Source organism: Argentina silus (genome assembly GCF_951799395.1).
Source record: "Argentina silus genome assembly, chromosome: 13".
Taxonomy (NCBI): Eukaryota; Metazoa; Chordata; class Actinopteri; order Argentiniformes; family Argentinidae; genus Argentina; species Argentina silus.
The window spans coordinates 3,525,149-3,642,648 of record NC_139667.1 but is presented as its reverse complement, the minus strand read 5'-3'; the positions used below and the strand labels follow the sequence as shown (position 1 = coordinate 3,642,648).

Sequence of the window (117,500 nt, the reverse complement as noted above, 5' to 3'; positions counted from 1 at the left end):
TAACAGATAATGCCTGTTGTTTTTAGCTGTCAATACTCGGGCCGGGATGGGATAAAGGATTGGAGCTCGCAAAGTCACATTCAGATATCTGCCAGCCATTGTAGAATTCAATTATTTCGGCAACACTACCCCCCCCCCCCACCTGTCTCCATGCAGGCCGCCCCCACCTCCCTTCCGCCACCTGTCTTTCTCACCTCAAACATGTGATATTGACAGCATCTGCTCCACGGTCCTACAGGGCTGCAGCAGTGGACGTCTGTGGGGCTGGAGGACAGGCCCGCTCTGCTCTGTTCCTACAGGGCTGCAGCAGTGGACGTCTGTGGGCCTGGAGGACAGGCCCGCTCTGCTCTGTTCCTACAGGGCTGCAGCAGTGGACGTCTGTGGGGCTGGAGGACAGGCCCGCTCTGTTCTGTTCCCTTGCCCATCCCTCTTTAACTCTTTCACGTTCAGCCACGTCTCCTCAGCTACGCGGCTCTCTGACCATAAATCATGTGACTGAGGCAGACAGCAGCCAGTGAGACCCTCTCACCTCGGACACAAGCGGCGGACGCAGCCCGGCCCAGCCCAGCCTAGCCCAGCCCAGCCCAGCCCAGCCCCAGCCCAGCCCAGCCCAGCCAAGCCCAGCTCGGCCCGGCCCAGCCCAGCCCAGCCCAGCCCAGCCCAGCCCAGCCCAGCCCAGCCCAGCCCAGCCCAGCCCGAGCCCGAGCCCGAGCCCGAGCCCGAGCCTGAACCTGAGCCTGAGCCACAAGACAAATGTATTTATTTGAAACCAAAAACAGGACGACGCCTATCAGGACGCGGGCAGCAGCACTAGCCCCGGCCGTCTGCCTCCTCCCTGACTATTCTGGTATTTTAATAAGTATCAAGCCCGAAACAAGATTAGGCGCTTCCAGTTTACGAAATGTCAGTGAAGGCAGCACTATCACTCATAATAAATGGGCTTATGCAAACAGTGGGGTTTTTGCCATGCATAAGAGCTTGTTTGGTGCGCGCCGCGGTGATGCCGTGTGCTGATATGCAATTATTCTAAAGAGTATCAAAGTTCAGGTGTGAGCCTGCCGTCTTGCCGTAGCGGCGAGGGATGCTCCGAGCAGCTACAGATTACCTCAGGAATATTCTATGAATAAAGAGAGAGAGAGAAAAAACCCCTCCGAGATGATAAGGGGAAATCTGAAAGTATGATAAAAATACATTCCATAATGGATGGTTCTCTGTATTCATAATAGTAAATAGATGTTGTTTTTTGTTTTTTGTTTTTTGTTTCATCTCCCTAGCTGATATAAGTGATTCCAGCCATGTACGTGTTCGTTTAAGCTCGGATTGCTCCTAATGACGGCAGGCCTGAACTTTGATCAGTCCATCTAAAGTGTTTGTGTGTCTGCTCTCTAATTAACCCAGGTTGTGTGTGTGCTAATGATGCCTAATTATCATTTGTGTAACAAGATTGCTCTCATTGCCATAATGAGAAAAACTCCTTCAAATGTTTGGCTGCTTACAACTGGGTTTCTCCAGTTATTAGCAGAGTGTTTATGCAATTACGGCTAATTGAAGTGTTAATTAAATCAGGAATACCATTTTACTAAACAAAGATGCTAACAACACAAGAACCGGGAGTTCTGTTAAACAACCATGCAAACCCCTCCCCCCACCCCCCCCTCCCCTACAACCCCGCCACAGTGTACACACACAGCAGATACCCTTCACCTCCCCGCCCCCCCCCCCCCCTAGCATCCACACCGGGGGGACTCAGACCAATCAGAGCTGATTGGCACTTTGACTGGCTACTGAAATCAGCTCTCTCCCACCCACTGCTTCAGTGTTAATTGCCATGCAGGAGAGGCGAGAGGGAGGGGACGGAGGGAGGGAGGGAGGGAGGGAGGGGGGGAGAAGGGAGAGGAGGGAGGGAGGGGGGGAGAAGGGAGAGGAGGGAGGGAGGGAGGGAGGGAGGGAGAGGAGGAGAGGGGGGGAGAGGAGGGAGAGGATGGAGGGAGGGATAAAGGGAGGGGGGGGAGAGAGGGAGAGGAGGGAGGGAGAGAGGGAGGGGGGGGAGAGAGGGATGGAGGGAGAGAGGGATGGAGGGAGAGGATGGAGGGAGGGAGGGATGGAGGGAGGGATAAAGGGAGGGAGGGAGGGAGGGCCGCTGGCTCTTGACCTTGTCTCCCTCATCAATAGCCGTGCTAGGCTGGAGGTGACCAGCTACACACACACGGCCGGGATCCAGGCGAGAGAACAACATCAACCAGATAGAGCAGCTCGAGACAGGAAACAGAATACAGGGGACGGGAAAAGGAAACAGATGACTGGATGGGCCAGTGTTTAGAGAGGTTTTGTACTACAGTTGTTAACCCAACCAACTGAGCAACATCGGTTGGAATTTCCTTTCGTTTTTTTCCCAACACCGATCTGTTCGTGTCCTCACCTGACGTGAATGTTGACATCATAGCCTGACTGCTGTATTTCTCCACTGCAATAGGAAGAGAATAGAACCAATCCATCCATCCCTCCCCTCCTCATCTCATGTCATCCTACAGTCATTATGCCCCTGCCTCTCTCCCTCTCTGCTCCTGAAGAGGACCTCCTGGCCTTGATTAATCTGCTGCATTTGAGTTAATGGGAGGTCATTCACATATCTGGTCGCAGTGGTTACAGGAATCAATGATAGATGGCCACTTGACAGAAGTACAGTGGTGGCGCCAAAAAATCTAAGGTCTGTTAAGGCTTTATTGGATCCTGCTCTTACACTCTGTTACACACCTGCCTGGTGTGTAACACTGTACAACACACTCTGAGCTCGGCCATTTTGTATGAAGTTTAAGCCTTTTTTATTTTAGTATATGACCATTGATGCAAATCAGAGAGCCTATGAAAACAAAGATATTAATTCCAAAATTACATGGATAACAGTTTCCTTGCATTAAGATGGACTCAATTCAAGTTATTGAGTGATTTGTTGATGACATTTTGGCTAATTTTAAGAGTGTCGTAGCAAAGGGTCTGAATACTTATGTACATGAGGTATTTCTGTATTTCAATTTTAATAAATTTACTGAAATTTCTAAAAACCTGTTTTCGCTTTGTCATTCTGGGGTATTGGGTGCGGATTGATGGCAAATTCCCTTAATTTAATCCATTTTAAATTGAGTCTATAACACGTCAAAATGTGGAAAAGGTGAAGGGATCTGAATACTTTCCGAAGGCACTGTGTATGCAGGTCTATGCCATGTTGGTTCTACCATCAGAAGCCTTTTCAGCAGTCAGAGTGGATTGAGTTAGAGAGGTAAGGTGAACCCCACGATTGGGGTAGTGTGTTGGTGTGTGTAAAGTAGATTCCATAGACGCGTGATAGGTCATTCAATCATCATACAGTACACGCAAACACACACGCCTTGATAGAGAAACACACAGACCGACAGACACCATACTCACACACACACACACGCGCACACACACAGACACACAGACACACACACACAGACACACACACACACACACACACACACACACACACACAAACACACTCACACCCACACAGAAAAACCTTCAGTTAGGAGTTTATGAATTGATTTCTTCCGCCCTATAAAGCCCATGTCTTCCTCTCTGAATGCAGTAATGTGTCCACTTGACCTTTCTTGGCGGGCTTCTTTCTGGTGCATTGACTCCTAAGTGTTTGGCCCTGGCCTTTTCAGAACCATGGGTGTCCTCCTCCATCTGCAGTGTGGCCTGCCTGCCTGCCTGCCTGCCTGCCTGCCTGCCTGCCTGCCTGCCTGCCTGTCTGCCTGCCTGCCTGCCTGCCTGCCTGCCTGCCTGCCTGCCTGCCTGCCTGCCTGCCTGTCTGCCTGCCTGCCTGCCTGCCTGACTGCCTGACTGCCTGACTGCCTGGTAGATAGATAGATAGATAGATAGAAACTTTATTTATCCCTAGGGGAAATTCAGGTTCCAAGTAGCTTACAGACATAGAGACATCACACATAACATACACGTCTGTAAGCTACTTGGTAGACATCAGCAGCCTGCCAGCACTTCTCTTACACCACACTGCTGAGCCAGATAGATACACTACAGTAACATTACAGCTCCGTCCTAACAGAGAGGCTCGTTACAGCAGCGTCCTAACAGAGAGGCTCGTTACAGTCCTAACAGAGAGGCTCGTTACAGCGCCGTCCTAACAGAGAGGCTCCTTACAGTCCTAACAGAGAGGCTCCTTACAGTCCTAACAGAGAGGCTCGTTACAGTCCTAACAGAGAGGCTCGTTACAGCGCCGTCCTAACAGAGGCTCGTTACAGTCCTAACAGAGAGGCTCGTTACAGCTCCGTCCCAACAGAGAGGCTCGTTACAGTCCTAACAGAGAGGCTCGTTACAGCACCGTCCTATCAGAGAGGCTCGTTACAGCGCCGTCCCAACAGAGAGGCTCGTTACAGCTCCGTCCTAACAGAGAGGCTCCTTACAGTCCTAACAGAGAGGCTCGTTACAGCTCCGTCCTAACAGAGAGGCTCGTTACAGCCCCGTCCTAACAGAGAGGCTCGTTACAGCTCCGTCCTATCAGAGAGGCTCGTTACAGCTCCGTCCTAACAGAGAGGCTCGTTACAGCTCCGTCCTAACAGAGAGGCTCGTTACAGTGTGCAGTGGAGATACAACCACTCAGTCATCTGCAGAGGTCATTACAGACAGGGAAAACTAGTCGCTGCGTGAAAATCATTTTTGACCTTTGAGCGTTGTTGTACACTCACCGAGCACTTTATTAACACACCTGTACCGAATAATACCTTCTCATGGTGGAGGTGGTGTGATGGTGTGGGGAATGTTTTTTCTTGGCACCCTTTGGGCCCGTTAATACCAATCAATCATCGCTTGAATGCCACAGCCTGTTTGAGTATTGTTGCTGACCATGTGCATCCCTTCATGGCCACAATTTACCCATCTTCTAATGGCTACTTCCAGCATGATAATGCACCATAACACAAAGCAGAAGTCGTCTCAAACTGGTTTCATTAACGACAATGAGTTCAGTGTTCTTCAGTGGCCTTCCCAGTCACCGGATCTGAATCCAATAGAACACCTTTGGGATGTGGTAGAACAGTAGATTCACAGCTTGAAAGTGCACCTGCAATCTGCGTGATGCAATCATGTCATCAGAATCTCAAAGGAATGTTTCCAACACCTTGTGGAATCAATGCCACAGAGAAGTGAGGCTGTTTTGAGAGCAAAGGGAGGCCCGACCCAGTATTATTACAGTGTTCCTAATAAAGAGCAAAGGGAGGCCCTACCCAGTATTATTACAGTGTTCCTAATAAAGAGCAAAGGGAGGCCCTACCCAGTATTATTACAGTGTTCCTAATAAAGAGCAAAGGGAGGCCCTACCCAGTATTATTACAGTGTTCCTAATAAAGAGCAAAGGGAGGCCCTACCCAGTATTAGTACAGTGTTCCTAATAAAGACAAAGGGAGGCCCTACCCAGTATTAGTACAGTGTTCCTAATAAAGAGCAAAGGGAGGCCCTACCCAGTATTAGTACAGTGTTCCTAATAAAGAGCAAAGGGAGGCCCTACCCAGTATTAGTACAGTGTTCCTAATAAAGTGTTTGGTGAGTGTCTACTGACGTAGTGTACCTGTCATGTTCTGCTATCACTACACAATTGAGACTCTGCAGACTCGAAGACGTACTGTAGGAAGGTTGATTAAATGGCTGTTTTTCTTTTTTTTTTCCTTTTTTTTTCTTTTTTTTTAACCAACTGCCCATCTCTCATTTTGCGGCGCGCGGTGGGAGTAAGGCTGGTCAGTGACACCGGGGTCCCGGGCATCTGAACTGGCATCTGCTGCAGTCGGGAGCAGCACAGCGGCCGCCCTGTCCTCGCCGTCGGTCCGACACCACCCTGCACACCCTGCCTGTCTGTCACACCCAGCGCCCTGCTAAGTTAATTGTGAAACGGAGCGGTTTGCGCGGCGCGCGCCCGCCCGCCCCGTCTTCGGTAAGCAGCTCCTAATGACAGGCAGAGAGACAGCTACACATGTTCTCTCTCTCTCCCTCTGGAGGAGGCTACAGATAGCGGGCGGCACGGACACTGCCCTGTCACAAACCTGTCAGCAGACAGCCTGTCAGCCGCATACGCAGCCCAGCACGTGGGCCTCGTAGCCCAGGTGCGCCAGTGACAATCCCTCCACTCTGTCTGCTACTCTGCCAACCAACCCTGCCCTGTCTGCCTCTCTGCCTGCCTGCCTGCCTGCCTCTCTGCCTGCCTGCCTGCCCGCCTGCCTGCCTGCCTGCCTGCCTGCCTGCCTGCCTGCCACCAAGATTCATTAACACTTTATTCTAATGCCGCGCCCTGGCCAGTTCATTATCAACGAACCCAAGAGACGTGTGACACTGATAAACAACATACATACTTCATGTTTCGACTTGTTGTGATGAAGTGGAGTAACATCGGCCTGAGAGCACAAGGGCTTCATCATGTGAAGGGTAGATGTTGTAGTCGGGGATGTACAGGTGTATCTAAACACTCGTCTTGTACCTCAGTGTAAATTCTGGAACAATCTCCCGTTGTTCCGTTGACTTCCTCCCTCCTTGTTAAGAAGACTTGTGAGGTGTGCTTGGCTGTATATGAAGGATTCTCCCGGTGGCGGTAATAGACCCAGGCACAGACGTATGGAACACATGTGCTAATATCTCCTCATAGGAGCCCAAATGAGCCATTACAGCAGCTAATCTGAGAGGCAATACTCCATTCAGCTCCCCATCTGCCAGACTCAGTCTCTGGGAGCCACTGCGCTACGCTGTGTTGTGTTCCTCCCGAGCAGAGCTCCTGCATGGGGCCAGATGGAAGTTAGCCGTTAGCACTGAGCCACTGACCACAGCTCGAGGAACATGGAGGGAGGGGGTGACGCGACGCGTCTCTGTGGCCCCTGCCAGAGACGAAGCAGAGAAAAGCCAGCCAGCCAACTCAACCTGAGGAAAGGCCACTGCCAAAGCTTTGAGAAGATTCACTCCAACACCAACTCCAACATACTGTGCTGGACTCTCTCCTTCGGTGTTTGTTTTGCTCGGGACGTGTTCTACCTCCATGCTTGTTAATGTAAGCATGCGCTGCTAACACATCCAACGTAGAGATATACCAGCAAACCCCCCTGGCCCCTCTCACACTCTCCTCTCATCTGTATCCACAGCTATATCGCTACATCCACACCCTCTCCTGCCAGTACGGGAAAAAAGAGGAGGAAAAAAAAAAGAAAAAAAAGCGAGGGAACAAAGGGGTGGTAGAGAGAGAACCCTGGCTCTGCTGTCGTCTACCTCTGGGGGAAGAAGACATATAACATTAATAGTATCCCTTAACATCTCCTTAACCCCAATCCCCCTGCCCCGGGGAGCACCTCCTCCCTCCCCTCCCTCCCCCCCTCCTCTCCTCTCCGCCCCGCTCCGCTCCCCTGCACTCCCACCCCCCCCCCCCCCCCAACTCCAACCCCCAACCCCTACCTCTACCCCCCCCCTCCTCCTCTCCGCCCCGCTCCCCTGCACTCCCACACCCCCCCCCCAACCCCCAACCCCTACCCCTACCCCCACCCCTCCTCTTCACCCCACTCCCCTGCACTCCCACCCCCCCCCCCCACTCCTCTCCCACCAACCCCCAACCCCTACCCCTACCCCTACCCTCACCCCCCCCCCCCCAGGCACAGATCCCCGGGGGCCTGTTTGTTTCCCTGCCAGGGGCCACAGGCGGCGGAACACTGATGAGGTGCTCAGGCCACCGTGAAATGCGCCATAACCTGCCAGCGCGGGGGCCTGGCGAGATTGCCGTATTTACTTTTTAATCTGGCCGCCTTAATACATGCGATAAAAACTTTGTCACATTAGATGGTGACAGATGGGCCTGGAGATGTTATTACTGGTCGGGGGGTTGGGAGGAGTGCTGGTGGGAGTGGGGGTGGGGGGTGGGGGTGGGGGTGGGGAGGGGGGTTGGAGGAGGATGGGGGGGAGGGGGGGGGTGAGGGTGGGGTGAGGCAATGCCCACAATCACGATAATTTTTCATCACCCCAATTACATTGTTGAGTGCGTCTCGGCGACGGTAGCACGTGCACACCCCCGGTCCTGCTGCTGCTGGGAAGAGAGAGGGAGAGGGAGACATAAATAAAGATAAAATGAGGTGCCCTAGGTCCCCCATCCCGCTGACTATTCCTCTGCCATCTCTCCAAACTGATGGAGGCCGGTTTAAATGAAGGCTAAATCTTATTTAGATAAGAGAACTAAACTGCTGCCCGGGCACTAAAGCATCATTGTTTGTTACAGACGGGAGGGGGAGGGGGAGGGAGGGAGGAGGGAGGGGGGAGGGAGGGAGGAGGGAGGGGGGGAGGGAGGGAGGAGGGGAGGAGGGAGGGGGAGGGAGGAGGGGGAGGGGGGGAGGAGGAGGGGAGGGAGGGGGAGGGGGTGAGAGGGAGGGGAGGAGGAGGGGGGGAGGGTAGTGGCTAGTGTTTGTATGTTTTTATACTGTATGAGTGATTGAATAACATGTAATTGTGTGGGGGGTGGTGTTGAGACCACATGCAAAACATATCGATCATTGTTTTCATACAGTAAATTCACTTCGTCACTTAGTAATGTCATTTCATTCTGCATTTCCATCCCATGTTGATTACCTGGAAGATATTCAGTTGTCTATTGCACAGTAAAACCACACCATCAGAATGTCATATATTTGATAGCCTCTTCACTATCTAGCGTTTATTACTGAGATACTGTGTGTGTGTGTGTGTGTGTGTGTGTGTGTGTGTGTGTGTGCGCCTGTAAATGTGTGCATGTCTGTGTGTGTGTGCGTGCATGTGCGTGCATGTGTGTGTGTGTGTGTGTGTGTGTGTGTGTGTGTGTGTGTGTATGTGTGTGTGTGTGTGTGTGTATGTATGTGTGTAAATTTGTGCATGTCTGTGTGTGTGTGTGTGTGTGTGTGTGTGCGCGTGTGTGTATAAATTGTGTGTATGTCTGTGCGTGTGTGTGTGCATGTCTGTGTGTGTGTGTGTGTGTGTTTACATACTGTACCCAGTGTTTGTGTTGTTGTGTACACACACCGATCCGCCTGCCTCAAGCAGCACAAGTTTACCAACTTTGTTTTCTCCCTTTAATTGTTGTCGAAAATTAAATAAGAGTGTTTGTGACATGAATATTGGGTGTAATGAGTGAGGCTGTGAGCAGCTGCTGGGGCTGTGGGCCCTGTGCGCCGCGCCGCGCGCGTCATTAGGAGCACACAGGCTCCCAGGCTCCACGCTAGCGTAAGCCGCTAATGAAAAGAATGTAGTCGCAGATCTCATTTTTCAGGCAATTCTTGTGTAAACTGGAGATTTTCCAGTGTATGCACTGTGGAACAGGGGGCCTCCCATAAATCACGCACAGCCCCGCTGCCTCCACTGAGAGGGGGTTCTGAGCACATGCTAACCACACAGACATATGCTGCAGGAAGGCAGGGATCTGCACCGGCACAAAGAGAGAGAGAGAGAGAGAGAGGGCCACTCACAGCACCTACCTGTCTCCCTGCCCCCCCACCCGTCTCCATGTCCTCTCCCTCTATCCATCTCCACCATGTTGTCCAACGGCCCAACCCCCCATCCTCCCCCATCCTCCCCCATCCTCCCCTCCAACCATACCCCCCTCTCAAACATCTCCTCCTTCCCCCAGGCAAACCAGCCAGCCACGCCTGCGTGCAAGGCACTGAAATGGGCCATTTTTTAATTAAATACAATATTAATTACTGCGAGCATCATTAACGATATGTGAGATTTGACTAATTAGTGTAATAGTTTTGGAGTCACGCTCATTAAATATGAAAATTACAGCAGTAGAAGGGATTGGTTCCGTGATCAATCTTGTATGGACAGAGAGGAAATGATTTAGAGAATAGCTTTTATTGTACAATTAATTCCATTACAACCTGCCAGACAAGAATGAAGAGAGCAGGGAATTTGGTCTGCGTGAAGACTTTCAGTAGAAGTGCTGCCTGTGGCGGGCGGCTTTGCCTCCCTTTCAAATGCAATCTTCTCCTTTTTAACTAGACGAGACACTTGCCAAAGCACACAATGTCCTCCAGAGGAGTACCGGCCTATCAGCCAGTCAATTAGGACAGCTGCTAAATGGAAGACTTGTTGACTGTTTCAAATGACAGCTTTAGAGTTCATTGTACTTCAGTTGCTTCAGCTTTGGGGCTAATTTCAAGAGATATTGACAGCTGTTCTTGCGATGACCTCCACTCCCAAACACAGAGAAGAAAAGTGGAACAAAATCAAACATGAAATGGTAACTTCAATTATTCTGATCCGATAGTGAGCAGTCACTACATTAGTGTGGATATGTGTCCTGATCTCTCTCACCAGCCTCTGTTTCTCATAGGTGGAGCTGGAGGAAGGGAACTGTCCAATCAGCACCACCACTCTTTAACCAACATACTCCCTACATCTGGAAAGCTAGAGTTTTCAGCTAGATATGCCCTCAATGATGTCATCCCTCCACAGAATGTAGGGACAAAACCCTCACATAAAGACGTTTGCGTACAGTTAGGAGCGGTTGAAGAACAGAACACGGGAAACAACAAAGTCGTTGGATCGTAGTTGGGATCGAAATAAGATTGTGAGACGTTACTGGACAATGGACGGCCTCCAAGGTGTGTCACCGGGCGTTAAGCTCATGTGTTGTTTGTCCCCAATCGCGTTGTCTGTCCTCGTCCGTGCTCTGGTAAACACACCAGCTACAGGACCATGGCCAGGACATGGGAGCCTGGCCGTAGACCGGGCCTGCGGTGGAAATTGGCCCCGTTATTAGAGTCTGTTGGTTTAGCATTTCAAAGCTGTGAAAATAGAGGTGTTTGCTCTGTGTCTCCTCTGTCCAGGTGCTGTATCATATTTGGACCCCCACACTGGAGGGCATACACTCTGTTTGTGTTGATCGCCGTGGCATCTGAGAGCAGCGCAATAACCTGGCAAAGCAAGTGTGTGGACCGCTGATACAAATGACGACAGCTTAGGCAGAATAAACAATTAAGACGTAATCCCTGTTCAAATCGTAGTTGTTTTTTTTCTTATACAAACTTTCAAATGGAGTGTTTACCGGTGCTGTAGCGGAGCCGCTGGGAATGTATCTGTGCTTTGAGGAGTGTTGTTTCATACAAGGCCCGTTGGTAATGATTTATACTGTATATGATTACAGGCCCTTGTGATAAATGGTTTACATGGTTTATGACATATAAATGGTTTATGTATCTACTAATGTAATGAATGTATGAACAAATGACATATGGATAATGGAGAACTATTTACTAATGGTTAATTACATAATCCATGGTGATTTCCTAAGCAGACCAAAATGAAGTTTTGCCAAAGTATTGTTCTAAAGTTAGAATGCAATGTGTTGAATCCTTAATGATATTCCACTCTCCATAAAGTGAGATGTTACATTCTTCATGACCTTGTAGCTCTGAGCTGTCTTTGTGGGTCGCCTCTTGTATATGTACCATAAACATTTCCTCCTCTTTGAATATATGCAATAATCCTATCTCTCCCCTCTTGAATACCAGCCTTCTATATTATTGTAATGCTAACCTCCAGACTTCACGCCTGATACCCAATACTTTATCACGTTTCTCTTCTGTTTTGTTTTTTTATGGGTCTGATGTCTCTTTAAAATGATTGCCCCTGTTTTGATCTGATTAATTTTGTGTGAGCACAAACAATTACTTTTCATCTTTATCAGTTCAAGGAATCACCCCTTTTTATGGGTATCATTTATTACGAGTGGACAGCCACTTGTTTATTAGAATTTCAAGCAGGATATCACGCCGGAGATCTCCCGTGGTCTATATTTACATTTCAACTTCAGTTAAACAGGCATGACAAACACACACACACACACACACACACACACACACACACACACACACACACACAGCAAAGAGCCGGTCTGGGCAAAGAGCTTCATTTTCATACCGCCTCCGCGGGGCCAGACGGACTGGACTTTATGCAAAAGTTGGGGAGGTAGTGGCAGAAGGAGCTGTGCGGGGTGAGGGGAGGGAGGGAGGGAGGGATGGAGGGATGGGGGTGTGTGGGGGGGGGGGGGATTGAACTGGGCTGACTGTGTCTGTGTTGGAGCTTTCAGGTGAGTGTCCATCATTCAGGGGGAGAGGATGGGTTCATGGCCCCTGAAATCCGTCCATGGCGCAGGGGTCTTCTCAGTGAATATAAATGTATGTGCATGTGCCACAGCCAGGGCCGCTCTTGACAAGCCAACAGCTGTTAATTATGAATTGGCCTGTGGAGAGGGAGACAGCCTGGTGAATATGCAGAGCTGAAGGAGCGGGCAGTGCCCATGGAACACAAGTGTCAGACCCCCACTGCACACAGAGTGGCAGGGGCTGCCCTGTGTGTCAATCACCAGCCCTGCCAGGGCACCTGGGACAGGTTGGAATGGCTCCAAAACACTACACTTTGGCTAACGTTTAAAATGATGTTTTTTAAATTTTCCCATTGCTACATTTTTTCAAAACATGTTGTACAATGGTATTTGTATCTCACAGCCATGGAACAGGGCAGTGTGGTTTCAGGACAGGTGAAGCTGGGGGCCGTAGCTCAGCTGATACAAAAGCAAGTGTCTGGGAAAGCTGTTGGCATGGGATGAGTTCAGAGAATGGATATCATTTACTCATTGCTGATTGGTGTAGTGGTCAGCCAATCACCGTTCTACATGCCTTTAAGATAACACCATTAATCTAGGGATCCTCAAAACCTCTTATTTGTCACCACTTAAAATCCCATATTTCTCCTCACAGCTCATGTGTACAGTAGAACCATCCACAGGCTCAGGGTTAACGGGGGACTGTGCCTTTAATGTGAGGAATCTCTCCAGGAATTTTAATTAATTTTCCACTCTTAGCAGCTGAATCTGCGTTAATTTCCCCCCCAAGGACTTTTATAAATTTCATCATTAATAAAATCAGACATTCAATTAGTCCCAAAATCCAGATTGCCAACTGTTTCATAACAGTCCTGGTCTGATTCCTTTTTTTTTTTTTTTTTTTTCTCGATATAAGGTATGGGGGGGGGGGGGGGGATCAAAGCTAATTTCATTAATCTAATTGTCATCACTTCAAACCATCTCTTAATTAGTACAAATTAATATGATTAATCAAAATAATGACAATAACTCATTCAATTGCAGGTTTTCAATGGCAAGTGGATGTGTTGGGGGTGATAGGGGGGTATGACGAAAGATGGTGGGAGGCAGATCCGGCTGGGAGCGACAGGATTGGTCCTGATTATTCCAATGACTGACAGGTTATCAATCACGCCACACTGTTAATAAAGGCTGCTGGAACTTCAAGGGACGGCTTGGCTTTGTTACCGCCTTTCTTGTGTTTTCTTTTTTTTCAGAGTCCTTAGAATCTCGGCCTACTCCAATGAAATATGATCTCCCTTTGAGTAGAAAGGATTTTTTTCCCGATAAAAAGACAGTGGTGTGCATAAAGAAAAATAAAACATGTAAATGATATATGCTTTATGCAAAAAGAAAGCACTGTTCATGGACATCTTCCCCCTATTTAGGAAATTCTCAGGAATGCATTTGTTTAAACTGGTGATATATTCAAATTTTTACAAATGTTACCATCCACACCACAGCACAACGAGGCGGCCCTGTTCCCTCTTCCCCTGACTGCCTCTGTCTCTCTATCTCCCACAGACACCAGGATCTGGGAGTCACCTGCTGTTACCATATCCATCAGGACCTGAGATCTAACCAAGCAGGAGAGCAGAAGCATGTCATCGTTTGTCACATGCCACTGGGGTACAAGCCGAGCAGCAGGTAACACCCTGGGGTGGTACGGGGCCCGGGTTAGGGATGCAGCTGCCGGTCCCGGGCGTGTCCCCCCTCTCCCCTGGGACCGGCGACCAGGACGTCCCCTGTGATCTGACCTGTGTCCTCCCATCTGGATGAGGGGATGGGGAGAGGGGCCAATATGGTGTCCCACACCCCGGGGAAGGGGGCTGATCAGCAAGCCCATCTGGGGATGGTCCCCCCCCCCCCCCCCCCCCCGGAGAGTCCCAGCCCAGGAGTCCCCAGACTGGGTTCCCCTGGAAGCCACGATGTCCCACTGTGCTCCCAAAATCTCAGACCCCCCCCCCCCTACCATGTCCACAAACAGAGGCGCGAGTCCCATGGTAGCTGAGCCTCTATGGGATACAATGCCACCCCTTGATCCTAAGGTGAGGGGCATGTTTTCATGAGCACATTGCAGGGACGACACCTCCCACCCCCTGTAGAATCACCACAGGTATGTAGCACAGACCTATCATAGATACATGTATCATATCTCTCTGTCTCTGGCTTATCATCCAGCTTGCGTGTTCTCCTACTTTTCCCGATGGATACATCTCACGCAGTGGTGGACTTGTGTCTGATACGTATCTCGCTTGACAGGCCCCAGTTTAAAGTCTGAGGCAGGCATGGCTGACATCCAGATATACAAGTGTACGTTACAGGCCCACGTGTGATCATGTACTGTCAGCTTCACGGTTCTCCTTCCTTTTAGCCTTCACATCCATGTTTCTTCATTAGTGACATTGTTCTCAGACCCTTGTGTTTGGGGTCCACTGTAAGTGATGCATAACCAGTCAACACCGCCGTACCTCTGGGACCCTGTGACCACATGGGGAGGCATATGGAGCTATTTCCTCCACTCTCCCCAGTGGTGTTCAGACATGTCAGTTGGGTCCTAATCATGCATTTTTCTGCATGAGGGGAGAGCTGGAGTGTCTGTACCGGGCTAGCTGTTGTGCCCCGGGGTTCTCGCCACAACACACACGATCAATACTGCCCAGCACACACACAAAGGCCGGTACACACACATACGCATGAACGCACGCACGCACGCACGCACAAACAAGCACACACACACACACACACACACACACACACACAGAGACACAAACACAAACACATACACATACACATACATGAAAACACACACACACACACACACACACACACACACACACACACACACACACACACACACACACACAGGCTGGGTCTTGTCATAATGCCATACAATAGCTTTAAACGCCAACATTATTGCTGCCATACCTTTTAATTAGAGGAGAGTGGGTACCAGTAGAACCATACCTCTCTAGCCCAGTCCTCCCAGAGACACCCGGGGACGAAAGGGGCATTTTTCAAGGACTAAACTCACCCTCCTGACACACACACACACACACACACACACACACACACACACACACACACACACACACACACACACACACACAAACAGCCAGCCAGCTCTCTCTGTCCTCACCCACCCTTGAGAGGGTAGCACAGGCTTCCATGTGCATAAAGTGGAAATAAACAGCAGTCCATATTTTCATTGGGGGAAAGTGAACCCAATTTACATGCTTGCTCCATTGGAGATGAGCACTCCACTATACCCCCGCCGGTAATCTTGCCCAGATTCCCCTTCTGTGTCCTGCATTACTGTTGAAATAAATAACCTTTCACTACAATCAATGTGGGGATCTTCACTTAAATTATCGCCTCGCAGATAGCTCACTCATGATCTGCTTCTATATCCATTAACTATCCTGGAAAGTGATTTATTGGTGAAGGGTAAGAAGAAAAAAAAAGCGAGGAAAACTGTATTCAGTAAGACAATAGTGCCCTCTACTGGCCACTAGTGTCAGCGTCGCTTCTAAGATGGAGATACGCCAGCAGATGGAATTGATAGGATCTCTGTTTGTTATTCTGACAGTTCACTCCTTCCTTCATGTTCTGTATGAGTATACGTTCAAATAGATGTATAAAATCAATCGTTCTTTTAATTCTTTAATAATTATTACAATTCTGTAACAGAGAGAGCGTCTGTTCTCTCTCACCAAAGCCATCCTCTGGTACAGACAGATCTGTGAAAGAGACTTGAGGGGTCATATTGAATCAAACACTGTTTCTCTCAACAGCATATAGCTCCTGAAACCAGGGTTTGACTTCAGAACCCATTATTGTCACACTGATGTGCTACATCAATACAGCCTGATGGCCACACCAACCCAAGCGCCCGGATGCTGTTGAGTATGGACCTCAAACACAGACAGGGGCAAGGGTAGGGGCATATGCCCTGTCTCTCACCAAAGCCAGCCCATGCTCCAGTATCTAACCCCCCCACCCCCACCCCCTCCCTCCCTTCCTCTCTCCCTCTCTCTCTCCCTCCCTCCCTCCCTACCTCCTCCCCCGGTCCCTCCTTCCCCACACTCCTGTGATGTGTCGTTACACGCTCGGCTGGCTCCTCTTCCATGACAGACTGTTACTTCCTGGAGCGGAAACACATTTGATTGTTAACATCTGGGCCATTACAATTGCAAACTAGGGCTCTGTACATCAATCAGGAAGTGATTTCAAAACAAAGAGACCGTCCTCCAATCAATCTATTGGGAAGCGGGGGCATTACATGCTCCTGTAATCCCGGCTAATTAGCGGGATAATGGGAATGAGATTTATGAATCTGCTGAGGAGGGTGGAGGTGCACACTCAAATTAGCAGGGATGCACACCAGAGCCGCAATAATAAGCTGGATGAGCTTCTCTCTGCTTGTCCATCTCTCTTTCTGGGTCTCCATAATGTAAAGAAGCCCCCGGCTGGCGGAGCTTTGCTAACACTACGCTAACATCAAATTGCTGTAAAAGGATGGAGAAGCGTGAAAAGGCTGCCTGAGAGCCTTTCTTGCGGAGGTGGATCGTCTGAGACATCTGTCATTATAGCCTAATGCCCCGTCGTGAGATATTACTCTCCTTTTCTGAGTCCTGTTCATTGTTCTGGCCATAGCTCCAAGCAGAGGACAAGCATATATAACACCTATTCTTGAACACAGTCCATTGAAATGGCCGTGGAGGCAGAGGGCGGCTGTGGGCTGTGGTGGTGGTGAGCTGGGGGTGAGGACCAGTGCCATATGGGGCTTTTTCAGATGGATAAACAGATGAAGGGAGGCGCAGTCACAACCTCCCTGATCACAGCCTTTGTTTTATTCTTCCCTGTAACCAGGTGGGACAGAGGCCGTTACACTTCCCTCCAGCCCCGATCATCTGCTTTAGCTTTATCGTGGAGAGAAGAGAGAGAGAGAGAGAGAGAGAGAGAGAGAGAGAGAGAGAGAGAGAGAGAGAGAGAGAGAGAGAGAGAGAGAGAGAGAGAGCTCCAATTGGACCTCGCCATCCTCCATCACCATGCAGGGAGGAGTTGTAATTTACAGTATCAACAGCTAGTAATACTAGTAATCTCTCTCAACCTTTCGAATAGGTTGTTATTTTTGTCCCCTCAGAACGGTATACGACTGATCGATCCAGCCGAACTGACACAAATTGACAGCGGTGCTGAGATGAAAGTGGTGGCTTGCCTCAGTAAGCTCGCCCCTCTCGCAGTGTGAGTGTACAGAATGTGAGAGAGTGTATGAGTGTGTGAGTGAGGGAGTGTGTGTGTGAGTGAGTGTGTGTGTGTGTGTGTGTGCGGGAGTGTGTGTGTGAGGGAGTGTGTGAGTGAGTGTGTGTGTGTGTGAGGGAGTGTGTGAGTGAGGTAGTGTGTGTGTGTGTGTGTGTGTGTGTGTGATGTGTGAGTGAGGGAGTGTGTGTGTGAGGGAGTGTGTGTGTGAGGGAGTGTGTGTGTGAGTGAGGGAGTGTGTGTGTGAGGGAGTGTGTGTGTGAGTGAGGGAGTGTGTGAGTGTGTGTGATGTGTGAGTGAGAGAGCCGCGCCCCGGTGCCACCCTGCAGGCTGGCCTCCCTCCCCTGCGGCCACAGAGCCCTGACCTTGCCTTGTGGCGGGGGACATCTCCTATTAAAGAAGAGCATTCTGATAAGGCCATTCCTTTTCCTTCAGCATCTCTTTAATGTCATCCCTGAAATATGAAGTCATTAGGCGATATTAAAACAGTGCTGACAAACTAATTAACAGAAGACATTATACGGGATGGGCTCGATTAATCCCCTTTAATTGCTCTTTTTAAATGGGGGCTCCAATTAAAATTAATAAAGATTTACCGGTGATCACACAAAACTACGGCAAGGAGTGGCTGTCTGAAGGGCAGCCTAAAGTCAGCCTCCTCTGTTCTCAAGTTCCACTCCCCGTGCTCCCCGTGCCCTCCTGGCATGAAGCTGCCAAAAGAGCCCGTATCTTAGAGGCAGAAATGGAAGATTAAACATAAGAACTGTCCCAGTGCCACCGCTTGGCTCCTATTGTCTCCAGCTCTTTTGTGTTTGCTCCAGGCTTTGTCTCCCACACCCAGCCGGGGCGAGATATGCTTAAAGTGTTTCACTGATATCAAAGCAATGTTATACAGGGACAGACTTATCCAAAGCGTTATTGGGCGAAGCGTTGCTAATACACCATGAAATCAGGGATATGAGGGGGATATAGCTGCGGACATTGTTAAGGGGATGAAGATGTCGAAAGAAACACATGAAACACGTTTACATCAACACTGCTTATTGATTAAGGCACAGATCAAAACATTTAGAAAGAATCCTCTTAAATTACACAAAAATCAAGACATTTTCAATATTTTCAATATATAAAAATAGTAAATATAGTATTGAAACAGCAACAAGGGCACCCCTGTGTGGAGACGTTGATCAACTACACAAATGTGGGAATCAGAATGTTTGGTCCATGAGATATGTAGATATCATATTGGATATTTTGTACTGTATGCACAATTGCACATAAAAATGACTAAATATGAAAGGTCATTCCTTTCTAATATTATTGAGAAGGATCTGTCTCCCAGCTGCAGTAAACGTACACCCTCTGTATCTTACCTCAGTAATCCACTAGATGTCACTGTTTCTCTACTGAATGATCCATTTCCAAATGTCCCTACAGTACATGCATCTGTAGGGCTATATGGGAATGAACTAGGCTTTTCTCAACATTGTCAAACATGTTGAGAAATTCCTACTTTATTCCCATTAGTTGATTTTGGTAAATCCCCGCTACATACAAGTGTCCATGAACATGGGTTGAGTAATCTCAATCGGATAAGCCTACACATATCCTATATATTAAAGGTGATGTTGTCTCTGATAATTGCCACTTTGGAAAAATTCTTCATTCAAGTGTGTATGTTATTTGACAGATTCTCTTTCAAAATTGTCTTAACAATGTAGTCAGACTTGTTCCCCAAACTGCGCTGTGTGGCATTGTGGGAGCTGTGGCATTGTAGCCCACGCCCTGAGGCTGTTGAACGTTTGAGACAGTTGTCTTTGTTTTCCTTCATCACATCAGACATTACCATGTCTTGTATTGGAAATGTCACAACAAATTAATTTGAACGAAGCACTTAGGTGGCGTTTTAATTGAATTGAAATTTTAAATCAATTTACGGAAGAAGATTGATCTAATTGAAAAGAAATGTCTATTAAATGATTACCAAGGTTCGTGTTCTCCAGTCCTCCTCCTGACGCTAGCCAAACTAATGTTTTAATTTCTTTAATGTTATCATTTTAGATGTAATTGGTGCTTGGGTACCTCATAGGCTTTTCAATTAAATGTTTGTTTTGTGCAGTGCCATAATGATTTAACACATTAACATGAAACGTTCTACTTTGATGAAGTCCTTCTACTCTCATCCTCCGTGCCCGACACCTTTTGGAGTGTGTTTTTCTTTCCATTCGTTGATGTTTATAAGAAGTTATACTGCATTGACTGAGGCTGAGGCCCTCAGGCACTGTAAGACTACTATGCGATGTTTATCCAAGCGGTGACAAATACTTGTGCAAATTTTACAAAAGTGCCTTGTTTATAATCCAAACAACATGGATTTTCGGGTGCCTCTGCTTTTGCTTTCACTACATGCTTATTTATATTCAAAAATACACTGGGAATCAAATGTGCTTGCAATGTCTGAAATTGGTCTGAAATTGTCAGGTTTGCATTGAGCCAGCTGCACTCCCCTGTGCCAGAGAGCAGGGAGAGGAGCCGGGCCAGTGTGATAGTTGGGATGTCACAAAGTGTGTGTGCGTGCGTGCGTGTGTTTGTGCGAGTGTGTGTTGTGTGAAGTGATTAACACGCTTTCAGCGGGTGCCTGGAAGAAAAAGTCAACGGGTTTGTGGAATTTTGCTTTGGTGGCACATCTCTGATATGAGGTCACATTGGGCATTAGTCATTAGGAGGGAATGCATTGTGTCTGTTTTTAAGACATGGCAGTTGTTCGCATCCGCGCTGGTCACACAATGAATGCAGGCCTTAGAAAGTCGACTTGAATTGGCTTCAGTGAACAATGTGAGCAGCATAGTTTGTAGGACTTTTAACAGCTGGCTGTATGGCACGGATTAGAGGTACCTTAGTGGCTCAGAATTGGGCAAAACTGTTATCAATGGGGTGTCACAAGCGTTTGTGGTGAGTCTAAAAAAAGAAACACTACCGAAATGTTTGTTGATGCAAATGAATCGTGAAATAATATGAGCTGCTATAAAACAAATGATTATTGCCGCAGTAAAAACAACACACTCACAGTCTGATATAGTTAAGTGCAGCTTTATTATATCAATTAACCACTCAAAATATGGTGTCTATGGAAATTCCGTGACATGTTGACAACAGGCACAAAACTAATATCTAAAAGTAAAATAATACTGATCACAATGGGTTCTTCAGTTGCAATGTTTTCACATGTTAACATGCTGTCAGGTAAAATATTTGAGCTGTCGTATAATCTGAAACAGTGTATAGAGTATCTACAGTAAATGTAATTGTAGTATATTTACATTTCCACAAAACACTTTCTGGAAGAAAAAAAAAATCACTTTGGGAATTAGCACAGTGTAGTACACAATAAATCTTTCACCCACTTAGAAAAACAATACAATCATCCAAAAATGGAAATTCAAATATATATAAAACGAACAAATCTTTTCAACATCTGAAGCTGTTCACCATACCTACTGTAGCAAATGCCCATCTATTCAAAGAAATATCAGCAATATTCTTACCTTTTCTACTGTACAAACATGCAAATATTGTATTTTCATAATAAAAAAACCCTCTCTAATGTGCAGTGGAAACTCAATGTAAATACTGAGATACAACAAAGAAAACCTGAAATAAAAATAAAAGTCCCCTGTTATAAAAAGGAAAGGATGATTGTACCTTTAGCTCAAATGAGAGAGCTTAAACAATGCCAAGAGATGTTGGCTGACACATTTATCTATTTATAATACTGACGTGGGTAATGTTTTATTTACAACATAATGGATTTGTCCAGGATTATCTTAAAATCTCCTCTCACTTACATGAAATGCAATTAATTGGCAACGTGTTAAAATAAACACTTATTGTCATCGTGTGACAGTGAGATGTCCTTCCTCCCTTGACCGTGGCTGCTTGCTCTGCCTATAAGCAGGTGGATGACTTGAACTCGTCAGGGACATCACTGTCCAGTTTACAGATGACCTTGTATATGGCCTTTTTCCACGAGGGGTCAGAATCTTTGGCTGTTGAGATTGCGTTGAAAAACTCCTGTAGGGTGATTTCGGCAACCTCAAGGAATCTGTCTGGAACCTGTTAGTAGGAGAGGCAAGAACAATACAAATTTAAGGATAAACTGCCCAAGGACTTTAAAGCTGTTACACATCACCACAGCGGATGGCAAACCGCTTTAGATTCCTCTCTCATACAAGTTCTCTAAACCAACACTCAACCCACAACCCAGACCCAGAGAACGACTCTAAACACTCTCACTTCAAAGCAGTGTTTCTCCTTCCCACTTTGTTCTCAGAACACAGAAAGCAAATATAATGTCAGAGTCATTAGCTGTCAGTGATGGAAGCCTGCTTTGATTCGCAAGGTTTGTTGCCTTGTAGCCTAACTGTTGGGAGGCGAGCACTATGCCCTCCCAGGAATTCCACCCTGTGCTCCCAACACTGGCCATCAGATGGAGGCGGGACGCGCGGGGTGGATGCTGAGAGGAGGATCTATCCGGTGCCATTATTTCCCATAGACCAGTTAACAGAACAGTTGTTGGCATAACTTATTTTTCTTTCCCCTCATCTCCCGACACAAAGCATCCCTGGGAAAGGAATGTCTTGGTCCTAAGGTAAAGAAAACGGTCTCGGCCCATTCCCACCGAACAGCCTTCTCCCTCGGAATTCACAGCGTCTTTCTCAGCATTCCGCATCAGTAGCAATCTGAGCCTCACTCAGGCGTACTGGTGCTCTAATCCCCAGTTGTTTTAGTGGGATTCTGCGGCTTCCTCTTCCCACAGTTTGATAAAGCATCGCTCTGGAGTTTAGATAATGGCTCGAAAGGCTGGTGCAGCCACAGGTGCAGAGTGACACATGGGTCAGGGCAAGGACACAGTCATACGTGACCACAGCCAGTGAGGTGTGAGGGAGCTGAGTGAGCATGTCAGGGACAACTCACCTAGGATAAGAGTACTCTAGACCAGCACTACTAGAGAGTTCCCCACGTTGACCTATGCACATTCTGTCACATCACTCTAAAATGACTCGCATTAGAGGAAGATACGATCCCATTGAGTCTGTACAATTAAGTACATTATTAGCTGGATCTGCTTTACTACTAGTAAATCCACTGAGGAGCCTTAAAGTGCTTTACCTGGAAGTCGTTGGCTTTGTTGTAGTGCATGTTCAGGGCTCGGAACAGCTCTGAGTCTCTGCTGACGGACATGTCTTTCACATCGTTGACCCCGTCCACGATGGCCTGGCGGGCGAACTTCTCCATCTGGATGTAGTAGAACTCACGGAAGTTGCTGAACCACTTGATGAGCTGGGAGGTTATGCAGCGATTGAACTGGAGATTAAAGGGACGTGTACTGTATGAATGGCCTGATACTGTATTCAAACTGCCTTTACCGTCCAAACAATTAGGGTTCAACTTAATGTCCCAATGAAAAGCACAATCAAACTGTGTTAAATAGATGTTTTTCAGCTTCGATTTTCTAATTCAATCTAGAATACATTTTACATTTTTTTAGTATCACCTTCCACAAGTGATTAAAAAAACATACATTGAGTATGTATGCAGCGCGGGCTCGTAATGGTCTGTCATCTCATTCAACGTTAATTGCTCTGATCTTTTCCCACCAACTTACTGAATAAAAAAACATCTGTCAAAGCCTTGTGTTTCTAAACTCAGTCTTGACATTAGCCTTGTTATTCTATCTCTTCATCCAGAAGGACAGAAAAAAACGCCCAAGGGCTGGGCAGGCATCAAAGACGCTTCTTTTCTCTGGTGTTATCGGTGAGAAAGCGGCAGTGTAAGGACAGAAGGAAGCTTCCCTCTCAGTGACTCGGGATGATAGGATGGAATCAGACACCGGGATTAGAACCCCCTTTTGTTCATTGCCACTTCCCACCAGAGGGTCGTGGGCAAGGAGGAGACCCAGGCAGGCTGTAGGGCTGTGGGGCTGCAGGGGCTGCAGCCTCCCCCCTGACCCCAGAGGTCAGACCAGTGTGGAGGCTGGGGCCCCTGACAAAGGCCGGCTCCAACAGGACAGGGCCAGGCCTGGGTGGTAAGAGAGAACACCAGGGCACGGATAGTAGGCAGGATGCTGTGGTTACTGGTTAGGCCCGGCGCTCAAAGCTCATAGCACTGCTGCTGCCTGCAGCACTTCGACATGTCTAAAATCTACTGGGTGTTGACACCCAATAGCCGTGCCTTTACCGCAGAGTCTTTTGTCACTCCATTTGCTGACTGGAGTGGCTTTTTAAAGAAAGAATGCCCCTCTATCTCCCTATGCCCCAGGACATGCTACTGGCTTAGCAGCTTTGTTTTCATAAACCCTGTGTTCCTTTGTTTCCCTCCTCCGACTCACTGTTGATTCTGTCCTAATAACACACCGACAAGTTGAGGTAAATACCGTGCGCTGAATATACGATATAATACAATCATTACATTGACGGTACACGCCTCTGTGTTGTATGTTATAGTGGGTGTTGTGATAGCTTACCTTGACATCGGGGAAGAAGGTTTTCAGCACATTCGAGCTGGGGTAGCGGGTGTAGAAGAACATCAGCTTTGCCTTCTTCAGATGGTTGGGGGTTAGACCCTCCTGGATGTGTGAATGTTAAGGCCGCAAAAACACAAGTCAATCACAGTATAATTCACATAGGCTTTTACTGAGAGCGCTAACGCAAAGCGCTAATAGACTGGAATATTGTGTCGCTGCAATCTCTAGTTCAACTGAATTACATTAAAGAAAGGCAATAAAAAAGGCAATAATGACCCTAACATGTGCTTATTGACAAAACAGCTTTCTGAATTAGATTAGGCATCCTAATTAAGACTGCAGCTTTTGGCAGTGGAGATGGATTTGTTTTGAAAGTGCTTTTTCCTATGTATTAGACAGTGTCGATTTCTTTTATAATTACAAGAAAATTACCAGATTGAGAGGAATTATTAAATCAGTATTGTTTTTAGTTTTTTTTATATAAACATATCCCAATTCGCTCAAGTTTTTTTTTTTGTTTGTTCTGTGCAATTGTAGATATTTTCTCTGTAGTCCACAACCACGCCTTAGGTAATATTTCCTTATCAGGTCAGAGCACACCATACATTTATTAGGGAATCATACCTTTGAAATAAGGAAGCTGGAATGAAAGATTGATGAGGAATTGTTCAAAGAGAAGCACAGCTCTTTGCACAGTAAAGATAAAGCGCATCCTGAGACGGTGCTGAAAATATTCTACTCCAGATCCTTACAGTGAATAACCAACAACAGTGACCACTTCTGACTATTTCTAAGATCTAAGATCTCTAAGATCGCTTTGAGTACATGTAGCTATGAATACGGAAATATGACATACAATGCCAATGTACCAGTAATGTATCTAAATCAACAACTTGCTATTTGATTATTTAAAACAAATCGTTTTTGTCTGTATGTTGTGATTATTTTAAATTTCTTTCTTGAAATTATTATTTCTTCATGTATAAAAAATTTATTTTGATAGATGTATCCACTCAGTTCAAGTGTTGTAGTTGGTTTCCACTTCTGGGTTTCAGAGGCACTCTGCTGTGACCTTTCAGATGCACCCCATCACACTGATGATAGAGAAATATATTCTGCACCTTTTCAAGTCTGAAAAAACACTGTTTCCTGGAGAGAAACTGATGCTTTCTCTTCCTTTGAAAAATTGGCTTTTGTTCCTGACATTTCTTATCAAAGCCTTGTATTCCTTTTTATTTGTCTTTTTCTGGACTTAAAGTCATTACTCTGCTCAGATTAAAGAAGATGCTATAATTTTCTTTGGGGTTAGCAAGATCAAAGAAAAAATTCTCCTTGAAGTCTGTTTTACTGGATCTACTCATGCTGCAATGAACCATCTACGAGCCATTGTTCAACTGGGGAAGGCAGAAACACGGAGTTTGTATAGGCTACTGGCTTTATATAAAGCTATGGTAAATATCATAACTAAATCTTAGTGTAAAGGAATAGATGTACAGTTAACTATTTCATTAATTCATCACTAGAAGGAAATTCTACATTACTCTGCATAACTCTATAATAACATAGTATAATATGGGATACTTTACAACTACAACTCAACCACATAAATAGATTTATCACCATCGTAAAAGGATATATTGAGAGACATGTAGGAGTTCCTCTCTGCCATGCTCTGCAGGTCACCACACTCCATCTTGACGTGGGGGAGACACAGGCTGTCCACCGTCACTGGCCCCAGGGATGTAGCGCGAGGGTGGTGGCCCAGGTGGCTGGACGTCACCTTGGACCTCATGGCGATGGCATCCCAGGGCAGGTCCACCGAGTCTGGGGAGGTCCTATCCATGGAGGGGGGCATGCAGGGGAGACCACCAAAGTTAGTATGGGGCCCGTACTTGAGGAGGTGCTCCAGGATCTGGCTGTCGTGCAGAGGCGTGCTGTAGTTGAACTGGAATGGAGACTGGTGTAAGGGGTAGGGCCTCTTCACCGTCGGGGTAACTGAGCTCAGCTGGCTCAAGGGGGGCTTGCGGACCACCAGTGAGAGAGCCTCGGTCTGGTCCTCTGGGCTTCGGGCCTCAGAGCTCTCGTAGTACTCTAGGGACCTGGGTTTAATGGCCTCTTCAGTGTGCGACTGCTCCTGGGGACAGGCTACCTGGTTCTTCCTCTCAGAGCCGACAGTGACGTGCTCTGGGGTTTGACACATGCGCTGCTGAGGGGCCTGGCTGAGCCCTGTGGATGAGAGTTTCTTAAACACCATATCCACACTCTCGCTCACAGCTTTGGAGAGCTCGTGCTTCAAAGTCTCCTGGAGGTTCTTGCCTTCCTTTTGGTGCGCCAGATAACTGCCATCTGCCTTCACTCTGTCGTGACAGCCCCCTTTGACCTTCCTTTCAAACTCATCCTCGTTGTTCATACGGAGCGTGTAGCTGGACTCTGTGTTTTGAGTCATGTCGTCGTGTTCCACGGCGCCGGCTGCGCCTGCCTCATCTCTGTCCTCCTGCTCGGCGTCGTCCTGATTGTAAACCTGCAGGAACTTCTCCTGGAGCTGCCGTAGCAGCCTCTGCATGCTCTGGAGCTGCTCCTTCAGCTTGTGGCACTCTTCATCCTTACTGCCGCTGCTGCTGCTGCCACCGCCGCCGCCACCGCCTCTGCTAGCTGTGTTAGCGCTAAGGCTGTGCTCCTGATGCTGGGGGAGCCTCTGTTTGCGTTTGTTCTCCCTGTAGGCCTCTCTGGCCTCCCTGGTGTCTGACTCTGCCTTCTCAGTGTCCCCATGGAGCCTGCTGTTGGGAGACCCCGCCATGCCTCTGATTATATTCTCCACACGGGCACGCTTAGCCTGGAGGTGGTCACTCAGGGGGCCCCTGTCCCCCTCTGGGCTTGCCCCGGTCGAGAGGTGGCTGCCTGGGGACACTGACTCGGCCGTGCTGTCCTTAGAGGACACACTGCTCTGGTCCTCCTGACTGGAATCAGCCATAGTGGAGCTGGACACAGCCGACGCTGGCAGGTAGAAGTGGCTTTCGTCCAGCGCCCTCTTGTTGTGGATAGTTTTTCGCAGGAGGTGAGAGATGATGGATCCGTTGGAGTATGACGTTAGGGGCTCATCGTACATGTTCCTGCGGAAGCAGGGGATCATGAGCTCAGCTTTGTCATCCTCCAGACAGCCCTCACTGGGGTTGTGCATGTTTTGGTCAGGGAGGCTGAGGTTCATATTCGCTAGGCAACCTATTTATTGCTGTTGTTGTAGTGAGTCAGAGAGAGGGTTGGACCACAGAGTACTCTTGAGATTTACGTATCTGAAAAAGAAATGTCATATTCTGTAAATTTCGTATTCAGTGTGGTACAGTAGACCTTTAGACTAGATCTGAGTAGTGTGGAATATGGGATATGGTTAAGTGCAAATTAAACAAATAAAATAACAACTACCAATGGCTCTCCCTCTCTATTTTGGATACAGATTCTGTGTTGAAATTTTCATCTGCCGTTTAAATGATACCCAACCTATAGAATAAATCTATAACGCCAAAGTTGGAAACAACATTTAAACCTTCTTTTTTTGTTAACATTTTTACATTTTAGCAATTTAGCAGACACTTTTATCCAGAGCAACTTAAAATAAGTACATTTGTCTAAATTAAGTGAATCAACTGCGTGCACATCACAGTCATCGCAGGTCATCTTTTCTGACTATTTACACATACAGTACACTTGGAATGGGAGCTGATAGCAATGATGATGTCCATAAAGTACAAGATTATATTTTCTAATAATACAGTTAAGACCAGCCCCACGGGTAATGCTGTCCTGTCAACGATAGAACGTGACATTTTCCTCTGTGATTTGATAATGACCTCTTCAGTTAACACAATTGTTATACATATTCATAGTATGAAATGTCAAAGGAGCAGTTGCTCATTGTATGAAGACCTGTGGATTTATGAGAGATATTCACAAGATATTAGAGACACCAGAGTGAACTCCTACGTCTCCTTTCATCTTGCATTTGAAATGATCGTCAATATGAATAATAAAAAGAATAACAGTTCTATACTCATGAAAGGCATTTTTTAATCAGTATATGAAAGGTAAGAGAAAGATTCTGAAAAATACACAGTTGATCAATGTGTGTTATCAAGAGGGAAATACATGAATTCATCTTTTCATCTTTCAATTGCTTTGCATTTCTGAATCAGTTGGGAAGTATTCTCTTTTAATGTTTGGACCATGCTCATATAAAATACATATCTAAATTGACTCTGGGTGAAACCTTACTTCTAATTTACCACATAAAATGTATTCACCATTAATAATGCATTTACAAATGGCAGACCTTACATTGTATACATTTTTCTTTTTTAAAGTATGTCCTCACATATGTCCACACAAAAAACTGACAAAGCAACAATTTAAAGTCCAACATAAGTGCATGTATTTACCTATGGCCAATAACATGTACTCTATTGTTATTTTGTACCTTTGAGAAAATAAACATAAAACCATGCAGAAGAATATACTGACGAAAATATGGGCTCAGAGAAAACAATACAAAGGTGGGAATCTATACACTGTATCCAGAGAAGTCATTCATAAGCTTATTCCATGTTCTACACTCACATCCCACCTGCTACAGCACGTCTTTAATATATAAGGTACATCTCAAGGTGCTGTATGACAATGACTTAACTGAGTCTACCGTTCATTGAAAGTTTGAAGATGGTATTAACATTTGTTTATTTGACTGAAATTACCACTGATATTTGAGGCAAAGCAAGAAAGTCAAAGACCAAGCCTATCCTATCCTAAACCAAAAGCCTATCCAAGTCCGACGCACAGCAAACCGTTGATCAATCATCTTTAGCCAAATTATGATGAAATTACCCTCATGATCACCAAATATAGACTGACCAGAGAATCAACATCCAAAGTATGCTGGTAAATGTTTGAAATGAAATGATAACAAAACTAGCCGTTGAAAAACGTTGATTGAATGTTGATTGATAACAAACAAGCAAAACGAGCCAAATGGTTTGATAACAAGTTGTGAAAAAGAAAGATCTATTACTGATTAAATATTTCAATTTGCGTAGAACATTTTTTACATATAAAAGCAACTTGCAAACAAACTTTAGCATGACAACCCGTTATTACACAGATTTAGTTCTATTCAAAGTACAAATCTAAAGTGAACACGTGCTAAATCATGATTACACCTAATTGAGACTAGAGATTCACATCGTTCTGTATGTTTATCAATCATCATAAAAACGTACCAATGAAACAATGGTTTATAGAAATAAAACCCGATAGGCCTACCGAAATCAGCCGTTTGCATTTATGAATTCTATATCATTAGGCTTATAGCCTATAATAAGTGGCCTATTAGTTTTTAAATTCATAACTTATAGGCTATTTAGTATCGTTAAGATCGACAAGAACATGTCCCAAAGTAACAAAACACACTGCATGCAGACCTTACCTGTTGCGTTGAGATGAGGATGAGTTCACACACCGAGAGTGAATGAGTTGAGGAGTGCGGACACGACTGTCAATGCATCAGATAGAAGAGGCGTGGCTCAAAGCTAACCGGAGTTGTTGACTCAAAGTGAAAGTCAAAGTCAACTAGACTAAAGCATGAAGGTTGTTTATGACTCATGGCTTACATTTTGGATAGAATTCTGTATTTGTTAGTATGTTTTAAAATGCCTCTGCTAATCCATTTTATTGTAAAATTTAGTGTGGAGGCCAGCTTATTATTTCCACAGAGGTTTAATTTCATCTTTTCAATATTTTCCACATTGAAATGAAGCAAGAACATCAGTTATACAAAATGAATAAGTAAACTACAAGCTGTAGTAACATCATTACTTCGCATATCTCTCTCTGCTTCCATCACTTCATGAATAATTGATGCTCACACTGATTGTGCCTCTGGTCGGATAAAGTGAATCTTCTTTGGGATAGCCTAAGTGCGTTTGTTTTAACTCGCCTAGGTGCGTTTGTTTTAACTCATCAGGCGCACTTGCTAGGCGGGGTTCTCGCTTGTTAATAAGTTAAAAGATGCCAATCCCGCCCAACCAGTGCACCAGGCGCCCTGAAACGAGCGCTCCTCCCGACTCCCCTCTGAGCTGGCTCTGTTGGTTCAGCCCTCTCCACTTCCGCCGTCGCTTCTCCAGCGACTTCATCCGACGGGGTTTGACAGGAGCTTCCCTCCCGCGGACAGGTCGCTGTCACTGCAGCCGCACCATGTTATCCCACACCCGGTGTCTCACCCGGAATTTCGGCCGTTCTCTCTCTGCCATCCGTCAGGTAGGCACACACACTGACGACGTGATTGTTCTCTGAGCGACAGGAGCCCCCGGCTGCTGCTGTCAGCGTCGCGCCGTCGGCGGGGCCGGTCGGGAGGCAGCCGGTGTGCTGTAGGCCACGGTTAGGCCTCGCTAACATTGCGAGCCGAGCCAAGGACAGAATGACACCTGGTTGCCCTGCAAGTCGCTCGGTGCACACTGACTTGAAGTTTGTGGTAGCTAATGCTTCCCATGCAATGCGGTCACAGCTTTATATGGTTAAATGTGAATAGAACAAGTGTTAAATAGCTATCTACCTAGCTTGCCTTTTGGAAACAAATGGCATGTTAGCTAGCTAGCTTTAGCTACTTGCTGAGGTCATCTGTCTTTGCCTATGTAAGCTTATCTTGGTCTATACGAATAACACGAATACTGTGGTCTTCTGTCTGCAGTTATGACCAGACAACGTTTCATATTCCTTGTATCTTCTTGTGTCATAAATTAGCTGTACACTACACACACTGTTCACATTCTACGAGGCTGAATATCCAGTAGCTCCCACTACTAACGTTAACCGTAGTCTGTCCTAAAACGTTTTTAAATAAACATACGGATGAACTCTCACACACTGATAAGAGAGCCCTCTACCAGGTATTTCCACAGCGTCATATGTTTTTAGAGTACACTTGCAGTGTGTTTGAATACATTCTGGCCATGTGACAACCACACTGATTGGTCCAAAACACAGTGTATAGCCCCCCCCCCCCCCCCCACACACACACACACACACACACACACACACACACACACACACACACACACACACACACACACACCACCCTATGACTTCTGACCTAGACCTTTGACATGTCTCAGCTGTCAGATGATCCTGTGGATCCATCTTTGCAAGACTATGTATTTTATATAACAGTGTTATGACTGTAACTATTGTATCTGTGCCCTCCGAAGTTTGTTTTGTTTGCAGCCTATATTGTGGTTGCAATGTGTGTACATTCCCAGGATTTATCATTTGCAGGTGTTCAGTAATGTCTGTCCTGATAACAGGTTCTCTCTTGACAGGGAAACAGTGTGTTAGCGAGAAGGGCTACGTCAGGTGAGTGTGTTTTGGAATTGCATGCACCTGATTAAGGGTCGGATTAAATGCCTCATCTTTTTTCATTTGCTGAGTGTTTTTAGGATTCTGCATTAGCAAGTGATTTACTCTTGTCATCTCTGCTGCAGCACTCTCAGCCAGCCACACGGTCACTCTCAACAACCACGTGTAAGTATCAGGCTAAATGACATCCCTACGGGAATGTGATTTAATAAAAAAAAAATATATCTCCTTTACATTCACTAAGCTCTGTGTAGTTGGTCTTTCTGGTTACAATCAGTCATTAGATGCAACATGTTTGAAGTCGTAGATGCCATTTGTGTTGGTACCGATGTATAGTATTAGGTGTATTAAAAAAATCTGTTTTTGTCTTTAGGAAATGTGATGCCAGGTCCAGCGTCTTCCAAATCCAATACTTCAGGACATCTGTAGCCTGCAGTATGTATCAGCCTGGACTCCTCTCCCTTCATTTGACAACTTCCATGAAGTCAATCACTTTTATATGAAGTCAACATTGTTTGTGTTGTCTCTGCGTTCTAGGAAATGAAGTTCTTACAGTCAAGACGCCTGCTTTTGCTGAGTCTGTCACAGAAGGGGATGTGAGGTGGGAGAAAGGTAGGCGTCTTCTTCTGCTTGTCCGTGTTCGTTTACCTTGTGTTCCTTCAGGTGTTGGTTGCTGTTTTAAATATTTCTCAAAATTAGTGCTCTCTAAATGCAGCTCTTTCCTTCCAGCGGTCGGGGATACTGTCGCTGAGGATGAGGTGGTGTGTGAAATTGAGACTGACAAGGTATGCACACTCCGAACATCTGTTTTTAAAAACACGCAATTATGGACAACTCATCTGAACCGCTGTGTTTTGTGGCACAGTGTAACACTGACGCTGACTGTAGGCTGCTCTAATGGAAGATCAATGGATGTGTCTTGCAATGCATGTTTTGTCTTGTCAATCAGACGTCAGTGCAGGTGCCCTCTCCTGCTGCTGGCGTCATTGAGGAGCTGCTGGTCCCAGACGGGGGGAAGGTCGAGGGAGGAACTCCTCTCTTCAAACTCAAGACAGGAGGTCAGTACATCCTCCACTAGTCTGAGCTGAGGATGGTATGCTGGTAATGTCATGTTAGCAGACCTAAGTCAGTAAAACAAATATACCTACTTTTCTCTTCTTCTTTTTTTATGCAAATGAGCAATACAAGGCACACAAGTCGTTGCTATATTTGGCTGCGTATTGATGTTTCCCAGTCCTTTCTCAAGCTGCGTACGCACATCTGCCGAGGTTGTCATGAGTAGGTCGCTTGTGGGTGTTTTTACTCCACTGCTCGTAGTCTGCAGAAGATTTGGTGGTGCACACGACCCGCATTGGCGTTCAAAAAGGCCGTCAGACGAGATGTGTTTGGTCCCAATCACGGGACGCATCTTTCTCCACCCTCTGGTTGGTTAACGCCTATCCCCATTGCCGGCGATTTCTGAAAAATAGAGCTCTATCCTATTCTGTCTAATAATGCCACCAGCCAGAACGCCGTCACAGAGGATCATTTACATTTACTTTTATGCCATTTAGCAGATGCCTTTATCCAAAGCGACTTACAACAAATACATTTGACTAAGTAAGCGAATCATCTATCCATCAGTCATCATAAGAAAAAGTAATTTATGCCAGGACCAGGGGCTATTGGCAGTCACAATGCTAAAAGAAAGGAAGCTTTTTTATTTATTTATTTACAGGAGAGAAACTTGCACAGGGGGGTAGTGGGGATGAAGAGGTCTTTAGGAGGGACAGTTAAGATGTAGCCTGAAGAGATGGGTCTTCAATCTACGGCGGAAAATAGGTAGTGAAGGATCCGTACCGCCTGAAGTCTCGCCATGTCGCCATCTTCCATTGACAATGAATGCCCACTAGTCGTTTTGTAGCTTCGCCCCATGTGTACACGACTTCCCACCTTTGTCTCCTCAGCTGGTGCCCCCAAAGCTGCAGAGGCGCCCAAAGCAGAGGCCCCAGCCGCAGCAGCAGCAGCCCCTCCACCCCCAGCCGCTGCTGCCCCTCCACCCCCCCCTCCCTCTGGAGCGGGCCCCATCCCCACCACCATGCCCCCCGTGCCACCTGTGCCAGGACAAGCAATCCTCTCCAAACCAGGTTAGCTGACAGCAGTCAGACATCAATGGACCGCCACTGTCATGTGAGAAGTGTTTAGCCTGACCTGGATGCACTCTTGATTACTGAAATAGAATAAATCACTTAACCCTTGACCTGTTGACACCGACCGTGGCTAATGTGACTAAACTGATACGCAGACGGAGACACTAACAGCTCCTTTGTTCCTCTCTTCTGCAGTTTCAGCCATCAAACCCACTCCTGCCACCGCCCCTGCCACCCATACAGATGGAGGGGCCAGAGCAGCCAGGACGGAACACAGGGTAAGGCAGGCTAACGCAGAATGTAATGTAGTTATTATAATAAAGCGTCAGCCAAGTATTTATTTAAAGAGTCGCTGCCCGTAGACACAGTTGCTCTTGTGGCAGTTGTTCTATTGAACATGATTGTGGGATTTAAAGTCCTGTTTTTGTTTTTGTTTTACCTTTTTTAATATCTTAGGTGAAGATGAACCGTATGAGGCTGAGAATTGCTCAGAGACTGAAGGAAGCGCAGAACACCTGCGCCATGTTGACTACTTTTAATGAGGTCGACATGAGGTAGGATATTTAAGAGTGGTTGGCCTACATTATCAAGCCCTCAACCCTCTCTACTATGAGAATTATTTGATGTGTTGAAGCCAAGAGATGATTTGCGAACCCACCACACGTTAAACCACATTTTAGGTTAATAGATTCACTGAAAGAAATACATGTTTCTACATTTAGTGTGTGATGGAAAATCTTGAAATGTAAATCCTCTATAACCGAATGAAAGGTGTACCGATAATGTGAACTCAAGTCAAAAGTAAGGAAATGTTACACATTTTTGTTTAGGTGTTATTGGAGCTGAGGCAGTACACACACAAATGGTTATAGATTGGAATCTGCTCAATAGAAAAGCTTTTTGAAACCTGATCCCCTCTTAAGCGGTCAAATGTAAATATTTGGTCCTAATGTTGGTGAAAACAAAGATAAGATTTGTTAAAACAGGCTTTATTAATTTACAAGGAAATGTTAATGCCCGTGTTTGCCCCCTGTGCTGAAGATGACACTTTGAGGATTTATTTTCCGTGCAAATGCGTGGTGTCGGCTTTCAGCTATTCAGGGTTTTCTATGTGTCCTAATTGAATTGGCATTGACGGTTTGGAGGAAGACTTCCCAGGCCTGGGCTCATCTGGAGCCGAAGGAGCGGGGCCAGACCAGGAGGCCGGAGCATCTGCAGGGGCCCACAGAGACCAGTGCTTTGAGTGGAAGGGCTGCCTCAACCGATATGGGCTTTTATGACCAGCCAATAAGATTTACAGGCTGTGGAAAGTGAAGATTTTTATCGCTTCTTCTCTCCTTTCTCGGAGAGTGTGTGTCTTGGGAGGGGCTAATACCGTTAGCGTAGAAACCCTAGAGTTTAAACAGGGTTAGAGACAGGAAAACAAACCATTAAAAAAGAGAGATACAAGGGCCCTTTTTCATCATACAGGGGGAGAATGAGTGATGGTGAAACATTAGCAGTCTGGTGTCAGTGCCTCTCAATCACTATGAGGCGACCCACAGGATCGGAAACTGTCCAGAAAAATGTACTTTTTTAGGTTTCCGGGTGAAAGGATGCATTCAGTGTAATTAAGTGTTGCGTGGGATTACTGTACGTCTGTAAATAGACACGGTGAAGGACACCTTTCTGACTCAGACTTTTCCCTCCACAGCAACATCAGTGAGATGCGGAAAGTGTACAAAGACGCCTACCTGAAAAAACACGGCATCAAGTTGGGATTCATGTCTGCTTTTGTCAAGGCTGCGGCCTACGCCCTGACTGAGCAGCCTGCTGTCAACGCTGGTACGGCCTTTACCTGGAGCACTTTCCCTGAGTGGAGCTCTGTGTTTATTCTCACGTATCGGTACATTTGTCAAAACGTGTGTCTGTGGTTAAGAACAAGATTCAAGGTTGTGCCTCTTCCATAGAAAACCCTCAAAACCACACCCTTATGTACTCCCCCAAATGCCACTGTGGCCTATTTAGACAAACCACACTGAAGTAGGTTTGATCTTCATGCCGAGCTTATGAGTGTCTAAAATTGTCGGTGGTTTTCTCCCTCCATGACAGCTTTGTACGTATATATGTGTTGATTGACACACAAAACGCGTGCTTTAAGGAAATGAGTCGTTGGTGCCGTTACAGTGGTGGCTTATTGACGTATATACAGTACCAGTCAAACGTTTGGACACACCTTCTCATTCAGTGTTTTTTCTTTCTTTTTTTAAATTATTTTCTACATTGTAGATTAATATTGAAGACATCAAAGCTATGAAGGAACACATATGGAATTATGTAGTAAACAAAAAAGCGTTAAACAAACCAGAATATGTTTTATATTTTAGATTCTTTAAAGTAGAACCACCTTTTGCTTTGATGACAGCTTTGCACACTCTTGGCAAGGTGTGTCCAAACTTTTGACTGGTACTGTGTGTGTGTGTGTATGTATATATGTATATATATATATATATATATATATATATATATATAATAACTGATTGCTTGCTCAGTTATCCTTTTTATTGAATGTCCTGTTGCACCTAACTCATTCAGTTTTTTCTTTTCAGTCATTGATGACTCAACCAAAGAGATTGTGTACAGGGACTATGTGGATATAAGTGTTGCCGTAGCAACGCCAAAGGTAATGTTAGCGGTTGATGTGTCACTATTTTCACATTTACAAACGGGGCTGAATAATCCCCCACCCACCCACCCACCCCACCCCACCCCCTCTCTCTTACTGGACATGTCTCAGTGGACGCAACTAGCCAGGGCTTCCCGTCACATGATCTCTCCTCTGTCTCCTAGGGACTGGTGGTGCCCGTCATTCGTGGAGTGGAGGGAATGAACTTCACTGACATTGAGAAAACCATCAATGAGTTGGGAGAAAAGGTAAGAAAAAAAAGATAAGTTGGTGTTTAAGTCAAATAGGTGTTCCTCGTTACTGTACAATATGTACAGTACATACTATCTACCTATCTTCTGCTGTAGATTGAAGACCCATCTCTTCAGGCTACATCTTAACTGTCCCTCCTAAAGACCTCTTCACCCCCCACTACCCCCCTGTAAAAAAAAAAAAAAATTGTGACTGCCAATAGCCCCTGTTCCTACCATGGACTACTTTTTCTTACAATGACTGATGGATAGATGATTCACTTACTTAGACAAATGTATTTGCTGTAAGTCGCTTTGGATAAAGGCGTCTGCTAAATGCCATAAATGTAAACGTAACGTAAGTATGTAAGGACCTGGCGGTGCGTCGTGTGAAGGTGTTTCTGTGGATTGCAGGCCCGTAAGAATGAGCTGGCCGTGGAGGACATGGATGGAGGGACCTTCACCATCAGCAACGGTGGCGTGTTTGGATCCATGTTTGGTACCCCCATCATCAACCCTCCCCAGTCCGCCATCCTGGGCATGCATGGCATCTTTGACAGGCCCGTGGCCATCGGGGGCAAGGTGCGTGTCTGTTCAGTTTGATGGTTAATGCTGTTGCTCAGTTTGATGTTTTGATATTTTTTATTTTTTTTATTTAGGATTTGCACACACAATAACAAAAGAAAGACTAAATGAAAAGAAAAGGTCAGAGTGCAGAGGTTAAGAGGGGAGGTTAAGAGGCCCAGTCGGGCCTGCCTTTAAGCATTAACCATGAAGGTTAATGTTGTTGGGACAGTTCACATGTGCTGCTCCTGTTCTTACCATTTCTCTCTTTTTTCACTTTTATATGAGATTCATATCTCAATGCTTTCATAAAATAAGTGTTAGAGACTTCATTATTAAGTAGATAGAGAATGTACATTCTAGAATCTATACTGTACATTCTCTATCTAATTAATAATGAAGTGTCTTTACTGGTCTATACTGTAGATGCAGTTGTGTTAGGGTACGTCTCGGAAACGCCTCCCCCTGAGCCACCTCCTCCCCCCTTTTTAATTTGTCCTGCAGGTGGAGATCCGGCCCATGATGTATGTGGCTCTGACGTACGACCACCGCCTCATCGACGGGAGAGAGGCGGTGACCTTCCTGCGCAAGGTCAAGACGGTGGTGGAGGACCCCAGGGTGCTGCTCCTGGACATGTGATCCTCTCCTCGGTCCCAACAGACAAACCGCCCATCGCACACTGGCTATACCCTCCTGATGATCCTAAACTACAAATGATTTATTGTGCTGGTTAACTAGAAAAGGGATACTTGAAGAGAGGGTTGCATTGGACTTTTGCATGGACAAAAATGGTGAAAGACTTTATGCTTAATGTTCAGTATGTCTGGGCCTGGGGATTCAGGGAAACTGGTCTGTACTTGGAAAGGATAATCTACAACTCATGAATGCCATTTGCCATCTCTTACCTACAATTTAATATGTCATAAGTAATTGTAATATGAATGGCACAATTAGCTGAACTACATATGTTTTGTTTCATTATTTTGGGTGAGGAAAAGAACAATTTGAAACCTTTAAAAGACGCAAACCAGAAACACTACGTTCTATCTAAGATGTCTGAGGTACAGGTTTTTTTATGCTTTGATACATTGACGCAAGTGCATTTAAAGCATTTTAAAGCATTTTTTCGACATCTAATTCCCAAATACCCAGAGAAATGAAATCTCTCTATGCTGTGTAATAAAATATATTTAAGAAAAAAACTTTCCTCTTTGTTGTCTTTGTAGGAAAGCCTGATCTCAACCAGGCTGGGGAGTATCTAATCAGATATCTCCAGCTAAGCCTGGAGGATGTGGTCCTCTGTGGCTCAGTTGGTAGAGCATGGTGCTAACAACGCTCAGGTTGTGGGTTTGATTCCTGCTGGGACCATATATACTGAAATGTATGCACTCACTGCAATGTAAGTCGCTTTGGATAAAAGTGTCAGCTAAATGGCATGTATTATATTATAGGATGTAATAAAGAGAAACAGCAGGAAAGGTTGATCCAGGCCATAACAGTGATTGTAGGTTGAACTGTGCTGGTAGCTGATTGGAGGAATGTGCGTTCAGGTGTTGATGAGAAGGTAATACGAAACAACGTAGAAGGACAACCTGCTGTAAAGAACAAACACCTGGAACATTCATCTAAGGAAAACAGGAAGGAGGCATTGCTTCTTTTTATTAACTTTCTCATTAAAGCCATCAAATATAGCCAATGGCTGACAGTCTGAAAAGTCTCTGTAGTCAGTGTTTGAAAATGAGAGGCATGCTTGGTGATGATGACAAATGTGATTTGCATGGATAAACAAGAGTATTGCATGTCACTTGTACAACATAGGTACTGTACCCCGCCCCCCACCCCCCAAAAAGTCCCTGAAAGTCAGCCCAGGAATACACCTTCTAACATCTTGTCTTATGTCAAGAGGCCAGTTTAAACACTAGCCTCTATCATTCAAACATGGAAGTCACAAATGTAGAGAACATTTCAGGGGTTGTGGTGGCTGAGATGACATGTTGGTTAGGTCATGTTCTGAACGAGATCCATCATTCTGCTTTGGGAAGTCCAGTACAAAGTGCTCAGGAAGCAGCTCCACGGATGGGGGCTTCAACTGTTTCAGCCACAAGGGGGCAGTGGTTGTCCAAGTTCTCATGGAGCAGTCAGGAACTGTTCAGCTTGTATCAGCAGTAGTGCAATCTTTAGTGTAGCCTGCTAACAGCTCAGTGCCTGCCAGGAGACTCCATTGAAGAAGGGGTGACACTTGATGTCACTCACACCACCACCTCCAGAGCCCAACCGATACCCAGCATCAAACTGGAGCAGCTGTGATGGATAGATGATTCACTTACTTAATAAATTAGTATTTGTTGTAAGTCGCTTTGGATAAAGGCGTCTGCTAAATGCCATAAATGTAAATGTAAAATGTAAGCTGTGGAACACACAATAGTCAAGGTTATGTCATTTACAAAGTCAGTTTAGGTGTGTGTGTGTGTGTGTGTGTGTGTGTGTGTGTGCCTGTATGTTTGTGTATGCATGTGTGCCTGTATATGTGTGTGTGTGTGTGTGTGTGTGTGTGTGTGTGTGTGTGTACATAAGTGTTATGTGCAGGGCTTTGGAGTGTAGTTAGGGGACAGGCCTTACCTCAGTGAGCAGGGAGGCGGATGCAGTGCTCAGGTGGTCTGGGATCAACAGCTGGGTGTGAGAATGTACCCCTGCTGGGTGGAACTGCCACAGGGGCTGAAGAGAGGGAGCAGAGGAACTGTTTCATTCAGCCTTAAACCATTAAACCATAATAATGACAAACACACAGGCATGCAGACAGGGCATCAGAAATCCATACACACATTTTGCTAACCCACACAGGGTTCAAATGAACACATTCGACTCAGACACAGGGAAAGATTCAGCCATTCCGTTCGGAATCTTTCTTTAGAATGTTATTTACCGTTCCAGTTAGAAGTTCAAACAACAATGCCCCCAGACTCCACCAATCACAAGCCTCTGTGATTTTGGACACACCTCCAATCTCTGTGGGCCAACAACAAAAAGGGTTCATTATTTCTAGATGTATTTTACAGAAAGGGAGATGAATATGAAACTAGATGGAGCAAACATAGTCATTGTCATCATCAGTATTAGCTTTCATTATGATATTGCCATATACGGTAAGTTTCAAGTTATTTAAGATATTTTAAATGGTTCTGGCAAATCCACATATAGTACTGTAGGTGTCAGAACAGTATCGAAGAAGGAAACATGGAATGGACTCTCCCCACTAGATGCCATGTTATGCTGTATCTAAGAACACATGACTAAAATGGGAGAACGGTATTTTTTACCTGGGGCACAGTACATCTGCTCCATTGCTTTGGAGTTGATTTCAGACTGAACTTCACTCCACTGGCCAAAGAATGTCAGACAGATCTTTCCTGGTGAGAAACATTACATCGCATCACTGTTAAGAGTACGATCGTTTTCAACACTAAACTGAAGCCGACAACAACAACAACAACAACAACAACAACAACAACAACAACACTTCTTACAGTTTTACAGTGACTTAGGTGACCTACCATTGCTGGTAAGTAGGACGTTCTTTGGGTTGAGGTCCCGGCACAGGACTCCCTGCTGGTGCAGACTCTCTATGGCCAGTAGGATTTGAGCCCCCCACAAACGCACCTCTGACTCAGGCAGCCCCCAGCAGCCCTGCCTGGACCTTTCTCTCCCCCTGGAGGTCTTGGCCGGGAACTGTGGCAGGTGACACCATCCCTCCACCTCAATGATCTGGTCCTCCACTTGTCCATCTGACCCCTCAGACTTGAGGAACGCGTCCATGTCCCCCTTCCGACACTGCGGAGAGGCCCCTGTAGAGGCCGGGGGGTTCGAGTCACATAGCAATGATCCTTCTCTCTGGGGGGCATCCTTACCCCCAGGACTGAGGAGCTCCCAGGCCTCCTCCACCTCCTCCCCCAACTCTCTGAGAATAGGTCCCACGTGATACTCCACCCCAGAGAGGGCCAGAGAGATGCCTGGACGTGTCCCCTGCTGTCCCCCAGTGCTGTGACAGGGAAGGACAGAGGGGGATGGAGAGCTGCCTGAGGATGTCCTTTTGAGCCGGTCTCCTGTCGAGGGACAGACAGCAGCTCTCCCTGACTGGGAACTGTCTGTGTTCCTGGTTGCTGTCACCATCCTCTCCTCAGTAATGTGATGATTAACCTGCTCCTTCTGGAATATTCCGTGGTGTGTGTCTCCACCGGAACCACAGCCTTGGTGAGAGCCATTGGTGGTCAGTGTTGTTCCCACATTAACCTGGCTTTGGCTATGGAGGGGCAGGTGCAATGTAGCAGGAGATGAACAACGTTCTTGTGATTCTAAGCTGATGCAATGATTCTCACTGTTCGCCGTTGACCCTGTCTCACCAGAAGAGGTGTGAGTTGTATGAGGTACAGATTTGGCTGGAGGTGTATCGGAGTCGTTGCCTGTCACTGCATAGAGGGCTTGACTCTCACAGTTTTGTGTCCTATCAGCAGCACTCCATGCCACATGAAAGTCAGAGCTGGATTCTATCTTTCCCACGCCCGTGTTCTTCCCACAGAGTTCTGAGGTGACATCGAGAGCCGGATCAGTACAAGGATAAGGGGGAAGAGCTGGCTTTTCCTGAGTTTCAGAGTTCAGCAAACGCTGACTGTTGGCTGGAGGGATATGGGAACTGACGTCTGACCTCATTGGCTGAGCGTGTGGTGCTGAAGACCGAGGGTTCTGCAGGCAGCCTGTCTCCTCGCAGTAGGAGTGGGTCCCACAGCTCTCCAGCCGGTGCTGGGCCTCGTCCCAGGATGTAGGGGAGTCCGTGTCCGGACTCTGCTCCAGGAGAGGGGTCGTTGATCCTAGGCATCCTCTGTCGTTGCGCTGGTAGTCAGAGCTGATGGTGGGGGAGGTGTAGCTGTTCTTCAGTTTGATCCTGTTCTGGCTGGGACTGGAGCATTCTGGGTGTTCCTTGGCTCTGTCACTCCTGACCTTGTGTAGCTTGGAGAAAAGCCTCCCACCTACAGTGCACAGAAAAATCTATTTATCAATCAATCAATTAATCAATCAATCAATCAATATGGCAATACTGTATATAAATTGTCTACTTTACTTCTGGATGGAATGCTATCCTAAAAATGCCTGCATAGCAGAGCATCCTTCTTTCATCAATCAAAGTGATTGAGGAGAGGTGTAGTGAGACCCAAGACATGCAAATTGTTAGCTCAGGGCTGAACCATGGGCTAGGTCAGCGCCCCTGCTAAATCACCACCCACTGAACCGCTGCAGCTTGTGCTCTCAGGTGCAGGCACAGTGCGAACAGCTCTCGCTCCCGCTGCAGAGGGACAGTGCCGCGTTGAGCTCACCTTGAACGTGTTCCAGATGCAGGTACACAGCGTCCTCACTGACGTAGTACCTCAGCAGCTTCACCATGTACGGCACCCCCTGGGGGATGATGGTGGGCTGGTCCCGGCTCTCCCAGCTCGACTTGGGCAGACTCTGAGAGGAAAATGTACAACAACACCCCAATGATTCATCTGTCAGTGTTCCTTTATGGTCTTCTTCCACTATTTTGGTGGAAGGCTCAGTAGTCATCTGTCATTGCCTTGGTCCGCATTCATTCTATCCTACGACAATACTAATAATTTCCTATCTGGCATGTAAGTTGATGAAGAAAAAAGCAACATTTGTTGGATAAAAAAAAATCGAGCTCTAAAATGCTTAGATCCAACAATGCATCTTCAATCAAACTTCTGTTAGACCCCCATGGGCCTTGGCTGCCCCAGCAGTTTTCCAATACCGTGGTTTCTCTGGTTACTGAAATGGGAGGTGCAGTTGCACTAAGGGGGTCAGAGCAGAGGGCTTTTAGTCAGATCAATGGTGAAGGATACGCGGGGAGACAAGGCTGAGAGTATTCCCATCGACTGAGCTGCCACAGATTGGTTGGCAGGGCTCCAGACAGCTCAAAACCCATCGGGGCAGTGGATATACATACATCTACATATATATATAGATAGATAGATAGACAGATTTACTTATTTACTACATGTCTACTCTGTCACTGTAGATAATGTGGTAGTAGTAATAGTAGTAGTAGTAGGGTTGAGCTTGCCGGTAAATACTTACTTTAACAACAAATGTCTCCTTGGTGATCAGGCTTTGGACTATCAGGACCTTGAAGGAAAGACAAACAATTGTAAAGCTTAACTCAGTGATGTGTTGTATACCAGGTCACAAAGCTGACAGTGCCTTTAATCTACACAAAACCCATACAAGAAAATACACATAAGACAGCTGTCAAATACGGTCGAAATTATTGTGTGATTAGAATATTGTTCTGACAGTTTGAAGAAATAATATCGTTCTTTGAAGCAGTTCGCAAAACAGTTGTTAGCAGCCCTATGAATCGTGGCTAATTAGGGGTCACTATTGCCATGACGCCCTAGCCATTAATGTTCAAGAGAAATGAGTCATACAGAGAACACTGACTGTGGTAGTCTCCTCACCTTATCAATGATGCCCACAACTTTACACATCTCCAGATCCTCTACTGGGGAGCTCAGGTGTCTGATTGGTCGGAATCTCAGGCTACTGTAACCCTGGTGATGAAGCCATAGACGAGATTACAGTTCAGTAACAGTGCAGTAATGCTCCCCTGCTGGTGTGTTGTTTTTTTAAATTGCATTTGAAAGAGCATTTCTCTGGGGATTAGTTACAAACTTGGTGACATATATTAGCATGTTATGTAACAGAATGCGAGAGAGAGAGAGAGAGAGAGAGAGAGAGAGAGAGAGAGAGAGAGAGAGAGACAGAGACAGAGACAGAGAGACAGAGTGACAGCGAGATAGAGAGAGAGGGCCCAGAGCGAGCTACTCTGGCAGATATAATGTGATGTTTTCTCCCTTGTGTAACTGCGGGAGGAACGGTTGTTGTGCTGCTCTGTATTCTGTCTCTCCCCAGAGAGAAGTAAGAGGACAGGACAGACTGGGTGGTTACTGTGTAGGTATGACTCAGGAGGAAATGATGCAGGGAGCCAACACAGAAATAGCCTCAACCCTCCTAATACACAGGCATACTTTAATTAATCTATTAATTAATCCAACAAGGAAACATTGAGAATCAAATTAGTAACCTTATCCGCAATCAAAGACTAACATGGGTGAAAAGAGCTGGTCCGTTTCCCTCTCTGTTCGTAGTATATTGTATTTGTGCTCCGAATTAGAATGTTAATCAAGAGCAGAGTAATGCCCTCTTCTTACCCCTAAATGAGAGTTGCCCTTTCCCAGGTTGTCCTGCAGGTGGGAGATGAAGATTTCCTCTGCTCTCTTCAGATACTGGGTGGTCTTCCTCTTCACAGCCTCCCGGCGCTCTTTGTTAGGGTCAACTGTAACACAGGACCACTTCGTTAGACCCCAGCTCTCTCCTCTCTCTCTCTCTCTCTCTCTCTCTCTCTCTCTCTCTCTGTCTCTCTCTCTCTCTCTCTCTCTCTCTCACTCTCTCTCTCTCACTCTCTCTCTCTCTCTCTCTCTCTGTCTCTCTCTCTCTCTCTCTCTCTCTGTCTCTCTCTCTCTCTCTCTCTCTCTCTGTCTCTCTCTCTCTCTCTCTCTCTCTGTCTCTCTCTCTCTCTCTCTCTCTCTGTTAGTAGTGGAAACATCCCATCAGAGCCCTACAAATAGCTGAGACTGACATAGTATTGCTATACAATCCACACGCTCCTGTCTGACTTACAGCACACGAACAGCCTGAAGAATGATTGATAGTAAACAGCTGATCCACTTCATTAACACAAGCGACAGAGAACAGAATAATGTGCCACGTCTGAACGGGAACCTCTCGTCATCCAACTGTGTGACATCCTGTTTTTGTGTCATTGTGTGCTGTGTCACTCTGCTTTTAAAAGGATGAATCCACATGTTCCTCATTCATGTCATGTGACCTTCGCAAAATGTGTGCAGAGAGTGACTGTGTGTGTCTCGTCAGCTGCTCCTGTTTGAGTGTCACCGATCAGAACCAGTTGAATTAACCAATAGGTCAGATAGTGTACCTTGTACTCCATTCAGCAGCAGATCAACCCCGTTCTTGTAGTAGCTGAAGGCAGCCTCGTAGTCCTCATTGACCTCTCTGTCCAGCGCCATGCGGATCTGCTTGGCTGCCTCCACCAGGTAGTCTCTCTTGGCCATGGCTGTCCTGGCTCAGCCCTGTGAAGGTCCAGACGGGCCTGGCCACAGTGAACAGAACCAGGTTAAAGGTCTGTGTCTGTCAGACTATTCGTACCTGCCCTGAGAAGGAACACCAAGTGAAGCCTCTTGAAAGTAAAAGTAAAGAGCTAGCTAACCCAAGATAATTACAGGGTATTACCCCTGCAGCTGGTCTAGCACAATAACAAGTATAATACAGGCAGTAAACTGAAAGTCTTGTGAGCAGTAAAAGGTGCTGTTTTGGTTCCTCTCCCCTTCTCCACACTATTCTCAGATCATAAATGTTTAGAGTTGGCAAGTGAGCGCTCACCTTTGCTCCCTGGTTCTATGAGCAGCAGGATTCATCTCTGGCAGCAGTCAGGTGGCTCAGGGTGGGCTTATCCTCTTTGACTCGAGGGTTAAAGTCTTTGTTGCAAAGCATGACGATACGAGCCTGGGCCAACGAAAGAGTTAAACTTCAGTGGAGCACGGGAGGAGGTGAGTGTGAGTGTGTGTCCTCCTGTGCTGTTGCCGGTGAATGAACAGAAAGAGCACTGCAGTGGTCCACTGGGGAAGAGGATGACTCAGAGCACGAAACAGCATCACGACCACTCACACGCACACACACACGTCAATTAAGACAGACAGGAGGAAAGCTGAGGGGAGTTCTTCAAAGATGGGGGGAGATCCCCGTTGTCAGGCTTCACTATGTGAGGGTATCACATGCCCTCCATAGCTGTAAGTAGCTCGTAGCATAGCAACACCACAACCTGCGCTGATGAATGTGGTGATGCTTCACTACACTTTCATCACAACCTACGGTCAGTTCTGTATTATCATGCAAACACGCTATCATTAGCATCCGCCATACAATGGTGGCAGGTCAACCCAAGGAGCACTAGAACATACTGTCCTATTTACATTCATGGTATTTAGCAGACGCCTTTATCCAAAGCGACTTACAACAAATACATTTGTGTAAGTAAGTGAATCGTCTATCCGTCAGTTGGTCCCTGCTGTTGTGACTCTTTTATACCCCTAACATGCAGCCTCTTACAGTGCTACCATAACACGAGCATCACAGTCTATATGACAATGAGAGGAAAAGCCCAGATCACATAGATACAGTGATGCACTTGAATTAATCCCATTTGTTTCTGGCATCAATGGAGGATTTAAATCCTTGCATCAGTCACATCACACATCACGTCCTCTTCAGCATGCACACATGGAGGCAGGAGCGTCTGAGGAGCCAGTGTTATGAAACACAGCCATCTGCATTGTGTTTGATCCTCCATCACACTGCTTTTTAGTCATCCCTAATCTGCCCTTCCATAGGAGGGGGAGGCGGCTGTAAAATACATTAAACCATTGCAGCAAACACACACACACACACGCACACGCACACACACACACACACACACACACACACACACACACACACACACACACACACACACACACACACACACCCTACCTGATTTGAGCAGAGCTTGCCCTGGACCCAGCGCCCCCAGCAGCAGCCTGTGCTTTCAACAGCCTCCCTCCACACACAGATCTCAGGAATAGGAGAGAGCTCACCCAGGCTCATCTATTCGCTGGCAATGATGTCACTAAGGGTACCAAGCCTCTTCACTTCCCCCCTCTCATCCTGACAGATGCGAGATTTAAAGAGACAGTGCTGTTTTTGTCCCGGCGTATCTGCTGCAGGCGGTTTCTATTTCAGATTCACGGTTTGCAGTATATTGTTATTGCACACTATTGCCTAAAAATGTAACGACAGGATAGATTTATATCAAAAGGACCACATGTAATACATACAATACGGTGCCCATGGCAATGGTTGATTATTGTGTGCATTGGATGTTAGCTTGTCTATGTAAGTGGGATCAGCCCCGCCTGGTGTGTGTAATCTGCTGTGACTTGGTCCACAGTACCAGATGGAGCCAGCCTCTCCTCGGAGCACAAAGAACATTCCCAGGGGAGGGCTTGCTTTCAGAGAGGGGAGGCAGCCCCAGCCAGAGTCCACGGAGGGGAGGGGGGAGGGGGGAGAGGGGAGGGAAGGGGGGAGGGGGAGGAGGATGGAGACCCACACAGGAGGGTGAGTCATTGGAGAGGTACTACTAGGATAAAGTGACAGTTTTAATTTAAATTATTCTGAAACATGGAGTGGGTTTACTGCTGCCTGTCACTTTTCTCATACATTCCTACTGTATCTGGAATCTGACACTGCGGTGGGGTCGTTTTTGGTGATATTGTTTCTCTTCAAATAAACTAAAAAGATCAAACAACCCACATTTATTTTAATGCTTCAGTTAGATTTTATTTCAGAATTTCAAGGGATACACTTTGGCAGCAAAAAGTCAATACACCACACATCTTTTCAGTGAGACAGACAGGGTAAAAAATAGATTGCATCAATCACGATACAAAGATCCCAGACAGGGGATATCTATTAACTATTAAACTTTACGCTATAGGACACATAGTAGCCATTGTTGTACATGTAGAGTTTCTGATCAGTGGGGTTGTAGTCCAGGTTCATGTAGCTCACCTGAAACTTCTCAAAGGGGATGCTAAAGTAGCTCTCTTGCTCTGTTTTGGTGTCGTACGAGTAGAAAATCTCCTCTGTGTCCAGATCTATGGGCCTAGTAGCATAGAGAACTCCACACACCATAAAGGCATTGCCTACAAGCTGTTTGTACACAGTGGTGCTCCATTCATCCTCAACACCAAATGATGCCTCATTTATTTTAGCAATGACCATTTTACCCTTGGATTCCTCTGAGGCGTAGGTCACCCACAGCCCATTCTCATCAGCTGAGAAGTCCATGTTCTGGTTGGGTGAGTAACTGTACGTGAATCTGGTGCTCGCCTTTGCAATCACTCTGTAGTCGTATTTTGAGTCGGTCAAATTGAGCTTGGCCATGCTAAAAGGAGTGTTATGCTGGTAATACAGGGTGTTACCGTGAACAATGTAATTGTTACCAGTACCACCCCATCCATTTGGTAGGTTGTGGCGTTTAAATGCATTCCTCAAAACCAAATTTTGATAGTTAGAGTACAGATAGAATTCAGTCAGCGCTGCACTGCTATATCCACCATACCAATACATTGATTCAAAGCCGTGGTTGGGTTTTGAGTCTTTCCCCCACCCTCCAAATCCGAAGGCTGAATTCAGATGTGCATTCAGCTGTTGGACCACCGGTTTGCCAATTTTGGAGATGCCTTTGTGTTTGCAGTTGCCTGTAGGAGAATATGAAAATGAGAGTATCATTAACTATCTATCTCTGACATACAAATAAACCCATTACCCACCGATCTAATAAACTACTCCGCCTCTGTCTTGTTACGTTCCTCTTACCGATATCTGGGATGAGGCCGTCCTCTTGATCCTTCTGACACTCCTCTAGCTTCTTCTGTAGTTTACCAAACTCAATGCGGATCACGTCCAGATTGCTCTTGTCATAGCTCTCCAGCTGGTCCACGATGAGGCTCATGTTGCGGATCTATGGAAGGATATTAATTTACGAAGGGACAAGTTAGATATGGCTTATTAATGAACGCATGTGTTTCTGTCTACTTGTTTTCCGTTATCCCTCTTACCTCGGTGTACAGGCTGTCGAAAATCGGTGAGGAGGAGTTGAGTGATTGTTTCAGCTGCGACACCAGCGCTTCAAACGCTCTCAGCTCAATCCTGAGGAGCTCAAAGTCCAGTTTGATGTACCTATCAGGCCCACTCTCCAGAACCTCCACTCGTACAGTCAGGTTCTTCAACTCCCCCAAAAAGATCACAAGCTTGCCCTTGTAACTGGTCAGCTGCAAGAGAGACACGGGTTAGTAGTTCAGGTGTAAGACATGTAGTGTGTCCTTTGAATGATCTCTCGGATTGCCACAGCATTTTCAGTTTTTACCTCTCATCCAGTGTTTATAAGACAAGCTCAATATCGTAATAATCGTGGGTACAACCCTCTCCTGGGTCCTCTCACCCCTTGATGCTTCACACAGTACCTTCTTTATCTGGATCTCCACCTCTAGGACCAGGTCATTGGAGACTTGCTGCATGTGTTCCACTCGGTCGGCAGGGAAGGTGGTGTCAGGCAGATACACATGGCAAAGACAGTGACCCGACTCACCCACAGACGCAGTCACATTGCCAGAGTCCCAGTCCTCCATGGGCTGAGAGAAAATACAGTACATGATAACGCTGAAAATGGTTGTATCCCACAAACACAGTAGTGATAATAATACAATACATACAAGCGCAAATCACACATGCACTGTAATTAGAAGCATCTCAAGCTGCAGGTTGTAGTAAGGATGTCTTACCAGCCAGGCCATAGCATGGCTCAGCAGTGATAGGAGCAGTAGAATTGGAACCATCGCGTCTCAATCTGTCCCTCGTGTGTGTTGTTGCCTGTCTGGTCTGTGGGTTTTTAAAGAGACGCTTATCCACTCATCTGAAACATCTTGACTCTTCCCATAGTTATTATACTGCTGTGTAAGAGGCCACCTGTATCCTTGAGACATCATAACTGTGGATCCTTGTTTAATTGTGAGAAAATAAGCATATGTAGGATGTGTGTATCCTATCAGTTTATTGATGGTGGTAATGATGTGGACACAAGGAGTGCATGAGAGAGGTGTCTCCTGGGAGCCCTCAGTGAGAGCGTGAAGGTCTCAAGGACAGACATAGACTGGATGCATATTGACTGGATATACATATATTGCACATAACGGAAAATGTATTGCACTTGAACATTGCTTGTTTGCACATCTGTATGCAGGTTGTACAAGGGCCCCCTGAACTACTACAATTTTATGAATTGTTATTATTATTAATATTATGAGTATTATTATGATTATGATTATGATTATGATGATTATGATTATTATTTTATTTAGGGGGGGGGGCCCTATGGGCCGGGCCGGCCCTGCGAATATCTGTAATCTAGTTCACTGATTTAATTCATAAGATTATATCATGTCGTACTGCAGATTGGTCACAAATAACTGAGCATAGAAAATGCAAAAATGGTTGGGGCCATGTTCAGTATACAGTATACCTACTGTAAGTTCAGCTAGATAGGACAAGGAACACAGTGGATAAACAGTACATGGCATAATGGTCTGTTATTTCAAGGCTTATTCACATATTAGGAAAATCTGCTTTTAGCTACTGTGCTCCTTAGACTAGGAATGTTCTCCAGGGTAGACTGAGGTTGGAGCACTTGAACCCACAATGTCATTTTAAGTCCTTGGTTAGGGACCAGCTCACAAAGGCGTGCTCTTTTTTTTTTTTGGATTAATTATTGTGTGTATTTAGTGTTGCACTGTGTTGTATAGTCAATGTGTTGTTTTGGAATTGTATTTATATGTAGACAGGGCTCACCCGCAAAAGAGACCTTGTCTTTTCCCTGGATAAATAAAATATACTTTCACCTAATAGTATTTTCGGTTAAGCTATGAATAATGGTCTGACGAAAGTATACTCAGGTATTGAGAGCTGTTATGATTTATGTATCCTTCCATTAATAGTGTGTGGATTTTAAGAGAGACAATAGCAAAGTATTGCAGTCCCTCTGTGATAGCGTGGAATGGCAGTAATACTCACATTAAGTTAATCAAAGCAATCTTATCTACAGCAAGCAACTCTAGATATGGAAAATCGCTAATTAGTTTATGTGACACCGTTTATTTTCATCCAGTTATCATTGGATCATAAGGATAAACATTGAAAGTGTCTAATTGTATTCGCCAGAGCCTACCATGACTGTATACAGGTATTGATTCAAAAACAGATAACTGGATAACTCATAGGGCAGAATATACAAAGAATCTCGGTTTTATTAGGATTCAAAAAAGGAAACACTTGTACAACAACAGTTATTGCTGAATCAAGACTTTATTTGGAATCAACAGGGTGAGAAACATAAGATGCACTATTCAAAGTAGTCAGAGTAACTACGAAAGTAAAGAAATACAATTGGTGTTCGTTCATTCATAGTGTCCTATTCTATGTCATAAACCGAGTCAGCGAACCAAAGGCCTTTATCAGACCAGGAGCTGTGGTGTGCTTTTGCTTGTCTGGTTGAACCAGAGATGGTAGTTTACATAGTAGCCGTCATTCAGCATGTAGAGCTTCTGGTCGGTGGGGTTGTAGTCCAGGTTGAAGTAGCTCTCCTGGAACCTCTCAAATGGAACGCTGACATAGCTCTCTTGTTTGGTTTTGGTGTCATACGTGTAAAAGATCTCCTCTGTGTGAATGTCGACGGTTCGGACCGCATAGAGAAGCCCGCACACCATGAAGGCATTGCTAACAGCCGGCTTATAGACACTGGTCTCCCACACTTCCTCTATCCCAAATGACGGCTCGTTGATTCTCGCGATGATCATTCTACCTTTGGATTCCTCCGAGGCGTAGGTCACCCACAGCCCAGTCTCATCAGCGGCGAAGTCTAGGTTCTGATTGGGTGAGTGACTGTACGTGAATCTGGTGCTAGCCTTAGCAATAACCCTATACTCAGATTTCTTGGTAGTGAAATTCATTTTAGCCATGCTAAATGGGTTGTTCAATTGATAATACAGGGTGTTATCACGGACAATGAAATTGTTCCCGGTACCTTGCCAGCCATTGGGTAAGTAATGATGCTGAAATGGGGCTCTCAAGATGAGATTTTTGTAGTTGGAGTAAAATCTTATGTCAACAACTGAGGTACTACTATACCCAGAGTACCAGTACATAGATTCAGAACCGCGTGCAGGCTTTGAATCTTTCCCCCACCCTCCCCATCTATAGCCAGCGTTCAGGTGGGCATTGATTTGACTGACGATCGGCTTGCTGATTCTGGTTATTCCGCCATGCTCACAGGACCCTGAGGAAAGAGGAGAGTCAGTGACATAAAAGGAGAGACAAGAGACTACAAAGAGCAAAAGACTACAAACATGGTGGTTCAAGAGAGTGCGCATCACTATGTGGATCGTCTTACCGATGTTGGGGTTAAAGAGCTCGTCGTGGCGAACCTCACACTCCTCCAGTTTGAGCTGGATCTTGATGTACTCCCGACGGGTCACCAGAACCAGGTTCTTGTCGTAGCTCTCCAGTCTGATAAGCACCACTATCATGGAGGAGATCTGAGAGAGAACACACATGAGCAACCATGAGGAAATGGGACTGATATAGGAACCACCTCATAGACAAGAACCACACAAACACAGAGACTATTGTTATTGCCCTTGAGAGAAAATGTCCAAATGTAGCATGTAGGTAATTGTTTGTTAGCTGTATCACGGTATCATGGAGTCACTTGAGTCATTTACCTGTTGGTGCAGAGACTCAAAGACAGTGGTGGAGGTCTGCACAGACCCCTGGATCTCTAACACCAGAGCCTCCACCTGTCTGATCTCCACCTTCACCTCTATCATGAAGGCCTCGCTGTAGGAGTCTGGGCTCTTCTCCATCAGCTCCACCAGCACCGTCAGGTTCACAATCCTCTCTGTGTACACCGTCAGCTTGCTCTCATACGACTCCAGCTGCAGGTGGGACATATTTTATCTCATATCATATTATATTACAGTGATGTGACTCGATCCTTGTGTACGGTACACTACCTTGCTCAACTCCATCTCCAGCTGGTGGTTGATCTGCACAGCCGTCTCCTCCAGCAGGACCAGGTCCCCCGTGGGGAAGGTAGAGCCAGGCAGGAAGGCCTCACAGGAACACTTTCCCCCTCCATCCGTCCCGTTCTTTTCATTCCACACGTTTATACCCTGAAGTCAAGGAAGATAAGCAAGAGTCAGCTCTCCTCTAGGAGATCAGTTAGTATGCTGGAGTGAGAGAAATGCAACACGTATAACACACATACCCCCCATGCTGAGGTTGAACTCAGGAGAGCTAGGAAATACAGAGCAGCAATCATTCTGGCTCAGTCAGGATGGTTATGATTCAGACTGTGGATCCGCAGGCTTATAAAGGCTGTCATATCTACAAGTAAATCAGCATCTGTTTCCTTCACACTGACATCATCAAAGGCAAATGTCAGGCAGCCTACTGAACTGCAAGATGTCAGTTATCTTCAACAAACAGACTTTGTCTGCCAGTATGGGGTTTTAGTGAATTTTAGGGCATATTTTTAGGGGTGTCATAATGTTTGGGTGGACGCCAGAGTGTGTACCTAACTAATGGGTGGGCCTACACCTGGGAAGGTTCCCAGATATGATCAATATGCTAAGCTCTGCACAGGAGCATACAGTTGTAAATCTTGACACTAAAACAGCGTACCTGGAATACAAAAGTCATAAGCATAGGATAAGGTTAAGGACATGCCAGTCAACAGGGTCAGGGTTAGGTCAAGACACATTAAGTTAAGTTAAAGACACATGAATCAAACAGAATATACTGTAAATATAGATATTAGCTCACTTGGCATAAGAGATAATACATTGAAATTCTATTTATTTATAGTGATTTCACAGTATATAAGTGCAATACAAATACAGTAATCAGTGATTTCACTGTAAAAAAAATACAACACATGATGAGTAAGTTGAGCTGCAGGGTCCTGTGACCAGAACAATCAAGCCGATCATCAAGACCTCTGCCTTGTGTCCACTCATCATAAGACTCAGTCACTCTGATCAGGATGTTTGATTCTGTTCACGAGAAGTTTTATCCTCGCGTTTCTTGTTCTTTTTCTTCTTTACTTTCGTGGTTTTGATTTTAGCCGCCGGCTGCTTGGCGTTCAGCGCAGGCCTGGATCTGGTCAGGTGATTAGCAGTGGGAGTCAGTTTGGCGAGGTCCACAGCAGGGTTGGAGTCAGAGTGCATCCCCTGGGCAGAGGTGGGCTTGGTCGGGGGGCAGCGGGGGGAGTCGTCCAGCAGGTTGGGCTGGGAATAGGAGCGCATGGCTTGGGAGCTGAAGGACCGGTGCTGGGAGGTGGCGCCCCCTAGCATCGGCAGGTGGACGTGCTCACTGCTCAGGTTGGTTACGGAGTAGCGGCTGCTGTTGGACATGACTATGTGGTGCCAGGAGCTGAGCGGGGTGGCGGAGAAATGCCGGGGGCCGTTGGAGTCCTCCTTGGCGCCCCCCGGGGATATGACCATGGAGCTGCGGGGGGTGACCGCCTCCACGGCGCTCTGGAAGGTCTTCAGGATACGGTCGCTCTTCTGCTTCTCCTTCTTCTGACGCAACTCCACCTTACGCAGCTGACGCCGGTGGTCCCTCATCATCTGCTTCCTGGTGTCGGCCAGACCCCTGCAGAAAGACCCCAGACACCATATTTATGTTATACTAAACCCTATAAGATCCTCCACTCTAAAAACAAATACATTTCTAATAGTTCATGGCATTGTTTGATGGTATTGGTCAATTATTATTGGTATTGGTACTGCAGCCTTTCCAGCCTCAACACAACCTTTACATTGACATTTACATTTATGGCGTTTAGCAGACGCCTTTATCCAAAGAGACTTACAGCAAATACATTTGTTTAAGTAAGTGAATCATCTATCCAACAGTCATCATAAGATAAAGTAATCAATGCTCACACGAGGGGCCATAGGCAGTCGTAATGCCAGTAGGCAAACAACACATTTCTAATAGTTCATGGCATTGTTTGATGGTATTGGTCAAGCCCTGAATGTGGATAGATTCCAAGAATAAAAATGAAAAACTGTTGCCTTAAAACAGTTTACGATTTAACACAAATAAGATAAAATGGTTTCCTTATATGCCCATGGAGATAAGCATGATTTGTTTGTAGAGCAAATAGTTGTGTGGAAAGAATATGACAGTTTGCTGCTCAGTTCTCAGGTTATTGCTGATGAACTGTGTTTACACAGTCACATTGATTGTCATATAATATAGCTGGTAGGTCTCCATTCCCGTACAGTACAGTATTTATTATTGAGAATAACTTTGGAGGTACACAGAGAGAGCCCACCTGTAGTCCACCATCCCTGACCTCTCACGATCCAGCCTCTGGATCAACTCCTCAATTTGGAAGCGATTCAGGGGAATGCTGGATTGCTACAGTGGTTACATAAGACATACGAGTAAACAGATGAGCACAGTGAGGTGATAACTGAATTCTACCTTTAGCCCATCAGACTTCCAAACCAAACTTTCTTCACAATTAATCAGTAAGCTTGAGTAATTCAGTTTATGTTTGGGCCTTGTCATTGTATATTGTAATGCCTTTACTCAGACCATACTACGTGTTCATGTACAGTATGATCAAAAAGGTTAGTCAATGTGACCGGGCACAATCTACTCATCGTGGGCAGACTAAAGTGAGCATTTCAGTGTGGAAGTTCAGTTCCTGGCGTATTGGAAATGCATTAGCTCAACAGCCCCTGCAAATGTCAGTGACCGTGGCTGGGGGACGGATGTCCGATGAACATTGGTTTGAGACCTGCACGGCTTTCCTGAAGTCAGCCACGGGCACTCGCATTGTTCCATCTTTATCAATGTTCCGAAAGAAGTCCCAAAGGCGCAGCTTGCGTTGATCCAGATAATCCTTGGGAGAAAAAAAAAGTTGAGAATTTGGGTCACTTTCTTTTTTCTTTTTTTTTCTTTTTCACTTTGGAAAAGTACGCGCTGTCCTGAAAACATGGAGTTAGCTGTGTCTGCAAGCATACTGTACCTGAATGACTTTCATTGGGTCGAGGCGCTTGGGTGGTTTCTTAGCCATGAAACCTCCAACCCCTCCATACTGCACCTCCAGACTGGGATGCTCCTGGCACGTCAGCTCCAACAGCTGCACAAAGTTCTCATTCACCAGCACGTTCTACAGAGGAACACCGAGGACAGTAAGGACGCACACCTGAGTTACCAGGTGACCAAAACAGAGTGACGACAACCCTAATGTTACTGTAACACATATACTGCAGTACAGTAGGTAAGTGGTTGGAGGAGGTTGGATGGAAGGTCCATGTGAAAAGGCCCATGTTTAAAGTAAGTTAGATTTCAACATAACTTGATTTGGTTGGTTTGTGTAAACACTCGTGCGTGATCCCTCCAGAACATGTCAGGGAGGGAACGACAAGACTCACAGATATGTTGATCTCCTCCAAGGCAGATTTGGGTGTGGTCTTGACCACAGTGACAAGAGCCAGAGCGCCCTCCACTGTCAGAGAGTTATAAGCCAGCTGCAGGGACACAAGACATATGAGGTGTCATACCACACAATTCCCTCCCGCTATTCAACACAATGATACTGGTCAGTGGTCAGATGGGGATATTTTCCGAATGTTATGTAGACATATTTTGGGGAACAAAAAGTACTGAAAACTACCAGCTGTCATTGTATTGATTGATTTATATAGATTTAGTTCTGTAATTCAACTGGGCTATGGCAGCTATCCTGGACACTGTACTGGTTCTCCAGTGCCTCACCAGGGCTCTGAAAGGTACTGTAAATCATTACTCACTAGCCAACGACCTACCAGGAGGACTCTGAGCGTGTCATTGGCTTCCAGCCCCTTACACAGCATACCCACTCCCTCGTTGGTGATGCGGTTGTTATTGAGGTCAAGGTGCACCAGAGTGTTGTTAAATTTGAGGGCCTCGCCTAGAGCCAGCGCCCCCTCATTCCCAAAGCCATTCCATGAGAGGTCCAGGTGTTTCAGGGTCACATTGACCTATGGGAAGAATACATATCTTGCACAGGAATCATGTATCACTTCACCATTCTCGTTTATGGACTTCATAGTGAAACTTTGAAGTTTGGGGCTGAGTTGTGTAACGTACGTGTCCATACCTTGAGACCAGCACAGAAGGCCACGCCCCCTTTCATTCTCAGATGATTCCAGCTCAAGTCCAGCACCTCCAGACCTTCATTGTTTGCTGTGGGAGAACAACGCCAGTGGCCAGCAGGGGACAGCAGGTGAAAGACACTACACACTAAACACTCACATTTTTGCATGATTGTAACCCTAAACACTCAGTATATGACATCAGACGGCTCAACCATAAAGATGTAAGATATGCGGATAAAGCTCTGTATGATTGTGATTATGATTGTTCCTACCTAACATCTGCCCCAAATGCTCCCCGCCTCTCCCACAGAACCCGTTGTGGCTCAAGTCCATCTCCTTTACTCTGTAATTGTTCTAAAGGGAAATACAGTTGAAGTTGAAATACAGTTGAAGTTGCTAGATCTAAATGCCAGTCATATAGTTACGCAAATATGTTTGAATGTTGCTGTTCACTTACTGCAAGAGCATCTGCAAAATATTTTGCATCATCCTCTATGAATCCATTTCCTGTCAAAATATTATAAATAATCAATGGCAAAATGCAGTATTTTCAAATAACTGTTGATCGTCTCCGTTTTGAGTCTATATGTATTTGGTCTACCTGACAGTTTGATGGATTTGATGGAAATGTTGTCCAGCAACATCTTTGCAATGCATTCAGCACCTGCAGTCTGTAGGTGATTGTTGGACAAATCCTATGTGCAAGACAGAACATTTCATTTTAATAGAGCTTTATAGCTTTACTATGAAGTGACCTGCAAGTCACTTATGCCCTCTTGTGGCAGACTGTGGACTACTATTGACTGTAGCATGTTTAGTAATCTACTGCTGCAATGTGGATACTAGATCACCACATTGATTGTAACAATGCAATTCTACCAATGCAACAGGGGAGGCTGGTGGAGGTAGAAATCCGATTTCCACCTCCAGCAGCCTCCACTGCAATGCAATTACTTCCTTATTGAAATCGGACTGATTATCTTATTATTATAACATCATCTAATACAAACTCACCAGATTCTGAATGGTGAAATTTGCCTTCAACATCTCCATAAGGTACCTGGCTCCCTCAGCCAACAGATGGTTGTCTGCCAACTCCAGGTTGGCAATGTGCATATCCGTCTGAGAGAAAACACTGGAACCTATAAGCATTTCTGGTCTATACATAACCTATGTATAGAAAAAGTAAATAATGTGTACCTAAGTATATAATATGTCTCTAAACAGACATTCTCCTCCAGACGTACCACTAGGGCAATGGCCAGCGCCTTACCCCCCAGGGGACCCAGGCCATGATGGTTGATGTTCATGGTAATTGTGCCCAGGTTCCTTATGAAGTAGGAGACAGGGACGACCCCGACCAGCTTGCAAGCCTGGAGGTATATTTCAGCAGTGGAGGATGTGTCCTTACTGCTCTTCTTCACCTCTAACAGTGGAAACAGGTGGTGTCACCATCGATCAGGGAAATACCGCGCACCAAACAAGTGAACTATAACAATGCATTGTGCATTTGTTGCCAAATTGATAAGAAAATAACTTTATAAACTGTCCATATTCTATTGGATTAATACACACATTTCTGAGGATACCCTCTTCACATTGGAGGCTATACAGTACTTCTGTATATGAAGTATTCCTTTACTTAAATTTCAATGAAAATATTTACCATCAACCTCCAGGTCTGTATCCCATTCATCCTCCAACTCTGGGCCCTCCGCAGGAGATAGGCTCTCACCATCTTCTAGGCAGAGGGACTCAACAGATAGGGTAGACATAGGTCCTCTCCTCTGTAGTAGACTCACAAGATCCAGTCCCAAAACATCGATTCTTTCAGATCATTTGCTGACATTCTTTAATATTATATGTCTTTAAACACTTCCCATCTAACCTTATGTCTTGGTGTCTGTGAGGGCTGAGACTGGGCAGAACAGTGTAATAGAATACCTACCTGTGTTGTCCAAAACCGTAATTTGACCTTAGAGATAGCATGTGTCATGAATAGTGACATGAAAAATTCACCACTCACCCAGGGTGAAGAAAAGATGGTGCAGGTGCATTATTTTATTGGTACATTCGTTTTGGGGAAAACAATTCGGACATACCAGCTGCATCTACAATTATAGGTAGACACTTATATGAATACAATGCAATTATTCAAAAGGTGAATAAAGTCAGTCACTCGGGTTGGTTGAATTGCTGGCTATGAATAAAGTTTTTTAAGACACGCCCACGTCACTGACAGCAGAAAAAGATGATAGGGAGCCTGATATTTTACGGGCTGTACCCTTTAACACGGCTTTTAAACCGCGTCTCAGGTAAATCTCCAACGAACACCACAGAGGTAGAAATATGTAGAGAGCAACTTGGAAGTTTAAACTTTGCTTGTTGTCGTTGCTCTGCATGACCATTCATTTGCACAGCGAACAGCTTACGCTTGCTATCAAGCTATATCAGCGATGATTGGCAAAATGTTGCACATGTCTTGCTTTAGCAGAGATTTTGTTTTAATCGTTCGTCTTTTAAGTCAAGCGTCAATAATTATATTTTTCCGCAGTTGCATGTCCCACATGTCAGGCCCATTTCAGCCTGATCGCACACTGCCAACGCCTGGCTTTGACATTTAGGCTGGCTAGCTAACTTTAGCAATGACGTCATGCAATGACCACGTGCTGATGTTTTGATGCAGGTCAAGTAATTGTTGGTGCCCTTCGGCCCTGAATGACTTTAAACCATTGTTGCATATCAAGCTGACAGATGTTGGAATCAAGCATAAAACTACTTATTAGATGTGATTAATGAAATCATGATCTCGTGATTTGAATGAATGCAGACAAATATATCCATAAGCCACCAACCACTTCTCTTACACAGAACCCCTGAGAAAGCTGCCCTCTGCGTGCATTAATGGAAAGGAAGTTTGGGATGGTGGAGGTGTACCATCCAGGAGGTTTACCAAAGCACAGACAGCCCAGCTGGACCAGTGGCTCAGCAAAGACAGTGGGCCCCCAGAGGCCAAGGAAGAGCCCAGGAGAGAGACAGGGGAAGGGCTGAAAGAGGAAGCACCGGGAGAGGAGAACAGTACAGAGGCAGAGGAGGTGAAGGCTGTTGTGCCAGAGGAACCCAGGGAAGAGGTTGGACCTGAGAAGGGTGACGTGTATAAGGTAGTGAAGGAAGAGCAGGGAGAGGAGGCAGCGGGGAGTAAAGGAGGGCTGGACGACAGGGCCAGGGAGGACGTTCCCCGAGAGGAGGCCCAGGAAACGACCATCCGACCAGAAGAGTTACAGAGGGAAGAGGTGGTGGAACAGTTAACCCTTGTCGTCCCTGTCGTGGAGTCTAAAAACAGTAGCCCAGCACGGGTGCTGTTGACAGAGACACCAGAACTACAAGATCCATCAGGCAGCAGGATAGAGGAGAGCGCCTCAGAGGACACGGGGATCATCAGCCCTCTGGAGGAACAGACAAAGACATTGATCATGGGAGAGTCAGTGGCCCAGGCCCTAGCGCAAGTACTGGCGGATGCCACCCAGGCCGAAGGGGCGGTTGCAGCAGGAGACCACTGGGTTGAACCCTATGCTGATCCAGGTGAACTGCATGCTGGGATTTGTGGTCCTCTTCCGCTGGACCTGGTCACCCTTCTCGCCGAGGCAGAGGCACACAGTCATCCCGTGGAGAGCCATGCTCAGCTCTCTCAGACTGGATGGCACTTCCCCGTCGGCCCTGGCCTGGGGGATGTAGTCCACTGCCCATTATGGCAGTTCCCTGGTATGAGCTACTACCCAGCACTGCAAGAGAATGTACCCTTTGAAGGTGAGATGTTTACATGATATTTGTAACATTTGTTAGTTTTGTGGTACTGTTATTCTCACCAAATTGACTGTAATTGAGTGTAGACCTATGTCACGTTGCACTCACATCAGTTGCACAGTGTTCGGGTTACCATGTGCACAGACATGCCTCTCTCTCCTCTCTAGTGGTGTGGAGAGTGTGGGAGGACGTGAGTGAGACCCAAACTGCAGCAGAGCCTCTCCAGGGAGCCTGCAAAGACCCCCAGGCCCTCTTTGACTTCACTGTGATGTCCTACAACATACTGGCCCAGGACCTGCTGGAGGCTAACGAGGAGCTGTACGAACACTGCCCTCTAGAGGTGCTGGGGTGGAACTACCGCCTCCATGTCCTGCTGGAGGAGCTCCATAGATGGGAGCCAGATGTGAGTGGGAATAACTAGTGGAACTACTGTAACATGCACACATTGTTTAACTTATTTTTTTTTAAATATGTTTTTAGGGCATTTCTGCTTTATTGAGACGGTAGAGATTGACAGGAAGGATGGGAGAGAGAGGAGGGATGACATGCAAGACGTGTCGAGGGTCGGAGTCGAATCAGGAACCTTGCGATTATGTGGTATACGCATTAGTGTGCTACGCCACTAAGCGCCCCACATTGTTTAACTTTCACTGTCCGAGTGTCTTTCTGTGAGTGTCAGGTGACCAGTGTTGAGCTCTATGCTTCTTCTCCCGTGTGTAGATCCTGTGTCTGCAGGAGGTCCAGGAGAACCACTACAATGAGGAACTCCACCCTGCTCTCCATGACATGGGTCGGTCCAAAGTCTCAGCATCTGTGTGTGTGTGTGTGTGTGTGTGTGTGAATGTCATCTCAAAACAGTCGTAAAAATGATACAAAATCAAATATGTATTTCATCTTAGCACTAAAGGAGTTCAGTTGGACTAGGGAGAAGATAGCTGCGCTTGTATATCAATATCTATATGTTTTTTTGTTTTTTTTTACTGCTGAAGGCTACACCTGTGTGTACAAGCGGCGTACCGGCGTCAAAACGGACGGTTGTGCGGTGTGTTACCGTGGCAACCGCTTCTCTAAATTGTCGGTGAGCCTGGTGGAGTTCTTCAGGCCGGAGTCGGAGCTGCTGGACCGGGACAACGTGGGCGTCGTCCTGCTGCTGCAGCCCCTCGTCACCCAGGGGTCAGAGGTCACCGCCAAGGGCCCGCCCCTCTGCGTGGCCAACACCCACCTGCTGTTCAACCCAAGGAGGGGCGACGTGAAGCTGACCCAGCTGGGCATACTGCTGGCAGAGATCGACCGTGTGGTCGAGTTCTGCAGGGTGAAAGGGGACCACTGCAATGTTGTTCTGTGTGGGGACTTCAATTCTGTCCCCAACATGCCACTGTACCAGCTGATCACCACGGGGCTGCTCCACTACCACGGTCTGCCAGCATGGATGGTGAGCACCCTGTCTCGGGTTCAACGCCGGGTTACAGTGGAAATGCCTGGTAGCTGGCGATGTGATCAATTTCAATTAGTGACTTTGTTTATATAGAAAAGGTTACCGTAAGCGTATACACATACACATGAGTGGAGGCTGGTGGATGAAGAAATGGGGACGATGGGCTCATTGTACTGATAGAATGGATTGAGCAACGGTATCAAACACGTGTTAGAGGCGTTTGATAAAATTCCTGATTCCCTTCCGTCCATTTCGATGAGCCCATCCTATCCATTTCTCCATCCACCATCGACTGTTATCCAGGTCATTCGTGTTTAGGTTTTCACCTGCGCCACGGTGTGTTTGTACCCTCTCTGTCTGGTAGGTGTCTGGTCAGGAGGATCTGTCCTATAAAACCCACCATCGGAGGTTGTTCTCACCCCTCTGGCCAAGCTCCCTGGGCATCTCTGACAGCTGCCAGTACACCGCTGGCACTGGGAAACAGAGTCAGGAACCAGCTGGCAATGGCAAGCAGAGTCAGGAATCAGGTCAGCATCCGAAGAAGTCAGAGTGTGTGTGTGTGTGTGTGTGTGTGTGTGTGTGTGTGTGTGTGTGTGTGTGTGTGTGTGTGCGCGCGCACCTGTGTGCACCTGTGCGCGAGTGCATGTTAGCGCTTATGTGTCTTGACTGTATATGACATGTGTTATGCTACAGATGGAGTCACGATTCTGTTACAAAAAGGTTGATTTCCCCCTGTAACAGCATTGTTGTTTTCAATTTAATGTTGTCTTGACGATCTGACACTGCATCTAAATGTGTCCTTCCTGTGTAGGAAAACTCCAGTACAAGCGTGACTTCCTCCTGCAGCTGCGCTTCTGTGAGGCTGCCTGCGTCCGGCCCCAGGATCTGGAGTTGATCCCAGGGGTAACGGACAACGCAGCGGGTAACACAACACTAAAACACAGATCTGACTAGATCTCTTCACACTAAAATCCCAGATTTTGTGATTTTGTGTAAGCATCGTGTATAAGATTGACTAAGTGATTACATAATGACCTCTGGATTTCACACACCTCTATTTCCTATAGATCCCAAAGAAAAGCATCCTTGTTCTCCAAGGTCAGTTTTGTGTTGCTTTTTTTTTTTTTCAATGAGTCAATCATTGATGCTCATCGCTTTGCCTGTGTCTCACATTTCTGCACACACGCTGCATTTAAAAACAGAGCCGTGTCTGTCCTCAGGTTCAAACCCCCTATCTGCCACGGCCTGAACTTGCAGTCAACCTACAGCCACTTCATCCCTGGTACTGGCCGCGATGAGGTCACCACCCTGCACGCGGAGGGTGGAGCTACAGTCGACTACATATTCTACTCTGGAGGGCGGGGCAGCTCCAGTGATCACAAAGGTACTATGGCACATGTATCCAAATGAGGATAGTCATTGAGTACCACGAGGACCTTATATTCAGAGTAAACTAAGTTGATTGATAACCCACCTGAATAATGATTAGCTGTACAGAATTTGACACTTGCTCCATGATTTAGGTGGAGCCCACCTGCAGAGCGGAGGTCTGAAGCTGCTGGGACGTCTCTCCCTTCTGTCAGAGGAGGACCTCTGGTCATTGAGGGGTCTACCCAATGAAATATTCCCCTCTGACCACCTCAGCCTCCTGGCCAAGTTCCAGCTGGACATGAGGTCCGTGTGACGGGGAGCTTGCTTTGTGCTGGGTGGGCAGTGATTTGCCCTAGGCACGATTCAATGTTTAAAAGTGAATCATTGTACTTGGTTCCTGGGACTTACAGGAGCAGTGTTACTGTATGAGTCCCACCTTCTAACCCAGTTGTTTGCCTACCTGAAAAGAAGAACTGATCAGCCCAATGTCCAGAGGGGGTGGGATGTCTGCTCAATGACTTATTGTTATTTTTTTGTTTTTGTTTTACTTTTTTACTTTTGTTTTCTTTTTTTAAATGCATTAAAAAAAAAAAAAAAAGCAAGCCAAACATCTTAAATCCAGCTAGTTGGATTGTATTAGAAAAACCATTGAGATTTAAATGCACTTAAAAGTTTTAACTTGTAGATGATAATAAATGCTGACACCCATATTTTAGTTTTTTACTGATGGGGCGAGAGGGGGATTATGTTTACTTTTAAGAGGGAAAAAAACTAAAATCAACAAACTGTGAAATTAGTTTACTGAGTTTAACTCATGTTGTTTTTTTGATTTATTTGTTGTTTGGAATTATTTGTGGTGTAATTTTGCTTTGTCCTCTGGTTTTGAGCCAGTCATAGTATTATTTTTCGAGTGGTAGAAATATTGAATAAATATTTTCCACATAATGTGAGTGTCACAGTGTTATTGCTAAGCTCCATGATAACAGACACAGCAACAGGAAACCCCCACACCCCACAGACACTGACACATCAATGACGTTTAGAATAGCTATTTCCTAGATCCCATGATATACAGTACACAGACAAAGGGATACAGATGCTCCACCAGTCACATGAGTCCCAGCTCCTTATCCTCTCCCCCTACGGTTCCACAGTCTGCTTCGCCTGGCTTGGAGTGCGATGGTGTTGAGATTGTGACTGAACGTTGGCAATGCATGTGCCCCTCCCATGTTCACTCCACTGGGGCACTCAATCTGTTAGGGAGAAGATGTGTGTGTGGCTGAGGCATGAATGAATTATTCATCCAGATAGCAGGGAGCGTTCATGCATGATGGGGCTCAGTCTGGGCCCTCTGTGTGTGTGTGTGTGTGTCTGTGTGTCTGTGCGTGTGTGTGTGTGTGTGTCTCTGTGTGTGTCTGTGTCTGTGTGTGTGTGTGTGTGTGTGTGTGTGTGTGTGTGTGTGTGTGTGTGTGTGTGTGTACCAGCTAACAGACTGCTGTCACCAGTAAGACCTCCAGTTAGATTTCAACATGTCAGGAGGATCTGTGTTTGATATTTCCTTTAGCCGACTCACAATAGATCAATTGATTTTTGTTCACCATCTGGACGACATCCAAGAAAGCAATGTACTGTATCTCATTAAAATCAATCACAGAAAGAGTTTCAAACATGAGATGATATGATTACCATACATATATCTCAGTCAGGGGCTTCCAAGTGTAGTACTGTAATCCCCAGACCTGCTGTCAACGCTTTACAGGAGGTTGACTGCGCTTCACGTACAGAGCTATTCCCCTGTGGCACCAGACACTCGAGGAGGAGAAATGGGTCAGGAGGTTTTCAAAGTAAGGCACTGTTCCTTCAGTCCTCAGATCTCAGAGACAGAGCTGGGTAGGTAGAGTGGATATTACCTCTGGGATCCGTTTCAAGATAAAGGGAATTCAGTTGGTCTCCCCCAGAGCCTCCATGCCTCTGATATCCTGCCATGTCCTCCATCCGTGTACGGCTTTACCTGGATATTGTCAGCCCTACGCCCACCATACTGCACACCAACTGGTAAATTCAACCCTCGAAACATACTCCCTGAAATACACACATTTTCATATAAATAAATGCCACTTAGCTGACGCTTTTATCCAAAGCAACTTACATTGCAGTGAGTGTTTACATTTTTCAGTATATATGGTTCCAGCGCGAATTGAACCCACAACCTAAGCAACCGATGCTCTACCAACTGAGCCGCAAAGGATATTTTCATATACCATATGTGCATATTCATCAGCTATTTAGCAGCTATCACTTTCCTGACCAGCCTCTGGTGTGGGGTACTTCATGTCCAGGCTGGCTTTCCTTCCAGGAGAGCCTCTGGTGTGGGGTACTTCATGTCCAGGCTGGCTTTCCTTCCAGGAGAGCAGCAGCCTTGCCTGTCCTCCTGTGTTCTTATGATGAAGTATGTCAGGTTGACAGGGACTCATTAGTGAAACCTCGTTAGCAGATTGCAGCGCTGTCAGCTGGACTATCCATCCAGGGAGGGTTCCATTAGAAGTAATTGATTGTGCAGGATCTCTGGGCGTTGGTGCAGTACAGTGCAGACACAGCCAGCAGAGTACAATTGACTGGTACAATCTGTACTGCTGGCTTGTGCTGGCGACTCCCCCAAAATACTACGTGATGTCTGAGAAGTAAAAGCACACAATATTGCACCCTTTATTTTCAAATCTGGTCAAATACCAGTTCCTTGTTTATTTCAGTTTCAAGTGTCACAAAGCTGTACAGGTGATTTCTTGTTACATCTCTTGTTATTTCTCCTCAAAGGAAATCAATCACTACTGTATCATCACATCGCATGTTTGCGTTAAGAAAGAAACAAAGACAGACTATATCGCAGTGAAAAATAAGAAATATCAAAACCTTACAATGTCTCACAGTGTACCAGCAGGCAACAGAGCAGTTGGAGAAAATGTTATTCAAATTGTGAGTGAACAGAGTGTTGCTGCAACTCGACATCCTTGTCCATTGTCTTCCTGTAAGGTCCACCAGTGCACAGATCCTGACGATGTCTGTTTGCAGGATTGTTGTTGAGGTTTCTTTGTACACACTCTAAAAAAGAGACAATGTGGCCTGTGGCTCTCCCATGTCTCTCCCAAGTCTCTCCCGAGTCTCCTTTCTGTGCTCTGTTGTGTGGTCTGCTTCTGTCTGGTGGAGGCATAGCTGAGACTCAGCTGACTGCACATTGTGCCTGACTTGAACTCCTGGTTGGCATGTGCTGTAGACTGGGGTTGTTAATTATACAATATTCATTGATTTTAGCTCTACATGTTGTCCATCAGATCTCTCGATTTAGCTGAAGCATTGAATTTGACTCACAGCGATCACACTCATACCCGAGTCAGCTACAGCATCCCAATAACAGATCGCTATCCAGGGAGGAAGGTGAGGAAATGTTTTATTTCAAAATCAATAGAAAGTGTTTTAATGTGATACTAAGTCATTAACGATATTTTGGTACAAGACAACAAGTTGCCACTGTGTTTATGGTGCTTAAAGGCCAAGTGAACGAAATGCAACTCACAAGCAAACTACTGGAAATGTGCTCTATGGCAATATTTTCAAAACAGTGCTCAATAACTTGTGGACTTCAATTTCTCAAAGTACTCTACTGGTGATGATCAACACTGAGACGGGTATAAAATGACAGAAACTCCAGTCTAAACATCATACAAAAATGCAGACAAAAATGTTGTAAACAAATGTCTTTGCACCTTGACTAAAAAATGGCAAACATTTTAAGTCCTCAGACAACCACTTAAGGCTAAATTTTAAGGTAATAAGAATATGTTATTTCTACAAACGCAAAAATATATAAAATCATGTCGCTGTAAAAAAGAAACTGAATGTTGCCTTCAGTACATCCCTACAAATCAGCTGCAAAGTCATCATTCCCATTGACAGTTGTCCATAGTCATTTAATGATAGAGTGTCTGAGTGACCACGTTACTTCTAAACTAAAACACTCTTGAAGAGTGACCACATTTTCTTCGCTTTTAATCTTAAAATTATTCACACTTCTCATGCTATGGAAGTTTTACATACAATTACTAATCTACAGTGGATTCCCCCTATATTCAATCATCATCTAAACAGCTGAATAAACTAATATGGGGTAACAATATGGGGTATATAGCTTGTTTTGGCTATTTGGGAGAATCAAGGGATTGCACTGTGTGTTTTATAAGTCAAATAGTAATAAGGAATTGAAAAACTCTATCCACCCAGTATTCTTTCCTTCATTGTCCATTAAAATGTTCATTAAAGGCACAAGGTCTGTGGTTTGCAAACTATTCACTACAAAAGCAGTTACTGTCCAGCAGAGCTAAAGGTTAAAGGTTACATGTATTTACACACTTACAGTACAACAGGGATACAGATTGCAGACAGTCCATACAACAACTGTTATTCTAAATAATTGATTGACATGAAAATCTATGATATGTCCAATTGCACATTTAGGCTGTGGTGGTCTTACCCAGCTTTAGAGATGAGCCAAATTTCTCATTGCATATTCACAAAACCCTGCATAATTATTTAAAAACATGTTTATGTATACACCTACTAAATTCTTAAAAATCTGTTTGACCCCTCAGAATTCATAAATGCTGCCCGCACCACTCCAACAGCGGAACGGCCAATAAAAGCAATGATCTCACTAGCAAGGTTGTGGCTTTACAAACCCTGGCAGCTATCGAGGTTCACAGGGAACCTAAATGGCCCATATTTTTTGGAAAAACATTACTGGTGACCTACTCAACAGCTATTTTGCAAACAAACCTTATGATTAGGTCAACCAAATCAGGCTGTGAGCTTAAATTAATTTGGTTGTATGTTTTCTAGACTCAATGCTGAAAATTGCAAGACCTTAGACTAATAGAGTTCTAACTGACATTCTGTCAAAAAACATACTCTGTACAGGAATACCTTATACTGAATGCAAAAGCATTTCAAAAAGCTCACAAATACCCATTCTCCAGAACTATCTTTTTGTTAGAGAACCCTATAATTCTAAAGTCTCATAATTTGTTGGATGATCTTGTGAACTCAAATCTTCCTCACACTCGAATCTGATATCCATTCATGTCTGCAGGGGGCTTCGGATCCAGGACCTTCTTGTCTCCAGATGGACTGTAAACAAATAAACAAACGAAAAGGAGAGTTATAACTTCTCATTTGACACAGATAAACCTGTTAGAGATTAATCTTGGCCTACATCACAGAACATCTGGAATTCCTCCATCTTTCACCAATGCAGTGCCTTCATGGCTACAACCACTACCTTGTTTATTGGCTTTATTGACCCACAGTAAGAGTATCTCTTGTCTTGTCAGAGAGACTACAGTGAGGTTAAGTAACTCCTACTGTTTGACTATAGTGCACGGTCAGCATTACCGTCTCTCGACGCGACTGTTCCTGCGCATGGGGCTGCCTGGGCCACGTAGGGGCGAGCCCATGTTGTTTCTCCTGTCTTTGGTGGGCGAAGGGGGTGCGGCCTTCCCGATCTGCAACACAAATCACACAGTTCAGTTTACCTCACAGTGAAAAGCTATTTTAGTAAACAGCCACAGTGTATTATTTCAGTGTTTGTTGACCTCTGCCTGACATGTGTTCCTGGAAACACAAACAAAGGGTAACGTGTGGTGAATGGAATGCATCCAGCCTGTACTCTGACCATACCAGCTGTACAGCTGTCCCTGAGGTGAGCGCAGGGTAATATTAATGTAATAGCTTCATTTGTTTTTGAAGGGCTTTCCTCAGAGGCTACTATTTGAGGTTCCGATTACCATTTGAGGTTCAGATTACCATCAACTGTGATCTCCTAAATTTAGCATATCAGTAGAGAGGGGGACCCTCTATCTATCCTTCTCTCTCTCTCTCTCTCTCTCTCTCTCACACACACACACACACACACACACACACACACACACACACACACACAGATGATCAGCTTTCAATTACTTAGAGTACCATTAAGGTGAGTTCCACTAACAGAGGCTCCAATGTGCTGAAGGAGGCACGGTGTTGAGCTGACGGTGAAACGCACCCCAACTTTAATGTGATTGTGTGTCCGGTCAGCGGCGGAGAACCCTCCCTATAAAACACCAGCTATTGATTGAGAGAGAGCCCAGCCATGTGTGACGCATAGCAGAGCAGAACAAAGCCATCACATTAGTTTTATTATACACGGGGCTCGGCATCAAGGCTCATCCCATTACGTCTGGGTATGATAGTCGGTGGGAGATCATCATTTCAGAATGATAGCTCCTCAGATGGCAGGTCAACTCCATGTCATCGTGCATGACGGGACAGCGGGCGAACAGAGTCCGGATCTAAGTGATTAAGATGGCGGTTCCATATGCTCGGGAGAAATGCATGAGAAATGTATCCTGGCGATTCCCCCTCCTCCCATGATCTGAAGCGTAGTGTAATGGGAGCCGAGATGCAGCCCGATTCAATTTTCCACTAATAAAAATATGTGAGACCGGTACTCTGGTTAGCAGCTGCAAGAGAGAGAGGGGAAGTTCTGTGCCTGGTGGAAATGGCTAACGCAATCACTGGAAACCTTTGCTTTGAGGAAGCAGGCAGATGTGGTTTGATGGTTCATAAACATTTCCCAATCTAGCTCCCACCTTCTATATTTTTCTATTTCTAAATACCCAATCACCATACCCTATCACCATACCCTATCACCATACCCTATCACCATACCCTATCACCATACTGAACTCAGTGTGTGTCTATCTGGCCTCTCCTGGTACCTTCAGCCTCATGTCTCGGGCATGTCTCTCCAGCTCTCTCCTTAGCTCCTCCTTGGACAGCTTGTCCACGTCCAGGATGGAGTGTTTCCAGTCGATCTGCTCCACGCTGTGGGGGTCATGGGACACGTACTGGCCGATCTTCACCTTGCGCAGGGTGTGCCAGTAGCCCCGGTAAGCCCCCTCAAACTCCTGCACCAGCTCCGCCAGCGTGCGGAACTCCAGGGGCTTGAACATGAGGTCCTCCCGCCTGCTGATGCCCAGCGCCCCGAAGCGGCCCCCGCTGTGCACCCCCAGCACGATGTGCCGGAAGTGGTTCCCTGAGAACTGGGTCTTAAAGCTGAGGGGGAAGCGCTCCACACCAGGCATGCTGTTGGTGAGGTAACTGGGCGGAGGCTGGGGTCAAGGAAATGGAAACCCCCTATTCCTCCTAAACCTGGCTGCAGGATCCCATTGCTAGGTGTACAGAATTATCAATAGTTCGACTGATTTATTTTATCTGAATTAGGCTTGTATACACACAGTAGTCTCAGACCGTTGGCAAGAAAAGTCTAATCAATCTAATACTGTCTAATACTTGGCTGCCCTAATGGTGCCCACATTGTGGGCAGATCTTGTTATGTCTAAATGTCTGTTTATACTCATTGCTCGGGGCAGCGCTTTAGGCTTATTTGTTCTCCTAGACCGACCAAAATAGTTTCCTTGAGAGCAATTTGGAAAGCCTAATTACCTCCCAAATGCCAAAAACAAGTCATTTCTTACTTGATCCCTATGTTTCTGCCCAACTGACTGTAGGGGGGTACACCTACTAAATTTGAGCAAAAAATGAACATAACATGCAGGAATTTCCTGGAAGAAATTCCAAACAGTTTTTCCATGCCCTAATTTGAACCAGAGAATACCTAGATGCTATTCAGAGAAGGATACATTCCAAGGATCACTGCCTCCAGACACTTGATTGGAAGTGACTCCCGGGTCATCTCCTTGGCGATGTCCATCAACCTACAGAAAGCATGGGGGGTTAGAATATACCTTAAGGGAACATCATGGTCCTCAGGTAGCAGTTCTAAAAATGTCCTCGCTAAAGGACACATCACCAGGGGGCTATGGTCTGTGTAGAAAAGGAAATCATTATCTCCTTTAGACAGTACTATTGATTACTTGGAGGAGCCTAAATCTCTAAAAACCCCTGCTATTTTGCACATTGGAATAAACCATCTGGTACAAACTATCATGAACCGAGGATGGGCAAGGAAAGTGCATCATAATCTTCTGCTCGGAAACAGATCCTGTTAAGCACTGATAACAGTTCCTGGTCGTAAAGCCCTGGGGTGCAACCGAAATACAGCTCATCCAAATATCCAATTCCTTCAGCTTCTGTCATCATCAGCACAGTAGGGAGGGAATCAGAAAACAACAACTACTCCCTGTGTCTGAGGCCTCAGTGTTCCCTTTTCATCCCTAGGAAATGCCATTTCACAAACACTGAGACTCTCTGGCAGTCGCCAGGTTTGCTGTTTTGACATTTGCAGTAGGCCTACTGGTATAAACAAGGCAGTCAACCCAGGACCATCAAAGAGCAACCTAAAAAGAAAGGTGAGACAGCAGGAATGTGGTAGAAGAAATTGCTTACGCAGTAAGAGGCCTGCTCTTCTTGATTTCAAAAAACTGTGTCCCAGTGTGATTGTACCTGTAGGGCACTGTTAAGTACACAACAACAGAGGGAGAAACAAACACCTTTTTCTGCCTTGGTAGGGCACCAAAGAAGTACATACTATAAAAAAAAACACTTTAAGTGCTTTGTAATATTCATAGTTCCTTGTTTATGAATTATGGATGGCCTTCTAGGGTAGAGCAGATATAATGTTTACTCTTTAAATAGAATAAGGCCTACACATGACCTCTATTCTGAAGTATGCCCTACATTGATTAAACTGTCCTAAAAACACTGAGTGAGATGAATATGAAGGACTCAAAATAACTTGTCACCACAATATCCTTCAGTGCATCTGTGCGGCCTCATTTTCACATGTGCCTATATTCATTAATTATGCACGATACTTAAAGCAATACATAATACAGTGCATGGCTAACATGATATTTCAGGAGGCCTATCTTGAATTTCATCCAACAGCATGGCATACTAGCAATAGCCTATAGCTAGTGCAGCCAATCAATCAATCAATCAATCATACATACAGAATGCTCCCTGAGGTACATTGGGTGGTCATAGCTTCATCAAGGGCTATTCGTTGGCTTAGTTAAGAGCTTGGTGGTAGTGACCAACTAGTGTAACTATTCTAGGCAAAGGATACTGCAAGTCCCTGATGTATTTCTGTATGGCTTCCAGGCGCTGTGGGATACTGCTGGTTGGTTGGCATGAAGGCACACTCGGTATTGGAATCTGTGGGGCAGAACACAGCACACAACCAGCAGACATTAGCGGTGCACAATCCCTATATTCACAATGTCCTCTTGTTTAACTTCCCAGCTCAACTGGACCAATTCTAAGCAGAACTGGTCCAAATTGTTCTCTTGCTAGCCTCACAAGGCTTACATTAATTCAATGCAAGATAGAATTCCCTATGAGGACAGAGGCAGCATTTTCCTCATCTGCCCAGGCAACAGTAAATCTAGTGACATAACTGCATAACTCTGTGTTTTCGAGAGCAGCACATTTTTACAGCACTTGGAAATTTTTGCATAAACCAAAAGCTTACTCTTCAGATGGAACTACTGTACTGTACCGTACGTGGATGTCTTCAAGCCCAGTAGGCTATGCCAACATGCCTTTGTAATATGTCTCAGTGACTGAATGAAGGATTTCTTCCAATCGAGTGAAGAAACAGCACAGAATGCATAACTGAATTCTGTCTGTCCATTGCATTACAGGAGGGTGAGAATTGCTCCTCCAGAATGTGTAGTGTTTAAATGATTGGTGTGAAGTATCTAAGGGGTCCTAACTGAGTCATTTACCATCATTCTGCATAGTCAGCTATCTTTACAGCCTTGGGAGAAGAACCACATTAAGCCCATGCAGCATAATATCCTATGAGACAATTTATCCTCCTGAATGGTAAATTGCCTTTTCATCTCAATCTTGAAAGATCGGTTTACTTCCAATGTGATATTCCTCGAGGGATGTAGAATACTAGGAACATTTTGGGATTCGTTTTGGTATCACTTCCCTGTCAACAAACGTTGTCTAGTGAGAGTGCAGTGCAGTTGTCAAACTGAAGACTCCAGGTGAGAAGCTTGGATGAGTTAGGATTCCACCTGTACTTACCTTAGGCAGGTCACCGGCTCCCTGGATCCGTTTCCCTATGGCCTCACCATTGGGATGAATCCGGGCCACATGCCGCCACATCCGCTCCCAAGTCTCCTCATCCACTGGGAGGCCTCCCCTATTCACGAAAAAGGGCACCCCTCCATCCCGCAAGTCCTCTTCAGCCTCATCCTCTTGCTCTTCATCTCTGTCCTCCACCCCCCCACACCCCACTGTGGTCCTTAGCATCCCCACACACAAGGGACCCCAGTCCTGGATCCTGGCTGCCACAGAGATGGCTCACAGGTGCCCTGCCAGTCAACTGTCAATCGGCTTGACGGTTTTTAGCAAGTATCACTCCCACAGCTGATGACAAACATGAGCAACTCATGACATACTGGATATGGTGAACTTTGCAAAAGTACAGACAGTATCAGCCTCCAAATTCAAATACTGTAGGTATTCAAATACTGTGCCCCTCATGAACAAAAATGACACTTTATCTCATATAGGCCTGTGGTGCTACAGCAATGTTTTGTTAAAGCTACACCATAACGTATATTGTAGGTACTATTTGTTGAGTACAACTTCACAAATATTTTACATTACTTTGCAAAAGCGGCGGAATAAGAGGAATTACCAATAATAGTCAAATCTGTATTCGATCGAATGTGTTATTATTGGCAGTCTTGACAAATCACACGATGTACAATCTTAATTCAAGTAAATTACTGGCACTGAAACTAAGACAATAAGGTGATTACAACTAGAAAATGCGTGAATTTACAGCAAAATGCATGACTACATTAATTACTAGGTTGAACTTGGCACCATGGAAAATATGTAACGCATAAAATACCAACTACGTAATTATAAGGAGGAAAAAAATCCGTCTTGAAAAAGAGTAGCCCGAAGACAATAACAAACTATTACTGTAAATCACTAATACCCGATAACGTTACCCCAGAGGTCATTTACACCATGTCCAAAACGCCGGGTATAATCACATTTCCTCGACACTCCCCCCTAATCGGTGACCGCATTCCATTCTAGTCCATTTATCGAAATAATATTCTTCATGTCATTCCAAGTCATTGTCCAGTTTAAACGCCCATGGCCACACTGAACGCGAGTTGATCTCATGCCTGTGCGATTGAGCGCCGCTCAGACACTCCCAGATCCCTAGCAGCTGCGCATGCTCTATCAAGAGGGATTACAGAATCCCTTTGAGAACGATGCAGACAGAGAAAAACGATAGTAGCCTATCTGAAATAAAAGATCTATATTATATGGCGTGATTATGACTGGCAACAGACAGGGAGACCTTTCAATGGCAAGCGGATTTTACTTTGAAACATATATGCCATTTAGCTGACGCTTTTATCCAAAGCGACTTACATTGCAGTGAGTGCATACATTTCAGTATATATGGTCCCAGCGGGAATCAAACGCACAACCTAAGCGTTGTTAGCGCCATGCCCTACCAACTGAGCCACAGAGGAAACATACTTGGACATGACATTTGCATGGACGCGCAGAGGAATTACACTATTCTAAATGATCATACTGTCGTTTTGAAATAAACCAACAACATGGGAAACACTGTGCATTTCATCCATTAATTTATTGTCATTTTCACAAGTTCAAAGGTGGAATGTACAGAATTTGCATTTTTATAATCTATACATACAGAAAAGTCTTGGATTGGTCAGAAATACACACCAATACAACACAGTTTGCAAATAGCTAAATCCGTCTTCCCCTTAGAAATAAAACTGCAAGAACTCAGGTTAGTTGTTAATGTACAAAAAGAAAGTGAACAAATGAAAACCTCTCGCACAAAACCCAAATCACGTCTGTAATTTCAACCCCAACTCCATTTAGAGCTCCATCGAGAGAACGTTAAAATCTTGGGGCACCGTAGTCATCAGGCATTCTTTCAATATTGAACCTGTAAAACGGTGAAGAGATCAATCAGTGCATTAGTGTCAACATGGGTGTCATGTGGTATTTTACTTTGTAAACAGGGTACACCTTAAAACTAAAATATTGAATCCATTCAATACTGCGAATCTCATGTTAATTCTGACCTGTGGTTTGAGATGTACATGATGGGCACTCCTGGGATCTTTCTGATTCTTCTTTTCAGGTCCCTGTCCACAGTTGCCAAAATGTAACACTTGTGCTGTGAAAGAAACAAGATCCTTTAGTTTGCTCCCCTCTGTTACCAAACAAAAGTGCTCTCATGACTTAAGGTTTGTTTACCTGACGTAATGTACTGTGAGAACATCAAAATACACATCACCAGAGTAAATAGTTGCATTACCTGTGTTACCCTTTGGACTAAACAGTCATCCGCATATGTGCCTTTGTGGGTACACGGCAGACGCTCAAAACGAGGATCCTTGGCTATCCTGTAAAGACAAAAAATATGTATTTGACAATCTGCATTATTCCCTAATAAACATTGATTATCATACCATATCACCTGTACATCATGTGGAAGGTTCTGTGTGTATTGTGTATGGGTGTGTTTGTATTTAAAGTAAGTTATACCTCAGAGCAACTCTGTACTTCATTCCCAGTTTCTCTATCTCAGCCATAACACAGTCTGTGATGCATGGGATACCTTGACAAAAGATTGACAGAATAAGGGTCAACTGAGTAAATATTATAGTATTAAAGTATTATGTTGTTTCTAAGGGGTTTGCCTAACTGAGTCAAACCTTTTAGAACCTGTTTTACTCACATTTAGCATAAAGGCAGTCCATCATGGACTGCACTATGTCCAGTTTGGCCTTGATGGAGAAGTTTATAAAGTTAGTATCAACCAGAATGTGATATGGGGGCCCCAGCTGAGTGTTGTACTGGAAGAACAGGCAGGATGGATACTTTGGCCTGTAGAAAGCAAAGGTACAGTATTAAGCACAGAAACAGTTTTTGTTTATGGGAAAATTTGCCCATGTCGGTTCCAATATACATACACTTCTGTTTCCTTTAATGCAGATGGATCTTTCTTCTTTTTGTCTTGTGTTTTGGCACGATCTTTCTCTTTTCTGAAAGACAAAAAAAGAAAGAAAAAGAACTGTGATTTAATACCATCATGGCTCAATCAAAATGACATGGTTAAAAGCGATGCACACTTTACGAAATAGTGTGTGGCGCATCTTATTGTCAAATAGTAGTCTAGCATATTTTAATTACAGTCCTGGGAATTTACAAGGTTGCATATTTTTGTTCTAGCCCAGCATTCAATACACATGATTTCACTAAGGGCATGATGGTTAGTTGGATCAAGTGTGTTTGCAACGATAGTATTATGGTTTTAAGGTTTAAAACCTTCCTGGTGTTAGCCTAGTGCTTGGATTGAAAAATGATGTGCAGCTCGAGTGACATGTGTCAAGAGAAAGCTCGGCAGTACTACTGTAACTACTGTATCTACAGGTCGATACTGCCCCGCTACAGGTTCTCTGGTACTACCAGAGATGTGCTACTACTATTGTGCATAGTACTTACATTCTCTGATCTTTTAAGCTGATCATCCTCTTCATTGTAGCAAACTTCTTCGTCTTTTGCTTCCCCTAAAGCAATAACATGTAATGTACACCATTCAGAGAAAGACATCAGGACTCGTAACAAATGATCCGTTTTAGGAGTACACACGTTATAACATGGAAGTGTTAGCTAGCTGGCTGGCTATGCAAAACAAACCTTCTTGTTTCCCATAAAAGAACAACTGGAATACATTTGCAAACAACCACACAGTCGCACCAAAAAACACCAAATATATATTTAAATAATATGATTAAACATATGATTAGTTAATAAACAATTTACCATGATTTTAGGTCCAACAGCTGACTTCAGCTGTATTCAGCTAGCGACAAACCACCCTCGTGTGTCTGACCTGAGACGTCATCAGCAGTCGACATTTGTTTCTGCGATCTTCCGGTTGCTAGCATGAAGCTAGCTAAATACTGATCAAATACACCCAAGGTAGGGGCTGTGTTGTTGTTGAAATATAGTACATATGTCTCATGTATTCAGAATAATGTTCGAAGTTGCTGTGTTAACGTGAGTGATGTTATGAATGTTTCATTTGTCTCACAATACCGCATTTCTTGTGAGCATTTGTATTTGTCGTTGACATTGACAGCTAACGTAGGTAGCTGCTCGCTAGCTAGCCCAGAGCCTGTCACTTGTCCTGCCTGGTCGAGAGAGGAGCTGGTGATGCGGCATGTTGTTTCACTGTGTAACAGTACCTTATATTACTCATGTTAGCTCAGGTTATTGCGTGTAGTTTCAATAGCCGGGTTTTATGTTGTTGTACCGAATAGGAGTAGCTTGCTTGCTAGATATTTACTGTTGATTTGTTTCATTAATTGATTTTCGCCAACCTTGCCTGTCATTTCAAGCCAGACAGGTAGGTAGAGTTGGCTGGCTGGCTGGCTGGCTGGCTGGTTGGTTGGCTGGCTGGCTGGCTGGCTGGCTGGCTGGCTGGCTGGCTGGCTGGCTGTCAGGTTGGTTATTACTGCACAAGATCAATTGATTGACAGACGACTGCACCCAAAACGATATTCTGCCATGTAGCAATCTTATGTGATATAACGTTATACAACAAGACTTCTAGACAGCTGCCAGAAGTTCAAGTTCAGATACTCTGTGTAATCTCTAAATCTGTCAAAGACTGTCAAACAATTCCTCCTGTCAAAACATTTCCGAACTGGTTGTCATTGAGTCATGGGGTCAGATGTACAGCATACCAATGGATGTCCTAGCCTCTGCTGTATGATGGAGGCCTCTGAGTTATTATAAGAACAAAAGCTTGTGTTATTGTTATGTTTTTAGGGGATAGACTAATCTGTGTATATGGGTCTTTGCCAGTGCCTAGGCCTATGCATTCTGCCTTTATTATTGTATGCTTTATCTGGTTTTAGTGTATTAGAAGTTATGTAATGAGATCTTTTACCTTTTAGGACCTATTTGCTTGGCAGTTCATGCATATTTAATTAATCTGGATTGCATGTCCTATCCCATCACCCAACACCCCTCCAGTGTGACACATGAATATTTATGCATTTTTTGGCTACTATGCAACAACTCAGTAGTTAAGAGGCTAGCAGTGTACACAAGTGCCTTTGATGGGTATCAACTGTTGACCGATATCGTGTCATCTTTATGTTTTGCTCTAGGTCTTTTCTTGTGAAGAAGAAGAAGGGGGAAATGAGCAGCGTTTGAAACCGTCCTTCGGTCGTACTTTGAGGTTGGCCCAGCCTCTGTGAAGAAGAGTGTTTTCCTGTGAAGACAGAGGAGTCTGAGTCAAGGCTGAAGATGGTCTGATGGACCGCCGCTTTTTGCTGACCTTTGTGTTCTGCTCAGTTTCGTGGGTCTTCTTCTGGGAAGTGCGCTGGAAGAAAGGAAAGGAAAGTCAGATTGAAGAATGGCTTCAAGGGCACAGTCTCTCCGAATACAAACATTTATTTGAAGGTAAATTTATATTGATCAGCTGCCCTTTGAAATCATGTAATCTCACCGTAGCTGCGCATGACATGTAAGACATCTTGCGACATCTTCAGTGGCAGTTTTGATTCAGTTTTGAAGTCAGATATTGCTGATGGGAATGAGGGTGACATGGTGTACAGCCTGGCTTAATCAGTTGACTCTCTCCGTGTCTTACAGACAAGTGTCCATGAGTCAAACACGTTGCCAAGCAGAAATAATCGGTTATCAGTCTGTTGTCTTGTGATGATGTGTAGCAATCCCAGACGGCCACTTTGGTGCTGCTGTGACTGACTGTGTGTGTGTGTCTGTGTGTGTGTGTCTGTGTGTGTGTGTCTGTGTGTGTGTGTCTGTGTGTGTGTCTGTGTGTGTGTCTGTGTGTGTGTCTGTGTGTGTGTCTGTGTGTGTGTCTGTGTGTGTGTCTGTGTGTGTGTGTGTGTGTGTGTGTGTGTGTGTCTGTGTGTGTGTCTGTGTGTGTGTCTGTGTGTGTGTCTGTGTGTGTGTCTGTGTGTGTGTCTGTGTGTGTGTGTGTGTGTGTGTGTGTGTGTGTGTGTGTGTGTGTGTGTGTGTGTGTGTGTCTGTGTGTCTGTGTGTGTCTGTGTGTGTGTGTGTGTGTGTGTGTATATAGATGTGCAGACTCTGGAGGAGCTGAGCCTGAGTGTTCTCAGTCGTTTGGAGGAGGTAGTGAAAGAGCAGCGGTGGTGGAGGGACATCGCAGAGGCTCACATCCAGCTGCTGCGAGACTTTGCCTTCCAGGAGTGGCTCTGCTCTCAGAGCCTGGAGCACTACTACCATACGTAAGAATACAAGTACTCCATCATGGTGCTTTTCCACTCAAGACAATTAGTTTTTTTTGGGGTATGTTGTGTTTAGACCACCCACGGTGATTCTGAGGACTTGGGGCGGGCAGGGAGGCGTAAACTATTGACAATGTCAGAAACACGTTAGGTCTGTTTACCCTCAAACCAGCATGACATACCCTCAAACCAGCATGACTCCTCGTAACCGAAACAATAAATCTGTCAATAGTTTTCATGTTTTTCTCCAGCGAATTTCTTAGTAACTTGACTTTGAACATAGCCAAGTTTTTGTATTTGTGTGCCATTTATTTAGTTGAAATGTACATGTAAAATAGCGTAGATCGTTCAGTCAGCCAGCCAAATGAGCCAGTCACATTGCCCATGAAACAAAACGGGTGGTCACCCGCAGCTGAGACTTAACAGAGTAGATACGTGCTTCTAAACATGACTCCAAACCCCAAGTCAGGGTTGGTCCACCGAGGCCAGTCCTCAGAGATGACATCACAAAGGTCTGAGACTTTAGGCCAAGCACTTTAGGTCCTCTCTGGGCTCAGTTGGTAGAGCACGGCGCTAACAACGCTTAGGTTGTGGGGTTGATTCCCGCTGGGACCATGTATACTGAAATGTATGCACTCACTGCAATGTAAGTCGCTTTGGATAAGAGTGTCAGCTAAATGGCATATATTACTATTATGCACCAGTGTCTAAAGTGACAGTGAATATGTGCCATTACTGAAGCAGAGCCACAACACCAGCATACTACCAGCTTCGTACCCCTTATGCTCATGCACTGCATTGCACAAATTAGGCTACTATTACCAAAATACTACTTCAAGAATCCCAGCATTCACTGATGTATACAAGGCTGGGTCTGTATGCCCTGGATTTTCCTTCTGAGAAAAACAACTATTGTGCTTTGTGGTTGCTTTTTTCTCTTGGGCCAGAAGAGGGCAGCATCCCCATTCATGGCTGACTGAGCTTGTTGACATTGAGCTCCGGAGGCTGCAGTGTTTCGGGGGGTCACTGCAGTAATGAGTGTTCTGTAGGGAGTCTTACACATGCAATATGGTAGATATACTGCAGTACTGCATATATGGGGGTGGAGGAGGGGGGGGGTAGTCAATAGTTAGACCTTTTCCTGGGCACTAGGTCTATTAAAGTAGGTATATTTCCTATATTTAAAAAGGCCAAACATAAACGCTGAAACGGTCAGAGTTAAATGAGTTCAGTCTACCGTTAACAGCCATTGGCTCTCAGAAGGACATGACTGTTATGGCAAATGTTTTTCTGGGTCCCCGGCAACCATGCCTCACGTCAATATTAATTATTGAGGCAACTCTTTTTCTTGGTTCAGTTCTTTCACCATTTCTCACTGACTAAGACAATGTTCAACTTAGAGAGATCACATGCCGATCTTTTCAACGCACAATGTCATAAACCTCAACGTTCTCTTGGTAGAATCCTGCAGTCTGTCTCTGCACCTGCCCTCATAACCTGTAGTGTCATATACAGTATAAACACAGGCAGCTGGGTTGTAGTGGGAAGGCTGTGTTTATTGTAGTCCCAGCAGCTGTCAGCCCACAGAAGCTCTCCCTCCTTGACTAGATTACATATATACTATTGAATACATCTGCCATGGGAAACATAATCCTTCTGTCATCTGAGGTAGCCGTCTCAGAACGAAAGAATATGTATCAGACTGTCTCAGCTAACATTTACGTTACGTTACCTTAATGTAATTGTTGTGTATCACATGAATGTTGCTCTCATGCGAGCTAGAAGAAAAAGTAATATTTGCCATGCGTGCGTGCGCGCGGGCGAGAAACTGTGACAGTGACAGGAAAGTATTTAAATAGGTCAATCCCTGTTTAAGACAGACTCTTTGTTCAATTGCTCTTTGCATGGTCATGTCATGTAGAGTTGAATGTCTAAATACTCAATTATTTGTCTTTTTTTTATTTTTATGTTTTATCTCTGTGTTCCAAATGCAGCCTAAAGACGTTGGGTTGCATGAATCTGGATGATCTAGCCCAGTTCGACAGTCAACTGCAGCTCTCGCTGGCTGCTTGGGGTTACTACTACGAAGACTACATCAAGCTGTCTACAGGCGTCAAGGTTCTCCAGGCCTCTAGGGGGAGCCGTGACCAGGACTACGAGATCCAACTGGTGCACAGCCTTGCTGAGAGGCGTCTGAATGAGAAGTGGTCAGTCGGTGAGTCCCTTTTGTGCTCATATATTAGCCTACTTATTGGACAGATGTAGGCTGACTGGGATTGAGAATTAATGCATACTGTTGTCTGTAGTATACTGTTGCTACGGCAGCGGGCAGTGATGGATACTGATACAAGCGTCAAGAGTTACACTTTAACATCAAGCCACAGCTGCATAAGTAGGTAAAATGATATATGCAAAGGAGAAGTTGACTATTACAACACGTTCCATCCTTCCTGTCCTGAAACGGATTCTTTGATTCTGCCACAGCAAAGCTGTTGCAACCCCTCACATTATTCAAAATAAGATAGTCTTAGATATGTTTCAGTTCTCCCAAGCAGCATTGCCTTGGACCTGTCCCATTGGGCGTTCAGTTCATTATTAACAGTAGTGCGGTGACTTCCACAGGCCTAAACATACCCCTCTCGTTTCCTGTGGGTGCATCTTATCTGATCTAAGACAACACCAAGGAATGTAGCAAAGAGGTGTAACCTTGTTCGGTTCCTTTTATGTGACCAGGAAGTCATGTAAATACCGTATAGCTGGAAAAGCTTGATTGTCATTCTATTGTCAGCCTGTGCACTGCTTCAGTCACCGCTGCGTTGGGCTAGTAGGCTACAGGACAACATGAGCCATGTAGATTCTCTGTTTCCTTCCTTGGATACGACATCTAACATAGGTATGTCCTCCTGTACTCTGGGTTTTATACAGATTTGTTAAGCGCTATCAAATGAAAGCAGGAGTGAAACACAGTTTAATCCAAGTTAATCTGTGAGCCTGTGCGTGCAGAATGAGTGCTTTGGAGCATGATAGCCTTGGATGAAATGTCTTTGAGGGCATCGGCTAGTGCGAGCTAGTCCTTCTGTGTGACGTCAAGTGAGGTATGATGTCTGTCTTTGTTTGTCTTGCAGCGGGAGCTCTTATATTTGGCTGTACTGTGGCGCTGTGCTTTCTGATAAGGGACCTCATGTTTTACGTGATTGGTGAGTTCACTGATAAGTACAGTAGCTAGGGGATGGGCGCATGTTGCTTAGGGCTGGGGAATGCATTGCAAGTGCTGAAACATCTTAATATGTAATTTGAAGTAGACACGGTGGCTCGTTTGAGTGTACAAGTTCTGCATGTTTTTCAGGATGTTCTGAATTCCTTTGGACCAAGGACAGCACAACTGCCTTGTCTATACACACTGCATTTCAAGCTTTCTCCTTACAATAAATGTGTTTATATTATTGGCCTAGCTAATCCTTTCTGCATTTGAAATGGACTCTCAGCTGACAGGATCATCATAAGTAACCATGAGTGCATGTACTAATGCTCTTATGTGAGTTCTGACATGATCGCTGACTGAACCCCCCTCTCCATTTGGCAGGTGGAATTACTGTTTCCATCATAGCGTTTGTCTTCACCATCAAGTTCCTATGTGAGCTCGCCGCCCGTGTGGTCAGCTTCCTGCAGAATGAGGACCCCGGGCGAAGGGGCGACCGCAGCATCTACGACTATGTACGGGGGAACTACCTGGACCCGCGCTCCTGCAAGGTCTCCTGGGATTGGCAGGACCCACAGGAAGTGGGGCAGACTATGAGTTTCCGTGTTCAGGTACGGCCCTGGAAATGGAGTCAGTTACATTCTTTATTAGTCAGTTACAATGATTTATTTGAATTTTACCCGTACTCACAACATTAGTTCTGTGAGGTGACTATTGGGGGTCAGCACAGCAACAACGAAGAGAGGAAAAGACTGTTGGTGTGAGTGTTCTGCTGGCGTATGTCCTGCTGCTGTACTGCCTGTCTGCTTCTTGTTGTGCTTTGTGATTTACATGTCTCTCAAAGTTAGTCCTGACTCGGGGGCGCTTAGTGGCGTAGCACGCTAATGCGCTTACCACGTAATCGCAAGGTTCCTGGTTCGATTCCGACCCTCGATCTTACATGTCGTCCCTCCTCTATCTCTCCCCCATCCTTCCTGTCAATCTCTACTGTCTCTATCCCAATAAAGCAGAAATGCCCTAAAAACATATTTAAAAAAAAAAAGAAGTTAGTCCTGACTCTCTTTGCTCTACAGCTCTTCTATAAGAATGGCCAGCCCTTCCCTGCCCACCGGCCCGTGGGGTTAAGGGTCAACATCACCCACATAGAGCTGGCCCTGGACATCCCAGTCACCCAGGAGGTTCTGCAGGATGTCGAGTCCAACGTGGTCAAAGTAGCCTTCACTGTCCGCAAGGCCGGACGCTACGAGGTCGCTGTCAAACTGGGAGGCCTCAACGTGGCCTACAGCCCCTACTACAAAATATTCCAGCCAGGTAAAAATGACACCTTTTGTACTGTTTTGTCAATACATTGTACAATACATATTGTACTGTAAGTCACCCATCTCTCATGGAACAGTTATTTTTCAGTTGACTTATATGAAGCATGAATGCGATGTGGAGAGACCAGACGTTTGTTTTTGCCCTTGATGAAGAGCCTAACTGACTTTGTTTAGAAAGATTCATGGCAACAGCAACGGACCACCCTGACCAGAAATGTGGATCCTCCTAATAATACTGTCAACTTTATCACAATTTTTCCATTACTTAATCTTCTTAATCATCATCTTAATATTCAACACAATCTATTTTATAGATTTGTTTACAAAATATAGACTGACGTGATGACATCAGCTATAACTTACTAACTATAATATTTTCTCAGGATGTTTCTTTTCAACGTTTAGATTGATTTCACTTTGAGCATGGTACAGCTTGGATCAATTTAGCGTGATAAATGTTGAAATGGTCTCTTTGCATGAAGGCAACCTGAACCCTTGTGTCCCCATTCTTTCCGAGTTGGCCTACTGGCAAAAGGCAAATATGTTTCAACCACATCTGGCCATCAATCTAAGGCCCTTAGGGCATCCGTCTAAAGTAATTTCAATACTAGTCTATACTAGTTCAGTTCAATACCAGTTACTCTCATCTTCATCTGTTTCAGGCACGGTGGTGCCATCCAAGACGAAGATAGCCTACCACTTCTCCACTCTGGTCCTAACCATCAGCCAGCACCACACTCTGCAGATTGAGCCTCGGGACGAGTACGGCAACCCCACCAGTAACTCCACCTCTCTCATAGATGAGGCCAACTACAGTGTCCATGTCCACTCGGTAAGAGACTTGTGCCCATCACAACACCCTTCATACAACAGTATACATACGTTCATTCATTCATTTGTATACATTCATTCATTCATTTGTATACATACATTCATTCATTCATTTGTGTACATTCATTTGTTTCATTTGTGTACATTCATTCATTCATTCATATACATACATACATACATACATACATACATAGATTCATTCATTCATTCATTTTGTGTCTTTCTGCTCTCAGCTGGGCACTGTGGATGACGACAGCGGGGAGGAGTACTACAGTAAGTCGGTGTCGTCCAACAAGCAGCTGTGCCAGGTGCAGCTGAGGCTCACCTTGAGGAGGAAGGGCTGTTTCCGGGCGCGTATCTCCTACATGGACCAGCCCCTCAACAACGGGGAGTTTGACATCATCGTTCTCAGTGGTGAGGGTCCTGACTCGGGTGTACTGCCAAAGCATTAAGGGAGAGGGTTGGTAGCATACTACCAGATGAAATACTCAACCACAGCTTTTGAACGGTATAGGACACGTACAATACTTGTAGACCTTAGTCTTTGCGGCAGTAAAGGCAGTGCTCTGATTTCACTCCTGTGTGTCGACTCCTGCTCTTCTCTTATCCACTCTTATCACCAGAGAATGAGAAGAACTGTGTGGAGAAGAATGTGTCCACCCCTGGGATCAGCATCTACTTTGAGGCGTACCTGTACAGCACAGGGAACTACAGCAGCAACTCCTCCTGGCAGCTGCCCGCCTCTCTGCTGGCCCCCCAGAGGCGGCCCTCCATGGGGGACGAGGAGGACGAGCACGACTCCCCTGTGGAAGGCCAGCCAGAGAAGGTCAAGAAACCAAAAAAGGTCTACTGCTACATATCGCCAAAGGTGGGTGAGAATCAGTAGACATCTTTGTTATCCTTCATGAGGAAATTAGTTTGCAGCGTCAACACACATTCAACACATATATAAAACATATAAAATAAAAATAATAATAAATAAATAATACTAAAAAAAGAAGATGGGGAAGGTGACATAAATAATGCATTAGACATAAAACATGCAATACTACAGTGTAGGGGGAAGCACCTAAGCGGCACCTTAAAGCCAGAGGAGTGAACATCTGTTATGTTGTCTGGTGTTGAACGTTTTCATTTCTTCCACACAGCAACTTTCCGTGAAGGAGTTTTACCTGAAAATTATTCCATGGCGCCTTTTCACGTTTCGAGTATGCCCGGGGACGAAGGTAAGCTTAGCAGCTCTGCTAACGTCCGGCTTGTGATTTCTTCTGGTGCCCCGAATGAGCAGAATATTTGTAGTATGTTTACCTCCTCCTCCTCCTCCCCAGTTCACCTACTACGGCCCTGACCCCGTCCACAAGTACCTGACCCTAGTGGTGGATGACGGGATACAGCCGCCAGTGGAGCTGAGCTGCAAAGACAGAAACATCATGGCTGCCACGTTCATCCGCTTCCTGCACAAGAATATTGGTTTGTTTCTCTTCATCATGATAAGTCACTGTGCAAAGTGCCACAATGGAGCCATTGAGGTACATCCAGTACCATTGAGGTTGTGACCGTATTGGGACTTTTTGTTTATGCGTTTCGCAGGCGGTTCTGAGACGTTCCAGGACAAGGTGAGCTTTTTCCAGCGTGAACTCAGGCACATCCACTCCAAGAGGCCTCGCACCAAGACCTGCCTGAAAATCACACGCCACACCATCCTGGACTCGGTGAGCGTTTCCTAGCTGACACTGCACAGTGTAGCTGTTCTGTTCTCTGCGCTGCAGTGAGGTTCACTCAGCTGCTGAATCAGACTGTTTGTGTGCTACACCAAGGTGGCGTAGTCGATTGTATAATGATCATTTAATGCTAAAAATAGCCTTGTCCTCCCCCTCAGTCCCTGAAGGCCACGCGGAACTTCTCAGTGTCGGACTGGAGTAAGAACTTTGAGGTGGTGTTCCAGGATGAGGAAGGTAAGTTCAAGTTCACTCAGCATGCATAAAGGACCGTCATTGTGCTCTGTGTAGTACGGGGAAGGAGAGTTCCTGAATGGTCTGTTGTCTTTCTCCGCAGCCCTGGACTGGGGAGGACCACGCAGGGAATGGTTTGAGCTTGTCTGTAAGACCCTGTTTGACACCTCCAATCAGCTCTTCACTCGCTTCAGCGACAACAACCAGGGCCTGGTAAGCTCTCCTCATCCACTTCAACGCTACAAGCCAAATTAAGATGCCAAAGTTCACATGTGTCACTATTCACTGATTTACTGCAGTTGATTAGGCAGTGAGGTAATGCGTCTTCCAACCCCAGGTCCACCCAAACGCAGAGCGTCCGGGCCACCTGCGCCTGAAGATGTATGAGTTTGCGGGTCGCGTGGTGGGGAAGTGTTTGTATGAGTCCGCTCTGGGTGGGGCCTACAAGCAGCTGGTCCGGGCTCGCTTCACCCGCTCCTTCCTCGCACAGATCATCGGCCTGAGGATGAACTACAAGGTACCCAGTTAGATGAGGATGAACTACAAGGTATCCAGTTAGATGAGGAGGAACTACAAGGTATCCAGTTAGATGAGGAGGAACTACAAGGTACCCAGTTAGATGAGGATGAACTACAAGGTACCCAGTTAGATGAGGATGAACTACAAGGTACCAAGTTAGATGAGGAGGAACTACAAGGTACCAAGTTAGATGAGGAGGAACTACAAGGTACCCAGTTAGATGAGGATGAACTACAAGGTACCAAGTTAGATGAGGATGAACTACAAGGTACCCAGTTAGATGAGGATGAACTACAAGGTACCAAGTTAGATGAGGATGAACTACAAGGTACCCAGTTAGATGAGGATGAACTACAAGGTACCCAGTTAGATGAACTACAAGGTATCCAGTTAGATGAACTACAAGGTACCCAGTTAGATGAACTACAAGGTACCCAGTTAGATGAACTACAAGGTACCCAGTTAGATGAACTACAAGGTATCCAGTTAGATGAACTACAAGGTATCCAGTTAGATGAGGAGGAACTACAAGGTATCCAGTTAGATGCCCTCTCAGAGGAACGAGATTTATGGGTTCGGGTTCTCTCCCTATGTTTAGTTCAACCTCTGGTTGGTTGCATCAGTGTTGCATTCTTCACAACGCCAGGAAATGTGATCTGTTTATTTCATAGAGCTTGAGCCAATCTGTTGTGGTGTTTATGCAACATATTAAGACATCAAACCTGCGCCCTAAGTGGTTAAGTCATCTTTATTGTTCCAACAAGATAGAATGATGTGTTTATTTAAAAATCAATTTTCCTCTGTTTTCATTTCATTTTCCACGGGCAGTACTTTGAGACGGATGATCAGGAGTTCTATAAAACGAAGGTCTGCTTCATCCTAAACAATGATGTCAGTGAAATGGACCTGGTGTTTGCAGAGGAGAAGTACAGCAAGTCTGGACAGCTGGAGAAGGTGATGCAAGCGGTTGAAAATGACCTCCCTTCCCCCTTATCCTTGATGTCATCTCAAAGACAAACCACAAACCAAACAAAAGAAACCATATTGTGTCCTTGGCAGGCTGTTTATGAGCCTCAGAGAGAAGTGGCGTGTTCAGTGAATGTGTATGCAGACGTGTTGTACAGAAGTGCTAAGTAGAGTTTATGTAAAGGGTGTAGTGTATGTATTGTCAGTCAGGTTCTAAGTCCTGTTATTCTACAGGTAGTGGAGCTGATCTCTGGTGGCGCCCAGATTGCTGTCACCAACGAGAACAAGATGCATTATCTGAACCTGATATCCCAGTATAGGCTTGCCAGTCAGGTCAGGGATGAGGTGGAGCACTTTCTCAAAGGTAAAGAGACGAACAGAGAGATGTAATCATTTCATTTCCACGTTTATGTGTTACATCCGTGTTCTCTGAGAGGTGCTGACGTATTTGTTTTGTAAAATTTCAGGGTTAAATGAGCTTGTTCCAGAAAACCTCCTGGCCATATTTGATGAGAACGAGTTGGAGGTATGTCACATTAGGTCTACAAGGTCTATTTGTTTTTTTAACAAAATAACTTGTGACGTTTGTTGACGCACTTGTGGCTCCGTAGAGAAATCTGTCGGCTATGTCTAAATGTGTCTTTGTCTCCAGCTGTTGATGTGTGGTACTGGGGACATTAATGTCCAGGACTTCAAGGCCCACGCTGTGATCGTCGGAGGGTCGTGGCATTTCAGAGAGAAGGTGAATGAATATGACCAGCCCTTATCGTTTTTTTCTCGTGGTTTGGATTGTTTGGCACAGTGCCTCGGTCCACCATTGGTGTTGATGTCCTAGTGCTGAGCACCATGCTTGTGATGTTTTGCGTCCCAGGTGATGAAGTGGTTCTGGGCGGTGGTGTCCAGCTTCACCCAGGAGGAGCTGGCTCGCCTGTTACAGTTCACCACGGGCTCCTCCCAGCTGCCTCCGGGAGGCTTCAACACTCTCTGCCCCTCCTTCCAGATCATCGCTGCCCCCACCCACAGCACCCTCCCCACTGCACACACCTGGTGAGTGGAGGGGTGCGCACACACACATACACACACACACTCTTTTCATTCATGTTCAGCTCACACGCATACTGTATTGTAAGTTCAGTTCTTTAGTCATATAAATATGTGTATACCTGCATACACACCCTTGTACACACCCACAATACCTTGTAGGAGATACTGTACTGTACCCATGGGTGCCAAATGACCGACCATCTGTGCTCCTCTTCTCTCTCTGCAGTTTTAACCAGCTGTGTCTCCCGACCTATGACTCCTACGAGGAGCTGCACAAGATGCTGAAGCTGGCCATCAGTGAAGGAAGTGAGGGCTTCGGCATGCTCTGAGTGTCCTTACCCCTCTCCCTGCAGCTTGCCCCCCCGGGGGGCACCCTAGCTCACCTCACACGACAGGGGAGGACACTGCCCACACCAGCCACCCCCGGTACACCCCTGGAACCCACTACTCCATCTGCTTTGGACAGTGGGCACGATCTCTCTCTCTCTCTCTCCAAGACTTATCCGGAATCCTCTCCCAGGGGTAGAGGGCATTACGGGAAGTCAGCAGGAAGCACCAGAAGGCTGTTGGAACTCCTCAGGTGTACGCTGGCTCAGTGTATATATGACATTATGCTTTTGTCAACAGCAAAAAAAAAAAAAAGAAAAAAGAGAAAAGGTGGGGGGAAAAAAAAGAAAAAAAGAATAAGCTTAGTTAGGGCTAGTTTTATTCTAGGTACTAGTTGCTTAGGTGTACATGTTTCAGAGAGGACATGGCGCTACTTAAAGGCCATAGAGCTTGAAGTTGAATCGCTTTTTTTTGCATATTGCTTTGACAAAGCTGACAAAACATATTAGCGCAAATGCAGCGTACTCCACGGGTGGATAACCTGTACACCCATAGCACTTTGGCCTTAACTGATCAGGGAAGGATATGTGTGTGTGTATATATATATATATGTGTGTGCGTATATATATATATATATATATATATATATATATATATATATATATATATATATATATATATATATATATATATTAATATCACTCTTTTATTTCAATATGTGTACATACATGTATATAGGTTTTCATGTTATTACAAAGGTTCACATCTTTTTATTTGATATTCAAGGAGAAGGGGCTCAAATTGTATCTCTTTACGGCCACCCATTTTTTGTTGGTGGGAGTTTCTTTTGTTATGATTTGAAGTCGAGCATTTGATTTGTTTTGTTAAAGATGTTATTATGAACATGAAGTCACGTTTAATGTAGAGGATGGTTTTAAAAAGAAACCAAGTCGTCCCCATTGTACTTACGTCTGTTTTAACTTATGGACTGACTTGATTTATGTTGTTGACCCGTACCATTGTTGACTTGTTGACCACAATGTTATTTGTGTTGATCCATTGACATTTCTGTTCCGTTTTAAAACCTGCCTTACTGAAGCCCTTTGCCTCTGATGGTATCAGGAGCGGTGCATAGTTAGAAGAAAGTAAACCTGTAAGAACACAGTAAACCTATAAGAACAATGATATTACTACAACGTTACTCTTTGCTAGTACTTACAGGGGTCATTTGAGATGTGAATATTGATTGGACGTAAAGGTGGCGAGACACCAGAACACACGGCCATCTTGGTATTTGCCATGTCCTTTTGAGTGCGTGTTGGTTTTCATTCACCGCCTTGTATGGGTTTACCTCAGAATCTCCAATCTCATCTATGCATCCCTTCACACAAGTGTGTGTATGTGTGTGCGTGTGTGTGTGTGTCTGGGTACAGTTGATCTTAGATGCCTCCTCTCTGACTGTACTACCCATAGTTGTACATATACTGTCTCCAACCCCTTTAACTTAGTAGTCAGTCGCCCGAGCCGGGACACAGAGACAGGATCTGAATGGTGTATATTCCTATCTGTGTTTCCTTTGTATTATTGTCCTGCTTCAACTGTATTTATTTTTTTACTAGCATTCCCAATGACTAATGTATGCTAGTGCTGTCAATGTAAACCAAGAGCCAACAGGAGGCGGTGAAAATGTGTTTCTTTGTTTAGTTTTTTTTTTGTTCTAAGCTACCTAGTATGTGTACAGTCCATTTAGGAATACCAACATCTGAAACATTTAGCACAGTAGCGAAATGCAGACACATTGTTATGCAATATATTACATGAAGCGTCAATTGATTTGATCAAATATGATATTCACCTCTATTATTAGCCACACAATGCGCCACAAATGCAATTCCACGGCAGACGACGTCCTGTCGTCTCATACAGTATTCTCACAGTTTGCAGTGTAAATGTGAGTCAGCCGCTTAGCGATTTATCGCATAAACGTCACTCTTGTTGAACAAGACACACAGATATTACGTTATTGGGGGACTGGGTTTGTGTTGCTGCTGGTGGGGTGAACTGCACGCAGCTCACCGTTCAGAGCCAATGCAACTTTTCCTTTGAGATGTTTTGAGGAGCTTTCTCCCTCCGCCTGTTTGTGCATCAGGCAAGCGATCTTCATAAGCTCAGATGGCCTTTTACAGTGTTCCGGGGATGTTGTAACCAAGCTTATCATGTTGATTAAAGGTAGTGAAATGTTATTTTGAAATGGTAAAAAAAAAAAAAAAAAACATGGTGCAGTAGATCACTGAAATGGTACCCATATGAAAAAAATAGTCATAATGTTTTGAAAACGGTGTTAATTAAGCACCAGTACCAGGAAATTGTATCACATTGTATGGGAACCGATATGTCTGAAATATGTTTATTAAAACACGTGAGCATTAAATAAAGTGGAAGTAGCTGAGTTTAGATAAGACCACAATAAGAAGATGTGAAAGAGAAAGGTGGAGTGTTTTTTTATTGTTATTTCTTAGCTAGTGTTTCACTTTCACGCAAAGGTTCTTCTCTCAGTGTTTAGAGTAGAGTGGTTTCAGATTCGGAAAGCTCTGTAGTTGTCGGGGTTTGGTTTGGGATTTTTATCTATGTACATATTGTGAAATAATTGCCCTATGGCTTGGAAGTGAGTTTTTTTATGTGTAAAATAATGGCAAGCTGTTGGCCGTCACTGATGAATGTCTTTCTGCACTGCAGACCCTCTGTTGTTTATGAGAATAACAAAGTGATGGAAACGATTCAATCTTGTGTCATTTTTGTGTTAAATCAACTGACTGCATCATGCCATGGCTAAATTAAATCAAATATTCTCCGGTTCCAGCTGGTCAAATCATTTTCACCTCTTCATTACAGAGAGCCAGTCAAATGGCAACATTGAGGAAAATTAGATTTGAACAATGTTCTGGTGTATTTCACTGATCAAAGCCATGAATTGATTGAAGTCAGGGACCAGGATTTGCTGACCGAATATGGCCTCAAGACAAGAAGAATCTACAGAGGAGAGCCCGTGCCCTCTCTGTTGGCGTGGCCAATGCTGCCAGTAGCATCATGGAGAGACAGCCATGGAGAGCCAAGCTGGGCCAAGCGCTCAATATGGTAAAGCTATGACAATGATGAACGCTACAGTACAGAGATCTACACTCACCGGCCACTTTATTAGGTACACATGTTCAACTGCTTGGTAACGCAAATATCTAATCAGCCAGTCACATGGCAGCAACTCAATGCATTTAGGCATGTAGACATGGTCAAGAATACCTGCTGACGTTCAAACCGAGCATCAGAATGGGGAAGAAAGGTGATTTAAGTGACTTTGAACGTGGCATGGTTGTTGGTGCCAGACGGGCTGGTCTGAGTATTTCAGAAACTGCTGATCTACTGGGATTTTCACGCGCAACCATCTCTAGGGTTTACAGAGTATGGTCAGAAAAAGAGAAAATATCCAGTGAGCGGCAGTTCTCTGAGTGAAAATGCCTTGTTGATGCCAGAGGTCAGAGGAGAATGGCCAGACTGGTTCGAGATGATAGAAAGGCAACAGTAACTCAAATAACCACTCGTTACAACCATGGTATGCAGAAGACCATCTCTGAACGCACAACACGTCGAACCTTGAAACAGATGGGCTACAAAAGGGGGTCCAACCCAGTACTAGCAAGGTGTACCTAATAAAGTGAATATATATGGCATGTGCCGTTTCCCTGCCGCTCCCCTCATCTGTCCGCTCCTCAAACAGAAAACGAGAGACGATTCGGACGGCAAGACAATGTCTCACTCCGTCCAGAATTAGGGAGAGGAGTGTCCGCCAGTCTCAGCACTGGCCTGGCCTCCATTATCCCATCTGCCTCAATGCAGTGACAGGCCGGCCTCCAGGTGCTGAAATGGGAGGGCCTCATGTAGCATTAGCATTTCATTATCATTACATGAAGAGCGTAACCAGATGCTGACTGCCAGATGCTGCTAATCTCAGCTGAAGGCCAACTCATCACCTGGAACCTTCATACTGTACTTACTGTAGATTTGGCTTTCATTCGCCCAATACATGATTTTTTTTGTGCGTAATTTGTGTGACTTAAATTTAAAAAAAACCTTGGATACCCTATTTAGTGAATTTCAAAATCAACTTCGTGATATTTTCACCTTTGCCCTGTCATGATTGCACGGGTCTTAGTGTCATTCTAGACCCAGGATTCCAACAGAATGCAGTGACTCTTTTAGACACAAGGGGGCAGTGATTCTACACGAGAGACGTACACTACTTAAACTATATCATGGCAACACTCCCTTCAGCCAGCAGATTTCACAGGCTTTTACCACTAAACCTTGAGACAGATCCCAGTAACACTAAATTATGAGGGGCTTTCCTGACATCAACTGACCCCACCACGCCTGATATCTCCTCTACTATACAGAGAGGAACCAGGGGGAAAGAAGAAAGACCCCAATGATGAATCATCTCAATAAACAGACAACTTTGATTTATTTACCTAGTCAGTTGAAATGCCTGGGCAAGCGAGGCTGCGCACACCTCATTAACGTTTCAAAATAAATATGTCTCATTCAATACCACTGAATCCCCCTCAGTTAAAGGCTTAATGAAGTCAACCAATTGACTGTTCTGCTGGGCACTGGAATGTGAATCTCACAGTAATTGTTGAAAGCGGAGAATGAGGGGGGCAAAGAATAACACAAGCATGCTTCCCTCCAAACACACAGAATTGGTAACTGGTACCTAAAGCAACACCAAAGGGTTGTGAATGTGAATAGGCTCATGGAGGGTTAAGATGGCAGCAGTTAATAACTGAACATGGACAACGTGGACCTTTTAAGGACTCTTGGAAGATTGGCCCATTGAGGGCTAAATGGATCCCTTATAAACTAGATTAAACTAATCTATCATCCAAAATATTAGCCGAACATTAGCATCTAATGTTTCTGTGGCAGGGGTGAGGTGATCAGTCCAGGCATGTATCTCTCCACACTGCATCCATATGGTCCCAAGCTGCCTCCCACCATTGTGTAAAAACCCTACCAGGGTTTGGACAAGGCATCTTGAAGTACTTGGAGGCAGCAAGGGGTCCAGTCCTTCAGTCCTGGCATGCACCTGGGTATTTGCATAATGGCCCCTCTCAAATTCCCCTACAGGAATGCTTGATAAACAAGAACCTCAAATCAGGAAGCCGGCCACTGGCTCTTCCCTTCTTAAGTACTGTACCATGTTTGTCTGCCAATCTCTCCTATGAGATTTACTGGGCAGATATCAACTACATGTTGAATCTGTAGAATCACCTTTGATAATTGTGAGTCCCTGGGACATCATATCTTTCTGACTATGTTCCTAGTACAGCATGATGTCATCTTGAACATCTCCAGACCAGGCTGGCTGGGATTTAGACCTGTTCTATAGCCAAGGCCTCAGGGACTGCAGTTGTGGGTAGTTCACTAAAAACCAATGAATTGCCATGAAAGTGCTGAGCTCTGTTTCCTCCACTGACTCAACTACTCTGCCCCGAAAGAGATGTCTATCTGAGGATAATTGTACACAGACAGACAGTGCTGTTTGGAGCAGAGCACCAGAGAGAGAGCAGAAGTGTGGCAGACCTTGGTGTCTATAGAACATGACTGATCTCCCATTCTGTTGGACCGCCTCAGGGCCCCCTGCTTCCCATTCCAACAAAGGCTCCTCATTACCTGATTGGACGGTGCTGATTAACTGGCAACTGGATTGTCTGCAGGTATTCATCATCTGTACTGATTTGGCTGATTGAGAGGCCAGTCTCAATCAGTGTTAAAGAACAGGACAGTCGACGTCCAGGAGCTGCGTTGGCTCGACTTCTCCACAGACCTTCATTCTCCTCGCAGGATGGAGGACTGACTTCATGTTCCGTGCGACTGGTCCCTTAGGCCTGGGTCCAAACCCTTGCAAACATCAGCCATGTGGAGCATCCTCCTTCCTGAAAACTAGACTAAATTCTCTCTCTCTCTCTCTCTCTCTCACTCTCACTCTCTCACTCTCTCACTCTCTCCCTCGGCACGACTGGGGCTGGCCAGCCACAGCAGCTGTGACAAGGTGATGGATTGAGTAAATGACTGGGGTGGATATTTACTGCCGGCTCGACCCCTCCAGGTTTTCCTGTTGTGGCCATGCCAAGGACCAACAGTGTGTCCTTTTATGATATGGTGACAGTGTGGTTGTCAGAGTGGCGTTGGGGGGGATTGTGGGGGATTGTGGGGGAAATGATGCGATCCTTGGGGGAGACGGGCGGCCTGGTGATGACGGCGGTCTGGCAACTCTGTGGGGGAGGAATGTGTGTAAGCGATGATGCTGATTAGAGGGTTTGTCTCTCTCTCTCTCTCCTCTTCCTTTCTCTATCTCTCTCCTCTTTCTTTCTCTATCTCTCTCCCCATCTATCTCTTTCTCTATCTCTCTCCCCATCTATCTCTTTCTCTATCTCTCTCCTCTTTCTTTCTCTATCTCTCCCCATCTATCTCTTTCTCTATCTCTCTCCTCTTTCTTTCTCTATCTCTCTCCCCATCTATCTCTTTCTCTATCTCTCTCCCCATCTATCTCTTTCTCTATCTCTCTCCCCATCTATCTCTTTCTCTATCTCTCTCTCCTCTTCCTTTCTCTATCTCTCTCCCCATCTATCTCTTTCTCTATCTCTCTCTCCTCTTCCTTTCTCTATCTCTCTCCCCATCTATCTCTCTCTCTATCTCTCTCCCCATCTATCTCTTTCTCTATCTCTCTCCCCATCTATCTCTTTCTCTATCTCTCTCCCCATCTATCTCTTTCTCTCCTCCCCTGGAACTCATTGGCTTGTTGTGACGATGTGAGTTTAATACACTCTGAACAAGAGCATTACTGCATCTTTCTCTTGACCTCATGACCGGAGCAGAGGACTATAGGTGGATGTGAGATCTTCTCCTCCACCATCTTTGCAGAACCCCACACTCCATAATAAAGACTCGCTCAAGTGGACTACTATGAACTATTGTGGACTTTTATAAGATTGCAGACAGAGATATGCAGTCACCGAACACTTTATTAGGAACACTGTACTAACACTGGGTAGGGCCTCCCTTTATTAGGAACACTATTCTAATACTGGGTAGGGCCTCCCTTTATTAGGAACACTGTACTAACACTGGGTAGGGCCTCCCTTTGCTCTCAAAACAGCCTCAATTCTTCGTGGCATTGATTCCACAAGGTGTTGGAAACATTCCTTTGAGATTCTGGTCCATGAGGACATGATTGCATCACGCAATTCCTACAGATTTTTCAGGTGCACTTTCAAGCTGTGAATCTCCTGTTCTACCACATCCCAAAGGTGTTCTATTGGATTCAGATCCGGTGACTGGGAAGGCCACTGAAGAACACTGAACTCATTGTCATGTTCATGAAACCAGTTTGAGACTACTTTTGCTTTGTGACATGGTGCATTATCATGCTGGAAGTAGCCATTAGAAGATGGGTAAATTGTGGCCATGAAGGGATGCACATGGTCAGCAACAATACTCAAACAGGCTGTGGCATTCAAGCGATGATTGATTGGTATTAACGGGCCCAAAGTGTGCCAAGAAAGCATTCCCCACACCATTATACCACCTCCACCAGGGGAAGGTGTACAGGTGTTCCTCCACCTCCACCATGAGAAGGTGTACAGGTGTTCCTCCACCTCCAACATGAGAAGGTGTACAGGTGTTCCACCACCTCCACCATGAGAGGGTGTACAGGTGTTCCTCATAAAGTGCTCAGTGAGCGTATGTTGCGTATTCATTGAATGTCAGAGTAACTATATTTGAGATATTCTACGTTTGTCAAATACAGGGAAGAGAAGAGCTTTCTGAAATACACTCTTCCTTAAAAATGCAACAGCCAACACGTGTTATGTGAGATCTGTTTTGAAAATTACATAAACTTTAGGTCTTACATAGTATAAGCTGGGGTCAGGTACAGAATCTTTCATTCTCTTTCATCCAAAAATCAAAAAAACTCAGAATGACCTTGGAAAGATTTTTGGAGGGAGATGGAGTGCTCCCCAGCCTGTGGCTGTCTGTGTTATATATGGTGTTGGAGTAGCCCACCTTGATTCATGGGGTTAGTCGTCCTGCTGGGATGTGCAGCCGTATTATGTTCTGTGTCGAGAAACATTTACAGTCCTCATATTTCCTGAGCACAGCCTTCAATTGTTTGATGAACATCACCCTCCCCCGTTCCTCACCAACATGGTCTCCCCCATATCAGGTATGAATGGGTTGTAAAGTCGACCCCATGTCGGTCTTGGGGGACAGGACCTGTGTAGAAGTATGTAAAACAAACAATGCGGAACAGCACCGTGTTTTTGCCTGGTTCTCTTAAACATGGCCATGACAAATTGTCCCTTAAATCTCCAACGCATGTTAAAACACTTAATATAGATCCTCACTCAAGCAGGAGGACATGCATCAGTTTAATACATGCTCTCCTGGTGTACATATATATGTGTGTGTGTGTGTGTGTGTGTGTGTGTGTGTGTGTGTGTGTGTGTGTGTGTGTGTGCGTGTGTGTGTGTGTGCATGTGTGCATGCGTGCGTGTGTGTGTGTGTGTGTGTGCGTGTGTGTGTGTGTATGTGCGTGCGACAGGGGACACGGTTTCATGGCTGGGCGAAGGCCATGGTCAGGGTCACGGTCAGAGTCAATCTCATCAATTCAAACGCTACAATAAGAGCCTTTCTGCCTGGTGCTACAACCATTTGGGGCCCTTCACAGGGATAGAAACCAGAACCAGGATTGTTGGGATGTTCATATCCCCGAGGGCCCACAGCAGCGCCAAGGTCTGACTGGCACTGCCATGGAATGAGCTTGGCATCAGCCTCCTTTCCAACCGCAGCGACTGTGGGCCAGTGAGGGATCCAGGCCACTCAATCAGGCTTGAGTACTGTTACTCTTCACCAGGCTTTGTTCAGCCTCAAAACACATACTGTACGGTACAACCAAGTAGATGTATCCGGTCGCGGATCTGCAGGAGGAAAGAAAGTACAGTACATATAGTGTATTGTAGTGCTGTAGTAAATTTCCTGCTTCTGTATAGTCCCCGCAGTGACACTCTAATTTATCTATTTTTTTACTAGCTTCAGTAAATCCCCAGGAATGGGGTTCTGGAGTAACAGTAGAGGACAATGAACATTTTCCCAGCCAGCAACCTTGTTTATGGACATTCAAAACACTGTTGGTTTAACTTAGATCCAGTGCAATCTGCTCTCGTAAATTAACGAGATACACATTTGGGTCTCTTGTAACAGGGCCTGCCTGGCCAGGATTATAGCACCCCTGTTCTTCATGAAGCCTGGTCTTCTCCACCGCAGCCTTTCGATGAGGTTTCTCCATATCAAGGAGCAGTGGTAAAGGGACCAGATGAGCGGTGGTAAAGGGACCAGGTGAGCGGTGGTAAAGGGACCAGATGAGCTGTAGGTAAAGGGACCAGATGAGCTGTGGTAAAGGGACCAGATGAGCGGTGGTAAAGGGACCTGGTGAGCTGTAGGTAAAGGGACCAGATGAGCTGTAGGTAAAGGGACCAGATGAGCGGTGGTAAAGGGACCTGGTGAGCTGTAGGTAAAGGGACCAGATGAGCTGTAGGTAAAGGGACCAGATGAGCTGTGGTAAAGGGACCAGATGAGCTGTGGTAAAGGGACCAGATGAGCTGTGGTAAAGGGACCAGATGAGCTGTAGGTAAAGGGACCAGATGAGCTGTGGTAAAGGGACCAGATGAGCTGTGGTAAAGGGACCAGGTGAGCGGTGGTAAAGGGACCAGATGAGCGGTGGTAAAGGGACCAGATGAGCGGTGGTAAAGGGACCAGATGAGCGGTGGTAAAGGGACCTTGTGCGCTGTGGTAAAGGGACCACAGGTAGGAGCGTAACAGAGGGAAGGGCACATGCAGCTGCAGTGTCTCTGTGGGAGTTAATGGTTACCATACAGTTGATCCAGTCAGTGGGGAATTCATTCCAATTGTTTACTCCTGGTTTTGTCAGTTAGAGGACCTGAGGCTTTAAATGGGTAACAGTCAACCACATCTGCACAGCCACATCTGGCAACCACATGCCCTGTCGCATAGCCCTCCTCCCTGTCAGGGTGGCTATTTCTGGGTTTGGGTCAATGGTGCCCAGGTAAACTGGCAGCAGCCGTGGCACTACGATTCCCCCTCCCCAATCTCCCATTCAGAGCAGAGCGCAGCGGAGGGAGGCAGCAGGGGGGAGGAGACAGGGGAAAAAAAAGAAAAAAGGACAGGGGTTAAAAAGGAGCATCAAAGACAGGACGTAGAAATGAGCCAAATAAGGAAGCTGCTCAGCCTGGCATTTAGCTTGGCTGAGGACGGACGGTGGCTGCAAGTGCCTGAGTTGGCGCCGTGCCACGCTGTACAGATCTGGAGCAACCAGACGGAAACTGAGGGACATGCTTCTGGTAGGAAAGAGAGCCCAGAGGGAGGGCGGAGGAGGATGGAGTGTGTGTGTGTGTGTGTGTGTGTGTGTGTGTGTGTGTGTGTGTGTGTGTGTGTGAGGGGGGAGGGGGGGGGGGGGGGGGGACGATGACGACGACACACAGAGGGACCAGGGGGAATACACCTGCTGGAAACTGCTGAGTGAGTGAAGTGTGTTCCTGTCTGGCATGGTGGCATCCTCTGCCAACTGCCAAGCGTCCTCAGCAGCCTGCAGATACATGGGGACCACCCTGGTGTGAGCACAGAACAAGGGCTAGGCTCTGTTCTGAATGACGGGAAGATTGACTGTATCCCATTAACAGCAGCTTCCATGCCCACCACTACTCAATCTAGTTAATGGCAGGCTGCCTCCTATTGAGAAAGAGAGAGTGTTCTGGCTGAGTTGATTCTACCTATCCATGTCTTCATACATAGGCCGCGTAGGTAGTTGAGAAATGTTTCCACTTGACCGCTTATGTAATGTATTTCAAGGGGGCATGCACTGTTGTAACTAATCACACTGCTGGGAAGCATCATATTTCTTAGCATGTTTAACCTGTTTAGAAATATCCATATTTTAAACTATCTCGCTAGAGAATGTGTGAGAAACTAATGGGAGATTCTTCAACACACAAGTGTCTTCAAATCAACATGTAATGACACCATGTTTTTCACCTCTCACGATATATAGATATTTCACCTCTCAACACCACCAACAACGCATCACTCGTTTTGTCGTAGTTATTATGACCAGAGCCCAGGTCCCGTAGTTTGCCTGAGCAGGATATGATGTAACACTCCCCACCGCTTCTCTGCTTTCTCTGTTAGTGCTGTGGGTCAGCGCAGGAGCCTCTCTTCCTGTTTGAAAGTGTCAGCCACCCAATGGGATGATGAGGATAACATCCAGGGCCGTGGACATGGCAGAGGGTGTTGACTTTGTTCGGGTTGGGAGCCGTGCGAGGCTCCCAACCCGAGGCTCCCAACCTGGCTGTGTTTTTTTCTTTTATGGTGATTGGATGAAAGGCCTCGGCAGCGGCGGTCCTCTGAGAGTCTTCACTGTTCGACCGGGACCGTCATGTCTGAGCAACATATGTGTAAACATATCTGTCTGCTTAACGGCTACTTTCAAGGTTTTGGTGTGATGATCACTGACAATTTTCACAGCTTTCATTATACAGTTGAGAAAAGTGAAATCGAGAGTTGAGAGTTAAGTTTGAGAAAAGGCATTGTTACCGGTGTTATGCATCTCTCACCTTTGGCATTTTGACTGATTTGAGTGGTACAAAATGTTTCCCCTTGTCCATGAATCAGACATCAAAGATGATGAAACATCTGGAGATGACTTAACGTCGGCACAAATAATAGCATCAAAGTGAGATGAGTGGAATAGAATAGAATGTACTGGTCATAATTTCCAAAAAGAGAAAGACATTGCCTTGGAATACCAATGTGAGCTGCATGAGGTCATGATGTAAAAATACATATCCCTGTTCTGTGTTGATGGACAGAGGAGAGAGTCTGACATCCTCCTGATTTGTTTGCTTCGTTTGGACAGGGCTGGAGCTCAAGGAGGGAGGCTCGCTGGTGTATTCTCTCCAAGCTACAGAGACCTACAGTGGGTCCTGGTGTATTCTCTTTGTACATTCTCTCTCTCCCTCTCCCATAACCAGCTTGACCATCTCTCTCGCTCTCTCTCTCTCTCTCTCTCTCTCTCTCTCTCTCTAGCTCTCTCTCTCTCTCTTGCTCTCTCTCTCTCTCTCTCTCTAGCTCTCTCTCTCTCTCTCTCTCTCTCTCTCTCTCTCTCTCTCTCTCTGTCTGCCTTTTCCCCAGTGTCACTCTCCACAAGGCCAATTAGCAGCGATAATTCATTAAACTCACGGAATCCCCTCAGTCTTTTGAAGCCTTCCATTCCAGACTGCTGGCGTCACCGAGGGGGCTGTCAACCTCCCAGCCTCTCCACGTCGGGTCAACCGGTCCGGACTGGAGGGAAATTCAAACATTGTCGGATATGCTACATTGTGCACTGCTCATATACTGCACTACCTGTATATATTGTTCACACTGCACTTTTCTGCTTTTTTGCACTTCTGGTTAGACGCTAACTGCATTTCGTTGTCTCTGTACTCTGTACTCTGCACAATGACAATAAAGTTGAATCTAATCTAAAAAAAAGAAAAAATCGTGGCTTGGACGGTCTCCATCCGATTAAGCCATCTTTGATCAGCGTGATTAGAATTCTGGCTACACTAAGCCGTCTTGTGACAAAGTAAACATTATTTCAGCATAGCCTTTGACCGTGAAGGCTTCTCCAATTAGGTTTTGGATGGAAATGAACTTGAGTGCACAAGTTTCTTACATAATGCCATTCATTCATCTACTGTACTGTAGCCACACTGTGAGGTCACAATCTCATACAGTATGTGGCTGTATTGTAGAAGGTTAGGATCTGGCCCTGACCAGCCTCCTATTTCTGGAGTTTTGTCACTACTTGAATGATACATTGGCTTCTGTGCTTGTTTGAAATACAACAGTGCTTAATTTTCTGAAGTATTTGAATAGTGGACTTCAGTACTTGTTATTCACATTTCTCAACTTGTTTGCTGATCGTTCATATTTTACATATATTAACAGTGTTTGATCAAATTATTTATAATTTATATATATCTCTAATTGAAAACACAATCAGCCTTTTTGTCAACACATCTGTCATCCATATTGTGTATGAGCTGACCCTGAAGAAGGCCAGTACAGGAATGAGATGTGTTGGTACCTGCTTTGTGTTTTTTTTTTTTTATCCTTATTTCAGGTACAGAAATGCCATATATCATTTCACTGTAAATAGCATCTACAGAGTGCCTTGGAGGTCTTGCAACTTTGCCAAAGCAGTATTTCAGTATCCTCTGTTTAGTTTACAAATGGACAGTCCACCAGGTTGATTCCAGATGTGGTTTGGCCTTTCTCAAAATAACGTAATAAAGTCAATTCCTTATGAATTCTCCAATATGAAAGAGCAATACTCGACACCATCCATCATCATAAGACATGATGCAGTGATCTAATAATCAGATCAGCCTACGGAGTCATTCCTCAGCTGAATGGCGGGCAGATGCCTGGACTCCTCGTCCTGTGATCATAGCCAGCAATTACCCAGCAATTACCCAGCTTCTCATCACACACTATCAGTCGGAGAGATGAAAACCCAAACAAGGGCGAAGGAAACAGTAGGAGCAACCTTACAATCGTCTCTGTTGTTTTATCAGACAGGGCATCAGGATATTGTGTGACCTCGGACGTGGGACACAGACATGGCTGCTACAGTTTCTAGTGGAAGTAAGATCCGGACCGTATGGAGATCATTGATATGATCTGCTGACTGTCATCTGCTGACCGTTCCATGATGAGTTAGGAGATTCTGTCTTGAACGAATGTGCACTGTCATGCTGCCAAACGCCTCTGTGTCTGTGTTTATTTTCGGCTGGAGGCTGAGAATGCTCTGGATACAGCCATGGTAAACAGAGATGCCCTGGTCCTGATTTGTGAATATTCACTGGCTTTCATCAGCTCACACAAACCACAATTTATATTGTGGAATTGATTTACATTCTTTTGGTCTGCTTCACCCATTTGATTGAGACACTCAAATGAGTGAAATGCTGTATTCCTGGACCAATTGTGATCCTCATGATTATTCCCATGCAGCCCCCACTGTTACTAATGATGATGTACAACGCATTGTAACCTATTGTACATTTTTACAGGGCATTACCCTGTATCTTCAACTTGTGTAATTCACATGGGCAGAACGGGAACAATGTCAGAGGACTTGTATAAGGGCTTATCATGTGAAAGAGGTTGATCTTATCAAAAAAAATGCTTGATTCTTTTCTCTGGGCTGCTGACTCTACCAGCTGCTGCCCACATTCCGAGGTTCCAATGCACAGTTAAGTACAAAATGTTGAAAGACTATCGTGAAATATTATCTTGTTAATTCACAGCTACTGATATTTGTTGAGTCTGTCGTCAAGTGCTTTTCTCTTCAAATGTCATTCTGCTCTTTGTAATTCATATTTTCCCTTACAGTGTCAACACAGCAACGTCCTCTGCCAAGTCCACATATGGGCAGAGAAAAGGATGAAGGGTTGATCCAGGGTGACTTCCTTCTACTGGAGAGAGCTTTGACGAAGAAAAAAAAAACCTGTCACATCTGTGGAGTGTTTTCACTGTGATAACAGAAATCACACAGCGAGTGTAAATCAGCATTCACTACTACTGACATTAGTCCTTCTCCTCTTGTAAATTTCACAGTGCGCTTCTGTCTGTCACACACCACTGCGTTCTCCCCACGGACCGCTGTTTTCGTAGTGTATGTATTTCGAGTTGAATCTAAATGGAAAGTTATTCAAACAATTCCTGCGGGGTGAAGATGGTGCACATCTGGTGTAAATGTGTGAGTGAGTGTGTGTGTGGGGCGGTGAGGGGTGTGTGGGTGTGTGGGGGGCAGGGGGGTGAGGATCCAAGAGGCCTTTAAGGAGGGGGGGGGCGACACCCCGCCTGATGTACCCTCTCTGCCCTCCCTCATCCATCAGGAAGGCTCTTATCACCACATGACCACTGGGCCGATCCATCCACGTCAGACAACAGATCCACTGATAAACCATCCTCTGCTTCAGATAAATGTTGGGCCGGGTGGTTGGATTCAGGTCATTCTTGATATCTAAAGTCATGAGGGAGAAACAGGATTGCACATCAGACAATCACCTCTCCTGGCACTCAGGGCTGTGTAGCAGCATGTCTGTCTGCAGGCTTATTAAAACTTGGCTCCTTAATGACCGTTTGCCCTTGAAGCCTGCTGGGTGCTCAGCACCGCTCAGGAGTCCAGTCTCTCTCTGCAGACACGGCGAAGGCCTCTCTTCACTCTCTTCCTGCTCCCCCCCCCCCCCCCGTGTCCTCAACTGTACACTGTACTAGCACACACCGGCTGGGAAAAACCAAACATTGATCTATTAATATCGAGATGTAACATAATCAAAATCAAACATTATACACTGGCGGTTGTTGTTTCTTCAACATTTTATAGAGATGTTTGTTTGTTGAGAAAGCGTTCTTTTTGATTGGATAGGATTGCTTGTCCTGTGTCATCATAATTGTATGTTCTTTGCTTTGCATGGTATAACCCTCACTACAGAGCTCTGGGAGGCTGCTGGTGGTGTTGGTATAACCCCCACTACAGAGTTCTGGGAGGCTGCTGGGAGATGGTGTCAGATGGGAAGGGAAGGGTGACAGAGGAAGGATTGGTCCGCATGTGCTTGTTCCTAATGGAGTCCTCATGACTTAAGCTGACGGACAATGCTGTGTGTGTGTGTGTGTGTGTGTGTGTGTGTGTGTGTGTGTGTGTGTGTGTGTGTGTGTGTGTGTGCGTGTGCGTGTGCGTGTGCGTGTGCGTGTGTGTGCCTACATGTGGACCAGGGGACGCCGGTGGAGGCTGAAAGATGTGTTTGATACCATTCCTCACTCCATTCCAAGCATTACAATGAGTCCTCTGATTTGTGCGTCCACCAGCCTCCTCTGGTGTGGACCGCATTACACAAGGGCTGCGCCTGATGTGGTGTGTGTGGACAACATGACACAATAACAGGCCTGGCCCACCGTTCCCTGTGGAGAGTGATTTACTAGCTGGGCAGTGATGAGACACACCAGGGAAAAAAGTGTCTAATGCTCTGTTTGGGGACGTGGAAGTCCCACATTAGGTAATGCAGCAGTAAAGAATGCTGTGAGTTGTAATCACCCTTTTACAGAACACGTCTCCTTCCTTCGACCAGCTGTATTGCGAACCAACTGTTGAGGATCATATTGGTCTTGCCTTCTGAGACCGAGAGGTTGATATACTGTAGGATTCAGACTACTGTGGCAGCGAGCAGAGAGGCCGTCTCCTCCCGAGCCCCATACTTCTTAATTTTACGGAGCTGTCCTTGTGCTGCCTGAGTTGGGCTGACACAAAATACAAGGAGGTTCAAAGAGATGTCATAAAAGTGGTATGATGCAGCACTTTTTCCAAGCATCTGGGAAAGGCCTTGGGTGTCTGTCGATCTGTCTCTGGGAAAGGCCTTGGGTGTCTGTCGATCTGTCTGTCTGCCTGGAGGGCTCTATAGTGCAGAGAGGCAGGCGAGCGAGCGAGGCCTCTTTCCCAGCCTCAGACACACAGCCGCCCGCCCCCCCCACACACCCCCACCCCCCCCCCCTACCTCTGATCCCTTTCGGTCTGTCCTGTTATCCAAGATCACATGACCATAACAAGGTCTAATTGATTAGCTTATGCTGAGACAAAGCTTCACTCTCAGTGACGCCGCTATCGATGTTACCCTCCTGACCTCTGAACTGAAGAACCCCACCCCCTGGTCCTATGGAGTCTGATGATTAGTAATGGTCTGTGACAGAGAGCTGCAGCCCTGAGCTCTTTATTGGCCTAATTGCGGTGTCATCATTTGCTATCTTGTACGAGCTCTGTCTTCCGAGCACGGAGCTCTGGCACAGGCCTATCTTGCCAGCAGCTCGTGTGAAGTCAATGGGCTATGGGAAAGTTTAATGGTTTGAAAAATAACACATTTATCATGCGTAATGGGAACCTATTCAAGTCAAGTTGACCTCATGTGGGGGGGTTAAATCGCACCATAACTTTCTGGCACTAGACCCTCATTGTTAATTGGGGGCAATGATGAGGATTTCTTCCTGGATATTCACCAATGAGCACTGAGCAGAGCACATGATCCTCAGCTCACAGTTATTCAAGCATGAGACCTCTGTAGAACAACCGCTGGCTTTGAAAGACATACTTTGAATGAACATACTAGAGACTGATAAAAAAAAATAAAAAAAACGGACATAATGGTCCATGTTGCGTAATATCTCTATGTGGAATGAACAATTACTGGAAAAAAAGAGCTTCCAGTTGAAAGAGCTTCCAGTGCCTGTGACAGGGGTACTTGTCATCATCAATGAGTCAACCGTCAAATAGGGTTTATGCCTCATCTACTTCCCAGCAGTAAAAGTAAACAGGCTTTACCTTGAGTTACTCAACCGTCTGCACCGTCAAGTACAAAACAATTGACACTTTGAGTGATTTGGCAAATCTTTTCTTTCTTCATGCACTCCTTCCCTCTCTGTCCCACTCATTCTTCTCAGTCTCAGACTTGAAGTCATTGAGACTGTGAAGAAAATGTTGAGTGGTGGGCTTGGGAGTGAAAAGAGCCCCGGAGAACAGCCCTGTGATTAATGACAAAACACATGTTTTCAGCCTCACTATATCACAATTACTGTCAGGGCAAGCCCAGCTTCAGTCGAGAGCCGGGTCCTCGGTCGCAACCGTAAACTGTAATTTGTGTTTGTGCATCTCTACCACAGCAGCGCAAGTGTTTGTTTTAGAGGCCCTTAAATTATTGTTGTCAGTCACATAAATAAGCTAGAGGTTTGCATGCTCCCAAAATAATGATTTAGGTTGACACGGCATTGTAAATATGTTGAGATCCTTGCCGGAATGTTTACAATATCTTACATCTCCATTCAGTTCTTCAACAGCGAGGGTCATTTATCATTGACTCAGAAATGTGACCTTCTGGAGATAATCAAACAATTACGTGATACAATATAACTCTCCTCTCAGAGATGGTAGAGGCCCTTTACTGGTCCTGGTTCAGATATAAAATCTATTTTATAAGGTCTCTGTAACATTCATGAATGTTGAATAAACGATAGGGAAATGGCCTTTCTCAACCACAATGGTAGCTTTAAGGGAATGTTGTTGTTTTACAACAAAATGCAAAGCAGCGAATTACACTTTAATTTAATTTAATCCTGGTGCCATTAGGTGATTGTTGACATAGTGTGAAGCAGACCTGGACGGTAAAGAACAGGAAAGCCATTAGAATTAAGTGCCAGACAGTTGGCATGAGTGCTGTCTCACCTCTACCCCATTTCCTAAGACTACCTCCTATCTCCTCCAACTGAGTCTCCCATGTGCGTCAGATTCATGCCTTCGGTTATGAAGTTAAGTGCTTATGATACCATGTTTTTTTTTTTTTGTTGTTTTTTTAAATATGTTTTTAGGGCATTTCTGCTTTATTGGGATAGAGATAGTAGAGATTGACAGGAAGGATGGGTGAGAGAGAGGAGGGATGACATGCAAGATAGGTCGGGGGTCAGAATCGAACCAGGAACCTTGCGATTACGTTATGTTGACTAAAGACCATCAGTTGCTATTAGCGGAGGCTGCATTGTTCAGGAGATAAGTGTGTGTTGTGTTTAGCGCTAAGTGGCTAGCAGGGGTTTCTTCTGAGAGTTGTTAGCCACACACAACAGATATCCCATTTCTATCCTCCTGGGCAGTAAAGCTGCTAATGTGGAAAAATGCTTGACCCTGATTTTCCATGCTCTGCTGGTGGAGACGCCATGGAACAATGTGAACGGGGAGCCGCGGCTGCGAAGCGCAGGACCGCCTCTCACCCCCTTGGAGCAAAATGGCAGCCTCAGAGTGCAAAAGGACAGGACGTAAGTAGAAGCAGAGACCCGGCGGTGGAGTCAGTCCAACAGGCCTGCGCTGACCAGGTCACCGTGGAGGCTGGAGAGGGGGAGAGAGCTCCCATGGGGCGGTGCCACCGCCTATGTAAGCGCACTGTGCAGTGGGAGAGGTTGGGGAAGGGGAGGGGGGGAGGGGGAGGAGGGGATTCCCCTGGGGAAAAGGAGGTTCAGAGGCACATCCATCACACACCTTAAGCCCCCCACACACACCCCCCCACCCCCTCCTCCTCTCTCGAACATGGGCTCTGGCAAAAGCCAATCAAAACACGACGACTGTCACTAAGTAATCAGAGTACACCAGGGACCGTGTAACATGTAGCAGGGCGCACACACACACACACACACACACACACACACACACACACACACACACACACACACACACAGACCCTCCCCAACTTATTTACTCGTCACTGCACTTTCTATATTGATTTATGCTGTGATTGATTTATGCTGTGATTGATTTATGCTGTGAGTCTGAGAGTCTCAGACCAAGTCAGGCTAATGAATGGAAGGCCTCTCATATTTGGAAAAAGTCTACTTGGAAAGTTATAGCTTTCTTAGTAGGGTCTTTCTGGGCCTAATTGGCCCTCGGTGTGATCCGCCCTTTGAATCCAGGCCAGTGGCATTTATCATGGAGGGCATGACATCATGCTGAGCATAGTTCACAAGGGACACGTCTAAATCAAAATGTCCTGAGAGGTGAGGACTTCACCACCGGAGGGAGAAGCTGGAGGTGGTGACTTAAGAATACATTCACAAATGCTGAGTTTATTTCCTACTTGACTAAAATGGAGTGGAAATCGAAATGTTCACCCAAACAGAGATGGTTTAACAGCCCACCAGGGTTGCTGCGGATAAAATAGCCCTGATGTGATCCTGTGGGACATTTTTGCCTTGAGGTTGTAACAGGACTGAAAAGTATTTCTCACGCGTTGATGTACGTCTGTGGTTGTAAACCCCAGCTCTACCGCCCTTGATCCTTCTCCCAAGGTCCAAACCCACTTCACCTCAGCCAGTGAACCAGGAAGTGAAGAATGGGAAGGACACTGCGGGGCAATGAAACCCGAGCACCTTATCCTGATGATTTATGCTAATGAGGGGCAGCTGGCCTGAGCCGGTTCCAAATGGCAGAGGTGGTTATGTTTGGTAAGCAAGCCTCTCAGAGCGCTGGGCAGACGGTGCTGGATTGGACCAGCGGGAGACCTTGTTTACGTTCAGCCCTCTGCATTCCACATCACAGATGATAACAGGCCACCCCACCCACCCCCCTCCCCCCTCTATATGCCCCCCCTACATGCAATACGCCCCCTACATGCCCCCCCCCCCCCCATATGCCCCTCCTACATGCTATACGCCCCCTATATGCCCCCCCCCCCCCCGCCCATACGCCCCTCCTACATGCTATACGCCCCCTACATACCCCCCCCCCCCCCCCCCCTCTATACACTCAGAGCCCTCGGGAGGCCAAGCCGAGCTTACGAGGGAAGCAGAGCTTGTTGGAACATTAGCTCCAGGGGTGTCCCTGTGTCAGTGGAAGACTTCAGAGGAAGTTGTCCACTACAGACACCTTTTATTACACAGGCAGAAGACACACAAACGGAGTCACAGAGCCCCCGCCGGCCTGACCCCAAACATCAGGAACAAGACAAGGAAGCCTCTGAGCTCTCCCCATAAAACACATATCCCCCCTCAAGTCAGGCAGAGAACTCACAGATCGACCTCAACCAGCCCTGTATCCTGGACCTTCAGTCGTCACTGATGCATATGTACCTATAGCTAACGAGGCCGACTCATAAAACATGGCAAAATAAAGTTTGCTGGGATGAAGTGAGTCCTTTTGTTTTTTTTCAGAAAGGCTCCTGACCTCAGGACTTACGTCATTTGCTGCAGTTGGCCCCTGGTTCTCCACGACTCTGCCAGGAGTCATCCATATCACAGAATTTGCTGAGGGAGTAGCATGTGCATTAAGTGCTGCTGCTGCTTTTGCCAAAAAGATGTTCGAAACGATCACTTGTCCACTGATGAAGCTTTGGGAGGGTCAAGAGGGTAATTTGTGATTTAGAGGATTCGGAGTTCGAGGGAGCGCTACTCGGAAGTTCTTAACGTGATCCTAATAACCATTTCCTCATATACGATTTTCACGAACTGCGTCATCCCAGTATGAGCGGCACATGAGGCCTTTGTTAACCTTAAACAACTCACACCCGTAAATGAATGAAACAATCATTCAGCTGTGAAATAATGTAGTGTGGATGTAATGCCAATGTTGGATGACATACTGGGAGACACACTGCCAATAGTTCTGAGGTCTATGTAACTTTGAAGTCTTACTGGACTCCCACTCTCATTTTAACAGTTGATAGATTTTCCACTTTTTTCTCCAGCAATCTGGGAGCTGAACAATGCCACACACACACACACACACACACACACACACACACACACAGACGCGCACGCACACGCGCACGCACACGCGCACGCACGCACGCATGCACACACACACACACACACACACACAAACACACACACACACACACACACACACACACACACACACACACACACACACACACACAAACACACACACTGAGAGAGTCTCTGTGTGGAGTTTTCTCAAGCCAGTACTCGCAACCCCACATAAAAAACTGGAAAAAGGGGGAAAGTATGAATATCATGAAAGGAGAAGTGGAAGTGGTTGTCTTAAATAACGCCCATGTGACCTACTTCCATTACCCTGAGCTGACAGCACCTCATTCATACGAGCAGGGGAGGACCCCTCAGTCTAAGCACATTACATTTATTCTGCTGTATCTTCAAGAGTTTCCTCTCGGTCAGAGAATGTCTGTTTTATGTACACTTTTTAATCTGGGAAGCACGAAGCACGATGGAGGTCTCCCATAATATCCGCTCCAAGGCGAAGCTGTCATGTTCAATGAAGAAAAAGTACATTAATAGAACACATATCCAATTTAGGGCTGCTACAAAATGCTGTTCTTGCAAACGACTCCCATTGCCTTGGGGCTAATATGTTTTGTATTCCTTCCCCCTTTTCCCAGGTCCTGACTGCTGGCCAGCCCGAACAATATATGTATTATGTTTGCCTTTGGCCAGAGGAAAAGGAGCTAGGACATTGGTACAATTGGAAAAAGGTAGCTAAGAGATTGACATTATTCATTGGTTGCCTCCATCAGGGGTCAGCCGCTCACAGAGGCTGATTCAAATGGAACACTTAAAATTCCGGAGCCACGGCTTAGAATGTACTGTTGATACTCGGTTACAATGAGGGCCCTAGATTCTGAGCGTAATGATACTGTTTGGGTTTCTAATGGGTACACTCGAACTCTGACCCCTAGGCAGCACTCTAGTAGTGACGAAGCATTCAATCATTGTGCCTCGAACCAAATAAACGCAAATGTCTCTCTCCTGGGACATTTTCACTGACAGGCAAACCCTGAAGTTTTTGTTCCCCGGATAGAATTGATTAAAAGGTGTCAGCAGTCATAGAATATGACGACTCAATGGCCCACAATGCTGTCCCCTGGTGACACACAGACTCAATGGCCCACAATGCTGTCCCCTGGTGACACACAGACTCAATGGCCTCTCATTTCACAGCAAAGAGTCATTCAGAGCATTACTCTCACTGGGGCCCACCGCAAATGCGCAGAGCCTAACCTATTTTCTCCCTCCCTTATCACACGAACGCACGCAGGCACTCAGGCACGCAGGCACGCAGGCACGCACACACACACACACACACACACACACACACACAAAAAACATGTATGTAGTGGACTTGACTCTAACTGGAGTTCTACACTGTGATACTGTTCTGAACTACATTGTAATTCATGTACTTGATACTGTAACTGCACTGTTTGTACACGAAAACAGATCTAATTTGGTTTTCTGTTTGAATATTGATAGGAGTGGCTTCGTTGTCATGAGAGAGTTCTGTGAGGAGTCTTTGTGTAAAAGATTCAGTTGCGGCCAGAGATATCCTCCTGGTATTCATTCCAGAGTCACTCCAGATGCTGCAAATTGTGTCAAATTGGGCCAGATGAAGGCGTGCTTTCATAACGTCGATGGCTGTTCTAAAGATCTAAACACAACATGTGGGCTGTAAACAGCATGAGACTCTGTTCCAGACGAACTCACTCCCTCAGAGTGGCAAAGCCAGTAGCTGAGGATAAAACACCTCACAAACTGGACCCCTCAACTGCTTCCACACAACTACATAGGGTCATAGTGCACGTACAGTATTTACACACATGAATCACACGTCCCCTTATCAAATGGTGGTCAACTGGCTAGGACGGTTTCATGGCCAACTGCAGGGGCGTCCCTGCAAGACAAAAGGACAACATGGGGCAACATGCCAGGGAGTCTACATGGAATGAGCACCATGGAGAGTCATGAGACAACTGCTGCTTCCTTCCTCTATTAGGTTTCCCATGGGCGAGGGGAGGGGCTCCAATCAGCCACAGTCCACAGCCCTGGTCTCCGAGCAGACTGGACATGTCTGGCTTGGAACTGGAAATCACACAGGCTGGGGGGGTGGGGGTGTGTGTGTGTGTGTGTGTGTGTGTGTGTGGGGGGGGGGGTGTGGGGGGGTGAGTGGTGGGTCCAACGCCCCTTCAACTGTTAGAGGAGGGACACCTGGCTCTCTCTCTCTCTCTCTCCAGCACGTCTCAACCTCTTATCGTGACATGATGATGATTTCCGTACATGCAATAACCTCTGTTAATTAATTCTCACTCCGTTTGGCCGGAGAGGGGGGAGAAGCATAATTCACTAGACGGGTGGGATATACAAAATGAATGGGCAGAGCCTTCAAGCAGACCGCTAGGCTACTCCTGTGTTGTGATTTTTGGAAGGCGTAACCGTAAGGCGGTTAAGGGAACGGTAATGGAGTTGGCATGAGGGAAGCGTGCAATGGGAGACATCAGTGCATCTTTGTGGGTTGAATGAGATGGGGCAGCCAAGCTCTCTTCGGGTTGTTTAAGATCTTATGGGAGAGAAGAAATGTGTTGTTTCCAGACATTTGGAGGGAAACTGATGATGCAGCATGGATGGGAGGGGAAGATGAATGGGATATGTTATATAACTACTTTTCCAAGCAACTCAAATTGAGCTTTAACTGTGAGCTTCCCATATCCCCTTGTTGTATGACAAAGATCATACTGCTATCAATGTCTTCTAAATGTTTTGTGATCACTTGTAGCACACAATATTATGCATGCAATATTATATCATCGTCTTGAGTAGATTTTGAGTACCAAAAGATATTTACTTACATTTATTAATGAGCTACAGTATGCGTGAATGACAATAATTAACCTAATAAAGCACACTTGCCTCAAACTATAATTACCGTAACAACCCCACCCTATTCGCTCATCTCATTACTAATAATACAATTAATGAGTAGTTTCATTCTAACACACATTGAACTTTGTCTGTATCCAAATTGCGTTTTAACACGTGCGTTTTACGCAAGGGCAGGGCAAACATGAGCACAATATTAGCGCACTTTTGAAGTCACCAAAAATATGTAATGTCTGATAATGTAATTTATTTGGCAGAAATTCTGAGGGCGCCTGCTCAAAGTGTGCGTGGGCATCAATAAGACCACGAAGGGGGAGTAACTTCTTGTAAAACGCACGCAAACCCTCCAAATATTCCCGGTGACTTCAGATCCAAGGAGGTGGTCATATCCATGGGAGCACGATTCAAACTCGAGTACTTTCACTTCGAGTAGGACTGCAGCTTCAGCCTCTGGACTCACTGTGCTGTCCGCGCGCTTACCTCGCAGATGAACATGAACTCTTACAGATGGATTAATACTTATCTGATATAATTGTTCTTTACATATTGTGTTGGTAGGGACGCTTCATAGTTTTTATTTGTAAGACTTTATGCAAAGGTGGAACATTGATAGGTGAGTTCAAGGCGTCAAGCTACCAATCCTGTGCAAAGCTTACCTGGGCATTATGTGGAGATATCAGAGCATTCTGCATGCGCGGGAGAGGATATCATCTTGTTGAAACTTTCTGTGCGTCTCGAGTCCAATAACGACGTCAATTGAAGAGGCTATCATATCTTCATCAGTGACCACACGTGGCAATTTAAATCAGTCGGTTTGCTACGAAAATGGACCGTTTGTGGGTTTTAGTTTTCATGGTTTTAACCATTGCACTAGTACGAATGTGTGACTGTCAAAAGGACTTAACAGGTGGCAGGCATGAGGGTGCAGGCGCCCGTACGGTGTGGGGCCAGCTGCGGTCTCGAGCGAGAAGCCAAGGTCATTCCGCAGAGGGACCGAGAGACGGCGTCCCCGCCACTGAAAGTTCGCACAGGTCCTCGCACAATAACTCACACTCTGGTCGCGGGACTCCGGTGACCCATCCAAGGAGCTCATCGTCTCAGCGAGATAACAGGCACGCGACTGCAACGAAAGTAGCTTCAGCGCGCAGTGCGGAGACATCACACCGGGAGGACGGTGCCACCGTGCCACGAGATGGTGCGCTCAGAACCGCAAGGCAACTGGGCACACAGCACTCCTCACCGCACAGACCCCGAGTCAGTTCCAGACAGACCCACAAACCCAGCTCTACGGTCACCAGGCGCCTTGTTGGGTAAGATGCGCTGTCAAGTTTTGTAATACAGTGAATCATTTTGATTTTGAGCTGTCTCAAAAATATTCAATATCCTATGCGTACTGCTATCCTAAGGTTGTTATGGGAGAAGTTCTGAGATATAAGATGTTTGAGTTGCATGCTTATTTTGGCCATTGAGACAAAATAACTTTTTACAGTGGCTCCGAATTTGAAAGCGCCTTTCTGCTCACCCATTTGCTATAGAGTATGGAGTGACTCATGAAATGTGCCTTCCATCTGCAAACTACTAATGTGAGGTACTAAAGTGATGTTGCCCCATTCACATAATCACATTAGGCCCGGAAAATACTGGCCAAGTTACCGAATGAATGAATGAAGCTATCCCATGCCTCCAGTTTGTCTCCAACTACTTAACCTCTGATAAGTTACCCAGGGCTCTATTTTTGGTCTGAATTCCTCAGTGACGTTTCCCTGAATGGAATGATCATTTGTCATCATGGGTCACGGCAGGATTTGATGTATTGGTAGAGGTTACGCCCCCCATTCATATTTAATCACAGATATGGTATCACACAGGGAAGTTGTTAATAAGTAACAAATGCTCTATCTTGATGTGCATCTGGATGAAGCATATTTTATCAGATGAGCTATGAAGTAGTCTGTATTTGTTGTATTGTTTGTTGTTGTATTGAGAAGTTAAATTATGGACTAATTCAATTGTTGAATAGATGGAGACTATTAGGACACTGATGATTTGGTTTGGGCAGTACAGTAGCTGACTATACTGGCAAAACTAAATCATCAGTCTCCTCAAATCCATCGGGCACATACACACATACACACACACACGAACGCACACGCACACACACACACACACACACACACACACACACACACACACACACACACACACACACACACACACACACACACACACACACACACACACACACATGCTGCCCATGGCATGTAGTGGTCCTACCAAAACCCTGGCGTACATTTGCAAATTCACTTAGTGATCAGAAACACCTGTTTCTCTGATTCCTCTCTCGATGCTAGAAATCTCTGGAGTTTTTTCTTCTTTAACTCTGAACAGACCCATCAGTTGTTTCCATTAAAGCCCTTTCTTTTTGCTAAATGAACCCTCATGCAGCCAGTGTGCTGTTTATCCCATAGCATGGACAAAGCATGGCACACATCGTAGAGGAAAGAGTGTTGTTTCAAAATGGGAATTAGAATGGGTTTTAAGCAATCACCTTGCGTTACAGACATAAGACGTAAATGGAATATTGAGTATGTCATAACAGGGCCACGTGCCCTATTGGGCCTATGGTAATCACATTATTTATATGGCCAATTTATGTGAGACACTTTATGGGCAGTATGAGGATTCGTTTTAATTGGTAAAACATCTGTCAGGGGATGTAAGGTGTACTCATAACCCGCAGTTTTGAGCACATACTGCTGTATAAGCAGAATAAGGATGAGGGGAGGAATGCCTAGCTGACTCTGTGTACTGTCTAACTCTGACTGCCCTCATTTCAACCCCCTCTCTGCTTTTGATATCAGGTTCCAGAAAAACAAACACCCATAAATTTGTCTGTGATTCTCATCGCTTTGTTGTTTGACAAGGAGATTTTTTCACTCGAACATCAATTTAAGTTACCTGTTTTTTTCTGAGCCAATGCCTCCTCTACGCTAAGCTGCTGTAGAAAGCAGCATCATGTAATCCTCCCCATTCTGTCCATTGCTATGGGCACTACTCTGTTAAACTTGGTAACCAAAACCATCTTTATTCTGGCACTAT

The 117,500-nt window shown here is 45.6% G+C and overlaps 11 protein-coding genes across 13 annotated transcripts in view; 4 read left to right on the top strand and 7 right to left on the bottom strand.

Annotated features, from left to right (window-relative positions):
* Positions 1 to 21,130: 21,130 nt before the first annotated feature.
* Positions 21,131 to 29,539, bottom strand: prox2 (prospero homeobox 2). The gene is made up of 5 exons (XM_083684064.1): positions 29,428 to 29,539; positions 25,588 to 27,247; positions 23,958 to 24,059; positions 22,604 to 22,798; positions 21,131 to 21,547 (listed from the first exon to the last, which is right to left on the bottom strand). The coding sequence occupies exons 2-5, from the start codon at positions 27,160 to 27,162 to the stop codon at positions 21,380 to 21,382; spliced, it is 2,040 nt and encodes a 679-aa protein (XP_083540190.1). The 5' UTR covers positions 27,163 to 27,247; positions 29,428 to 29,539; the 3' UTR covers positions 21,131 to 21,379.
* A 593-nt stretch (positions 29,540 to 30,132) lies between these two features.
* dlst (dihydrolipoamide S-succinyltransferase) lies at positions 30,133 to 38,142 on the top strand. Its single transcript, XM_083683784.1, has 15 exons — positions 30,133 to 30,257; positions 31,316 to 31,349; positions 31,478 to 31,517; positions 31,726 to 31,787; positions 31,890 to 31,964; positions 32,082 to 32,137; positions 32,302 to 32,410; positions 33,299 to 33,478; positions 33,677 to 33,759; positions 33,938 to 34,035; positions 35,175 to 35,305; positions 36,070 to 36,143; positions 36,311 to 36,394; positions 36,791 to 36,958; positions 37,445 to 38,142. The coding sequence occupies exons 1-15, from the start codon at positions 30,195 to 30,197 to the stop codon at positions 37,577 to 37,579; spliced, it is 1,392 nt and encodes a 463-aa protein (XP_083539910.1). The 5' UTR covers positions 30,133 to 30,194; the 3' UTR covers positions 37,580 to 38,142.
* Positions 38,143 to 39,130: 988 nt separating this feature from the next.
* rps6kl1 (ribosomal protein S6 kinase-like 1) lies at positions 39,131 to 45,120 on the bottom strand (the record flags this gene model as incomplete). The annotated part of the gene is made up of 10 exons (XM_083683467.1): positions 39,131 to 39,241; positions 39,560 to 39,655; positions 39,864 to 39,946; positions 40,258 to 40,347; positions 40,492 to 41,961; positions 42,307 to 42,439; positions 43,067 to 43,114; positions 43,447 to 43,539; positions 44,200 to 44,324; positions 44,985 to 45,120. The coding sequence occupies 10 exons, from the start codon at positions 45,118 to 45,120 to the stop codon at positions 39,131 to 39,133; spliced, it is 2,385 nt and encodes a 794-aa protein (XP_083539593.1).
* A 2,452-nt stretch (positions 45,121 to 47,572) lies between these two features.
* olfm4.2 (olfactomedin 4, tandem duplicate 2) lies at positions 47,573 to 49,293 on the bottom strand (the record flags this gene model as incomplete). Its single annotated transcript, XM_083683466.1, has 4 exons — positions 47,573 to 48,363; positions 48,482 to 48,626; positions 48,724 to 48,936; positions 49,129 to 49,293. The coding sequence occupies 4 exons, from the start codon at positions 49,291 to 49,293 to the stop codon at positions 47,573 to 47,575; spliced, it is 1,314 nt and encodes a 437-aa protein (XP_083539592.1).
* Positions 49,294 to 51,044: 1,751 nt separating this feature from the next.
* Positions 51,045 to 53,054, bottom strand: olfm4.1 (olfactomedin 4, tandem duplicate 1). The gene is made up of 5 exons (XM_083683465.1): positions 52,983 to 53,054; positions 52,729 to 52,887; positions 52,438 to 52,650; positions 52,107 to 52,251; positions 51,045 to 51,992 (listed from the first exon to the last, which is right to left on the bottom strand). Exons 1-5 carry the CDS (start codon positions 53,034 to 53,036, stop codon positions 51,172 to 51,174), a joined length of 1,392 nt encoding a protein of 463 aa, XP_083539591.1. The 5' UTR covers positions 53,037 to 53,054; the 3' UTR covers positions 51,045 to 51,171.
* Positions 53,055 to 53,754: 700 nt separating this feature from the next.
* lrrc74a (leucine rich repeat containing 74A) lies at positions 53,755 to 58,649 on the bottom strand (the record flags this gene model as incomplete). The annotated part of the gene is made up of 13 exons (XM_083683464.1): positions 53,755 to 54,370; positions 55,059 to 55,144; positions 55,530 to 55,634; positions 55,761 to 55,904; positions 56,170 to 56,265; positions 56,563 to 56,757; positions 56,877 to 56,962; positions 57,147 to 57,228; positions 57,332 to 57,381; positions 57,476 to 57,569; positions 57,889 to 57,996; positions 58,122 to 58,300; positions 58,541 to 58,649. 13 exons carry the CDS (start codon positions 58,647 to 58,649, stop codon positions 53,755 to 53,757), a joined length of 1,950 nt encoding a protein of 649 aa, XP_083539590.1.
* Positions 58,650 to 59,101: 452 nt separating this feature from the next.
* Positions 59,102 to 64,337, top strand: angel1 (angel homolog 1). Its single transcript, XM_083683141.1, has 10 exons — positions 59,102 to 59,189; positions 59,746 to 60,681; positions 60,846 to 61,081; positions 61,399 to 61,468; positions 61,668 to 62,110; positions 62,478 to 62,640; positions 62,925 to 63,035; positions 63,181 to 63,211; positions 63,334 to 63,497; positions 63,637 to 64,337. Exons 1-10 carry the CDS (start codon positions 59,126 to 59,128, stop codon positions 63,795 to 63,797), a joined length of 2,379 nt encoding a protein of 792 aa, XP_083539267.1. The 5' UTR covers positions 59,102 to 59,125; the 3' UTR covers positions 63,798 to 64,337.
* A 2,580-nt stretch (positions 64,338 to 66,917) lies between these two features.
* On the bottom strand, positions 66,918 to 74,007 carry vash1 (vasohibin 1). The gene is made up of 7 exons (XM_083683338.1): positions 73,577 to 74,007; positions 72,606 to 72,694; positions 71,924 to 71,980; positions 71,218 to 71,292; positions 70,294 to 70,675; positions 68,927 to 69,036; positions 66,918 to 68,662 (listed from the first exon to the last, which is right to left on the bottom strand). Exons 1-7 carry the CDS (start codon positions 73,802 to 73,804, stop codon positions 68,590 to 68,592), a joined length of 1,014 nt encoding a protein of 337 aa, XP_083539464.1. The 5' UTR covers positions 73,805 to 74,007; the 3' UTR covers positions 66,918 to 68,589.
* A 1,153-nt stretch (positions 74,008 to 75,160) lies between these two features.
* On the bottom strand, positions 75,161 to 77,452 carry fcf1 (FCF1 rRNA-processing protein). The gene is made up of 8 exons (XM_083683139.1): positions 77,393 to 77,452; positions 77,072 to 77,136; positions 76,540 to 76,611; positions 76,305 to 76,453; positions 76,112 to 76,184; positions 75,882 to 75,969; positions 75,646 to 75,740; positions 75,161 to 75,506 (listed from the first exon to the last, which is right to left on the bottom strand). Exons 1-8 carry the CDS (start codon positions 77,393 to 77,395, stop codon positions 75,458 to 75,460), a joined length of 594 nt encoding a protein of 197 aa, XP_083539265.1. The 5' UTR covers positions 77,396 to 77,452; the 3' UTR covers positions 75,161 to 75,457.
* Positions 77,453 to 78,765: 1,313 nt separating this feature from the next.
* On the top strand, positions 78,766 to 90,337 carry arel1 (apoptosis resistant E3 ubiquitin protein ligase 1). Of its 3 annotated transcripts, XM_083683959.1 has the most exons (21): positions 78,766 to 79,042; positions 79,683 to 79,851; positions 81,846 to 82,066; positions 82,977 to 83,048; positions 83,435 to 83,661; positions 84,124 to 84,361; positions 85,032 to 85,201; positions 85,434 to 85,614; positions 85,824 to 86,068; positions 86,349 to 86,426; positions 86,529 to 86,670; positions 86,791 to 86,912; positions 87,080 to 87,155; positions 87,256 to 87,365; positions 87,490 to 87,669; positions 88,500 to 88,625; positions 88,872 to 89,001; positions 89,105 to 89,163; positions 89,290 to 89,379; positions 89,509 to 89,684; positions 89,908 to 90,337. In XM_083683959.1, the coding sequence occupies exons 1-21, from the start codon at positions 78,895 to 78,897 to the stop codon at positions 90,008 to 90,010; spliced, it is 3,063 nt and encodes a 1,020-aa protein (XP_083540085.1). In that variant the 5' UTR covers positions 78,766 to 78,894; the 3' UTR covers positions 90,011 to 90,337. The 3 variants fall into 3 exon arrangements, with proteins under 3 accessions (XP_083540085.1, XP_083540086.1, XP_083540087.1); XM_083683960.1 differs by lacking the exon at positions 82,977 to 83,048; XM_083683961.1 differs by lacking the exons at positions 78,766 to 79,042; positions 79,683 to 79,851; positions 81,846 to 82,066 and adding an exon at positions 82,663 to 82,744.
* A 24,889-nt stretch (positions 90,338 to 115,226) lies between these two features.
* LOC310813794 (latent-transforming growth factor beta-binding protein 2-like) overlaps positions 115,227 to 117,500 on the top strand; it is a gene marked incomplete at its 5' end in the record, with an annotated part of 90,017 nt that continues 87,743 nt past the window's right edge. Inside the window, one exon of the mRNA XM_083682913.1 lies at positions 115,227 to 115,711. Coding sequence (XP_083539039.1) covers positions 115,227 to 115,711 — 485 coding nt within the window. The remainder of the gene's footprint in view (positions 115,712 to 117,500) is intronic.

Excerpts from the sequence above, each read along its gene's own strand:
- fcf1 (XM_083683139.1), bottom strand. Across the intron at positions 76,612-77,071 it reads AGCTTAAAAGATCAGAGAAT|AAAAGAGAAAGATCGTGCCA; the intron begins GTAAGTACTATG and ends TTTGTCTTTCAG. Across the intron at positions 75,741-75,881 it reads TAGTCCAAAGGGTAACACAG|CACAAGTGTTACATTTTGGC; the intron begins GTAATGCAACTA and ends TTTCTTTCACAG.
- olfm4.1 (XM_083683465.1), bottom strand. The coding sequence starts at position 53,036 with ATGATTGCTGCTCTGTATTTCCTAGCTCTCCTGAGTTCAACCTCAGCA. Across the intron at positions 52,888-52,982 it reads GTTCAACCTCAGCATGGGGG|GGTATAAACGTGTGGAATGA; the intron begins GTATGTGTGTTA and ends CCTTGACTTCAG. Across the intron at positions 52,252-52,437 it reads TTGAGTCTCTGCACCAACAG|ATCTCCTCCATGATAGTGGT; the intron begins GTAAATGACTCA and ends GTTCTCTCTCAG.
- vash1 (XM_083683338.1), bottom strand. The coding sequence starts at position 73,804 with ATGCTAAGGACCACAGTGGGGTGTGGGGGGGTGGAGGACAGAGATGAA. Across the intron at positions 72,695-73,576 it reads GAGCCGGTGACCTGCCTAAG|ATTCCAATACCGAGTGTGCC; the intron begins GTAAGTACAGGT and ends TCTGCCCCACAG. Across the intron at positions 70,676-71,217 it reads GAGGCAGTGATCCTTGGAAT|TTACCTCACCAACAGCATGC; the intron begins GTATCCTTCTCT and ends GCCTCCGCCCAG.
- prox2 (XM_083684064.1), bottom strand. The coding sequence starts at position 27,162 with ATGAACCTCAGCCTCCCTGACCAAAACATGCACAACCCCAGTGAGGGC. Across the intron at positions 24,060-25,587 it reads ACATGTCTCTCAATATATCC|GAGGGTCTAACCCCCAACCA; the intron begins TTTTACGATGGT and ends TCACACATCCAG. Across the intron at positions 21,548-22,603 it reads ACAAAGCCAACGACTTCCAG|GTTCCAGACAGATTCCTTGA; the intron begins GTAAAGCACTTT and ends TCCTACTAACAG.
- arel1 (XM_083683959.1), top strand. The coding sequence starts at position 78,895 with ATGGACCGCCGCTTTTTGCTGACCTTTGTGTTCTGCTCAGTTTCGTGG. Across the intron at positions 82,067-82,976 it reads GAATGAGAAGTGGTCAGTCG|CGGGAGCTCTTATATTTGGC; the intron begins GTGAGTCCCTTT and ends TTTGTCTTGCAG. Across the intron at positions 83,049-83,434 it reads CCTCATGTTTTACGTGATTG|GTGGAATTACTGTTTCCATC; the intron begins GTGAGTTCACTG and ends TCCATTTGGCAG.
- angel1 (XM_083683141.1), top strand. The coding sequence starts at position 59,126 with ATGATAGGGAGCCTGATATTTTACGGGCTGTACCCTTTAACACGGCTT. Across the intron at positions 60,682-60,845 it reads AGAGAATGTACCCTTTGAAG|TGGTGTGGAGAGTGTGGGAG; the intron begins GTGAGATGTTTA and ends TCTCCTCTCTAG. Across the intron at positions 63,212-63,333 it reads AAGCATCCTTGTTCTCCAAG|GTTCAAACCCCCTATCTGCC; the intron begins GTCAGTTTTGTG and ends GTCTGTCCTCAG.
- dlst (XM_083683784.1), top strand. The coding sequence starts at position 30,195 with ATGTTATCCCACACCCGGTGTCTCACCCGGAATTTCGGCCGTTCTCTC. Across the intron at positions 35,306-36,069 it reads GCAGCCTGCTGTCAACGCTG|TCATTGATGACTCAACCAAA; the intron begins GTACGGCCTTTA and ends TTTTCTTTTCAG. Across the intron at positions 36,144-36,310 it reads TTGCCGTAGCAACGCCAAAG|GGACTGGTGGTGCCCGTCAT; the intron begins GTAATGTTAGCG and ends TCTGTCTCCTAG.